The 130229-nt window shown below is 36.9% G+C and overlaps 2 protein-coding genes across 2 annotated transcripts; one reads left to right on the top strand and one right to left on the bottom strand.

Moving 5' to 3' along the window:
- Nucleotides 1-703: 703 nt before the first annotated feature.
- USP14 (ubiquitin specific peptidase 14) lies at nt 704-51187 on the top strand. The gene is made up of 16 exons (XM_058692560.1): nt 704-957; nt 6246-6391; nt 9736-9768; nt 23381-23485; nt 24200-24303; nt 32657-32715; nt 36032-36162; nt 37082-37162; nt 37538-37623; nt 39201-39315; nt 42807-42872; nt 43017-43109; nt 44714-44842; nt 48882-48942; nt 49319-49426; nt 50072-51187. Exons 1-16 carry the CDS (start codon nt 801-803, stop codon nt 50221-50223), a joined length of 1626 nt encoding a protein of 541 aa, XP_058548543.1. The 5' UTR covers nt 704-800; the 3' UTR covers nt 50224-51187.
- Nucleotides 51188-53050: 1863 nt separating this feature from the next.
- On the bottom strand, nt 53051-114224 carry THOC1 (THO complex subunit 1). Its single transcript, XM_058692559.1, has 21 exons — nt 114085-114224; nt 111606-111679; nt 111450-111510; nt 110176-110242; nt 106193-106311; nt 105043-105091; nt 104535-104630; nt 96404-96486; nt 93784-93857; nt 85126-85234; nt 82839-82970; nt 65611-65711; nt 64125-64191; nt 63876-63926; nt 63714-63784; nt 62773-62868; nt 62134-62199; nt 57860-57943; nt 55000-55147; nt 54194-54269; nt 53051-53461 (listed from the first exon to the last, which is right to left on the bottom strand). Exons 1-21 carry the CDS (start codon nt 114136-114138, stop codon nt 53166-53168), a joined length of 1974 nt encoding a protein of 657 aa, XP_058548542.1. The 5' UTR covers nt 114139-114224; the 3' UTR covers nt 53051-53165.
- Between the last annotated feature and the right edge of the window lie 16005 nt (nt 114225-130229).

Consider the following 130229-nt stretch of genomic DNA (forward strand, 5'->3'; position numbering starts at 1 on the left):
CTCAAATATAATTCGAATTTCTTTGAAATTTCTCCTTTCATTTACAGGCCTTCTTCTCAATTAGAATGCTTGAATTTCCCTCTCCCAGGATAATTTAGAGTTTGAAGAGGCCTCAGAAACCATGTATTCAAATTCTGTTTCCTGGGGGAACAGGTCCAAGACCAATAAGTGGAGGGCTACAGGTAACTCCCGACTATCTTAGGGCATTTTTTCTATCTTACTGGATCCAACCTAGGGTCTGAAACGGTTGTTAAAAACAACAGTAATACGTTACAATCAAGGCTGACCTATCTCCGCAGTATGCAAAGCTTTTTGACACGCATTTGTCACAAAATCCAGAGAGGGAGAGTTGGATATTTTTATTAATAAGCAGACAGACTCAGGTGAGGGGCGGAGCGAGGCCTCTCTCAGCTCTTCTCCCGCCTATATTAACAAGAAAAAAAAAATGCCCGTCTCAAGCCGAACCACTCTTTAAAAAAAAGGGAGAAAGACTTTTTAAAAGACAGCCGCCAGAAAACCAACTCCGCACTTCGGCGGGGACCAGGCAGGGCGAGGCCTGGCCCACTTTGAGGTGGGCGCTGGGCAGCGGCGTGCATTGCGCAGGCGTGCACCTGTACGGGTGCAGGGGCCACAGGCTCGCATTTGTCCGCCCCCGCCTCGCGCGCCCCCGCCTCTCCTGGCTTTCCATCCAGTAGGCCCCGCCTCGCCGGCTCTGCGCCGGGTCTTCTCCTGCAGTTGCCCTGTGTCTCCGTGGGCGGGTAAACTGCGTGTTGCTGCGTCATCGTCAGTGGCCGGTTTGAATGAGACTCGTCGCACCCGTGCTGCCGCCACTACCGCGCCTCCGCCTTGGCCGCCGCCACAGCTTCATCGCGTCCCTTTCCCTTCGACGCCCTTGCCAGGCCCAGCCTTCCTGCGCCGCCGCCGCCGCCCTTTGTGCCGCCATGCCGCTTTATTCAGGTGAGCTCTCTGCTCGCCCTGCGGTTCCGTTCTGTGCTAGGCCTCTGAGTAGGCCTGGCCTTCAGGCCGGGCACCCGGCTGAGCACGGGACGGGGGAGGGGATCGGGAAGGCGTGCGTCGGGGTGACTGCGGCGTGGCGATGACCCTGGCCCCTTTCTCTCTGCCCGCTATTTCTGAGCTCTGCAGCTTGAGGGACTGCTGCCCCTCCTGGCCCTGGGTGGGTGGGGGAGTGGAGATGGGGAGCGCAAGTCAGCCACTTGGAGTGGTGACTCTGCAGAATAGTTTCTGTCGCTGTCCTAGTGAACCGGGAGAGGTGAGGGTGTGTCCTGAGGCACCCGGGAGCAGGCTAGAGGTGTAGCGGGGCTTTTCTTGGGCACATTAGTGGTAGCTGTGGAAGGGAGGGGTAAGGGTGGGATGGAAGGACCGGAGATGGAAGGTTAGCTTTCATCGTGCTTGGGGTTTCTGTCAGTAGCTTCCCATAGCTTACCCTTTGCAGCCTTTGGCTCAGGCACCCTTTTTATACCAATTTCAGTTTTATCTTGAGGCATACTGCGAACTTTTTGCTTTGCTTTCATTTCATCAGACGTTACATTGGGCTTCTGTGTCTGAAGCATAGCGTTAGCATTGAGACTTAGATGAATACAGATATCCACAGGCGTAATTTCCTTTTAAATGGCGTTTGACAGTTTTTGTTTTATTTTATTTTGCTCCAAGGTATTGGCCAGGGATCACATTTTCACTTAGTTAATGGCCCTTGCTGTTTCTTAGTCTTATTCAAAATGGCACCTGAAATGTATGTAGTGGCTTCGGTTAGCTATGGATGTGTGATTCATTGGCCATTCCTGACTTTATCATGATTCCTTTATTGAAGATTCAGCATTTTCAAAGAATGGTATGAAACAAAGGAATAATGTTTAATCTCGAGGTTGATTCTTGATGTTCTAGAATCTTGAATGCTTTAATGATTGCTCTATGTCTTTCTAAAGCCATGATTAACAGCAGAATGGTACTTGAAATATTCTATTTATGCAGTGGAGAACTGAGGGGTTATCAATTAAGTAATGGCAATAAATACCAGTGTATGCTAATATGTAAACACACTACCAACATCTCTCTGTTCCCCTCAAAAATACTTAATATTTACCAAACTTTCTATCTTAAACATGAAGTTCTATCTTAAATATTTAATCATATCTTTTCCTTATTTCCAAAATGAGAGAATTGGGGTAGATTTCTAAGGTTTCTTCCTTTGACTTCTCCATTTTGAGATTCTGTATATCAGGTTCTGCAAAAACCTCTATATTAAAATGAGAACGTTTTAAGTACCATTTCATAAGTTTTAGTAAAAAATTAAATATCCAGATTGGTATATGGGTAAGGATAAGTGCCATAAAAATTAATATGTATACCTGGCACAAAGCTAGTGTTTTTATAACGTTGCTTTGTTTCAATCTTCAACATAATCCTGTGATACTGGTAGGATTCTCTTTGATGGGTGAGCAAAAAATTAAAGTAACTTGTTCATGGTGACACAGCTAAGTCAATTTCAGATGGGTTCTTCATTATTTCTTAAAAATTTTTTTTAATATTTATTTTTGAGAGAGCGAGACACACACACACACACACACACACACACACACACACACACACACACACACACACGGCATGAGCGGGGGAGGGGCAGAGAGTGAGGGAGACACAGAATCTGAAGAAGGCTGCAGGCTCTGAGCTGTCAGCACAGAGCCAGACATGGGGCTTGAGCTCACAAACCGTGAGATCATGACCTGAGCCAAGTCGCACGCTCAACCAACTGAGCCACCCAGGTGCCCCTCTTCTTCATTATTTCTAATACTGTTTTAGTTTTGTCCTGTTTTTTTCTTGTGCTATTGTTCTATGTTCCTTGCTTATTTCAAGATTACAGTTGTGCCCTCTTCAAACCCATTTCCCCACCTGCTGCTAGAGTGATAACAATGTTCAAAATACACTGAAGTGGCCTTTAAAAAAAAACCTTTCAGGAATTTTACATTTCTATAACATAAAGCCCAACGCCTGTATGTTTTAGCATGACTTATTTATCTTTCTTGACTTGATCCTTGGCCAGTTTCCAGTTCCAGCTTCTTACCCCTCTGGGAATTACTTAAATCTCAGAACACATAATGCAGTTTTATGCTTTTGATGTTTTTCTTATCTTTTCCAGGAATGCTTATATATCCAAAGTGTCTGGATAACATCTAATTTTTTCTTTGAGACTCAACTCAAAGTTGATAGCCAAAGGCACCCCTATAACTATTAGTTAAGCATCTGACTCTTGGTTTCAGCTCAGGTCATGATCTCATGGCTTATGAGATCAAGTCCCTCATTGGGCTCTGTGCAGCTGGTGTGGAGGCTGCTTGGGATTCTTGCCCTCTCTGTCTGCCCCTCCCCGGCTTGAGTGTGTGCTGTCTCTCAAAAATAAATAAATAAACATGTTAAAAAAAAAAAAAAAGTTGTGGGCACCTGGGTGGCTCAGTCGGTTGAGCATCCGACTTCAGCTCAGGTCATGATCTCGCACTCTGTGAGTTTGAGTCCCGTGTAGGGCTCTGTGCTGACAGCTCAGAGCCTGGAGCCTGCTTTGGAGTCTGTGTCTCCCTCTCTCTCTGCCCTTCCCCTGCTCATGCTCTGTCTCTCCCTGTCTCAAAAATAAACATTTAAAAAAAAAAAAAAAGGTGATAGTTGTAACTAAAAGTTATCACTTCTTCCAGGAAATTGTTCTTCACTCATGAAGCTTTCCTTTGTGATCTTGGAGCATTTATAATATTTATATGGTATTGTTAATTATTTTAACTTTTTCTCCTCCAGTCTCTTTTCTTACTAGATTCAAGGTTCATAGAGTCTCCCCAATACTTGTTACTGGGCTTATTGAATGAATGCTAAACACATTAATTGAATTGGTGAAAGAATTGGGATTTATAGTAAGGATTAGTTGTTCTTATTTTGGTCTTACAGGAAAACAGACAACTATTGTGAGATTTTCATTTGAATAGGTGTGAAGTTTTCAGTGGAAACCAACTATTACTACTTCTTATGTATTTTAATTTTTTTAATGTTTATTAATTTTTGACAGAGACAGAGCGTGAGTGGGGGAGGGGTAGAGAGAAAGAGGGAGACACAGAATCCGAAGCAGGCTTCAGGCTCTGAGCTGCCAGCACAGAGCCCGATGTGGGGCTCAAACTCTGGGACCGTGAGATCATGACCCAAGCCAAAGTCAGACGCCTAACCGACTGAGCCACCCAGGCGCCCCTCTTTTTATGTATTTTAAAAGTTAGCTCTTTTTTGAGGCAGATTGAAATTTTTTTATCATATGATAAATATATGTAACATAAAATACTATTTTAAAAAATGTTTATTAAACATTTTTTTTTTTTACCATTTTAATTTATTTTTGAGAGCTAGAGACAGAATGTGAGTGGGGTAGGGGCAGAGAGAGAGGGAGACCACAGAATCCGAAGCAGGCTCCAGGCTCTGAGCTGTGAGCACAGAGCCCGATGTGGCGCCAGAACCCACAAACCATGAGATCATGACCTGAGCTGAAGTCAGACGCCCTACTGACTGAGCCACCCAGGCACCCCTAAAAAATATTTATTTTTGGGAGAGAAGAGTGTGTGCACATGCACAACATTGCGGGGAGAGGTGGGGACAGAGGATCCAAAGCAGGCTCTGCACTGACAGTATAGAGCCTGATGCAGGGCTTGAACTCACAAACCATGCGATCTTGACCTGAGCCCAAGTCGTACACTTAAGCGACTGAGCCACCCAGGTGCCCCTATTTTAACCATTTTTAAGTGTACCTTTTTTTTTTTTTTGTCATTAAGTACATTCACATTGTTGTGTGACTATCATCACCGTCTACCTTCAGAACTTTTTCATGTTCCTAGACTGAAACTCTGTACCTTTTAAAAATAACTCTGTATTTCCCCTCACCCACAACTCCTGGCAGCCTGCATTCTACTTTCTGTCTCTATGAATTTGACTACTGTAGGTACCTTACATAAGGGAAATCATAGTATTTGTCCTTTTATATCTGGCTTATTTTGCTTAGTGTATCATCTGTGTTGTATAGCAGGTGTAAGAATTTGATTACTTTTAATTTTTTTTATCTTAGAGTACGTGCATAGACAAGGTGGGGAGAGGGGTAGAGGGACAGAGAAAAAAGAATCATAGGTAGGCTCCACGCTCAGCATGGAGTGTGATCTGGGGCTCAGTCCTATGACCCTGGGATATGACTTGAGCCTAAATCAAGGGTCACATGCTCAACTGACTGAGTCACCTAGGCACCCCTGAATTTCATTACTTTTTAAAGCTGAATACTGTCCATTGTATGTCTGTACCGTATTTTGTTCATCTGTTGATGGACACTTGGATTGCTCACATCTTTTAGGTTATTCAGAATAATGCGCTGTAAACACTGGGTGTACAAATATTCATTTGAGTCCTTGCTTCACACTTTTGGGTATATATTTAGAAATGGAATTGCTGGATCACATGGTAAGTTTAATTTTTTAAAGACCCTCCATACCTTTTCCACAGTGGCTGTACTGTATTTTATATTCCCATCAGGAATATAAAGTGTTCCAGTTTATTTACATCCTCAGCAGCCCTTGGTATTTTCTTTCTCTTCTTCTTTTTTAATAGCCATCCAAATGATTAAAGTAGGATTTTTTAATAATTGTATCTTTGGATTTTTCTTAATATTTGACCACTTCTGGCTTAGGAACCACACCTTTCAATTCTCCCATGGAGCTTTTCTTATAATCCAGAATCTGTATTCCTTGACCTGTTTTAAATATGCTTTATTTTTACAAGCATTTTTTTCTTCTTTCAAATTATCTTTCTAAACTTTATTTTTCTATTCCAGTTGTATGTACTAATTTTAATAGTTGCTTAGTTAAACATATTTTGAAGTCCTTGAACCTCATTGTGGGAAGTATTTCAGTGTGATCATATTTTGCTGAGATTATTAGGGTAGGATTCAGAAGACTTGAATATTTACTATTTTGTGATGTTAGTGAATCAGTCATGTTCAGACCCCATTTCTGTGTCAAGTGAGAAGTTGGGTTAGATTCATTTAAATTTTATTCAGGACCTACTGCATTCACATCATTCCTGATAAGGTAGGCATTGTGAGCATATTAAGAGGAATGACAGGCTAGTTCTTGAAAGCCAAACTAATAGGTTCCCTGGGGATCTTCTAAATCTAAAGTCCTGTTATTTTATAAATTAAAAAAGTAAATTATGGTTTTAATTTCCAGTTACTGTGAAATGGGGAAAGGAGAAGTTTGAAGGTGTAGAATTGAACACTGATGAACCTCCAATGGTGTTCAAGGCTCAGCTTTTTGCACTGACTGGAGTCCAGCCGGCCAGACAGAAAGTTATGGTGAAGGGAGGAACGTTGAAGGTAAAGTCCAAATTTTCATTATATGATATTATATAATGACTGGAAAGACCAGAAAATGCAGCAGTTGAGGTATTTTATTTGGTGAGAGTATATAGTCTATGAGATTAAAGTGGTTTTATTCATGTTAGTGTAGGAAAGAACATGAAAGCATCATCAAAATTTTTATTTTAAAATGCATTGTATCAGTGAATACTCCTGGGGGGTCAGAGGAGTGTGGAACTTTCCATGTATCTCTGTTTGGATTTTTTTCCTGTGAGGGTGTGTTAAAAGTATTTTGTTTAGACAAATACAAAAATCTGTGTATATATCCTTAGTAATTTTCTGTTATAGGAGTGGAGAAAATTTTATCTCTGTTAGAAATATGGAAGTTGCTTAAAAGGAAAAGACCACAGAAAGTATTTTTGTACATACATTCAAATGTTGTAAATCAAAGTATTACAACATCTTTACCAAAGCCCCAGTTCTGGAATACTGGAAAACTGTTAATTTTTTCTTTTGGCCTGTTTTGCATTCTACTCATTAAAAAGGAGCTCCTATCACTTAAGAGTAATTACTATCTAACACCTACTTGGTGACAAAAAATTTTGCTTAAAAAAGAGCAGGGAACATAATTTTCCCTTGGAATGATCACATTGACTACAATTATGAGTTTAAGCTTACTGGCATCATTGGTGATGGGCCACAAAAAGATGCAAGTATTATTGTTTGTAATACTAGGTAAGTATAGTTTTAAAAAGGTACTATCCTCAAGAGTTAGGTATGAAATACTGAAGAGCTGTAGGTAACTATAGAGATAGGGCTTGGTTGCCCCTGTAAGCTGGGCAGTAAGAGATGTTGGTGAAGAAAACATTGTTTTCCCTCCAAGTTACAGTATGAGCTTTTGGTCATTAGGGAGGTTGGTAACCTAATTTGTGATGAGCTGTATACTGGTGGTGTACTGTGGAGAATTACAGAAAAATGGTAATTAAATGAAACTGACTACTGATAGTTATCACTTACTGAATACTTATTCTGTTCCAGGCTTTTATTTTATTTAATTCTCACCTATATGTATTTTAAAAATGAGAATAAATGTGTTTTATAATTTCATAAATGAGAAAACTTAGCATCAGAGAGATTATTATTATTTTAAGTGTTTATTTTTGAGAGGGAAGGAGGAAGGAGCAGAAAGAGAGGGAGACAGAGGATCCAGAAGTGGGCTCTGCACTCATAGTAGAGAGCCTGATGCGGGCCTCGAACTCGAACTGTGAGATCATGACCTGAGCTCATGTCCATCTTTAAAATTTTTTTTTTTTAATGTTTATTTTTGAGACAGAGAGAGACAGAGCATGAATGGGGGAGGGTCAGAGAGAGGGAGACACAGAATCTGAAGCAGGCTCCAGGCTCTGAGCTGTCAGCACAGAGCCCGACACGGGGCTCGAACTCACGGACCGTGAGATCATGACCTGAGCCGAAGTCGGCCGCTCAACCGACTGAGCCACCCAGGCGCCCCTCATGTCCATCTTTAATAAGCTGAGCCTCCCAGGCACCCCAGTGTCGGAGAGATTTAAGTAATATATAGTAAGGCACCAGAAGATTTACAAGTCAGGCAGATCTGGGTTCATTTTCCAATTTTGTGTGAGCTCAGATAACTAAGTGATCTGAGGGAGCATATATAGTTACCATTCCTTATGATTTGTAGTAATAACCCTTAAACTGAGAAGGGCATTTAGGAAGTTACTGTTGGGCTTTAAAGCAGGGTGTCCAGAGAGCTAATTAGTGGCACCATCAAAGGGAAGCATATTGAGTGCCTGGCATCTTCAGTAAAAGGGAAGGAGTAACATATGTGGAGTTTAAGAAACAAAATAGATGAACATAGGTGAAGGGAAGAAAAAATAAAATAATAAAAACAGAGGGAGGCAAACCATAAGAGATTCTTCACTTTAGAGAACAAACTGAGGGTTGTAGGAGGGGAGGTTCGTGGGAGGGTTGGGCTAAATGGGTAATGGGCATTAAGGAGGTGCTTGTGGTGAGCACTGGGTGTTGTATATAAATGATGAATCACTAAATTTACTCCTGAAACCAATACTACACTTTATGTTAACTAACTTGAGTTTAAATAAGTCTTGGAAGAAAAAAAAAAAAAGGAAAAGTACTGAGGTTAGGCAAAATACCTGTGGGCCAATCATGGCATGAAAAAAAATATCTGGTTTTAATTGAATATATTGAGGTAAAAGTATTTAATTGCTTCATAGATGTGAAATTTAGGATTTGAAAAACATTTGTAGACACAGATATTATTAAGGGTTAGTTTGCCTCTGGTAATCTTGGTATAATTTTTTCTTAATGTTTATTTATTTTTGGGAGAGAGAGTGTGAGTGGGGGAGGTGCTGAGAGGGAGAGGGACAGAGGATCTGAAGTGGGCTCTGCACTGACAACAGAGAGCCTGATGTGGGGCTCAAACTCATGACTTGAGCCAAAGTTGGAAGTTAGACACTTAACCAACTGAGCTACCCAGGCACCCCCCGGTATAATTTTTAATAGCACTTTGATTCCTAAGAATCTCCTACTTTTGGTAATAAATTATATAATTGTTCTAATTATGTAGATCTTATTTTATAAATTACTCTTCATTCCTGTCCTGTAAGCTAGTTATTAGCTTTGCTAGTTGTATACATGCAACAAACATGCAAAAAAATTAGTATCTGTCATCAATTAAATGTTTTTTAGTCTTTTTGGAACTGTTAGGTTTATTGTCTTTTAGATTGTGGCTTTTGTAGTTTAAGCAATTGTTAGACTTACTGGCTTTAAGACTGTGCATGTGTGCCCTTGTGTGTGAGAGTGGAGGAGGGGCAGAGAGAGAGGGAGACTGAGAATCCCAAGCAGGCTCCCACTGTCAGTGCAGAGCCCGAAGTGGGGCCCCCATCCCAGGAACTGTGAGACCATGACTTGAACTGAAATCAAGAGTTGGGATGCTCAACCCTGCCAGCCAGGTGCCACCCCCCCCCCCCCAAGTATCTTTGATTATAGTAATTTTAAGTAAAATGTACATAAAGAAAAAACTGTTTTGGAGTAGCTTTTTTTGTTGTTTTTTAAAGTTTATTTCTTTTGAGAGAGAGCGGGGGAGGGGCAGAGAGAGAAGAGAGAGAGAATCCCAAGTAGGTTCCACACTGTCAGTGCAGAGCCCAACATGGGGCATGAATCCATCAACTGTGAGATCATGACCTGAGCTGAAGTCAAGAGTCAGACACTTAACTGACTGAGCCACCCAGGTGCCCCTGGATACCTTTAAAATTAGTTGATTATTAGAATATGTTCAATTTATACAGCCGTGGTTAAATGTTTTTTATTTGTCTTTAAAACAGGATGATGATTGGGGAAACATCAAAATAAAAAATGTAAGTATTATAACACTTATTATAATGCAATTTCTTAATTATCATACCAAAATACATTCTAAATGCCTTTTTCCATATATATGTATATATATGTTCCAGCACTATCTGTTGAAAATACTTTCCTTTTCCCGTTGACTCATCTTGGAGTCTTTCTTGAAAATCACTTGGAATTTTATTTTTGGACTCCTGTGTCATTGATACATTTGATTACAACTTAGTTACTAAAATTTGTAAGTCTTGAAATGAGATTAAGTTCTCAACCTCTGCCAGAATATTTTAGCTTCTTTGCATTTTCTTATAATTTTAGAATAAGTCTGTTAATTTTTACAAATGGACTCCTGGAATTTTGAGATTGTATTGGTTCTGTAGTTCATTTTGGGGAGAATGGGCATCTTCCTATTGAGTATTAAAATGCTTAACTATGATGTACTCTATTTAGGCCTTTATATTCTCTTAGCAGAATTGTGTAGCTTCTCTGTGTAGATAGAGATCTTCATGGTTTTTGTTAGATTCTTGGAATGTAGTGTTTCTTGGCTGTTGAAAATGATATTTAAAAAAAAATTTTGTTTTCTAGTTCATGGGTAGATCGGTTTATTTTTATCCTGACCTTACTAAATTCACTTAATACTTTGAGTAGTTACTTTCTAGATCCCCTTGGGGCTTTTTATGTACATGTGCATGTTTTCTGCAAATAGAGTTATTTTTACTTCTTCCTTTCCATTCTTTAAGATTTGTTTCTTTTTATTGCCATACTTCCCTGGGCTAGGACTTCTAACACATTGTTGAATAGAAAGTGATGAAAATGGGCATCTTTGTTTTATCCTAGCTCACTCATTTCATGAAGACCTTTTAAATTATGAATGGCTGTTGAATTTTGTTAAGTGCTTTTTGTGGTTATTAAAAAGGTCATATGATTTTCCTACTTTACTCTGATAATCTGGTTAGTCTTCTTGATTTTTAATTGTTAAACCTGGCATTCCTGGGATGTGTGGCTTTCATACTTTTTGGTGTTTATGACCCCATTTATACTCTAATATTATTTCTAAACCCCAAAGAGTTTTGTATATGTGAGTTATATCTATTGATATATTAGAAATTAAAACTGAAATTAAACTATTTAGAAATAACAACAGACGCATTACATGTTAATTTTTTTTTTTTTAAATGTTTTCCAAAAAATACATGAAATGACTGGCAGCGTTCTATGTTTTTGCAAATCTCTTTAAAAGCTAGCTTGGGGCGCCTGGGTGGCTCAGTTGGTTAAGCGGCCAACTTCGGCTCAGGTCATGATCTCACAGTCCGTGAGTTCGAGCCCCGCGTCGGGCTCTGTGCTGACAGCTCAGAGCCTGGAGCCTGCTTCCGATTCTGTGTCTCCCTCTCTTTGACCCTCCCCTGTTCATGCTCTGTCTCTCCCTGTCTCAAAAATAAATAAAATGTTAAAAAAAAAAAATTAAAAAAACTAGCTTAATTAGAAGATAATTGAACTCTCATATTTGTTTCTTCATTCAGTATGTTGTGATATGTTGTTTTGGTTGAAGTATTTATAAGAAATCTGGCCTCACATAGTCAAATAGTGGGAAAAGGGAGTGGTCTTTTAAGATAAAATCGTGAACATTCTTCTTTCCTAGTACACCAGAACTTAACATGTGATAGTTTATAATTGGTTAGTTTGTGGTAGAAACCACATCAGTGACCTTTCCAACATAAACATCTATTTGTCTGTTTTGCACTTACAGTGGATCTTAATTCTTGTGCATGATTTTGTAACATCATGTATTGGTCATTTGGAAAAGACTCGTTTCCTAAGTTTTTTAGATCTTACATATGTTAATGTATTTTAATATACAATACCAAAAAATGGCTTTCATTAATATCACCACCAACCTCAACAGTACATAGAGCTGCCAAGTACCTAGTGCCAGATGTAACATTCTAATTTTCACTCAAAAGCTCTAATTTTGTCATCAACTATAGTCAGTTTTTCCTAAGGCATCAAGCTCACTTCATTTATTTTTGAGAAAATGTTGGCTAAATAGTCAAGTATAAAAACCCATAATTTGTAGTTGTTGTAAGTAAAAATGGTATTTCATTACAAAAGCAACTACTCCAGGGGTGCCTGGGTGGCTCAGTCGGTTAACCATCCAACTTTGGCTCAGGTTATGATCTCACGGTTCATGAGTTCCAGCCCTGCATCGGGCTATGTGCTGACAGCTCAGAGTCTAGAGCCTGCTTTGGAATCTGTGTCTCCCTCCCTCTCTGCCCCTCCTTCCCTCCTCTCTGTCTCTGTCTCTGTCTCTCAAAAATAAACATTAAAAAAAATTAAAAAGAGGGGCGCCTGGGTGGCGCAGTCGGTTAAGCGTCCGACTTCAGCCAGGTCACGATCTCACGGTCCGTGAGTTCGAGCCCCGCATCAGGCTCTGGGCTGATGGCTCGGAGCCTGGAGCCTGCTTCCGATTCTGTGTCTCCCTCTCTCTCTGCCCCTCCCCCGTTCATGCTCTGTCTCTCTCTGTCCCAAAAATAAATAAAAAACGTTGAAAAAAATTTAAAAAAAAAAAAAAATAAATAAAAAAAAAATAAAAAAAAAAAATAAAAAAAATTAAAAAGAAAGCAACGAACTAGTTGCTAGAACTAGTTTGCAACTCAGACATTTATGAAAGCTTATCCTGAAGAAAATAATCATACTTTGGTATGCAGATGTGTTGTTTTCATTGATTTTTTTTTTTTTTTTTTTTTTTTTTTTTTTAAAAACAGATTTTGTTTTTTAGAACAGTTTTAGGTTCATAGCAAAAACTAAGTGGAAGATACAGAGCTTTCCCACATATCCTCCTCCCTGCACATGCAGAGCCTTCTCCATTACCAACATCCCCTACACATAATTTGGCACATTTGTTGTAATTGATCAACATGCATTGACACATCATTGGTACCCAAATCCATGGTTTACATTAGGTTTCATTCTTGGTGTTGCATATCCTGTGAGTTTGGACAAATGTATAATGACATGTATTCGCTAATATGGTATCATTACAGAATAGTTTTACTGTTTCCCACCCCCCCACCCCCCAAATTCTGTATGCTGTGCCTGATCCCTTCTTCCCTTCAACCCTCTGATAACCATTGATATTTTCATTGTCTCATGGGTTGGCCTTTTTCCAGAATGTCCCATATTGGAATCTTACAGTATGTGGACTTTTCAGATTGACTTCTTTCACTTAGTAATCTACATTTAAGTTTCCTCCATGCCTTTTCATGGCTTTGATAGTTCAGTTCTTTTTAGCGATGAATAATAGTCCATTTTCTGGATATACCACAGTTTATTCACCTACTGAAGGAGATCTTGGTTGCCAGAAGTTAAGTTTTTATTTTTATTTTTTTTTATTGGATGCTTCCCATTCCATAGCACAGAATATGAAAAAGGAATGTACTCAAAGTTGAGATTTAATAATCATTTTTACCAGTTCATTTGATGTCATTACTTTGATATGTGTTAAACTGTTAAAATTTTTTGCACTATTAGTGCAAGTGTCTGCACAATGAACAAGGGACAGTAACTTCCTTGGTATTATGAAAACAGCTTTGATTGTGTTGACTCTGTGAAAGAATTTTAGAGGGATTGACAAACACTTGGAGAACAGGACAAACCCATTAAATCATGTATTTATCTCATTTATATATTGCTGGATTTTATTTTCTCATTTTTAAATTATTACTATTTTTTTAGTGTTTATTTTTGAGAGAGAGAGAGCGCAAGTGGGAGAGGAGCGGAGAGAGAGGGAGATACAGAACCTGAAGCAGCTCCAGCTCTGAGCTGTTAGCACAAAGCCTGACTCAGGCCTCAAACTCACAGACCACGAGATCATGACCTCAGCTGATGTTGGATGCTCAACCAACAGAGCCATCCAGGCGTCCTTCATTTTTTTAAAAAGGATATTCATATATATGTTCATGAGGAATATTAGTATTTTTATTTGGGGATGTATTCCCTCCCCTTTCTTTTCTAAATGAGTTTGTGTAAGATTAGTATAATTTCTGTAAGTACTTGATTAGAATTCATGGATAAATTATATGGACCTGGATTTTCTATGTTGGAATTTGATTAATACTCAGTTTCTTTAAGAGATACAGGGTATTTAGATTTTCTCTTTTTTATGTACATTTTGGTGATTTTTCTCTTTGAGAAAATTTGTTTAAATATATGGAATTTATTGGCATAATAGTCATTGCCAGAATAATCATTAATTATTCTTTTATAATTATTAATAATTATTATATAATAATAATTAATATAATTATTCTTTTATAATTATCTTTATTTGTTGATATTCCCCCTCTTCATTCCTGATACTAATGTGTTTTTGCTTTTTTGGGGGGGAGGGTGGTTAGTGTTGCTAAGGATTTATCAGTTAATCTTTTCAATTTTTGACTCTGTTGATATATTACCTATTTTCTATTTTATTGATACCTACTTTTTAAATTATTTCCATTTTTCCTACCTTGGATTTACATTGCTTCATTTTATTGCTTTTTAAGGTGTGTGCTTAAATCATGGACTTCTTTTGGGGCACCGGGGTGGCTCAGTCAGTTAAGTGTCCGACTTCGGCTCAGGTCATGATCTCACGGTCTGTGGGTTCGAGCCCCGCATCGGGCTCTGTGCTGACAGCTCAGAGCCTGGAGCCTGTTTCAGATTCTGTGTCTCCTTCTCTCTGTGACCCTCCCCCGTTTATGCTCTGTCTCTCTCTGTCTCAAAAATAAATAAACGTTAAAAAAAAATTTTTTTTTTTAAATCATGGACTTTTTTTATATCTTCTTTGTTCATGTAGACACTTAAAATTATTTATCTTTAATTACTTGTGGTTGTATCCACAATTTTTGATATACTATGTTTTTATTATGCAGTTAAATATTTTCTTCTGTTTTTTTGACTGATAGATTGTTTAGAACTATGTTGTTTTATCTCCAGTTATTTGGGCCTTTTTCTAGTATGTTTGTGTTATTCATTTCTAATTTGATTTTGTTACAGTCCCATAACATACCAATATTATTTCGGTCCTCTGAAATTCATTGACCCTTGTTGTATGGGCTGTGTATGGCCCAGAAAGCCTACAATATTTATTGTATAGCCCTTAATAGGAAAAGTTTGCTGGCTCTTAGTATAAAGAGTCCTAAGATGATGTTTTTGAACTGCTGCTCTAGGGTTTTTATTACATATCTTTAACTTATCTGCCTTAAATAACAAATGACTTCAAGTATAATGTAAGATTTTTCTGATAGTATACTTCCATTTTTCTGGTCTTTGCTGCTATTGTCATACAATTTATTTCTACATGTTAGAAATCTTATACTTGATTCCTATTTTTGCTTTAAATAGTTATTTAAAGAGGTTAAAAATGTATAAAAGTCATATTTACCATTTTTGTCATTCTTCCCCTTGGATCCAAATATAGATTTCCAGCAGATACCATTTTCTCCTGCCTGAAGAACCTCTACATTTCTTGCAGAGCATATCTATGAATTTTTCTCATAGCTCATTTTGTTTTTCTGAAGAGCTCTTTCTTTATGTCACCTTCATTTTGAAAGACATTTTTGATAGGTATAGAATTCTAGATTAACACTTTTTCAATACATGAAGACTTTTCTGATTTGCATAGTTGCTGTCATTCTTTTGTTCCTTTGCATGTAATGGTTCTAGTTTTCCTGATGCTTTTGAGATTTTTCTCATTGTTGCTTTTCAGCAATTACGTGTTTTGGAGAGGTTTTCTTTATGTTCTGTTTGAGCTTATTGAATTTGTGGGTTTTTAGTTTTTATTACATTTGGAAAAGTTTCAGCTGTTTCTTTATGTTTTCTGTGTGCCCTTCCTTCACTCTTTTTTTTTTTTTTTTTTTTAATGTTTATTTATTTTGAGAGAGAGAGTGAGAGAGACAGAATCTCAAGCAGGTTTCCCACTGTCACCGTGGAGGAGCCCCATGTAGGGCTCGAACCCACAAACTGAGATCATGACCCCAGCTGAAATAAGAGACGCTCAACCAACTGAGCCACCCAGGTGCCCGTCTCCTTTTTTGAGACTACAGTTAAACATATATTGGGTAGCTTTGCCCATTATACAGTTTTGGTTCCTTGAATTTGTGTGTGTGTGTGTGTGTGTGTGTGTGTGTGTGTGTGTGTATCCATCTTTCTTTTTTTTAAATGTTCATTTATTTTTTTTTTTATTTTTTATTTTTTTTAACATTTATTTATTTTTGAGACAGAGAGAGACAGACCATGAACAGGGGATGAGCAGAGAGAGAGGGAGACACAGAATCTGAAACAGGCTCCAGGCTCTGAGCTGTCAGCACAGAGCCCGACGCGGGGCTCAAACTGACGGACCGTGAGATCATGACCTGAGCTGAAGCCGGACGCTTAACCGACCAAGCCACCCAGGCGCCCCTAAATGTTCATTTATTTTGAGAGAGAGAGAGGGTGCATGTGTATGAGGGAGGGCAGAGAGGGAGAGAGAGGATCCCAGGCAGGTTCCACACTCAGCACAGAGCCTAATGCGGGGCTCTATCTCAGGAACTGTGAGATCATGACTTGAGCTGAAACCAAGAGTTGGACCCCTAACCGACACAGCCACCCAGGTGCCCTGTATCTTTTCCTCTCTTGATGGATATTTGTGTTTATACTTTTTGACTATTATGAACAAAACTGCAGTGAACCTTCATTTTCCTTGAGTAAATACCTACGAGTGATGCATATTTTCATTTTCCTTGAGTAAATACCTAAGAGTGAAATTGCTGGATCATGTGGTTAAGCTATATATTTAACTTTGTAAGAAACTGCCAAATACTTTCCATAGTGGTGGTTGTACCATCGTACATTCCTGTGAACAATGTATGATGGATCCAGTTGTTCTGCATCATCACAGCATTTGATTGTTGTCAGTCATTTTTCTTTTCACCTTTGTGGTGGGTGTATAGTGATGCTTTCTTGTGGTTTTAGTTTACATTTATGTGATGACTAATGATATTGAACAGATTTCATGAGCTTATGGGCAACTTGTTTATCTTCTGTTTGTGAAACATCTGTTCAAATCTTGACCTATTTTTAATTGGATTATTTTCTTAATTGCATTTTGTATATTCTTTAAAAAATTTTTTTTAATGTTTATTCATTTTTGAGAGACAGTGACAGAGCTTGAGTGGGTGAGCTGCAGAGAGAGAGGGAGACACAGAATCTGAAGCAGGCTTCAGGCTCTGAGCTGTCAGCACAGAGCCTGATGGGAGGCTTGAACTCATGATGTGGGATCATGACCTGAGCCAAAGTCAGACGTCCAACCGACTGAGCCACTCAGGCGCCCCCCCCCCTTTTTTAAATCTCTTTGCATTTTGTATATTCTTGATGTATATTGGAATCAAGTCTTTTGTGAGATACATGTGCTGTGATATTTTCTCCTAGTTTGTGTTTTTTAGTCTTTTATCTTAATGTGTTTTGTTGAGTAGTTTTAAATTTTGTTGAAGTATAATTTATCAGTTTCTTTTATGGTTTTGACTATTCGTGTCCCATCTAAGAAGTCTTTGCATGTGTCAAGGTCACAAGAGACTTCTGTTTTCTAAAACTTTTACAAGTTTTAGCTTTTATATTTAGGTATATCGTCTGTTTTGAGCAGACTCTTGTGTTTGTTGTTAACTAATGGTTGGCAGTTTAGTTTTTTTTTCCCATATGAGTGTTCACTGGTGAGAGCACATGTAAGTCTGTTTCTGGATTCTATTCTGTTGGTGTGTGTATATGTACTTTTATACCAATATTCACTTCCCACAGTCTTGATTATTCAAGACGTGATATCCAGTAATATTGTTCTTCTTTTTCAAAACTATTGGCTATTCTAAGATCTTTGCATGTCCTTTGCACTTTTTAGATTCAGCTTATTTTCTAAGAGTCTGCTGGGAGTTTGATTGGAATTACATTGATACTACATATCAAATTGGGACTTTTTTTTTTTTTAAGCTTATTATTTTGAGAGAGAGAGTGGGGAGGGGTGAGAGAGAGGGTGAGAGAGAATTCCCATTAACCGTGGGACCATGACCTGAGCCAAAATCAAGAGTCAGATGCTTCACTGACTGAGCTACCCAGGCACCCCTCAAATTGGGACATCTTAATAATATTGAGTCTTCTAGTTTACAAGCAAGGTATATACCTCTTCATTATTTAGATCTTAAAATTTCTCAAAACAGTGTTTTATATTTTCAATATAGGGTTTTATACATGTTTTGTTAAATGTCAGTAAGTATTTCATGGTTTGATGCTATCATAAAGGTGTTTTTCAAATGTCATCTTTCGGCTTATTGCTAATATATAGAGGTAGAATTAATTATTGTATATGGATCTTGTGTCCTGTGATTTTGCTGATTTTTACATAATGGGGTTTAGGATAATGTAGGTTGGTATACAGTCATGTTGCAAATAAGAATGGTTTTATTTTTTCCTTTTCAATTTCCCCTTTTCTCTTTTTTTCTTTGCTTTATTTCACTGGTTAGGATTTTCAGCACTGTTGAGTAGAAGTGGTTGATAGTAGACATCATTGCTTTTTCCCTGAATCTTAGGAGAAAAATCTCCTCCAGTCTTGGCTGGAGTTGTTATACAGATGTTCACCATTAGTTTGAAGAAGTTCTTTTCTGAAAGATTTTTTACACATGTTTCATAGAATTCTCCAGTGAAGCTTGGAGCTTTCTTTGTGGGAAGACTTTTAGTTAAGATTTAGTGTATTTAATAAATATGGGACTATTCAGATGTTAAATTTTCTTTTACATGAGTTTTGGCAATTAGTATCTTTTAATTGGTCCATTTAATTTACAGTTTAAATTGTTGACTTGATTGGCATAATATACTCTTAATATCCTTTAATTCTAGGGTTTGTAGTGCTATTTTCTCTCTCTCTCTCTTTTTTCTCTTGTATTGGCAAATTGTGGTTTCTCTCACTTTTTTCATTATCTACCCAGAGGTTTGTGTCAATTTCATTGATACCCCTGCCCCCACAGAAGAATCAACTTTGCTTGTTCACTTATTTTAATGTTTTCACTTCTTTGCTTCATTTCCTTCTTTTACTTTTTTTAAAATTTGTTTTGAGAAAGAGACAGCATGCGCAGGGGAGGGATAGAGGGAGGGAGGGAAAGAGAGAGAGAGAGAAAGAGAGAGAGAGAGAAAACCCCAAGTTGACTCCGCGCTGTCAGCACAGAGCCCAAAGTAGGGCTCCGTCTCACAAACTGTGAGATCATGATCTGAGACAAAATCAAGAGTTAGACACTTAACTGACTGAACCACCCAGGGGCCCCTACTTTGGTTTTAATGTATGCTTTTTCTAGCTTAATTTATTATTAATTTATTTTAACCCTTTTGCTTGTTTAACACTTATCTCTTTTGCCCAATTTTTTATTGTGTGTTTGCCTTACTGATTTTTTTTCTTTAGGTGCTTTTACATAGTGTAATTTTTTTTTTCTAGTTTTTCCTTTTAAATTTTGACTGGTAATTTAAACTTGGAAGTTTTCAAGATTTTTGCAGTCAGTGACATTAGTTCTTTCATCTTTTATGTCAATTTTAGAAAATCTTCCAGGAAAGCAAGATATATTTTGGATTCACTTACATGTTTGTGTAATTATTTCAATTTTTACATCTTTAATTTGTAATTCATTTCGGGTATGGCATACCATGAGGTGAGAACTGATTATTTTTTTTCTAAATTATTGTTTAGTTTTCCTCAACCTTCTTCATTGCATAATCTATTTTCTTTAGTCTTTATTCTTTAGAAATTTCTTAGCTATTATTATGTGTATAAACTTGCTACATGAATGCTTTTGTAAAGTTTCAGAAAGAAATAATTTGGAATCACATCTTTACAGTAATGTTTCCAGTTTAGAAATTGGATACTGCTGTGAAAATGTTGGGGTTCAGGAGTGATAGGTCATGAATGAATTCTTTACATGTCTTTGATACAGAAGGGGTGGTTTTATTAAAGCCACAGGGCAGGATCTGTGGGCAGAGAGAGCTGCACTGAGATGGTGAGGAGTGACAGATATATACTTTGAAGTTGCGAGGGGTTTAGGGATAGTATAAGTCTCTAAGGAATTTGGAAGCAAGGTTTCTAGGACCTTAAGGGGCTGTTAGGATAAGGTTTTTCACTACTGTCTAGTAAAACTTGGTCATGAGACTCTTTAGATGTATATCAGTGGGCTACATGCTTGGAAGATGATTGCTAACATATAGCTTGGGAGGGGGGGTAGAGAGAAAGGAAGATTCCAAAGGAATTTTTTTTTTAAATTTTTTTTCAACGTTTTTTATTTATTTTTGGGACAGAGAGAGACAGAGCATGAACGGGGGAGGGGCAGAGAGAGAGGGAGACACCGAATCGGAAACAGGCTCCAGGCTCCGAGCCATCAGCCCAGAGCCTGACGTGGGGCTCGAACTCACGGACCGCGAGATCGTGACCTGGCTGAAGTCGGACGCTTAACCGACTGCGCCACCCAGGCGCCCCTCCAAAGGAATTTTTTTATAGGATCCTGGAGGTCAGGCTAATGTCAAGCTAAGGTTGCCTTTTGCCTATAGCAATGTATAAACACTGAGGCAGCTAATAAGCTCCTTGAGGAAGGTTCCTCTGACTGTCTCGGGTACTTGTCAGTGGGCTATAAATTGTAAGGAATTTTCATTTTTTTCTATATTTCTTTTTAACTTTGTTCTCTACATCAATCATTACCTTCAGTTTATTATTTAGGTATTGTTTTTGTTTTTGTTTTTTTTTTTTTTTTTGTATCTCTAAAGCTTTATAGGTTTTTTTTTAAATTAAAGTAGTACATATATCTTGTTAGGTTTACTTTTTTTAATATTTTTTTCTTTTCTATTATATTTATAAAATTATTGCAAGTATATTCTTTAAGTATTTGGTTTTCTTAGGATAGTCATCTTTGGAAAAAGATTCTTTAGTGATGGTTTAGTATTGGGTTGCCATTATCTTACAGAAAGCTTAAGTTAAAAATAGCAGGTGATGGAGTGAAGGTTATTAGAGTTTCAACATAGGTACTATGAAGACTGAATTTGTTAACTTTATTAATTTTCTTTCTTTGTATTTATTTAAGTTTATTTTTTATTTTTTTAAATTTACATCCAAATTAGTTAGCATATAGTGCAACAATGATTTCAGGAGTAGATTCCTTAGTGCCCCTTCCCCATTTAGCCCATCCCCCCTCCCAAAATCCCTCCAGTAACCCTCAGTTTGTTCTCCATATTTATGAGTCTCTTAGGTTTTGTCCCCCTCCCTGTTTTTATATTATTTTTGTTTCCCTTCTCTTATGTTCACCTCTTAAAGTCCTCATCTGAGTGAAGTCATAGGATTTTTGTCTTTCTCTGACTAATTGCACTTAGCATAATACCCTCTAGTTCCATCCACGTAGTTGCAAATGGCAAGATTTCATTCTTTCTGATTGCTGAGTAATACTCCATTTTGTGTGTGTGTGTGTGTGTGTGTGTGTGTGTGTATATATATATATATATATATATATATATATACACCACATCTTTTTTATCCATTCATCCATCGATGGACATTTGGGCTTTTTCCATACTTTGGCTATTGTTGATAGTGCTGCTATAAACATGGGGGTGCGTGTGTCCCTTTGAAACAGCACACCTGTATCCCTTGGATAAATGCCTAGTAATGCAATTGCTGGGTCATAGGGTAGTTCTATTTTTAGTTTTTTGAGGAACCTCCATACTGTTTTCCAGAGTGGCTGCACAAGCTTGCATTCCCAACTTTATTAATTTTCTTAAAGGCTTTATTTTTAACTTATACACCCAACATGGGGCTCAAACTCACAGTCCCGAGATCAAGAGTTGCATGCTCCACTGACTGAGCCAGCTAGGTTCCCCAGCCTTATTAATTTTCTAATTTTAATCCTCATGTAGAAATACTCATCTTCTTTTTTTTCTAACTTCTTCTGGCTTTTTTATTTTTTTTATTTTTTTTACATTTATTTATTTTTTGAGAGACCTAGAGAGACAGAGCACAAGTTGGGGAGGGGCAGAGAGAGAAGGAGACACAGAATCTGAAGGAGGCTCCAGACTCTGAGCTGTCAGCACAGAGCCCAACGCGGGGCTTGAACTCACAAACCGTGAGATCATGACCTGAGCTGAAGTCGGATGCCCAACCGACTGAGCCACTCAGGTGCCTTCCTTTTTTTTTTTTTTTTTTTTTTTTTTTTCTTTTCTTAAAATCTCCCTACTCTTCTTATGCACTCATGTCTTCTGTAGTAAGACATTGTTCACATTTCAGGATTACGAGATTTGAGGGGATATTGTTCTTCTATTGTATGGAATGTTACATATTATTGAATATAAATGTTCCCTTAGGCTGACAGTGTAGAATTATAAAATTGGATATTTTGAACTAACTTATGTGTTTGATGATTTTTAATAAGGGAGGGTTTGATGCTCTCAAAATAATTCTATTCAAATGTAAATAATTGTTACAGTTAGAAATCGACATTTACAGAAAGAATCTTACCTGTGCTTAGTTTGTTATGGGGAGAAATGATTCCACTAAATGAGCATTTCAAGAATTCCCTCCACTCCAGTATTGTAAACATTCTCACCTGTCTTAATGTTTATTTTTGAGAGAGAGAAAGAGAGAGAGACAGACAGAGTGTGAGCGGGGGAGGGCCAGAGAGAGAGGGAGACACAGACTCTGAAGCAGGCTCCAGGCTCTGAGCTTTCAGCACAGAGCTGAATGCAGGGTTTGAACTTAAGGACAGTGAGATCATGACCTGAGCCGAAGTTGGGCGTTTAACCAACTGAGCCACCCAGGTGCCCCCATTCTCACCTGTCTTTATGACAGTGTTTATTTTTCCCCTAGCTTCATTGAGGCATAATTGATATGGATTAAAATTCACCTGGGGGCGCCTGGGTGGCTCAGTCGGTTAAGCGGCCGACTTCGGCTCAGGTCATGATCTCACGGTCCGTGAGTTCCAGCCCCGCGTCGGGCTCTGTGCTGACAGCTCAGAGCCTGGAGCCTGTTTCAGATTCTGTGTCTCCCTCTCTCTGACCCTCCCCCGTTCATGCTTTGTCTCTCTCTGTCTCAAAAATAAATAAACGTTAAAAAAAAAAATAAAAAAAAAATTCACCTGTAAAATTTTAGTGTACAGTTTGAATTTGGTTAATTTTATAGAGCCCTGTAACCACCACCACAATTAAGATACAGATGTTCCACCATTCTGGTTTCTTCACTCCCCTTTGCAGATAAGCAGGTGACCTCTGGTCTGAAGCAGCCAGCTCAGAATTTTTTTTTTTTTAATAACTCAGTAATTTTTGGTATATTGATGAGAGTTGTATAACTTTCACTACAGTCTAATTTTAGAACATTCCATCACCCTTGGAAAAAATGGGTGTGTGTTAAAAGTCACTCCCTCTTTCTACCTTATAGCCCTAGCAACCAGTAGTCTACTTGGTGTCTCTGTAGATTTACCTTTTCTGGCAAATACAAGCATGCAGTATGTGTTTTTTTTGTTTTTTTTTTTTTTGTACCTGGTTTCTTTTATTGGATATACACATCATTTGAGCATCTTTATGAAATTAAATTTTTTGTTTTAAAAATAGGGAATGACTCTACTAATGATGGGGTCAGCAGATGCTCTTCCTGAGGAGCCCTCAGCTAAGACTGTCTTTGTAGAAGACATGACCGAAGAACAGTTAGCATCTGCGGTAAGACATACCACGTTTTATATATTTGATGGCTATAGTTACTAGGATGCCTTTCAGAAAGTAGCATCTAAATGTTTTAAAGATTTAATTGTGAATATTAAGATGTATGTTTTTAGTAGTAAAAGGTTTTATTTTTGAAACTGGCTTGAGGAGTCCTTGTATAATTGGATAATTCAATGCAAAGTCAATTAGTATCTTTAATAAGTGTTATGCTAACTGCTATTATTTTATGGGAAAACAGGCTTAAAGATGATAGGTAGTTTAAATGCTGGATTGTTTAAATTCTTAAAATTTTCCTTGTTGAAAATACATACAATGTATCCTAAATTGCAATATTGTTTTAAAAAAACTGGTTAACACAAACTTGTCAAATGTTATTTTTTTATCATTGAGCATTTTTATAGTGTTATTTTTTTCTTTTTTTGAAGTGTTTCTATGTATACTTTGTTACCCCATTCTAATGATAAGCCTGCAAAGGTGGGCAAGACTGATAGGATTGTTCTCTTACTATTTTCAAGAAGGGAATTAAAAACACAATATTAGCATGTTGCAAGTACACATTTCTATTGTGGGATATAAGACATTGTTACTTCTGGGTGAAGGTGGAATATAAATTGGTATGAGTTGGTAAATTGTACTTCAAAGTGTAAATTTTAGGGATTTTATACATGCTATGTCATTTTATAAAAATGAGTTAATCCTTTTCTTTATCAGATGGAATTACCATGTGGATTGACAAACCTTGGTAACACTTGTTACATGAATGCCACAGTTCAGTGTATTCGTTCCGTTCCTGAACTCAAAGATGCCCTTAAAAGGTAAGACAGAAGAGAAATGCTGTAATCCTGTTGGTAGGTAAGGGAGGTTCACATTTGGGTGAGTAGTGTTTAGTGTATCATTGTGTGTATAGTTTTTTTAGCAGCTTTATTTGAGATGCTCATTTATTGTACAGTTCATCTGTTTAAAGTATTTGATTAAATGGTCTTTATTATATTCACGAGATTGTACAGCCATTATCACAGTCTAATTTTAGATTATTTTCTTCCTTCCTGAAAGAAACCTATTCCTGAGCAGTCACTCCTTTTACCTTTCCCACCTCCAGCTCTAGGCAACCATTTATCTACTTTCTGTATTATCCATTTGCCTATTCTGGACATTTGATATAAATGGAATCATACAGTAAGTAATTTTTTGTGACTGGTTTCTTTTACTTAGCATAATATATTTTCTGGGTTTATTCATATTGTAGTATATGTCAGTACTTAATTCCTTTTTATGGCTGACTATTCAGCTCTATGGACATACCATATTATGTTAATCTGTTCATCTGTTGATAAACATTTGATTAGTTTCCATTTTGAGGCTGTTATAATAATGTTACCTACCATGAACATTCAGGGAGAAGTTGTTGTGCAGACCAGTTTTCATTTCTTTTGATTATGAGTGGATTACTTGGTCATGTAGTAACTCTTCATTAAACAGCATTTTGAGGAACTGCCAAACTGCTTGGCACCATTTTCTCTTCTGACCAGCAATGTAAGAGAGTTCCAGTTGCTCCACCTCCATGCCAGTCTTTTTATTCAAATGTCTTTGATTATAGTCATCCTAAATGTGAAATGGTATCTCATTGTAGTTGTTGTTTGTAATTACCTAATGACTAGTGATGATCATCTTTTCATGTATTTATTGGCTTGTATATCTTCTTTGGAGAAATGTCTGTTCAAATTCTTTGCCTGTGTTTTATTTTTTTTAACTCTAATCTTTTTTTTAAATGTTTATTTTTGAGAGAGAGCGAGAGTGCATGTGTGCGTGCATACATGGGAAGGGGAGGGGCAGAGAGAGAGGGAGAAGATCTGAAGCTGGCTCTGTGCTGACAGCAGTGAGCCCCACATGAGGCTCACAAATAGCGAGATCATGACCTGAGCTGAGTTGGACACTCAACCCAGGTGCCCCCTTTGCCTGTGTTTTAAATGGTTTGTCTTTTGATTGTTCAGTTACAAGTGTGTAAGTTATATGTTCTGGATGTAAGTCCTTTTTCAGATAATTTGCAGATATTTTCTTTCATTTTGTGAGTTGTCTTCACTTTCTTGATGTTACTGTTTTGTAACACAAGAGGTTTTAATTTTGATGTAGTTTAATTTTGTGTGTGTGTGTGTGTGTTTGTGTGTATCTTACATATGAAACAGTTGCCTAATCCTAGGTCACAAATATTTAATCCTATATTTTAAGAGCTTCATAATTTTAACTCTTAAATTTAGGTCTCTAATCTATTTTTAGTTAATTTTTATGTATGGTGGGAAGTTGATATCTCATTCTTGTGCAAATGGATATCCTGTTTTTTGAGTTCCATTTGCTGAAGACTCTTTCCTTGATGAATTGCCCTAGCACCTTTATTGAAAATCAGTTGACCATGATAATATGTAATAAGATTTATTTCAGAACTCTCAGTTCTAGTCTAGAAATAAATACCTTTATTTGTATTGATTTGTCCTTATGCTGGTGAATAATTTTTATACCACTATACAAAAGAAAAAAGAGTAAACAGTTACCTGTGTTTTGACAGCCTGTGAAATAGTCTGTAAATGAAGATCCTTTCTCCTCAGTGAATATAAATGTATAACTTAAAAAATATGTCACTTAATTCTCACTAAATTTATTACAACTGTCTTGGTATATACATTGCTGCTTGTTAATGTAGGATAGAATTCTAAATTGTAATTTGAATTCTTAGCCAGCTTTATGAATGTTGATTTTTTTTTTTTCTTCTTCTTCTTCTTTTTTCCTTAGTGGCTTGTGAAATGCTTTGATAGAACTGGGCAATAGAGAGGAGAGAGGATTATACAGAAACCTGAGAGTAACAGAAGGTTTTCTAAATTTCTCTGAAGTGAATTCTTGTCAGGTATTTATGAAGTTGTCTAGCTTATAGCTGGTGTAGTTATTAGTGAACAAGACATAGTACCTATCTTCCAGGCACTTAGAGTCTTGATTGAGAAAGGCTGCCATGTTTGGTACTGTTTCAGAACTGCTTTGATGGGAAATGTTAAAGTCAGAGTGCTTTTTCCCCAGAGGTTTGTAGTTACTTTTCCACTATTTTTGTGTGCCCACAGATATGAGAGATCTAATATCAGTCTCATTTCTTATTCTTTTCTGTTAATAATTTTTAAGGTTTTCTTTTTCTTTTTGTTTTTCAGAGTTTTCTAATAGGGTAGGTGTGGGGTTTTATTTACCTTATTTAGTGCTGAGTGAGCACTTTTAGTGTAAGGACTCTTGTCCTAAACTTTGGACATTCTTGGCTGTTATTTCTTCAGATAGTTTCTCCTTTGTTTTATCTAGCTTCCCTTATATATATTCAGAATAATAGTTTCTGGATCTGTTTTTTATGTCTCTTTTTTTTTTCTGCACTTCTGATTTTTTATTTTATGTGCTGTCTTCTGGGAGAGTGCCTCAGTTCTATTTTACATTTCACTGATTTATGCATTAGCTTTGTTTCACAGTTGCTTATCACAACTTTCTTTTCTTTAATCTCATGTTCTTAATTTTGGATACGAATTCTGCTTTTCTTTCTTCGAGGCTCTGAAGTATTCTTATTTCAAGGTCTTTTTCCCCCCCTTGTTTGGACCTCTTTAATTTAAACTCTGTTCTCCTTAGATGTAAGGATTGATCTCTCGTTTGTGTCGAGATTGTGTAGTTATCTTACGCACCCATGTTCTCTTGCTTATGTTTCATTTGCAAATGAGCTGAATGAGCAGCTTATTGGGCAGCTCTCTGCCCTAAAAACTGGCTACTGGGAGCAGACTTGCCTTACTTCCAAGACTTCTTTGTATTTTGTTCATCTTGGATATCTTCCAGGCTCTATTCCAAGGAGAAGTCCTTCATGTTTTGGGGTTATTTCTCTGAGTTTTATATAAGCAGGGGAGATTTCATTCTGTTGATTTCAGTTTTCTTGACCAGATGAAATACTTTTTGAATGCTAAGTTTTTACAGGAGGTCAGAAGCCTTTGTACTTAACTAACTTACTACAAGAGGACATGGATGGGGTTGTATGTCTTTGGAAAAATGGCACTCACTGATAAAATAGGAATGAAAGAAGAGAGAGAAACTTCCATGGGAGGTGTTTTAAAACTGGCAGTCTGAAGCTCATCCTTAAATACTTAAGAATTTTTATTTGGCAGGTTCTGGGGAGTGAGAAGTATATATTGCTAAAGGGTAGAAGGGAAATAGACTGGGTTAGTTGAAGAGGCAATGAGGGCCAAGAACCAGAGCTACAGGTAGAACCTAGTTTGCTTGATGCTCCTCATTAGTGGAACCTCATGATAAGTAGGAATTCTAAATTTAGAACTTAAAGTGAAAAGTATAATATAAAAAATTACCCTTAAATTCTATGAGCTACTTACAAAAGACTGTATCACATGGCCATATTTTTATCTTACTGGAGATTGGCAAGACATGTCTTGGTAAGTACCACATAGTTTTTTTTCATTAGCAGTTACTAGGTTGATATTTTACTTACATTTTACTTACATTTTCAAAGTTGTATAGGAATGGTCTATTCTTGTTTTTAAATTTTTTAAATCTTTATTTTTGAGAAAGAGACAGAGTGTGAGCGGGGGAGGAGCAGAGAGAGAGGGAGACAGAGAATCTGAAGCAGGCTCCAGGTCCCGAGCCGTCAGCACAGAGCCCAACGTGGGGCTCGAACTTGTCAATCATGAGATCATGACCTGAGCCGAAGTCGGATGCTCAACCGACTGAGCCACCCAGGGGCCCCAGGAATGATCTATTCTTAATAGAACTTAACTATAAAATTGGCTGGACCAAACCTTTTTTTTTGGGGGGAGGGCATTTTAAATGTACATTTTCTGTGTCTTTTGAGTAAGTTTTGGTAATACATGTTTTCCTATGAATTTGTCCTTATGTCTTTAAGATATTTTAGCGTAAGAATTATCTATTTTTGGACCTGTATTTCCCCTCATTTTCATTTTTATTTGTTATGTATTTTTTCCCTTGATTATCTTGCCAGAGGTTTGTATATTTTATTTTTCAAAGAATCAGCTGTTAGATCAGTCACTTTTTTTGATTGTCTGATTCATCCTACTTTTCTTTGTATTAACTTATTTCTATTTTCCTTTGGCTTGTTTTATTTTCTGATTTCTTAAGTTGTACGCTTAGATCATTTATTCTTGTGTAGTAATGAAAGTATGGTATTTAGTTCCGAGTTTTGGTTGCTGTTCTCTATTCATTAGATGAGGCTGTTGACATGTTTTTGAAAAAAAAAAACAACTATAAAATCTTCCTTTTGACTCTGAATTCATTTATAACTATTAAATTTTAACATACAGAAAAGTATATGAATGAATTATCTCCATGAACACATCTGTGAAACCAACACAGACGAACAGAATCCCATCAGCCTCTAAATATTCCCTCGTGACTCTCCCTTCCTGATGGCTGCCTCTACTTTGTGTTCAGAATAGTTAATGATAATGTGACTTCTAACCTCATGGATTAACTTTGCCTATTTGGAACTCTTTATAAGCAGAAACATGGATTGTGTTCATTTGGGTCTGGCTTATTAGTTTTGGCTTAACCTTGTGTGTGTGGTTGTAGTTTATGATGTTCATGCTGTGTACTATGCCACTGTATGGATCTACTACACAATATCTATATTTCTGTTGATGCATGTTTGGGGTTAGCTGATGTATGATTGATTCTTGTATTTCACAGATGATAGAAAAGTCAAAACGTCCTTTTTTTTTTTTTTTGTAGGTGATAAAGTATAATAGACTGAAGCTTATTAATTACATTTAGATTTTCTATATCATGTAGTGTTTTTTTTTTTTAATTTTTTTAACATTTATTATTGAAAGACAGAGAGAGACAGAGCGTGAGCAGGGGAGGGGCAGAGAGAGAGGGAGACACAGAATCTGAAGCAGGCTTCAGGCTCTAAACTGTCAGCACAGAGCCTGAGGCAGGGCTGGAACCCACAAACTGCGAGATCATGACCTGAGCGAGGTCGGACACTTAACCGGCTGAGCCACCCAGGCACCTCTCATTTGTTGTTTTTTTTTTTTAATTTATTGACTTGGTAAAGACTTTCTTAGAAAAGTTACTCTTTTATTGTTTATCTCCTGTAAATCCTCTTAGTGTTTCTGTTACATCTCTCTGTACTCTTGGCAGTTTTTCCTTTTATTTTCTAACAGTTTTTCTTTGTAAAGTTCAACTGTTAATGTTATTTGGCTTATTGGATGGTTTTACCTTAATTAGGAATTAAACGTTTTCTTGGTAGGGGCCCCTGGGTGGCTCAGTCCATTAAGTGTCTGACTTCAGCTTAGGTCATGATCTCATGGTTCATGAGTTCTAGCCCCACATCGGGCTCTGTGCTGACAGCTCAGAGGCTGCAGCCTGCCTCAGATTTTGTGTCTCCCTCTCTGTGTCCCTCCTCTGCTCGTGCTCATGCTTTGTCTCTCTCTCAAAAATAAATAAACATCAAAAAAAAATTTTTTTTGATTTTTTTTTTTTTTTTTTTTTTTTTTTTTTTTTTTGGTATAATGAGAGGTTTGTGTGGGGAGATAGTATTAAATTATGCTTTTCCTATTCTTAGTGAGTTAAAAGATAATTCATTAGTATAACCTTTGCCATAAATGTAGGGATAGTTAGTTAGCAATGTTGTCCTGTAACTAGAAGTAAAATTCACTAACAACATGTTGTTATAAACTTCACTGATGTTTTGGGATACACTTGCTTTATTAGTACATTATTTTAACTTCAGAAGTGCCTTTTAAGAAGTTACAAACTAAGAGGGAAGCTATTATGATTTTCACTTTTTAAAATGAATATATATAATTCAGACATTGTTATGAATTGTGTACTGAAAAACTTAAAAACTTGAGTCATAGCAATTTCCAGAATATCTAAATTAACAACTTTTCAGTTGGATATGATTTGACATTTTCTGTGACCTCTTTGATTGTTTACATAAGCACAGAAATTTTTTTACTTTATTTTTTTATTTTAGAGAAAGTACACACGCGAGCATGGGAGGGGGCAGAGGGGGTGGAGATAGAGAGAGAAAGAAAGAAAGAAAGAAAGAAAGGGAAAATCTTAATCAGTCTCCATGTTCAGCATGGAGCCTGACATAGGACTCGATCCCATAACCCTGGGATCAGCCAAAATCAAGTCAGATGGGTCAACCGAATGAGAGACCCAGGCGCCCCAAAGTTTTTTTTATTTTTAAATAGAAATGTAATTTACATGGAGTAAATATCTTGTGTTTGGTGTGATCAGTTTTGATAAATGCAAATATCTGTAACCCATTTTACAAATTACAGAACATTTCCCTCATCCCAGAAAGTTTTTATATTTCTACCTTTTCCTGGTCCTCATTCCCACCCACTACCCAACTCTGCAAGCAGCTACTGATCTCATATTAGTTTTGTGCATTCAGGAACTTAAATGTACAGAATGTATTTTTGGTTTGGCTTAGTTTAGTTAGCATAGTTTTTGAAATTCATCCATGTTACTGATGGTATTGATAGTTCTTATGGCTCTACATTCTTGCCAATCTTGGTTGATATCATTCTTTTTCATTTTAGTCCCTTCAGTGGGTGTGTGGTACATGAACATAGTTTTTTAATCATAGTGAATAGGCAGTCATTCTCTTGCCCCTCGGTGTTTGATATATGAATGATCATTTCTGATTCTGTGTCATAAGATATATGAATAAATACTAGTTTATTTCCTTTGAATGGCCAGTCCTTTGTGCTGTTATAAATTAACTGAGAATTATAAATTGAAAGTGAATTTAGAAATTATTTAATAGAAACACCTCATTTTATAGGTAAGCAGACAGACTTGAAAATTAAAGGGACTTATTTATTGTTACATAGAAAGCTAATGCTGAATGTAGGTATATTGACTTTGATTTAATGTTTTTGATGTAATGCTTTTTTTTGTTATTTCTGAAATTGTGTTTTATTTTCTTTGTAATAATGGATATTATACTTGTACTTTTTTGTTTTGCAGTGTTTTCAGGAAATGTTTTTTTTTTTAAATTTTTTAAGTTTATTTATTTTGAGATAGAGGAGAGAATTCCAAGCAGGCTATGCACTGTCAACGCTGAGCTCAACGTGGGGCTCAAAACTCACAAAATGTGAGATCATGAGCTGAGCCAAAACTAAAAGTTGGTCGCTTAACGGACTGAGCCACTAGGTGCCCCAGGAAATGTTTTTTTTAAAAGTAAGTGTTGGCAGGGACGGGCGCCTGGGTGGCTCCGTTGGTTAAGCATTGGACTTCTGCTCAGTTCATGATCTCAAGGTTTGTGAGTTCAAACCCTGCATTGGGCTCTGTGCTGGCAGCTGAGAACCTGGAACCTGCTTTGGATTCTGGGTCTCCCTCTCTGTCTGCCCCTCCCCTGCTCATGCTTTGTCTCTCTCTCTCTGTCTCAGAAATAAACATTAAAATAAACAAACAAATAAATAAATAAAATGTTAAGAGAAAGAATTTAAAAGTAGTCTTCATTCATCTAATTCTTTTTTTCTTTAAAACAAACATTAAAAAATGTTTTTTTTTTTTTTTTTTTTTTTTTTTTTTGAGATAGAGATAAGAGCATGAGCTGAGGAGAGGGGCAGAGAGAGGAGACACAGAATCTGAAGCAGGCTCCAGGCTCTGAGAGGTCAGCACAGAGCCTGACGTGGGTCTTGAACCCACAAACTATGAGAGCATGACTGGAGCTGAAGTCAGATGCTTACCTCAATGAGCCACCCAGGCACCCCTTTTTTTCCCTTTTTGAAATGTTTATTTTGGGAGCAGTACATAGGGGAGGGGCAGGGAGAGGGGGAGAGAGAGAATCCCAAGCAGGCTCTATGCTGTCAGCACAGAGCCTGGTGGAGGGCTCAATATCATGAACCGTGAGATCATGACCTGAGCCAAAACCAAGAGTCAGAGGCTCAACCGACTGAGCCACCCAGGCACCCCCCTAAATTCCCTTTTTTCTTAGTGTTCCTTTTTGTACATATAATTGTTAATGTAACAAGACCAAAAGAGGAGGAAATATAAAGGTGGGAACAACTCTGATAAACTTGCAGTTGAAGGTGTCATAAGCTCTTTTAACTAGTTTCTTCTCATTTGAGTTTCAGAATGAATCGAATCCTATTTAATTCTGCCTAATGTTCCTAGGTATGCAGGTGCCTTGAGAGCTTCAGGGGAAATGGCTTCAGCACAGTACATTACTGCAGGTCGGTATCTTAAAACTCCTTTTTTGAGAGGGCAGTGTAGTATTCAATAAGTTATTTTTCACTCAGTTTGTTTAGTAGCTTTCAATTTAAAAAATTGTTTTGTAAAACCTTGTCTCATTAAAATCGGAACACTTATACTTACATTTTATTTTATTATCCAAATTATAAACCTTTGATGTCTGTCTTTTCTCACTAAGAGTCTTTCGGTTTTTTGGATTAAATTTAATTTTGGCTTTAGGTTCTATTAGTAAGATCTGTCTCTGAGGATAGCAAGAGGTAGGTTTTATTATAGTTGATGCAGTCATTACAAGAGAGTCTAGTGTTAGTGTAAGGAAGTGGTATATGAAATATGAGGAGAAACAAATTCTTAAAGCATGGGAATAACATTTCTTCATTACATGAGACCATGTATTCTGTCCCCATTCATTTTGGGACAGTTTTACAAGTGAATACTTTCTTAAGTCATTGGGTTAGATTGATAAGGTATTCTTATGGCTGTGCCTTTTTGTTTGTAACAGCTTTAACTAGATACAATTCCCATACCATACAATTTATGCACTTAAAGTGCACAATTCGTTGTCTTTTAGTATACTCAGGGTTGTGCAGCCATCACCACAGGTCCATTTTAGAACATTTCATCGCTTTGAAAAAGAAACTCTGTAACCTTTCGCAGTCACCCTGTTTTCCGCTCTCCACCCCCAGCCCTGTACAGCCACTCACCTACTGCCAGTCTCCATAAATTTGCCTATTCTGGACTTTTGACAAAAATGGAATTTACAATATGTGGTCTTTTTAGAGTGGCTTCTTTCACTATTTTCAAGGTTCATCCAGATTGTAGTATATATGAGTGCTTGATTCCTTATTGCTGAAAAAGATTCTGTTGTAGGCATATATTGTATTTCCTTTGTCCTTTTATCAATGATAGACATTTGGGTGGTTTCCACTTTTGACTATTGTAGTATTGCTATTGTAAGTATTGCTAAAAACATGTTCAAGGATTTCTGTGGACATGTTTTTATTTCTCTTGGGTATATATCTGTGAGTGGAATTGCTGGGTCGTATGGTAACTATACTTTAACCTTTTGAGGAATGCCAGACTGTTTTCCAAAGCAGCTGCATCATTTTATATTTCTCCCAGCATGAATAAGGGTTCCCATTTCTCTGTATTGTTGATAATACTTGGTATTGTCTGTTTTTGATTATAGCTAGCCTAGGGGTGTGAAGTGGTATCTCATTGTGGTCAGCTGTTAATTTGTAATACTATAAAAACAGTATGTTTTTTTGTGTCATTTGTAGTTAGAGGTTTTTCCTTCGACCATTTTTTTTCCTGAAAGATTTATTGGAAGTTTTTAATGAGAAAAATATGATCATTTATATCTAGTTTACCTGTTTGCTTTTGTATCTAAGAGTAACTTGGAATTTCAGCAACTTCTCCAGTATCCTCTAAGAGGCTTGTAGTATTGAGGAGATGAAAGATACTGTTTTTCATTTTTAAATTTTATTTTGTGCTAATTTTTTTAAATGTTTATTTTTAAAAGAGACCGAGTGTGTGCAGGGGAGGGGCAGAGAGAGAGGGAGACAAAGATTCTGAAGCAGGCTCCAGGCTATAACATGTTAGCGCAGAGCCTGACACAGGGCTCAGACTCAGAGCCACGAGATCATGACCTGAGCCAATATCAGGCGCTTAACCACCTGAGCCACCAGGTGCCCCTGTGCTAATTTTTTAAAAATGTTTATTTATTTATTTTGAGAAAGAGAGTGTGTGAATAGGGGAGGGCCAGAGAGAGAGGAGGGAGTGAGAAGCCCAAGCAGGCTCCTCACTGTCAGCACAGAGCCCGATATGGGGCTCGAACCCATGAAATGTGAGATCATGACCTGAGCTGAAACCAAGAATCAGATGCTTAACTGACTGAGCCACCCAGGCACCCCTGTTTTGTGCTAAATTTAAATTTACAGAACAGTTACAAGAATTCACCAATTATTAACTTTTTGTCCTACCTAGATACCTGGCTCATCATTCTCTGTAACCATGTTCTTTTTTTTTTGAACCTTCAAGAGTAAGGTATAGACGTTACAGTTTATTCCTGAATACTTCAGTATGTATTTCCCAAGAATAAAGACATTCATAATCACAAGACAATTACCATTTTTCAAAATCTAGGGGTTTAACATGGATGAAGTACTCTAAAATACAGATTACTTAAATTTCGGCAGTTGATCCAGTATTGCCATTATAAAGTTCTTTGCTTTGGGAGCCAGTTTGGGATCATACATTGTATTCAATTTTCATGTTTTACTAGTCTCTTTTAATGTATAGTACATTTTTGATCTTTTTCTTTCAAACTAATGAAATACTTTGAGATGCTCTGTTTATGGTATATATTAAATCTTAAACCATTGTTTATTTTGAGTACTGTGTACTTTAAAGTGTGCTATAATTTAGATTTTTTTCTTTTAAAAATCATTAGCTTGGTAGTGATGCTTAATTTTTGCTGTCTCTTGGAAAAACATTTTTAAACACCACGTTGTTTTATTCGGGAACATTTTATTGCACACTGGCTTTGTGCTTAGTATTTTCTGGGCTTCGGTTTGTATATACTAATGGTAGATAACATTTCACATGTTAGTTAACGAAACGAGTCAAGATAGGCTAGACTAGCATTTTGCTGTACATGAAGTAAGAAGGGCAAGGTATGATAGCCAGGGAGTCAGCAGAGCAGGAGTATACTGAACTCCCAGAGCAGGGCTCAGTCTGCCATGACCATGAGATTTTATGAAAGTGAAAGAGGATAGCAGAGGAAAGATTTTGAAGAAGGCAAATTAGTTTTGGTTCTTAACTATTCAGTAGAGTTAGGATGTATGTTAAACATATTTTATTTAATGTTTAGGAGTTAAGTAGTTGGGAACTAAGTACGGGCTTAAGGGGAGGTCGGTTGGGACTGGTGGCCTGACAGTGGCATAGTACCAAAACAGTAACATCAGCCTGTTTGATCCCTAGACAAAGGTTATGTGTTCTCTGTGTTGAATGAATATACCGTGCTTTGTTTTGGAAGACAAAGGCTGGCAAGGAGAGAGAGACAGAGGGGCAGGGCTCAGAAGTTGTTTATAGTTAGTGCATTATAAAGTCTTCGGGTCAATTCTTTAAGATTTAAAAACAAATCTTTTTCTTATTGGGAATCTGAAAACTACAAAAAGAGTAGATATACTTAAAAGTACTCAGCAGTTTTGTGTTTTTATTAATCTAGAATTAATTTATAGTAACATGTATTAAATGTGTCACTGTTTTACTAAAGCAGTGTTTGCTTTGCTTTTTAAGCCCTTAGAGATTTGTTTGATTCCATGGATAAAACGTCTTCTAGTATTCCACCTATTATCCTACTGCAGTTTTTACACATGGCTTTCCCACAGTTTGCAGAGAAGGGTGAACAAGGACAGTATCTTCAACAGGTAAACAGGGCAAGGTTCTGGGGTTTTCACTGTGTAAATGTAAAACTTAGGTGTTATACACTTACCATATTTATTTGCATTTCCAAATACACTCCAGTTATCAGTCCTCTCTGGTTCATACTATCATCTTTTGCCTGGAGTGGTCTGGTAATTGATCATCTCACTTCTGCTTTTGTCCGTCTTTTTGCGGGTTTCTCCACACAACCTTTTAGAGTCCTTAAACTGTTACTAAGGAATAATCCTTGGTCCCTTGTTGATTGCCTCTTAGTGATTTTCTATCCCAGTCCTGAATAATCTTATTCCTGGCTACCTCCCTGAGCTCATCATGTACCACTCTCACCCTTGCTTACTTTGGCTCTCCTGTACACTCACTGGCTTCCTTGCTATTTTTTAAACCCTCCACATACCCTCTTTCTGCAGGGTCTTTGCTCTTCTTTCTTTAGCTTACAGATAAGTGCATGGCTTGCTTCCTCATATTGTTTGGGTCTTCCGGCTCAAATGTCAAGGCGTCAGAGAAGCTTTCTTGACTATCCTATTGAAATAGCACACTTCCTTTCACCTCATCACTTTCTGCTCCCATATTTTTTTTTTCTTCATAACTTCTCTTTAGGTGAATTTATGTTATATTTTATTTATATCCCCCTTGAGAACTTCTTCTGTTTTGGTCACGGCTGTGTTTATTCTTAGTGTCTTAAACAGTGTTTAGCATAAGGAAGAGATCAGTGAACCTCTCTTGAATGAATGAATGTTCTGGAATTCTTTGCTTGGAAGATCATATAATATCTCATTTGACTTAATATTTTTAAATAAAATAGCTTTATTTCCCTTCCCTAAGGAAACAGTACTTCTTTTGGAAGACTCTTATGGGTAAAACACTGTCACAGCCAGGATTATTTAGTGTGTCATTTTTAAATTACAGGATGCTAATGAATGTTGGATACAAATGATGCGAGTATTGCAACAGAAATTGGAAGCTATAGAAGATGATTCTGTTAAAGAGGTGATTGAAATCTATTTGTGCTTATAGACTTCCATTATACCTTGATTTCCCCCTACTCACCAATCCCAAAGGCTTGAAATAAATTCATCTTAATAGATACACATGTACTTGAATACTTTAACATGCTCAGTCTGTAGTTGGAATTTGAAAGCTTGCATTTGACACTTGAATTCAGTGTATTATTTATTAAACATAGAAGATATTATTGAGCATCTGTAGTCTTTTGGTGATGTTTTTTGAATAGAAGGATTTTACAGAAGGGGCTTACGTTTTAAAAAGCTTAAATATGTATTTACTAAATTGGATTATGAGGGAAGAAATACACATTAGTATCTATATAAAGTAAATTTGGAATTTTTGTTTTAATTTTTGCAGACAGATTCTTCATCTGCATCAGCAGTGACACCTTCTAAAAAGAAAAGCTTAATTGATCAGTTCTTCGGAGTTGAGTTTGAAACTACGTATCCTTATGAGCCAAGATTTGTAGAGGCTGTACTCATAACTTACTAGAAGTAGATGGGTATCAGTAGCATTGTTGACTGATTGGAGTGGTGGATGGGGTATGAAAAATTCTTCAGAGGCTTTATGCCTGAAAAATATGGTGAAACTTAGGAATTTGGAAAAATATACCCATTAGAGTAATCCTAATGTTTAGGTAAGTATATACTTTAATAAGGATATTCATTATTTTTTCCTAAGAATATCTTTAGCGGAGTCAACCTCATTAATTCACTTCATAGGGAATTTTTTTTTTTTTTACTTCATAGGGAATTAATTTTTTAAATGTATGAAACAATGTATCAGCCAAATTGTATACATGAGATTGAGCCAATAAAACATGAATTCATGAATTTAGGGAAGGCCTATTTTCTAGGTCATGGGTAGAAGCTTAAAGATTTCTGTTTATGTACCTTAGTGTTAAAACCATTCAATACTATGAGTACCAATGTATATTTGTTGAGAGTTTATCCTTTTATACACTCACTACTCATATTGTTGGTAAGTGAATGGAGCACTTTTAAGTATGTTGAAATGAATCTACTTGGAAACCAAAATGTTTTAAATACCAGTGTATGATGCTTTTTTTTTTTAAATTCCAGTATAGTTATAACATACAATGTTATTAGTTTCAAGCGTATAATATAGTGATTCAGCAGTTCTACACATTACTCAGTGCTCATTTTCCTATTTCACCCACCTCCCCTCTAGTAACCATCAGTTTGTTCTCTATAGCTAAGAAGAGTCTGTTTCTTGGTTTGTCTCTTTGTTCATTTGATTTTATTTCTTAAATTCCACGAGTGAAATCAAACAGTATGTGTCTTTTTCTGATTAACTTATTTCACTTAACGTAATACCCTCTAGCTCCATTCATGTTGTTGCAGATTGCAAAATATCAGTCTTTTTTTTTTTTGTGGCTGAATAATATTCCATTGTGTATATATAACACATCTTTATCCATTCATCCATCAACGGACACTTGGGCTGTTTCCATAACTTGGCTGTTGTAAATAATGCAATAAACATGGGGGTGCCTATATGTCTTTTCAAATTAGCGTTTCCATATTCTGTGGATAAATACCTAGTAGTGGAATTCCTGGATCATATGGTTGTTCTGTACTGTGTTCCACAGTGGCTGCACCTGTTTGCATTTCCACCAGCAGTTCATGAGAGTTCCTTTTTCTCCACATTCTTGCCAGCACTTGTCATTTTAGCCATTCTGACAGATGTGAGGTGATATTGTGGGTTTGATTTGCATTCTCCTGATGATTAGTGATGCTGAACATCTTTTTTTGTGTTGCCTGTCTGTATATCTGCTCTGGAGAAATGTCTATGTCTTCTGCCCATTTTTAATTGAATTATTATTATTTTTTGGTGTTGTATAAGTTCTTTATATGTTTTGGATACTAACCCTTTATCGGATTTGTCATTTGCAAATAGTGATGCTATTAATTTTAATAGCATTAGGATAATTTATTATATTCAGGATTATGTAACAAAGTGAATGCCTGTTGGTATATTCCTTATCTTATTTCTCAAGCATGAAATGTACAGAATCTGAAGAAGAAGAAGTCACTAAAGGGAAGGAAAATCAGCTTCAGCTTAGCTGTTTTATCAATCAAGAAGTCAAGTATCTTTTTACAGGACTTAAATTGGTAAGTTCAATTACAGTTGATCTTAATTGTAAATGGATTCTCTATTTGCAGATACACCTACTTAACTAAAATTTATTTATACCTCTAATATCAATACTTGTGGTGCTTTCATAATCATTTGTAGACATGTTCCATAGTGGCAAAAATTTTGAGTTAATGGACACAGTCTCACCTGAGGTCCAAAAAGGTGATGCTCTGTCTTCTAGTTTCAACTCATGAAATAAGCAAGTGTCCTTTTGCAGTAATTTTAGTACCACAATTTTTTTTTTTTTTTTTTTTTTTTTTTTGCGTTTTGTGCTTTTTGTTGGTGATTTGCTGTTTAGAGTGGCCTTGAGCCAAAGTGCTGAAGTGCTGTCTAGTGTTCTGAGGCCAAGAAGACTGTGTGTGAATGTTTGTTAGATAAGCCTTAAGGAGAAAATAATGTTTGTTAGATAAGCTTTGTTCAGGGATGAATTAGAGTGTAGTTGGCTGTGAAGACGATAATGTGTCAACATATCATTTAATGGAAACACACATAACCACAAGGTTGTGTATTATGTGCGTGATAGGTTGACAAAAATGTTGTGACCAGAGGCTTGTAGGAGGCCTCTGAGGGTATTATGATGAGGGTGTATTAGTAATGATGAGTATAGTATAAACTGGGATTTTACTGTTCAAATCAGGCCATGTGGGTCCTCTGCCACTGCACCAGTATTACAGTTGAGGCCCCAGAATGTAAGTGACTTAATTGGTTTGTGGCAGAGCCGGGTCTAGAACTTGATACTGTCATTATCCAGTTAGTACTCTTTCACCGTTTCCGTATTATAGAATGTATGCTTTAATGAGAAGATTGATAAAATTTAACAGTTTTGCTTGCTAATTTAGTACTTTGATTTGGTTTGGGAAATATGTACATGTCTTGAAGATAGGCAATGAATTGAGTCAGGGATTGCATTGATAAACAAGATCATTTGTCATCAGGGAGTTCCCATCTATAGTTTGGGATAAGATTGGCTAGGGAAGGGGTTGGTAAATGTGGACATAAGAGGCAAATAGTAATATTCTCTGCTCTGTGATACTGAAGGGGAGTTGTAATGAGGCCTAATGGCTTTTAAGAGAAGTTTATTTTAAAAGCTTACAAATAATAGCTAACTCCTAAGAGTCCTATAATAAATCATGATGTGCAAGTTTCAAGGCATCAAATGAAGTATAAATGTAATTGGAGAGTGTAGAAGGGAATGGAATGTTTTGGCAGGAACTCTCCAGGACAATGTTTTCTTCATAATTTTATAAAATTCTGGAAAAGCTAAATGTGCTTGGCTCTTCTAGATGATAGTGGATTGATAATTCATATAGCTTACCTGATGAATAACATCATGCCAGATATGCTTTCTTGAAAAGCATGTATTTTTCAGATACTGTATTGTCTTGCCCATTTTTATAATAATTTCTAAAAAATGTGTATTTATTTATTGAGAGAGAGAGAGGCAGAGAGAGGGAGACAGAATTCCAAGCAGGCTTCGCACTACCAGCACAGAGCCTGACACAGGGCTCAAACCCACGAACCATGAGATCATGATCTGAGCTGAAATTGAGAGTCAGACGCTTAACCAACTGAGCCACTCAGGCGGCCCCATGTTGCCTGTTTTTTAGATGCTTTATTATCATTTGTTCTGATTATTCTAGAGTAATTTGGCTCCATATTTCTTTACCATTTTTGCTGATGAACAGACTTGATTAAGTGTTAAAAAGCTACATGGTGGGGCGCCTGGGTGGCGCAGTCGGTTAAGCGTCCGACTTCAGCCAGGTCACGATCTCGCGGTCCGTGAGTTCGAGCCCCGCGTCAGGCTCTGGGCTGATGGCTCGGAGCCTGGAGCCTGTTTCTGATTCTGTGTCTCCCTCTCTCTCTGCCCCTCCCCCGTTCATGCTCTGTCTCTCTCTGTCCCAAAAATAAATAAAAAAAACGTTGAAAAAAAAATTAAAAAAAAAAAAAAAAAAAAAAAAGCTACATGGTGATTCCTTTTGTAATATTAGTAATGTTTAAAAATTAAGAAAATTTTTATATAAGTAATTTTATAGTACACATTAACAGTAAATTGTTTTAACTTAAATGTCTTGGATATTAAATGTTCTTATGAAGCAGAGCACATTAGTGTTTTTTTTGATATGAAAAATAATAGTAGCTAATGTTTATTGAACATAGAATATATGCCAAATGGTTGTGCATGTTTTCTACACATTCTGACTCATGTAATTCTAACAGCACTATGATATATATGTGGTTGTTGTTATCATTTCCATATGATGTGCAGAGGGGTAACTGCCTTGCTGAGCATCACATAGGCTGTAAGAAATGGAAAAGCAGACATGATGGTTAAGATATGTAAAGCGGCTTTCCACATATGTTAGATTAACATATGTTAGTTTTTCTAACATATGTTAGAAAAACACAGGTTTTCTCTGTGATGACTTTTCTCATATTTAATAGTAATTGGTTCTGGAAGGTTTTTATACATAAAGCATAAAGAACAAGGATTCTCTACATTTTCTTAATTGTCCTTTAATAGTATTCTGATTGTATGTAGACAGAAGCCATAAAAGGCTTTTTTATATTATATAAAATACAGTGTAAACTCAGAATATGAGCAACATTTGGGTCACAATTTAAAAACTTCAAACGTTATTTACATTCTGAGGAGTTCACACTAGTGTAAATTATTTGATGCCTTTTCAGAACTGAACCAAATCTAAAGGCCTTCGTACATTGTCTTCATTTAGATGATTTTTCGGTGGTATAAATCCATGTTCATATGTTGTCTAACAGAATTAAAAGTAGATTCTAGGGGTGCCTGGCTGGCATGTGATTCTTTTTTTTTTTTTTTTTTTTTTTTTTTTTTTTTTAGGGGCACCTGGGTGGCTCAGTCGGTTGGGCATCCGACTTCGGCTCAGGTCATGATCTCCCACTCTGTGAGTTCTAGCCCCGCATCGGGCTCTGTCCTGACAGCTCAGAGCCTGGAGCCTGCTTTGGATTCTGTGTCTCCTTCTCTCTCTGGCCCTCTCCCGTTCATGCTCTGTCTCTCTCTGTCTCAAAAATAAAAGAAAAATAAATGTTTAAAAAAAAAATTAAAAAAAAATTTTTTTTTTTTTTTAACATTTGTTTATTATTGAGAGACAGAGTGTGAGCAGGGGAGGGGCAGAGAGGGAGACACAGAATCTAAAGCAGCCTCCAGGCCCTGAGCTATCAGCACAGAGCCCGACGTGGGGCTTGAACTCACAAACTGCGAGATCATGACCTGAGCCAAAGTCGTACGCTTAACCGACTGAACCACCCAGTCACCCCTGGCATGTGATTCTGGATCCCCAAGGTCACGAGTTCAAGCCCCACTTTGGGCATAGAACTTATTTAAAAAAAAAAAGTGTGATTCTATATTGCAGAAAAAAAATTTTAAAACTAAAAATGTTTGGTCTTCTGTTATGTTCCTTTTTTTTTTTTTTTTTTTTTTTTTTTGTAGCGACTTCAGGAAGAAATCACCAAACAGTCTCCGACATTGCAAAGAAATGCTTTATACATCAAATCTGTAAGTTGTGCATTCCTTTTGAAATTGAATCCATTTTGATGAAAGGTTTCCAGTTAATTAATGTTAGCCAGTCTTTGTACCAAACCAAGGAATTAAAAACTTGTGTGTTATTTGCATGTGATAGGATTTATTTTTTCTCCTCAGTCCAAGATCAGCCGACTACCTGCTTACTTGACTATTCAGATGGTTCGATTTTTTTATAAAGAGAAGGAATCTGTGAATGCTAAAGTTCTTAAGGTTAGTAATGAGCTTCAGTATAATAAAATATTGTAATTCTTTGATAGAAATCCCTGACTTAAAGGTTTCTTTATTCCTTTAGGGATAAACTTCAAAATACTGTAAGGGAAGTTATTAACATTAGATAAGTGGTTCTTAATTAACCAAGACTGTGTATTGGAATTATCTATTGTCCCTTTTCTTAAAAAAATTTTTTTTGTGTGTTTATTTATATTTTTGAGGGAGAGAGAGACAGAGCGTGAGTGTGGGAGGGGCAGAAAGAGAGGGAGACACAGAATTGAAGCAGGCTCCAGGCTCCGAGCTGTCAGCACAGAGCCCGACACGGGGCTTGAACCCGTGAACCTCGCTCGAGATCATGACCTGAGCCGAAGTTGGACACTCAACCGCCTGAGCCACCCAAGCGCCCCTATCCTTTTTCTTTTAAATCATTCATACACAAGCCTGATTTTTACCACCAGCACCCTCAGCATTTGATTAAGTAGGCCCTGAGGTCTTACAATTTTTTGAAAGATTCCCAGTTAATTCTGATGGTTGCCCTTCACTCTCCCAGAAACACTGCTCTAGAGCAGATCCTCAACTCCATAGATACTGACCCAGCAGTATTATAATAAACTACACTCTCTAGTGCACTAATTATAATCTCTTCAGTAAGAGCCAGCCTTAAGAACTGTTTTATGGAACTGTAGCTCTGCTACATATCCACAGTCCTTGATCCTTGGGAGACAGCTGAAATTCTTAATACAATTTTAGATATACTTAGTGTTACATGATAGGGTCAAATGTAGTTGGAAGTATTTACTAGTGTTAACTATAAATATGTATTAATATTTAGTTATTAAACTGTACCACTTATTTCTGTGTAAAGGAGTATTTCAAGTTACAAAGAGTCATTAAGTGACCCCATTTGTAAATTGATTTCCATTGTCCGTTATAAGTGTCAATTATTTTCACAGCAACTGATCTATTTTTTTTTTTTTTTTTTTAAGTTTATTTTGAGAGAGCAAGAGCACGCACAAGCAGGGGAGGGGCAGAGAGAGAGAGAGAGAGAGGGAGAAACACAATCAAAGCGGGCTCCAGGCTCTGAGCTGTCAGCGTAGAACCCGATGTAGGGCTCAAATCCACAAATCGTGAGATTATAACCTGAGCTGAAGTTGGACGCTTAACTGACTGAGCCGTCCAGGTGCTCCTGATCTAATGTTTTTGAAATGCTTCTTTTGTCATGTAAATTTTGGTAACTCCTCTGTGGTTAATGTTATGGGTTAGAATATTGGGGGGAAAAAAGTGAAAAATTTTTTTTTTACCTTAAAAAGTTAGGACCCGGGTGCCTGGCTGGCTCAGTTGGTAGAGCATGTGACTCTTGATTTTAGCATCCTGCATTCAAGCCCCAAGTTAGGCATGGAGCCTATTTAAAAAGGAAAATTAGGACCAGATTGAAAATAAGCACTGTGATGTTTTCAGCTGCATAGGTTTGCAAGTGATTTTTATAAATTTTATTTTCAACTTCTTTTGATTATGAAAGTACTACTATAAAAGTGTTATAGATATTTTTAGTAACTACCTTTATAAGTGTGTTTACACATTTTTTTTCTTGGTTTTGTATATAGGATGTTAAATTTCCTCTTATGTTGGACGTGTACGAACTGTGTACACCAGAACTTCAGGAGAAAATGGTCTCTTTTCGATCAAAATTCAAGGATCTAGAAGATAAAAAAGTGAATCAGCAGCCAAAGACAGTAGGTTCTTATTGCTGATTTTCTCATTTTAATATTTTAATCTTTAATCTGTTCAACAATTACTTTGTTATCGTTAATCTCTTAGTAGAAATGGATGAACCTCTATTTTCTCTATTCACAAAAGTTTTGGGTATATTTTAGTGTAAGAAAAAGAACTCTAGTTATGGTGTATGGGCCCTTTATAGTAGAATAAGCCCTAATATTTATTTTTTCCCTGTAATATGTAGCTTAAGCTTAAAGTTCTTTTTTTTTTTTTTTTTTTAATTTTTTTTTCCAACGTTTTTAATTTATTTTTGGGACAGAGAGAGACAGAGCATGAACGGGGGAGGGGCAGAGAGAGAGGGAGACACAGAATCCGAAACAGGCTCCAGGCTCCGAGCCATCGGCCCAGAGCCTGATGCGGGGCTCGAACTCACGGACCGCGAGATCGTGACCTGGCTGAAGTCGGATGCTTAACCGACTGCGCCACCCAGGCACCCCAAGCTTAAAGTTCTTTTATCACCTCAAAGTACTTTACATAAAATCTTGCCTAGTGTTTTTAGTGTGTTTTATTGTTTTCCTTGTAAGTCATGGAATTATCTCTATTTTAAGATGGAATTCATGTTGTAGAGTATCGGCTCATTTATGCCTACTGTGACAACTAAGTTGTATCTTTTAGGTGCTGCTGGTGTGCCTGCCTTTAACTGCTAAAATCACAATCTTAGGAGAGTTTGTATTTAATAAGTTGTATTATTTTAGGTTCAGATAAGGTACAGCTGAACTGTGTGTTGGATTCTTTTTTTTTCATTATGAAAACCATCTTTCCTGGTAACGAGATATTTCTAGTGTGATATTGTATATCAAGTTTAAAATTAAATTCTTATACAAATTACTACTGTATGTGTATTAAGTGCTTTTATTTTTAAACACGAAGCTTTATTTTGAGATAATTGTAGAATCACATGCAGTTAAAAGAAGTAATATGAAGAGATCTAAATACCTTTTACCAAGTTTCCCCTGTGGTAACATCTTTCAAAACGATAATACAGTATCATAACCTGGAAATTGACATTAATACAGTCTAGATGCAGTACATTTTCATCAACCAAAGTTTCTGCATACTTGCCCCCTTGTGGCCAAGCCCACTTTCCCTTGGCCCCTACCTCCTCAGTTCCTGGCAACTGTTGACTTTTCTCCATTCCTGTAATTTTGTCATTTCAAGATCATTATATAAATGGAATCATGTAGTATGTAACCTTTGAGATTTTCTTTTCTCAGCATAATTCTTTGGAAATTAGTCCAGGTCATTTTGTAGAGTTGCTGAAGAGTATTCCATGGTATGCGTATACCACAGTTTGTTTAACTATTGATAGCTGGGTTTATTGTGAATAAAGCTACCATAAGCATTCATGTACCAGTTTCAGTGTGAAGATAAATTTTCATTTCTCTAGGAATAATTACCCAGGAGCACAGTTGCTGGATTGCATGGTAGTTGTACATTTAGTTTTTTAAGAAACTCAAATGTTTTCCCTAGAGGCTGTACCATTTTAGATGCCTATCAATAGCATATGACTGATCCACTTTCTGCAGTCTTGCCAGAATTTGGTGGTGTCACTATTCTTTATTTTAGCCATTTGTATAGGTTTGCAGCGATACCTCATTGTGGCTTTTAATTTGCATTTTCCTGAGGGCTGAATTTATTTGCTATCTGTATTTCCTCTTTGGTGAAATGTCTTTTCATGTCTTCTCATTTTCTAATTGTGCTATTTTTCACTCTTGAATTTTGAGAGTTCTTTATGTATAGGTGTGTGGTGTGTGTGTGTGTGTGTGTGTGTGTGTGTGTGTATAAAAAAAATTTTTTTTTAACATTTATTTTTGAGAGAGGGAGAGACAGTAAGTGGGGGAGGGGCAGAGAGAGGGGGACACAAAATCCAAAGCAGGCTCCAGGCTCTGAGCTGTCAGCACAGAGCCCAACGCAGGGCTCAGAAATCACAAACTGCAAGATCATGACCTGAACTGAAGTCAGATGCTCAACTGAGCCACCCAGGTGCCCTGTATATATGGTTTTTAATGTTTACTTATTTATTTTTGAGAGAGGGAGCACAAGCAGAGGAGAGGCAGACGGAGAGAGGGGGGAGTGAGAATCCCAAGCAGGCTCTGCACTGTCAGTACAGAGCCTGATTTGGGGCTCGATCTCATGAACCATGAGATCATGACCTGAGACGAAATCAAGAGTCAGACGCTTAACTGACTGAACCACCCAGACGCTCTGGGAGTTCTTTATATTATAGATATGAATCGTTTGTCAGATACATGGCTTCCAAAATTTTCTCCCTCCCTTTAGCTATGATAAATATTCCATGGGTACTTGAAAAACAATTTGCATTCTGTTGTTGTTGAATGGAATGTGTTCTTTGGATGTTGATTAGATTCAGTTGGTTGATGGTGATATTGCATGTTCCTATAATCTTGCTGTTTTTCTATCGAGCTGTTCTGTCAGTTTTGCGAGAGGAGTGGGGGAGTTTCTATCAATTGTTGAGAGTGAGGAAGCTAAAATTGTGGTTTTATGTGTTTCTCCATTCAGTTCTGTCAGCTTTTGATGTGCAGGTTTTGTAGCTCTGTTATTTGGTGCCTGCACCTTTAGGATTGCTAAGTATTCTTGGTGGAGTGACCCCTTTATATTATGCACTGTCACTTTCTGCCCCTGGTAATTTTCTTTGCTCTGAAGTCTACTTTATCTGACAGTACTATTGCCACCGTTGCTTTGTTTTTGTTAATGTTTGCATGATATCTTTTCTTTTACTTTAAATTTGCCTGTATAGTTATATTTGAGGAGTTTCTTGTAGACACCATAGAGTTAGTTGGGTCATGTTTTTTTAAGACACTCTGTTAATCTCTTCTTATTGGTATATTTAGACTATTTACATTAAAACATTTTTTTAAAGTTTATTTTTGAGAGAGAGCACAAGCACAGGGGAGGGGCAGAGAGAGAGAGGGAGACAGAGGATCTGAGCAGGCTCTGTTGTCATGCAGAGCCTAATGCAGGACTCGAACTCACTAACTGTGAGTTCATGACCTGAGCCAAAGTCTGACGCTTAACCGACTGAGCCACCCAGCCGCCTCTAGACCATTTACATTGAATATAATTATTGATTTCTTAAATCTGTTATGTTTTGCTTTCTCTTTGTTCTGTTTTTCATTTCCCTTTATTGCCTTGTGGTTACTTGAACATATGATAGATTTCTAATTTAGCTATAACTTAAAAAATGATTTTCTTTCTATAGCTTTTCCTATAGTTACTCTCAATATTAAATTTTAATTATATTAAAAGGAATGGTTGACCTAATTGCCACTTTTTTGTTGTAGGATCCTTTGACTTCTTGTTGTTCCACCTATCTTTAAACTGCTTGCATTGTGTTCATTAGCATTACAGTTTTCAAGAAATGTGTGTCCATATGCCTAGATAAATTTAATTTTTGTATTACACACTGAAATGGGCTGAGGCAGGGAGAGTTCCCACTAGAAACCTTTGTCTAAAGTAGTAAATCCTGTGTTTCGATATTAGGTAAATATTTGCTGAATTAAAGAGCTTAGTTCATTTAAACTAAGATTCAGTTCATTTGAGCAGGTGATCATGTCTTAGTAGCTTTAATGTTGCAGCAATTTGACTTTCCTGTTTTATTGATATAACCTTTTTTTTTCTTATCCTATGTGGTTTGATAGTATTTTGATTAAAATATAGACTTGGGTTTTCCTTCTCTGTTCTAGAACAGTTTATCTGTACTGCTCTATTCACTGCTGTGCTCTAGGTTTAGTGGCTTATAGTTGGTCAGAGGGTCTGTTACTATACATACAAGATTGTATTGTTGGAGTGTAGATTCTTTGGGTTTACAGTTTTATGTTAACTATAGTTATATCGTTTTAGTAAATTGTAAGGTAGACGACATTTTGTCTTTGTTTTGTATTGTAGTCAGTAAATATTTGTGGAAATGAATACTTATTGGAGAATATAAATTTTATTTCCAATATCATGATTTAAAGTTAAATTTTTTCTCCTCAGAGTGACAAAAAGAGTAGTCCCCAGAAAGAAGTTAAATATGAACCTTTTTCTTTTGCTGATGGTAAGTGGAAAAAATAACTTCAGTTGAGTTACTGTCGTGTGTGTGTGTGTGTGTGTGTGTGTGTGTGTGTGTTGATGGTAAAATTATTGTATTGGCACTTAGGAATTTTTTCAGATAGCATGCTTTAAAAAAAGTCAGATTTCTTAAAATATGTGCCTTAAACACAGTAAAAATCAGTCTTTTGGCATTAGTTCTGTGAATACTACCATACTTCATAAAATATCTTTCATAAATCCTTAATTTTGAACAGTAGTGTCTTACTGAATTCTAATAATAGAGTAGTACTTCTCTAGCCTAACCACCAGACTTCTTGCTTGCTTACCTAGCTTGAGAAAGCACTTATTCATTGTCTAATGTTGGATTTACGTTTTTTTAGATATTGGCTCCAATAATTGTGGATACTATGATTTGCAAGCAGTGTTAACACATCAGGGAAGGTCTAGCTCTTCAGGCCATTATGTATCATGGGTAAAAAGGAAACAAGGTAAGGATTGTTGTTTTTTTTTTGTTTTCCCAGTTGTTAATTATGTTAACAGTTTATTTAGTACAAATTTTGTAACCCAGTGGTTTTTAAACTTTTTGGTTTTAGAACCCTTTTACATTCTTAATTTTTGAGGTCCACAAAGAGCTTTTGCTTTTAAGGATTCTCCTAATATTTACTGAGAAATTAATTCAGTGAAAACTGACAGTAATAAAATAAAAAAACATACCACACAACCTAAAAATAACTATTTTCCAAAACAAAAAATAGCAAGAGAAATAGTACTGATTTGATTTTGTAGGTCTGTTTTGTCTGGCTTGATAGGAGACAGCTGGATCCTCTTAACTGTTTCTGCATTTTGTCTGTTGCTTTATCACACATCTTCTGTGACTTCTGGAAAATTCCAAAGCACACTTGAGAGAATGAGGGCAAAACGGCAACTAAATGCTTTAATAGTGTTATGACAATAATTGTGACTTTTATGGTATTGCTGAAAATGAACCAGAGTAGTCCCTGGACTACACTTGGAAAACTGTTAGTATGATAGATGGAATACTACTTAGCCTAAAATTACTCAGTACTTTTTTTGAAATGAAACTGAGAAAATCCTCTAGGATATTAATTTCATTTTCTTCTCTTGTTTTTCAGATGAGTGGATTAAGTTTGATGATGATAAGGTCAGCATCGTGACACCGGAGGATATCTTGCGGCTTTCTGGTGGTGGAGACTGGCATATAGCATATGTATTACTGTATGGGCCTCGCAGAGTTGAAATAATGGAAGAGGAAAGTGAACAGTAATTTTAGCTATTTATGTTTAGGTGTGAAATAAATGTTATTTGTTGATCATTTCTATAATCCAGAGCTTTAGCAGAAGCTATTTAGGTGGTTTTATGTGTATCCCCTCGTGTGGAACAAAAGAGGGTGGAAGCAGACCACTCTGTGGATCAACCTAAAAAAAAATTACAGAATAAAGAAAATTGCCTTTGGACTGTGCTCCCCTGTATAAAGGTTGCAGGAAGATATTTTTTAAAAGCTTATTTCTTGCATTAATTTTTAAAAATTCTCATCTGAAAATGCCTTTCAACCATTACCTTCTGTGATAAATTTTTTCTCCCTTTTTCAGCCCAGGATTCAGCAATCAGATGTTTATTGCACACCTACTCTTTGTTGTTGTTCTTGCATGGTTCAAACCACCGGTGATTCATAGCTGCCCATCCTTTGCCTTATCTAACAAAAATTTTACCAGGAAGGTAGAAAGGAAGTAAGTGTTTTTCTCATTGTGTTACTCAGTGCTGCTGCCCACATCCCATGGAAACATGGGTACAATCAAGTATTTGTCCAGCCTGACTGTTGCTGGCTTTTCATGACTTTAAAATAAATTGTGATCAGTAATAGTACATTTGATTATACATTTATTACTGTGTCTCTCTGTACTATGGTTTGTATATTTAACTTTGCAATGGTTTTGTAGTCATCAACCTTTAAAAAAAAAAAAGTTGACAAGCTCTGGTTGCTTATTTTTAGAAAATGAGGATATTTAATAAAAAAAAAAAAAAAAAGGAGGGACTAACAGCTTCTGACCTCAAGTCTTTTGTCTACTGAGTGTTGGAGCTTGGGTTGAGTTTAGGTAATATGTAATACTATACAGTTTCTGCAGATGGTTAGTCTTATTCTGCTGTTAAGCATCCATTTAAAAAATGTTATCTTTTTTTTGCCTCCTCACATTATATTGTTTAAAAGAAATATAAAGTTGTAAAAGTAACGGAGTTCTTTGGATGCTGACTGCAATGACGTTTATGGCTCTTTTCCTTGGCTCAATTGTTTTTACTTTCATCTGTTCCCAAAATCTCCATGTCTATCTCAGAACTTAATAGTGACTTTTAAAGTGATGGTAAAAATACCAAGAATATGTGGTGTTTCAGTATGGTAGGTTTCTTACCTTTTAACACATTCTAATTAGTTCCTCATCTTTAAGAGCCTTGATTGATTGCTAGACAAAGACAGAAAATTAGCTAATTTGTCTCTGATTTTGAGTTAGGTACATGAAATGTCTGATCTTAGGCTGTTTTAATGCTCTGCAGAGCACAGCACCGATAACTACTAGTTTCCTAGAGAATAATGGCCATTTTCCTCTAAACTTTGAACAACATGATAAAATCAGAGACGGGATAAAATAAGCGTTTCAGGGAAACTTACTTGTAAATAGCTTCTTCAGCTAAATGGTAATTATTGGCAGTCATTATTCCCTTTGTCTTGGAAGAGGGTACAGACTAGAATGGGGAGGAGGAGACCATAGACCATAAGAATGGTAAGGATTCCTAGATATTGCCATGAGGCTTGTGACTGCAGTTTTTATTCTGTCTTGGTCTGAACAATTTTGAGGACATAAATTTAGCAATTAGAATTCACATTTCTGATTTGCAGGATGCTGTAGCTACTGGATCAGGTGAGGTAGGTTTAGAACAAAGTACGTCTTGTATGGAGTTAGAATTTTAAAATTGTAATTCCTTAATTGTTATAAAATTGATTTCATCTTACTTGATCCAAATAAGCATTATTCCAAAGATTTTTTTAAGTATAAGAAATTGGGAATTATATCAGTGTTTTAAATAAGGCTATTTTAGAGTTCAGCCTTGCATATAAGGTTTTTGAGAAGGGATAGTAGACCAGAAAATGTCTTGATTCTTGAGTGTGCCTTGTATGCTGTGCCATGAGCACTGAGGCCCTTTTGACAGTACAGCTGTGCTGTATCACTTTCGGGACTAGCTAGGGACATTAAGCCCAAGCAAGAACATTTATGGTGTAATAAGCACTTAGTAGCCTTTCAGGATTCAAAACAAATGAACAGTGATGACCTAATACTTACGTGGGAAATAGATGGTAGTAACTATCTTTCTGGTTGCTAGTAACTAATAGATAGTAGTAACTCCAGCCATTACTACATAGTGCTTTGCTGTTTATAGATTGCATTCACATAATACATCTCAAACTTCACAATAGTCCCTGAAGTATAAATCTCTATTTTAAGGACTTAAAGAGGTTAAATAATTTTTGTAAAGCTAAAAAGACTAGGTTTTAGACTTTGCCAACCTCCAACTTTAAAAGAAATAAGGTAAACATTTTCTGTAATGGGTAGGGTGGATGGTAAATTATTTTAGGTTTTGCAGGCCATAATCTTTGTTGGGGCTACTTAACTGTGTTGTAGCATGAAAGGAGCCATAGGTCATACTTAAAGGAATCGGCATCTGTGCTGATGAAATTTTACTTGTAAAAACAGGTGGAAAATGGACCATTGTTTGCTGATCCTCTGCTTTAAAGCACAAATGAATGAGAATAGAGCAGTCATATGGTTTCACAAAGTCATTCTGGGATTTTCAGAACAGCACATTAAATTTTGTAACTACTAATGGCATGCAAGAATCTAATCTGGCATAGTATTAGGAAACACCATGCTCCCTAAATATTGCTTACTGACTTCATTATAAATATTTAACAAAGATACTTGACCTTGAGGTCACTTTATTTTGGCCATTTCCCAACCTACTCCCTTCTGAAACCCTGAGGTCAGTCATCAAGAGCCAATGTGTTCTTTTGTTCTTGGAGCACCAGCCAACTGTACAGCAACTGTTATAAAAATGTTTATTGTTTACCAAAACCATTGGACCTCTTATCAAATGCTGCTTGGTAACAAAATCTTATCACAGTTTTAATAAAAAAAAAAAAAATGAAGGAAAAAGAAGCTAACTATTTGTCTCATTGTCATTAGTTAGACTTTCTGCAAGGTCACTTAATCCGGACTTGTTCAGTGCATTCATCAGATTCTCAGGCGTTGCATGTACTCCCTCTTGATCTTGCCAGGCGACTAGTAGCTGCTTAGCTCTCATCTTCATATCTTCGCTGTCACACTCAATCTGTCTAATTTCCGAGTCTTTCATTTCCAAGTAGGGAGCCAGGATCTTCCATTGTTCGCCCAGCTTGTTGGCAAATACTTCTATTTGTTCCCCTGTCACAGGTTTGTCTCGCCGGACATCAGGGCCTAGAAAACACACGAAATGTAAATTATGTACAAAGTATGAGGACATGTACAATTCAAAGTACAACAGAACTGGGAAGTTACGGGGCCACTGAAATATTAATCACCTTTCATAAGCTTTGTTTTAAAAGTAAAACAATTCCTTTCTATATTTTCTGTGGGTTGAATATTGTTCTTACAGTCATGATCACTAGGAAATCAGTATTTCTTTTATTTTAGAGAGTGAAGGACAGAAAAAGCACAAGTAGGGGAGAGGGGCAGAGAGAATCTCAAGCAGGCTCCATGCTCAACGTGGAGCCTGACACAGGGCTCGATCGCATGACCCTAGGGTCATGACCTGAGCCTAATTCAAGAGTCAGATGCTGAAGCCACTGAGCCACCCAGGCGCCCCTCAATACTTCTTTTAAAGCTAAAGCTGTTGCCTCTAGTGTAATTATGAAGGCCTCCCCTGAAACCAGGTGCTCCCTTCTAACGACCCCAATCCCTGTCAAAATTAACAAGTATGGGTCGCCTTCAAATTTAAGTACCTTCCTTCCCGTCACTTCCACATTTTTATTGCATAAAATGTAATATTTTAATTACAAGTTGTCAAACAATGTTTAAAATTCCTCACTCTAAGAAACAGCTGAGAGAGAAGTGGTAGAAGTTGAGAAGTAGATCAAATAACGTACCTCTCAACAAAGAACCCCAATCTTTTCCAATTTTGTAAAATAGCCAAGAAAATTCAATTCTTACTTTCATTTTCCTTCAGTAAAGCATCATTATCTTCCTCATCTTCATCCTCACCTGTTTTTATTTCTTCAGAAGGAGGCTAAAATGAGGAAGAAGAATGTTTCAAAGAATGCTGACTTGTAAAATACCTGGGGATACTTTCTTTCAGGTTAGACAGGAATGGTTGAGTTTCCAAATAGAGGACCCAGAACTTTATCCTTGAGCATATTAAATGGGAATGGCAGGTGAGGATCACAAATGGGATGGTGTTTACTTGGGAGTGGACAGTAAGATCTGAGAATGAGAAAGACTCCCCCTGCCCCCAACCTGGGAAGAAGGAAGCCAATAAAAAGTATAATGATTTGCAAATATTTTAGTACAGTAACAGTGGGCTGGGGAAAACCAGGGGAGCAACCATGTTCTTAAAAATTTTTGAGTTGTAATACAACGAGAAAATTGTATTAGAAAAGAGAACAGAGTAGAAAGATAGGCCAAGATGCCTACTGCTACCCTCAGATCCTGTTTGATAAAAGTGCATTGGCAAACAGGAAAAATTTCATGTCTGAGTTTACAGGTGGAATGATAGTTTAACCAAAGTATTGTGGACTTTAATAAATTTTTTATACAGCATGTAATTTAGGATACTTTATCAATTTATGTTCTTCCTATAAATATATACTCAAATTTTTCCTTATTCTAAAACATGGGGGTTTGTAGATCATTATTTTTTTCCACATAAGCTGTGTATTCAGCTTCTTTGCTCAAATCGTGATAATCATTTTAGATAACATCACCTAAAGAATATGAAAAAATTCATCTGTATTACTTACTGGTAATTCCTTTGCTAGCTTTATTACCATGTTTTCAAGATATTCTGGCAAACTTTTAAACTGCTGGTTGGTTGGCTGGAAGAAGTGAGGGCTTCTCCGTGCTAGTAGTCTCAGGGCTCTCCAACCATAATTTGAATTGTTCACAGCCCTATGAAAAGAGATGTCCATCTTATAATTTACGTTTTTTTATTTCTATATGCCTTCTAATTAATATAACTTACCATGTGAAATTCTATACTCTAAATAGCTGAAGGCACCATTCTTTTCATTTTGATCTTATTCCTAAAGACCTTCTCAGTATGCAGTTCATTTATAATACTAGAAACCAGCAGAATCCGATGAGACAGGTTCATATGCAGCAAACACATTTGAAAAGTTTATACACATTTTACTTAAGATTAAGTCAATTTGTATAGTAATAACTAGATGTTCTATGTGCCGGACCATAATCATCTACCTATTTAGGAAAAAAAATTCACAATAAGGTTTACTATGTTCAGTAAATTGATGTCCATACTGTCAATGCCACCTACAGGTGTGAATTTCAGAATATTTTATAAATTCAATGGCTGAGTTTTGACCACATAAACTTAATCCAATATGTTATTTTCCATTTATATAACATTCGAATTTTAGTTTGCTTAATACCAAACCCAGTGAAGAAAAATGGCTCCAAAACTAAAAGGGAAACCTCGAACAGCCAACACAATAAGCAATGATGCAAGAAGAGAATCCATGAACTGTTACGAAGCACAGCAGTGGGTGGTACACAGTAAGGTGAGAAATGGAAACCTCAAATTCTAAAGATAATGTTCCAGAAACAGCCAAGCTGCAGAAGAATCTAGAACACAAATGTATTCTGGTTGTGAGTTTTTGCAAGTCATTTGGCAGTTCCTCCCCAAGTTCTTAAGAGTAGCAAGCTGATTTCTTTAGTCCTCTCTTACAAATGAGCTTCTACTTTTAACATGTGCTGGTACTTGCAAAGCTACTCTGATACCATGGTCTTGCTATAAGTTAATGCCATGCTACAGGGCTCTGCCTGAACAGGGAACCAGTCTACTTCTCGGACACATTCCCATTTAAACAGTTTGAATCTTTTACACATTTTCAAAATCCTGCCAGTCATAAATACAAACTTTATTCTCCAGAAATCCATACATACCATTCAGGTTCTTAAGGTTCTTGGAGAACTATCACATTCATTCATTCAACAAGTACTTGTTGAACTCGGCACTCAGGGTCACGGAGCCCTCAAGACACTAGTGCTGCAGTTAAGGGCAGGGCCCTGAGGCCAGAGTGATTTTCCTGGCTCTGTCATTTACTAGATTAGAACTTCAATACATTATTCAATGTATTCAATACACGTTTCGCCTCACTTTCTTTAACTGTAAAACGGAGAGAAGAGCAGTTTCTACTTTAGAGGTATATATGTTAAGTGCCTAGGGAGTACCTGACACACAGTAAATGTGAATGCATCATTATTATTGATAAACACGAGGTGTAAGAATCTCAGACAGTGGTAAGGATGAGAAAACCAAGAAAAGTGAGAATTTCTGATGGGGGGGGGGGGGAGCTTCTGGGCCAGGGAAAACTGCCCTGAGGCAGTAATCTGAGAAGAGATATGAAATAAGACCACAAGCCATGGGAATACCTGGGGGAGAAGTTTCAAGCAAACATAATAGCAAGTGCAAAGGCCCTGAGATAGAAAAACCTTTGAGGTGAAGAACAGAACCCTGGTTGGTATGGTTAGAACAGAGAGAAAATGAGTGAGGAGGAGGAGGAGATGTGGTTGGAGGGGGAGGAGTCAGACTGAAGTCTTTTAGATCCAGGTAAGGAATTTGGATTCCATCCTAATTTTAATATGCAGTCATGGGAAAATTTTAAGCAGGAATTTAAAGATCACAATTCTTCTGGAGAACTGACCGGAGCATCACTAGTTAAGAGATTACAGTAACTAACTCGTTAACTAGTCATAAGGTCACGTCAGCCACAGCACTCTATTTACTGTGTGCTAAATACATGACCTGTGTGGTTCAAAGTGAACCATTTTATTTAATCGTCAGAATAACCCTGTAGAGTGGGTATTATTACTATTTAACAATGAGGACACAGGCAGAGGGGTGCTATAGTAGCTGTAGCAGCCTAGCCAGTAGGAGACACTGTCTTGGGGTTGGAACCCAGACAGTCTGACACGAGGGTCCTTGCCCTTAAATCATGACACCAAAGTGCCGATTTAAAACCACAGTGCTGTGTGGTATTGCCTAGATTTACGTGATGGAGCTGTGACAGTCCTGAAGTTACTCCAAAATTTGTGAGTTAGGTAGAGGATGGGGAGCCAGGTGAGATGCAGCGGGGCAGGAAGGAAAACAGGCAGGAGTGGAGTTTGCTGGATGTCCAGAGAAGAACACACTAGGGAGGGAGAGACCATTGGTGAATACTGCTGGGAGGTCAAAACAAGACACGGTGACCTTGATGAGTGATTTCAGTGGAGGGACAGGGAGACAGCCCAGCAGCAGTGAGCTGACAAGGGAATGGGAGGTGAGGAAATGAAGCAACGGTTATCTACGCCTCTTGGGAGACTCTGATTTGAAGGGGAACAAAGAAAAGAGGATGGTTGAAGGGAGGTGGGGGGTCCAAAGGGATTGTGCTTATTTTCTGAAACAGGTATGATTCTGTGTCTTGCTTGTTAGTGGGCATGGTCATTGAAATCCGGATGTGTGCTAATGTGAACTTGGGACGTAAACTCCCCTATGAGGAAAAGTACTGCCCTACCAGCCATCTCTCTTAATTAGTGTTCTGGTGTACATACAATTCCTAAAAAAATACCGTGGAAAGTTAGCTCATGAGGAACATTACTTACTTGTATTCATTTTCAACCATGTTTTCAGGGTCTGCCTGTTCAATGGCTTCTTCAAAGAATTCCTCCAAAGTTGGCATGTATTCCCTAGGTGTTATAAAAATACCTAGTGAGGATCATGTGTGTTCTTAATAATAAATAATCATAAAATGATGGCAATGAAAGATTCTCCTGTTACCCACACTTGTGTTAGTTATATTACTTAGGAACTCAGATTAAAAAATTTTTTTTAATATTTATTTTTGAAGGAGAGAGAGACAGAGAGTGTGAGAGAGGGAGGGGTAGGGAGAGAGGGAGACATGGAACCTGAAGCAGGCTCAGGCTCCGAGCTGTCAGCACAGAGCCCAACGCTGGGTGCAAACCCACAAACCGTGAGATCGTGACCTGAGCCGAAGTTGGACACTTAACCAAATGGGCCACATAGGCACCCCAGGAACTCATATTTTTAAGGAGGTAAAGGACTCTGGGCACCCGAGTGGCTCAGTTGTTTAAGTGTCTGCCTCTGAGGTTCAGCTCAAGTCGTGATCTCGCAGTTCATGGGAATGAGCTCTGTGAGCACAGAGCCTGCTTGCGATTCTCTCTGCTCCTCCCCTGCTCACGCACATGTGTACACTCTCAAGATAAACTTAAAAAAAAAGGTAAATGACTCAAAACTAAACTTCTCAAAGAGGATAATAAAGAGGGGCAGTGTGGTATTGCAATGTTACCATATACTGTATTCCATCTAACACAGTCACTGGACTCTACACTGTAATGTTACTGGTCACAGGGGGAGCCTGGGGTTTAATAACATTTGAATTTCCCCAGCAAGGAGGAAAATTTCACATCCAAATGTCCATATCCAAGGATGTTTTTTCCTTAAACCAGAATTAATAAAACCCACACTAATAACCATACCATACTAAAATTTGAAGAGTTTAACTTTGAGCTTATTTTAGATAGTTACCATGATAGCATGGTTGGTTTTTAATGGCATCTTTCTTGAATTTGTTTTTTTGATTTAAAAATTTTGTTCTAATGTTTATTTTTGAGAGAGAGAGAGAGAGAGAGAGAGAGAGAGAGACAGACATAGGATCTGAAGCAGGCTCCAGGCTCTGAGGTGTCAGCACAGAGCCCGATGTGGGTCTTGAACTCACAAACTTGTGAGATCATGACTTGAGCCGAAATCAGATGCTCAACTGAATGAGCCACCCAGGTGCCCCACTGAATTTGTTTTTAGAAGTAAGATTTTGATAGTCAAGCAAATAAGATTCAAGGGTCTGATAAGAACACATCTTAAAAAAAAAAATTTTTTTTTAATGTTTGTTTATTTCTGAGACAGAGACAGAGCAAACTGAAATCATGACCTGAGCCAAAGTCGGACACTTAACTGACTGAGCCACCCAGGCACCCCCATTGCTGGATTCTTAATTTTCAGTTAACTCTGAGTTAAATTTCAAATGTTTAAAAAACTATAAACATTTAAGGTCGTAAATTTCTATTTTCTATTTCTCCAAAGTTTAAATCTATAATACTTCTACCATTTAATTCTGTGTTTTCTAATTTACGTTATGATTTCTTCTTTGATTCTGGAGTTATTAAAAAGTATGTGAAAGCTTTTAAAATACATTTTGTTATTCACGTATAATTTAAATGCATCTGTGTTTTCTGTAAGACTAAGCTTGCTAACTGTCTTGTTAAATCCAAAGTTTTTCTTACCCTTCTTATTAAATACTGAAAGTATTTAGTATCAAAATTCTAGTAAAACATTTTGTAGAAGTGTCAAGATTGTGAGCTGGTTAATCCTTATTTAGACTTATTTCTTTAGAAACAAGGTTTAGAAGATCTATGTATTTCTGATGCATTTTTTACCTTTATGCAGTGATTGTCGTTATTTTTAATGCTTTCTGCCTTTAAAACTCTGATATCCATATAACTATCATTTGTCATACATCATACATATATTTTTTAGTTTCAACCCTTCCATATCCTTATGTTTAAGGTATTTCTTATAAACAACATATAGATGGACTTTTAAAATAGAATACTAACTTCTAGGGGTGCCTGGATGGCTCTTTCGGTTAAGCATCTAACTTTGGCTTAGGTCATCATCTCGCAGTTCTGGCTCCACCTGCTTGGGATTCTCTCTTTCCCTCTTTCTCTGCCCTACCAACTGCCCTCCCCCCCCCCCCCCCCCGCCAACTTGCTGTTTCTCTCTCTCAAAAAAATAAACTTAAAAAATATATACTAATATCTTTGAACTAGGAAGTCCATTTCCATTTATTGTTATATGTGAATTTCTTTTAACTGTATAATTTTATGCTTTCCGTTACTTGTTTCTTATGTGGCTTTTCCTCCTTGCCTATTTTTATTTGATTGCTTGAATCTTCTATATTTCCTTGTATCCTCAACTCATGTCAAAGTTACACATTCTATTTGTTTTACATACTTAACAAGCATGTTTTACTTGAAGTCTAGTTACTATCTCTACCTTCATCTGTAACATTCTTTAATTCTTCTGATCACTCCCTGTTACTTTTATCAAATGTTAGTTCTACCTTTTAAAATAATCCCCAAATAGTAATTACTACTGTTTTATACAGTGAATTCTTGATGAGTTTTATTCATGTTTACCAATGTCTTTGAATAGCAATCCTTCTTGTAATTTACTCAGTGTTTCTGGGTTCCATTTCCTTGACAGCTTTTTTAGTGAGGACTGTTGATAATATATTGTTTTAATCTGAAAGTAACTTTACTTCTCAGTCACTCCTTCCTGATTGATCTACTGTAACTTGTTACAGAATTCTGGGTTGACACCTTTTTTTTTTTTTTAAATTTTTTTTTTTCAACATTTTTTATTTATTTTTGGGACAGAGAGAGACAGAGCATGAACGGGGGAGGGGCAGAGAGAGAGGGAGACACAGAATCGGAAACAGGCTCCAGGCTCTGAGCTGTCAGCACAGAGCCCGACGCGGGGCTCAAACTGACGGACCGTGAGATCATGACCTGAGCTGAAGCCGGACGCTTAACCGACTGCGCCACCCAGGCGCCCCTGACACCTTCTCTTAACACTCATTCTGGTTTCTTTTGTTCTTAAAGTCAGCTGTCAGTCTAATTTTGTTTTTTTGCAGGTAGTCTGGTTTTTCTCTTGGGTGATTTTACAACAATATGTAGAAATATGGATTTATTTTGTTTATCCTACTTAAGACTTGTACTTGAATCTAAGAATTTATGCCTGTTCTCAGTTCTGAAAAATCCTCAGTCATTATCTTGATTATGGTCTTTTTCTCATTCTCTATTTCCTCATTCTGTGGTTGATTCTTACTCTTTCGTATTTTCTAACTCTTGATCCCTTTTACTGTTCTGGGTGATTTCTTAATCATTAATTCTTATTTCCACCTGAGTCTATTGCTAGATTATTTGTTTTTTCAAATTTGCTTGGTCCTTTTTCAGAGTATCATATTCCTTTTTAAAATTTTTATTTCCTTCTTTTATGTCTTTAGCTATCTTAAATATACTTATTTTAAGCTGTATTTACCTGTTGGTTTTATTACCTGAAGTGGTTGTCTGAGTTCTGTTGTTCTATCTGCTGATTCTTTCTCATGGTAGGTTGTTTTCTCGAATGTTTTAAGTGTGGATGGTTATCTTATCAGACTTTATCTGGAGGATCCTTGTATGGCTTAGGTTGAAGGTGTGACCTCCAGAAAGATTTTTATCATCAGACTGAGACATTTTAATTCACCCTTAACTTGGGGGTTCCTTTGAACTGCAGGTAGGATAAATTTAAATTGTAGGACTGCATGACAGTAGACTTGTTATAATTTCTCAGGGAGTACTTTTTCCTTTTCACCCACACCCCAGGTAGAAATGGACAAGCTGTTCCTGTGCCAGTGAGCAAATCCTTCTTCCTTAATCTGTTCTTTTACGTTCAGTGCAGTGCTTCAAAGGCCTGAAATTTATTCAAGGGAAACTCAGTTGCAAATGTGTGCAGGCCTAAGGCCTTACCTTCTGTCGTTTTGTAGCTCTTACAACCCAAGTTCCCTGGCTCCCCAAAGTGGAAATCATTTGCAAACTTCTCAGCTAGAAGCAACCATATTAGCTCATACTTCGGTTTTCAGTTCCCTCTTCTTTTATGAATTTGTATTTCCTTGTGATTTCTAAAATTATTCTGCCAGTGCTTCTAGGTGTTTCATGATGGGAAACCATACTCTGCTGTGCCAAAGTCAACACAATAAATTCATTTCATTCACTTGACATGTGACAAAAGCAATACTTCATGTGAAACATTTTAAACTTGCCTTGTCTCTGATTTGCAAGCTTCCATGTTATCAGGACAGAGATTCCAAAGCCTTGTTAACTCCTCACTACAAAACAGACAAATACATTTTTTTATGGACATCATCCTCATATGCCTTAAAATTGTAAAAATACTTAAACAGTGAATTTTTAGGTGGTGACAGAATGAGTTTTAATTTCTTCGTTAAATTTTGCAATTTAGCAAATTTTCTATATAAGCATATATTTAATGATTACAGTCGTTTGTTTTTTCTAAAAATATTCAAGTAGAGTATAAAGCAATGAATAATTAACCGGAAAGTAACAGAAACTGAAGGATCGTGGTACCTTACAGCAGCTGGAAATGAGCTGGATCATTCTAACAGCGACTGTATTGTCTACGACATGGAAAAAAAAAATGGCATAGCCTAGAGCCATGAATTTTGGGAGCAAGAAACAAAATGGAAGCTTATCTATCTGCATGAGTCCATGTAATGGGCCATCGAGATTGACAGTGTGTGGTCTGCTTTAGTCATCTATGTATGCACCAAACACAAAAAACTTGAAAAACACAAAAACTGGAGAGTGCTTACAGTAACATCTTCAAAATATAAAAAAACTAATACTATCCCACATAGGAGATGGTATTAAGGTTAACCTACTTTCCCATTAGAATCTTTTTGTTGGGTCCTTTCCCTAGGAAGTCCTCTGGTGCCGTTCTCTTGCGAGCTACTCTTGTTGGCTTGGTGTCTGATGTTCTGTGGTGAACAAAACACACTGGACTTACAAATGGATAGCACACATCAAAGTGTTTAATGTAAAAGAAAATTCAGTTCTTGTTTTCTTCCCATAAAAACATCAAAGCTTCATATTATTATAAAACAATCATTAGAAGACAAAAATCCCACACCAGGGAACAAATTGCAAGGAGTGGATACATATAGCATTTAAAAAAAAAAAATAATAATTTGTTCTGGGAACTTAATGACAAGAAATCTAAGGTGAAAAATTCAACTAGAAGTAAATCAGGGGTAACTGCAAGGCTCAGTTGGTTAAGCATCTGACTCTAGATTTCAGCTCGGGTCATGATCTCACGGTTTCTGGGTTCATGTTGAGCTCTGTGCTGACACAGCTGGGATTCTCTCTCTCCCTCCCTGCCCCTCCCCTGCCTGCTCACGCTCTCTCTCCCTCAAAATAAAAATAAATTAAAAAAAGAAATAAATCAAAATGATTATATTCTTGTTAATTCATTTATTTATTTCAATAAATATGTATTTGAGAGAGACAGAGACAGAGCATGATCAGGGGAGGGAAAGAACGAGAGGGAGACACAGAATCCAAAGCAAGCTCCAGGTTCTGAGCTGTTAGCACAGAGCCTGATGTGGGGCCCAAACTCATGAGCCGTGAGATTATGACCTGAACCAAAGTCGGACCCTGAAGTGACTGAACTACTCAGATGCCCCAAAATGGTTGTATTCTTATACAGTTCTACTTACACTTTTTAATATGCAATACACATATACATCTATCCATAATGTGAAATAATGTCAAATGATATTTTGAAATACCTTTCTCATATTGCTTGAGATGCATATATATTTACCTTTCTTTCACAAAACTTGGGCAGCCTTCATTTTTCCACGAGTTCCAGTTTTCTTCAGTGTTTAATATATGCTGGGAAAAACAAAGAAATTATATTTATATAACGAAGACCTTTGAAATTCTATTTGGTGCTATGAAGGCTATGTAAATATAAAATACATACCTCTACCATCTTTGAAAATCTTTCTCCATCGGGGGGGTTTTCAGATAGTAGCTGTGATTAGAAAGAATATACTAAGCTTTCAACAACTTTCTGCATCATAGGTGTGGTTTGTAGGCAGGGAACCAAGAAGTGTTTGTGATCTTGTACCTGAGCTTAACTTTATCCTTATTTTCCTATTTGGGGCTGAAACAAAGAAAATTCTAAATTTCCATTTTGTTCAATCATGGGTTTGTTGCATGTTGAACTTACTTGATAAACTGATTTTGTAGTATCTTCAATCCACAGTGATTGCTCATCAGTTAAAACATAGTTTGAACTAGGAAACAAAGCAATAAAAGCACACTTAAGTTACAGCAATGTGTATTCAATTTTAAGGCTTATATACTATCTTGTAAAAACCCAAGGCCTATAACAGATAAGTTAACCAGATTGTAAACAGTGTCAGAAGTTACCAAGATATGAATAGGAATATAAGAGAAAATTCTTGCACTTCACTTAAGATGATCAGAATTGAAGACATGAAGGTGTATAAAGAACACTCAATCTGATTAACTATGAACAGAGCAACGAAGGTTTCCTAAAATAAATTTAATGTGGAATGAAAACCTCTGAGACAATATTAACATATTCTTCTACATGGTGCACATCCAGATAAAGCATGCTACATTTCTTTAAAAGGCAATCAAAACACAATGAATAAAAAAAACCCCCACCCTTAGAGAAGGGTGAAGGCAGACCCAAAGTGTTAATGGTGCCGTTAATTAGGCTCTCACTATGCACTAGGTGCTTTACTGCCAGCCAGTAAATAGTGGTAAGACTACTGTGCCAGGATCTGAGCACTTTACACACATTATTCATTTAATTCTAGAATGAGGATGTGTGTGTATTCAACAGAGGCCATAAAGGCTCAGTGATTTGCCCAAGACATCAAAGCTTGAATTCAAACCTAGGTCTGGCTCCAAAGTCCTTGATCTTTCCACCAAACTATATTAAAACTCAACAATAGCAGGATAAAAAAAATAACGTTTTTGAGTACTTGCTATTTGTTATATTAAAATCAAAAGCCTGAAAGGGCTGAACTGCACATAGTGATTGATGAAAGCGGGATTCAAAGCCAGCAGGTCTTCACACAACTAATAAATACAACACTGCTTTGCAGCTTAAAAGTGCCATTGAGTAATGATGAACTCTACTTGAGTTATGGATAGGACAAGAGGAAGTGGTCTGTGCTGCAGGTGGAGGTACTCAGGAAGTAGAGGAACTGATCAGGTTTTCTGAAACTCCAAAGAAACTGGAACTCCTCTGTGCTTCAAAGATTTACTTTATTCTTTTGAGTTCTAAAGGCTTAAGACAGCTCCACATCTTGTGAGAGAAGTATTATGGATTTACTCTGCAAATCAGGCTTGGAGAAGGGTCTGAGTGAGGTGAAAGGGGAACAGTGGATGTCTGGAACAGAGAGACCTGCACCCACACAACTGGGGGACCCCTAGGAAGCCCTGGTGCTCATCAGGAGAGACTTACACTGATAGCAGATCCAGTCAATACCTTTCTCTAAAACAAATATCCTAACATCTCGTATCTCTAACAAAAGCGTCTGATTATCTAGTGTTGCCGCAAAAGGAAGGTTTCAGGGATGTGACCCTTATAAATGAGTCTGACACATGGAAAAATACATCAGTAAGTCCTCTTTTAGAAAGGACTATTTGGAAATCATTTACTACTCACATTAACTTACCTTTTGAATTTGACTTGCCCCTTGAGATACTGGAATAAAATGAGGTATTGCAACAGGATGTGTCGGCGAAAGTTACTGTCACTCAGTTGTAAATCCATCAACTAGTTGAAAAACAAAACACACAACACAAAACACATTAAATTCAAGTTTTGCCTAAAGGTACAGGTTATTCTACTACAAAAATGAAAGATTTTAATTAAAAAAATATTTACTGAGGGCTCACTGAATATGAGGCATTACTGCACAAGCCCTAGGACAGAAGAGCAAAGGCTTCAGATTTTTAAACTATTTTATGCCATGAGATATTTATTTCGGTAGATAGCACTGTTACATCTGTGGTTCTGAAGTCAAGTTATAGCAAACCAGAAATATAAAAAGGTAAAAATAAGACTACCACTTTCTCACATATAAAGAAATAATGGCTAAAGAGTGATCCATATACAGATAATAACAAGGGATGGTGCTCATTTCCGTAGCCCTACAAAATGCCTATGACAGAGCTGGTGCTCAGTAATAAACAAGGAAGAGTGAAGAATCATCTGGGAATTAAGTGGACTATTATATTTTAGAGAAAACTGTATCATACTTGAATTATCACACAATCTGCATTAGAAAGGACATGAAGGTCACTCACAAGGATGTTCTTCAACAACCCTGTCCTGAGGGTGGTCTATAAGAATGACCTCCAATGATGAAGGCAGTCATTCTGATTATGTCCCTAGAGTATTGAAGGAATGCTGAGAGCTTGTTTGGAGATTCTAGCAGAGAAGTGCAGCTACTTGTATACCCTTGACCGAAGAACGGTCCTCCTCTATTGGGTAAGGTCGTCCTCTTCGACTGAGCGCACAGCTTTGGGAGGGACACACATGGAGTGGTGAGGGAGGAAGGGGACACCCGCCCCGCCAGCTACATCAGCCGAATCAATCCTGGCGATCAATGGGGTGACATGTTGCAGCCAGATCGCCCTCGTATCCAAGGAATATGGAAACCTGTATCCACAAACTTGTGCTGCTTCAGCCTTCTAGAGCTAAAGCAACAATGGGGAGCTGCCTTATTTAATTACATTACTTAATTTATTATTTAAAAAAATTTTTAATGTTTGTTTATTTTTGAGAGAGAGACAGAACACAAGCTGGGGAGGGGCAGAGAGAGAGAGAGACACAGAATCTGAAGCAGGCTCCAGACTCCTAGCTGTCAGCCCAGAGCCTGATGCGGGGCTCAAACCCATGAACCGTGAGATCGTGACCTGAGCCGAAGTCAGACACTTGACGGACTGAGTCCCCCAGGCGCCCTGGGAGCTGCCTTATTTTAAATGGATAACCAACCAAGAAGACACCTGAAAGCCCGAGGAATGGAATCCAGTTGAAGGTCCCAGGTTCCTTTGGCTATGCTTCCATCTACCTAACATTCACTAGCCACTTCCTTCTTTCTAAACATGACTGGCCTTCCAATCCTCACCTTTAGGTATTGAACCTTTTATTCTATTATTTATCATATTAAATATCTCAACCCAAATTGAATGGCACAGTCTCTTGACTTCCTTTCCTCTCCTAGATGACCTCACCATCCCTACCCAGGCTCTCAAGTTCCTTGACCTCAGTTCCGCAGACAGGCATAGCTCTGCTGTGGCCCCACTGCTATGGACAAAAGCTGGAGCCGGTTATTACTCACAGCTACCCCAGCTCTGAAACCCTCAATTCACAGTCCTCTCACCATAGCCTCTGATTCTTCCAGTCTCTCACTCAGTTTTCCCAGGACCTGACTGAGACCTTAAGTCCTTTGAATCATCTATTTTCTGCCTGTTAGTCCCATTCTGTTTTTATAGTAATCCTATTTTGGTTAAGATAAGGGGTCAGCAAACCTTCTTTAGATGCTAAATATTTTAGGCTATGTGAGCCAAGAGGCATATTATATTATGTAGGTACTTATGTAAACATATTAAAATATAAAATAAAACAAGCAGTGGGTCAGATTTAGCCTGCGGCTATAGCTGGCTGAGTCCTGGTCCTGACTTTCTGGTTTCTCTCTTCAACCATTTTCTTGCCAACTTCCTCAACACCTTTGTGCCATACTTCTGTCACATCTACTGGGCAAAACAGCAACACCAGATCGAACCAAGTTACTCACCTTCCCTCTATCAACACGAAGGCTTCCCATGAAGGTTGCAGACGGAGCTACTTGAAAGAAAATACAAACCACATAGCTCTGCAGATGGTATCCCCCTATGCTACTGCCTCTAACTTAAAATTCTGGTCTCTAATCAGTGATCTTTCTTTATTCTCCAAGGCTGTAATTCTTTCCTCTTCTCCACAGCAATTACTGCAAACCCTTTCAACATATTACAAGCATTACTTAACTACCCTTCCACTCTCAGTACATCAACTACCTCCACCTTCAATGAAAATATTTCAATAAATTGGAAGCTTCACCCACATCCTTGTTTTCACCTTTTCTCTTCTGTCTCGACATCTCCATTGCTAAAGGTAATCCTTCCATTTGGAAGTTCCAATCTCCCTAAGTTAACTGAGTCCCATCAGTTAACCCCCCTTTCTTCAACCCTTTCTTCTTTCCAAGCTCCTTTCTATTACCATTAAGTAACTTCTCTCAAAGAGATCCTCAGCCTCCCCTCATATTCCCTAACAGCCAAACTTCTTGAAAGAACTGTTTCCAATTCACCCCTCAACCTGCACAATCTGTGGCTTTCTGTTTACCAATTTACTGTTTTTGCCAAGATCACCAATGACTTACTTTTTGTTAAATCCAATGAACTGTGTCCCCCCACCCGCCCACAATGAACATTTTTTTCAGAGTCCTCATCCTACTTGATATGCTTGGCTTCCACAAGGTCACACTTCTCTAGTTTTTCTCCAATTTCACTGGCTACTCTTCAAGCTTCTTCCTCTCTCGGACTCCCCCGCCCCTTAAATGCTGATTTTCTTCAGGATTCTGCATGATGCTGCATAATGTTTTCTTCTCTCTCCAGTCTGTATTTTCCTTTAATTACTACATACAGCTGGTAACTATACCACATACCAAATCTATACTCTCATCCTAGACCCTGTTGCTAAACTCCAAATCTGTATACTTACAAAGCTACTACATATCTACTTGAATGTTCAACTGACACTTGATCAGATTTCATGTCCAAAGTAAAACACACTTATTTTGCCCATGAAATCCGCTTTTCTCCAGTGAGAGGTTCCACGCTCCATCTATTTGCCTAAGCAACTCGAGGAAGACTGCCTGGAAAAAGCACAACTATAAACTATAGGAGCAAATCTTGAGTTGGAGAGTATGTGACAAGAAAGAAAACAGGAGGTACCAAGACTCTAAGTCCAGTAAAAGACTCATCTGTTTGAAGACCTTAAGTAGTTCAGCCAGTCGGGAATACAAACAAGCCTCCTGGCTTGGAGAGATGAACTGAAATGGCTAGTGTTGTGTACAAACTCTTCATCTATCTTGGGCTTTTGGTCTCCCACGTTTCTTTTTTAATTTTTCTTTTATTTTATTTTATCTTATTTTAATTTAGAGAGAGACAAAGACAGCGTGAGCAGGGGAGGGGCAGAGACAGAGAGGGAGACAAGGATGTGAAGCAGGCTCCAGGCTCTGAGCTGTCAGCACAGAGCCTGACACAGGGCTTGAACTCATGAAACTGTGAGGTCATGACCTGAACCGAAGTCGGACACTTAACCTACTAAGCCATCCAGGCACCCCTCCCACATTTATTTTTTATGCTAGAATATAGTTTTTGATGGAAATAGTGGACTGAAAACAGGAGTCAACAAGACATTGAATCGGAGGTGGGAAGGGACCAGTATGATCAGTCAAGCTAACTGCTTCACACTATGCTTATGGAAACTATAAGCTCTGAAAGATCACACAGCTAGTGACAGACCTAAGACTAAAACTGACACGCTCAAGTGCATTATTTCTTCCTTAATGTATATTTTCTAGTTCTACTTTTCTTTGGTTATTTAGAAAATTACACCATTTACATCACGCAATGGGTCAAATATTTGTTTTGTTTCTTGAACAAAGGGTCTTTTATCATCCTTAGCTTTACTGCACATCTCAGCTCAGGCCTTTCAGCCTTCCTGATTATTATTCTAAACCCAAAAAGGATCATGCTATTCTTATTTATCTTTATGTGCCTTTCTGTCAATAAACTGTACATGTAAATAATATTCCTGGTAAAATTAAACTGAAGTATGAAATATCCCATTTCTATCATTTATACAAAGTACTTTAAAAATCTGTGCTGGAAAAATTAAGAGCATTCTCATTAAAATCTTAATTTGTCATTAACACATTAGCTGATATCAAATTATCTAATTTTTAAATTATGAAAAATTTTAAATGTCAAAAAGGTACAGTTAAGTAATATAACATTCATGTCCCTCTATCCAGTGACATGTCAAATCCTAACATTTTTACCTGTTCCACATTTGTTAAAGAAATAGATATTATCGAAACTGTTAAGCCCTCCTCTGTAGCCTCCCTCTTCTGCTCCCCTCTCCCTTCCTCTTCTATGGTAAGCACTACCATGTATTTGGTGTTTATGATTCTAATGCAGATTTCACATTATTGCTACATAAGTAGTCATCTATAAATAACGTATTGAGGTATTTTCCATGTTTTCAAACTCTATACATATTATTCTGCAATAAACTATTTTCACACGACATTATAACTGAAATTTATACAACTTAATACATAATTCGGGGGTTGGCAAATTTCAGTTAAGGGCCAATTAGTAAATTATTTTAGGCTTTGTGGATGATACAGTCTTCATCACAACTACGACTTTCTGCTGGGGCAGTACAAAAGCAGCCATAGACAACAGGTGGATGTTATAGCATGGGTGTGAGGCAATAAAACTGATTTATAAAAACAGGTGGCAAGCTAGATTTGCCAATCTCTGCTCCAGTTAACCCACTTTCAGTGCTTTGTGGAACTCTACTGCATAAATTTACCGTAATTTACCAGCCTCCTGCTTATGAACATTTAGATTGTTTCCAAACTTCCACCTACAAACACATAATTTACAAACAATGAGTCTTCTTAATTATTTCCTTGTGCATGTGTGTGATTATCTAGGGGCCACATCTAGGAACAGAAGTTTTAATTTTGCTAGTTATAAAATTGCTCTGCAAAGTGGTTGAATCAATTTATACTTCAACCAGCGTGTATGAAAGCGTCCTTTCCCACACCTTTGCAAATACCATTTGTTGTTAGGCTTTTCTGCTTTTGTCAATTTGGTGTGAAACAACTGCCTCATCATTTTAATTCCTTTGGCTATTAGAGATGGTTAGCATCTTTTATAAGCTTATCAGTGATTTAGGTTTCTGTATCTGCAATCTACCTGCACATACCATCTTTCCAGTTTTCCACTGGCTTGTCTTTTTATTGATAGAATGTTCAAAATATTAATCTTCTTCAATTATACAGGTGATGAGTATCTTCCAGTTTGTGGCTGTTTTTTCACTTTGGTATGGTTTTTTCTATGGTATCTTTAAAAAAAAATTTTTTTTTTAATGTTTATTTATTTTTGACAGAGAGAGAGAAAGAGCATGAACAGGGGAGGGGCAGAGAGGGAGACACAGAATCCGAAGCAGGCCCCAGGCTCTGAGCCATCAGCACAGAGCCCAACGCGAGGCTCGAACTCACAGACCGCGAGATCATGAACTGAGCTGAAGTGGGACACTCAACCGACTGAGCCACCCAGGCGCCCCTCTATGGTATCTTTTACTATTCAAACTTTTATGTTTTCATATTAACTATATTGGTATTTTCCCTCATGACTGGTGCTGTAACTTGAGAAATCTTTCCCTGCTCCAAATGTACACATTTTATATATATATTTAAATGTTTCAGTTTTGCTTTTCTCATTTAGACTTAAGAATCTTTTTAATGTTTATTTTTGAGAGAGAGACAGAGAGAGGGAGGGAGGGAGGAAGAGAGAGAGGGAGGGGAGGGGTTGGGGAGTGGCAAAGAGAGGAAGACACAGAATCTGAAGCAGGCTCCGGGCTCCGAACTGTCTGACAGAGTCTGACATGGAGCCTGAACTCACGAATAGTGAGATCATGACCTGAGCCGAAGTCGGACGCTTAACTGAGTCACCCAGGTGCCCCTCTCCTTTAGACTTTTAATTAAGCTGGAATTCAGCTTTGTGCATGTAATAAGGTATGAATTGAATTGTATTTTTTTCCATATGAGTGAGCTGTCCAAGCAACATTTATTAAGAATAATCCATCTTGGGGTGCCTGGGTGGCTCAGTCGGTTAAGCATCCAATTCTTGGTTTCAGGTCAGGCCATGATCTCACAGTTTGTGAGTTCGAGCTCCACGTGGGGCTCTGTGCTAGCAGCATGGAGCCTGCTTGGGATTCTGTCTCCCTCTCTGTCCCTCCCCCCAGCCCTCTCTCTCAAAAAAAAAAAAAAAAAGAAAAAAAAATTAAAAAAAAGGAATAATCCATCTTTTCCTCACTAATCTGTAATGTAACTTTTGTATCTCAAACTTCAGTTTGTGCTTTCTATTTTTCTAGTTTTTTTTTTTCTTCTTTATACCTGTACTAATAATTGCTTTACTGTTTCAATTACTAGAGCATTACAGGTCATAATATCTGATAGGGCAATTGTTTCCAATTTCTTCCAATTTTTCTTAGTACTCTTGGCTTTTCAGAAGAACTTTATTTTTTTTATTTTTATTTAAAAAAAAAATTTTTTTTTTCCAACGTTTTTTATTTATTTTTGGGACAGAGTGAGACAGACAGAGCATGAACGGGGGAGGTGCAGAGAGAGGGAGACACAGAATCGGAAACAGGCTCCAGGCTCCGAGCCATCAGCCCAGAGCCCGACGCGGGGCTCGAACTCAGGGACTGCGAGATCGTGACCTGGCTGAAGTCGGACGCTTAACCGACTGCGCCACCCAGGCGCCCCTCAGAAGAACTTTAATATCAACTTTTCAAGTTTCCTCAAAAAACACATTTGGTTTTGATTCAAAACAAAATGCATTTATGGATACACTTGGGGGAGAAATGGCACTGGGTTTCCCTACCTATAAACATAGTTGTACCTCTCCATTTTTATAATTTTCTCCATGAAAATTTCTTCTAGGTGTTTTCATTGCTATTTTGACTAACATTTTGTAGTTATTACTTAGAGAGTAAAACACCACTGATGTGTCTCTTGTAGCCTTGCTGAAGCCTCCTTAATTCTCCTAATAGTCTGCTGGTTCTCCTGGATTTTCTCTGTAGACTATTCTACTGCCTTCAAATAGAGTCAGTTCAGTCTTTTCTCTTCAGTAATTATAACTCTTATTTCTTTTTTCTTAATGAAATGGCTAGGTCCGCCACTATTGTGTTGAACAGAAATATGGTTAGCAGACATCTGTGCCTTTTTCTTGAATTTACTGGGAATATTTTTGGAAGTTTGATTATTATGTATACTTGCCATAGGGTTTTTATTAATTCCCTCAAGTTAGGAAAATTCCCTTCTGGTTTGTTTTTGTACTGGATGTTAGATTTTACTGTAAGAATTTTCTTGGCATCTGAGATGATCATATAGTTTTAAAATATTTAAACCTTTAGGCTTAATTTGGTATTACATTAATCTTCCCGATGTTGAACCATACTTACGTTCCTAGGATAAATCCTATTAAAATTTTTTTTCTTCACCTCTACTGTATTGATATATACACTTTTTCCCCCCCCATGTTCTGTCATTATTGGGATTTTACTTAAAAGTTAAATCAATCTCATATTAAGGACCTGTTGCTTTTCTTCCTTTTATAATTTCTGAAAAATTTCATTTACAATAAGAATCATCTATTCCTTGAAGTGCTGATAATATGTGAGTAAAAAAATCTGAGCCTGATGTCATTCAAAAGGTATCATTTTGACTACTATATTTTATTTATTTAGGTTTATTCTTTCTTTGTGAATCTATGTGGTAATTAAATTTTTCTGCAGAATTATTAGATTTAAAAAGGTATTAGCAGAAATTAAAAATATATTCTCTTACATATTTTAAATATCTGTCATTTTCAATTATGCCCATTTTTATTATTTATTTTATTAAAATGGTTTACTGCTACCTTTTCACTTTTTTCCTTGGTCAGGCCTGCTCTATAAAATTTTATAAAAATTGTTCCTACAAAATTTTTGTTTTCAAAAAAACAGGTTTTGCTTTTACTGATGTGTTCTATATATTTTTTTCCACCTCAATAATTTGTGCATTATTTACTTCCACTTTGAGATTCTGTACCTAGCTTCTTGAAAGGAATTCTCAATTTCTCATTCTTAAATTTTTTATTACTGTATTTAAAGCTGTAATTTTCTCTTTACCTCTTACTTTATTTGTAACTCACACATTTGACATACAATACATTTTGCTATATAATACCTTTACAACAAATTTAGAGTTTCAATTTTGATTTCCTCTTTAACTCCTAGGGAAAGCTTTTCATGTTTCTATATATTTACCTCTTTTTAACACAAAAAAATTTTTTTAATGTTTATTTATTTTTGAGAGAGAGAGACAGACAGAGCACAAGTCAGGGAGGAGCAGAGAGAGAGAGGGAGACACAGAATCTGAAGCAGGCTCCAGGCTCTGAGCTGTCAGCACAGAGCCCGATGTGGGGCTTGAACTCACCAACAGCAAAATCATGACCTGAGCTGAAGTCGGACACTCAACCAACTGAGCCACCCAGGTACCCCATAAACCATACTTTTTATAGTTCTAATTTAATAGTACAGTGGCCAGAGAATATGCTCTGCATGATATGGAATCTTTCAAATTTGCTAAGATTTCCTTTATGACCTAGTACACAAATTTTGCAAATGTTGCATATGTATTGAAAAATAATATATTACTTCTATTTGTTGTGTACAGGTTTCCATATACACTACATGAAGCTTATTACTTTTATTGTTCAAATCTACCATATATACTTATTAATACTGGTCTGCTTGATCTAGCAGTAAATCCAATTTATTATGGATTTGCTTACTAATCTTTAGTCTGTTCAACCCATCAGGTTTTGATGAAGGCAGTTAAAAATACTCCATTATAACTGTTCATCTGCCAACTTCTCATACTTTTACAAGTTTTTTCTTAATAGATTTTGAGCACATAGGATGGCTCATTAGTGACTTTTACCCTACTTAAGCTTTGTGCCTTAAATTCTATTGTATTTGGTACTTATGTAGCTGCTTTTTGTTGTTGATATCTGCTTGGTATGTCTATTTCCATCCTAATATTTCAACTTTTTTGAATAGTTTTGTTCTAGGCATATATCCTCTGTGGATGCAAATTATAACGTTGCACATTCCATTTCTTAAATTTCTCTTGTGCTCTTTTCCAAGTTTAAGCTTCTTAGGTCTATTTTCCTTCCTTCTTAATGCAACCCACTGGAATTACAAAGCTTAGCTATGTACTGCAAGTGAACTAGGAGGGTACAATTCTAAAATGCAAAACTCTTTAAAAGGAAACTGCTGTTCCCTGGAAAACAAATTTACCAATGACAATTGGATGCACTGGAAACTGAGAGCATTTGTGTAAATATGAATCTATGGTTTACTCTTGGGCCTTTAGTGAAGCAGGCTTTATCTGAGTAATTAAAATATCTCCTTTCCTTGGAATAAAAGTGTCCTGTATAATCTCTAGTTTGCCTAATAACTTGATAAAAATAATCTATAATTTTCATTATTAATAATTGAGTAATTTCTTCTATTAACTATTAGGCTCATTTTCTTTTTTTTCTGTGAAAGCCCACTGAATTGTGGGTCAAGGAGTAGAAAATCAGGCAGCAGTCTTTCTAATGTAGGAGTTGCAGATTTCTCAAAAAAAGAAATGAGTGTATGAATATACTCTGGTCAACTGTCTGTCTTTAGGGATTTCTAGAAAAGTATAAAATTTCTCAAGTGTACTACAGTTCTTTCTTAAATTGTTTAAAAGCATCACTAAGTTCTTATATAATTCTGGGAGAGCTGTTAAAAACCCTCCTTAGACAAGAAAGAAATCAAGCCAAAACTCCACATGCTTTGAATATATTCATTTTTCTCCCCAGACTGGGAGAAAACACAGGTTCCACAGTCATTATTTTAAAAAGAATGCCATGATTTAAACTTAATTTTCACAAAATTAGATTTAAATTAGGGTTTAGCAGACTAAATTGTAATACTTTTCTACCTGGAATAGGTCCATATATTATATTCAACTGAATTATAAAACATTTGGTTTCTGAGAAGAAAAAGAACATATAAACTATTGCATAAAAACTAAATTATAAACTTAAATAGTACTTGTATTTACTAATAATTTTTTAAAAACTTTCTTTCAAAAAAAAGTTAAAAAGTGAAAAATTTCATTGTAGTTTAAGGATTTCAGTGTCCTTGCTGAGTTACAGGATAAAAAAAAGTATGTCTCCAGCAAAGCAGGAGATGTTACCTGTCAGCCCTTTTGCTTTATCGTCAACAAAGGTAACTTAAAGGTATGGTCATAAATTAAAAGATTTGAAGAAACCCTTCTGTACTAATACTTTCAAGGAGATTTAGAGGACTTAATACCCCTTGGTAAAATATGAAAACTTACATTTTGATCTCTTTTCCTTTAATATACCTAATGTAAAACACAAACTATTTATTTTATTTATTTTTAGTTTTTTTTTTAAACATTTATTTATTTTTGAGACAGAGAGAGACAGAGCATGAACCGGGGAGGGTCAGAGAGAGAGGGAGACACAGAATCCGAAACAGGCTCCAGGCTCCGAGCTGTCAGCACAGAGCCCGAGGCGGGGCTTGAACCCACGGACTGCGAGATCATGACCTGAGCCGAAGTCGGATGCTCAACCGACTGAGCCACCCAGGCGCCCCGATACAAACTATTTATTTTAGTAAATGCAAGACTTTTTTTCTGCCTCCAAAAGCCTAAATTAAATGGAACCTCCTGAACAATACAGGTTATGCTGTTACCGCTACAAAGATTTAGGATTATTTAAACAAACACTGGTGAACAATTAAATCGAGTTGTGATTAAACAGCTAGTGTTTATATACTGGTTTTCATAAACCTCAGACAATACTGCAAATTAGGTGACTTTACTGAATACTCTTAGGTTACCTGATAAAGTTTCAATAATCTGTAGTTTCCTTAAGAAACTATATATATATATAGTATATATAACTATATAACTATATATATATATATCCTTCAGAATACTCCGATTAAGATGGTGAAATCAATGTGTACTTTTTTTTTTTTAAAGAATGGGGTTTTTAAAAATGTTTATTTATTTCTTTATTTTTAATGTTTATTTATTTTTTGTAAGAGTGTGAGTAGGGGAGGGGCAGAGAGTGAGGGCAACACAGAATCTGAAGCAGGCTCCCGGCTCTAGCACACGCGGGGCTCGAACTCAGGAACCATGAGATCATAGCCTTAGCCAAAGTCAAATGCTTAACTGACTGAACCACCCAGGCGCCCCTCAATGTGTACATAAAAAAAAAAAATTTTAAGTTTATTTGAGAGACAGAGGGAGGGGAAGGAAGGGAGGGAGAGAGAGAGAGAGAGAAAACAAGTAGGGGAGGGAGGGGGGAGAGAAAGAGAGAGAGAGAGAGAGAGGGAGAGAAAGAACAAGTAGGGGAGGGGCAGAGAGAGATGGAGAGAGAGAATCCAAAGCAAGCTGCCCAACTCAGGCTCGATCTCACAAACCGTGAGATCATGACCTGAGCCGAAATCAAGAGTTGGATGCTTAACCAACTGAGCCACCCAGGCACCCCTCAATAGGGGCTTTTAAACATACTTTAAAATCAGAGTTTCAAAACTTTAATACTGTCATTAAACATACTGTTTGATATATTAAAACATACATATTAAAGTATAAAGTTTAAAAACACTTAGAGGAGGGAACCTGATTAACTCAGAGACACAAAATTAAGCCTCTGAGTATGCACTCCATTCTCAAGGGTAGTAAAATGTGCTTTGACTGCTGTATGTTCTGTCCAGGTGGTAGTAATCACTGCCCTCATTAAAGCACATTTTCTTTTCAAAGAACTGTTTACATTTATGAATATACTGACTTTATGTTTTCGTGACTATGTAGTGCCATAAAATGAGATGAGACGGTCATTTCTGGAGGAGCTAACATTCTAATGTTATTAATTATTAATAATTAATTTATTAATAATTGAAATGATTATTTCTATTACTCTGGCTAATGAAATAGCAAGGTTAGGTCATTTCTCATCCTATCTTTGCTGTTCTCTTTATCTTACCAATTAGCCAGTCTCCTCTACCAACTCTTTCAGACTTTGTCCTTCAGAATCAGGCTCCATGTCCATGGCCTACACTGGCAGGATACCTTTTGTACCCTGACTGGCTTTAGCCTTTCCTAGATGGCCACTTGGCAGCACCAAAGAATAGACCTTCTTACCTTACTTGCATAACCACAGCTTGCCTCACACACACAGGGGATTCTACAAACAATAAAAAGTAATGAGTATGCTCTAAATTTTCTAAAATGTCAGCAAAACACTTCAAACAAATTGCAAAATTTGTAAAGTCCTTAAGACTTATCAATGTCTTCACTGCCCACAGCACAGATAGGAAAATATCCAAATAATTCTGAAAAATAAAGTAACCCAAAGTAACATAATTCAACTGAAGTGCCCAGACACAATGTCTATAGCTTATACGACGGTGAGATGTGTAATTTGGTCTCTTTCTTCATGAAATATTAATGGTAGGCCAATAAAATTTCTGTAACTTCCTCACTGGCCACCTCAGGCCCAACACTGATGTGCTCGATAGCTTTGTGTTTGATTATTTCAAAGCCCAAATCAAGTCTGTCAAACCATTCTTATCACAGCTGTGTGTCTTCTCTACTAAAAAAACCAAAACAGTGGCGCCTGGGTGGCTCAATTGATCAAATGTCCAACTCTTGATTTCGGCTCAGGCCATGATCTCACACAGTTTATGAGTACAAGCCCTGCGTCGGGCTCTGTGCTGATAATACAGAGCCCGCTTGGGATTCTCTCTCTTTCCCTTTCTCTCTCAAAATAAATAAACTTAAAAAAACAAAACCAAAAAACCCAGATGTCCTCAGCACTACATTTAGTGACTATCCCTGGATTATTTTACCATGCTAACAAGGAAACTGTATTATTAGAACTTCGTGTTTACAATCATACCATAGGCAGCACAAAAAAGTGGCCTTTAAAAATTACAATGCAACTTTGTTTCTAGGGGAAATATCCCTCTTTAAGAAAGAAGGAACTTACAAAGACACCTATTTGTAGAACCTGTGCCTATCTGTGGTTACTATATGATTGGCCTGTCTGTAACTATAAAGGCTGCATCATTCTTTCTATGCACTGTATCCTAAATCTCCCTCCCTAGGGAAAAGTATGACCACATTCATGTAAACAAAACATAATGCTTCTGGGTAATAACACTCCCATCAGATGTGGGACTATATCAAATGGATTTAAAACATTGTGTAAGGTATTAGAGAGATGTGAAAGTCTTTCAGTGGAACAGTAAAGCTTATAAAATGGTGCATACTTTTGACGCTACAGGTAATGCACTACAACTATTTTCACCTGGATACTGAGTAGTAAACACTGGGTATACACCGTAAAAATATGAAGAATGTATAAGAAGGGTTGTCATATAGATCTAAATTTAGGAAAAAATTGTTGCCTAAGAGGCTGCAAAGAGAACTGAAGATAGTAAACATTACATGCTTCACATTCTCTTTGTTGCAATTCTCTGTGCGCCTTTTCTCTCTGTTCCATATCATAAAGTTTGAAGCTTCTCAAAGCTGTTTTTACCTCCCTCATGGTATTAAGTAATGGAATTCCAGAGCTTAACCCTGCAAGCTCAAGCACTTCTGACTGAAGTATATGCCTACATCAGTCATTAAACATGTTTTCCCTTCCCATATTGTCATCTAGTTTAAATTCCACATTAAAATTTTTTTAAAAACCTCTCTGACCTCAGCCTCAGTAATTTCTTACTTGACACATCTCCAAAGGCAAGGGAATTAAAAGCAAAAATGAACTATTGGCACGTCATCAAGATAAAAAGCTTCTGCACTGCAAAGGAAACAATCAACAAAACTAAAAGGCAACCGACAGAATGGGAAAAGATATTTGCAAATGACATATCGGACAAAGGGCTAGTATCCAAAATCTATAAAGAACTCACCAAACTCCACACCCGAAAAACAATCCAGTGAAGAAATGGGAAGACATGAACAGACACTTTTCTAAAGACATCCAGATGGACAACAGGCACATGAAAAGATGCTCAACGTCACTCCTCATCAGGGAAATATAAATCAAAACCACACTGAGATACCACCTCACACCAGTCAGAGTGGCTAAAATGAACAAATCAGGAGACTAATAGATGCTGGAGAGGATGTGGAGAAACGGGAACCCTCTTTTTTTTATTTTATTATTTTTTTTAATTTTTTTTTTCAACATTTTTTATTTATTTTTGGGACAGAGAGAGACAGAGCATGAACGGGGAAGGGGCAGAGAGAGAGGGAGACACAGAATCAGAAACAGGCTCCAGGCTCCGAGCCATCAGCCCAGAGCCTGACGCGGGGCTCGAACTCATGGACCGCGAGATCGTGACCTGGCTGAAGTCGGACGCTTAACCGACTGCGCCACCCAGGCGCCCCAAGAACCCTCTTGCACTGTTGGTGGGAATGCAAATTGGTGCAGCCACTCTGGAAAGCAGTGTGGAGGTTCCTCAGAAAATTAAAAATAGACCTACCCTATGACCCAGCAATAGCACTGCTAGGAATTTACCCAAAGGATACAGGAGTACTGATGTATAGGGGCACTTGTACCCCAATGTTTATAGCAGCACTTTCAACAATAGCCAAATTATGGAAAGAGCCTAAATGTCCATCAACTGATGAATGGATAAAGAAGTTCTGGTTTATATATACAATGGAATACTACTTGGCAATGAGAAAGAATGAAATATGGCCTTTAGTAGCAATGTGGATGGAACTGGAGAGTGTTATGCTAAGTGAAATAAGCCATACAGAGAAAGACAGATACCATATGTTTTCACTCTTATGTGGATCCTGAGAAACTTAACAGAAGACTATGGGGGAGGGAAGAAAAAAAAAAGTTATAAAGAGGGAAGGAGGCAAACCATAAGAGACTCTTAAAAAACTGAGAATAAACTGAGGGTTGATGGGGGGGTGGGTGGGAGGGAGGGGAAAGTGGGTGATGGGCATTGAGGAGGACACCTGTTGGGATGAGCACTGGGTGTTGTATGGAAACTAATTTGACAATAAATTTCATATTAAAAAAATTTTTTAAGCACTTTTTATGACATTTTTGTTTTTTATCAATACATTCACTGTCATGTTTTTCAATTTTTGTGGTCACCACTGCTTTCTGTATCCCACTACTTTCTTAAGGGTTCAATTTCCTTCTTCCTAGAGAATACCCTTTAGAAGTTTTTCAAAAAGAAGGTCTTAGAGAAGTAGGTTTTCCTGGTCTTTCAATGAGAATGTCTATTTTGTCCATAGTCTTGAGTGCATTTAGCTGGATATAAAATTCTAGATTGACAGGTTTTCTTCTTTAGAACTATAGCATTTCACCACTATCTTCTGGTATCTGTTAACTGTTAGAAATTGGCTAACAAACAGCTGTTCCTTTCTAGTATATTTGTCTTTTTTTTTTTCCCCCTTTAGTGGCTTTTAAGGTTGTCTCTTTTTCTCTGCAGTTATAGCATGATGTACTGAAGTATTATTTGTAGCACACATTTAATCTTCGAACTTGGTATTACCTTTAATTCTTTTCAATATACTTTTCCCTCTATTTTGTTCTTTAATAGTTGCTGAAATTTCTCAGTCAACCACACATTGCTCTCAACTGCTCTTTCACATTAACAAGCTAAAAAACCCTGTCTCTGTGTCTTCTGGGTAAACTTAACATTACCTAACATTCATTAGTTCTCTTTTCATCTATGTTCAAGCTATAGTTTAATTCTGTATGTTCTGCTTTGGTTTTGATGATCACATTTTTCATTTCTAAGTCTCTCAGTTGTCATATTGAACCATTCTGTTTCATTTCTGCCTGTTTCAGTTTCACAATTTTTTATTTAGTCTCAATGGATGCTATATAATCAATTATCTCTTTGATTATCCAAAACATGTATTTTTAAAGTCACGATCAGGCTGTGTATCTGGAATAAATACACGTGTATCCCAACAGTTGATTTGGTTGGTGGTATTTCCTAGTATTGAATTTCTTTATAAATTTTGTGAATCATATTGTAATTAAATTGTAATTTATCAGAGATTTGAGTGAGAAGCTTTTGTTTGGAATGTTTGTTTACTTTCCCTTCTTTCTCTGTACATCCTTTCTTGTCTAGGAGTTTTCCATTTGATTCCATGAGGGTCCCTGGAACCAAGTCTGGAAAAAGTCTTAAGATGAATTCTTGGAGCAACTATTTTATTAGTATATTGAAGATATCACATATTTAGTCACAAAGCTAGCAGACATAAAGCTTGACACAAATCTGTGTCTTTGTTATCCCTAGACCCAGAGTCTCCTATGAATCCACTGCCCTTGGCAGAATACTATTAATATTTTGTCTTAGCTTCTTTTTAAAAGAAGGTAAATTTCAACCTCAGTCCCTGGCTTCAAGCAGTGAATCTGGCTCTGGCCCCTGGTCCCACATGAAACATATCTGGTGTCTACTACTTGTAGCCAAACTCCTGGCTACCACTTGTAGTCAAACTCCTTGTAGCCAAACTCCTAATACAATTATCATTGCATTTGTAGTCAAATGCTCTACCCCTGAGCTATACCCCCCTTAGCATTGCATTTGAATAAAATTTACTTATTAAGCTGTACAAATAAGATTACAGAGAACGTTTAAACACCTTATTTGTACCTAAGGGACAAACTAATTACAAAATATTATCTTCAATAATGCAAATTAAATCCTAACTTGAGGTTCAAAATATATGCACTTGAAAGTAATTAAACTGCAAAATAAGCCTACAAAACAGAAAATGCAGAACTTCTTTCACTTCTGAAATCAAATTAGTCTTACTTGTGGAAGGAAGACACAAGATTCTCAAACTAATACTAACCAGCTTTAACCAAAAATAAACATTTCTATTAAACTTAAAAACAAGATCAGCTAAATAGAAAAAAAGACGAGTACTTATGCTTAGTGAAAAAGAAAAATTTGTACCTTTTCACTTGTTAAAAATTTTGCAAAATACACATGTTCTCCTCCTGCTTTTAATTCTTCCATCTTTTTCCTGGAGGCCTGAGTATCATCTAATTTATAACTCTTAAAAACAGCTAGAACTTCTTCAGAATACTGCAAAGTAAAAATACCAATTAGTTTTATTTGGCATTGTGGCCCAATAAGTTTTTAAGTGCTTTTCTATATCAAAACACCTAGAATTTACTCACAGTTAACCATGAATGCATATTGTAAAGCATATTAAACAAGAAAAACCATGACGGGAAAATGGGAGTAAAACTACTTGTTATGAGATTTCATGGTATTGTAAAAGTTGGGATAAACCCTCTACTCCTGAAGAAATATCATTTCTTATATAGTTTGTGTAAGGGGCAAATAGAGAAAGTAATGCTTTGAGATTATACAGAAATTTACCATTGAAATTAGCTGTTTAACCAGCTGTGGAAAACATTCAAGCATTTCTTGTGCTAAAATGCTGTGACCAAATAAGACAATGATGTTGAACCCTATCTAGTAACAATTCCAGATGATTTCTCACTCACCACTTAATCTGAATACACACCATGCCACTTTTAAGAGCTATGCATTCACATTGGATTTTGACTACAACTGAAAAGGACAACTGATCTTTAAGTAGCCAACAAAAAGAAATATAGAGAATTCTTTTTTTTTTTTAATTTTTTTTTTTTTAATGTTTATTTATTTTTGAGACAGAGAGAGACAGGGCATGAACAAGGGAGGGTCAGAGAGAGAGGGAGACACAGAATCCGAAGCAGGCTCCAGGCTCTGAGCTGTCAGCACAGAGCCCAATGCGGGGCTCAAACTCACGGACTGTGAGATCGTGACCTGAGCCAAAGTTGGCTGCTCAACCGACTGAGCCACCCAGGCGCCCCCAGAGAATTCTTATAAAACAAAGGCTAGCCATTTTTTTCTGATAGTTTGTAAACCTTTAAAAAATTTTTTTGTTTAAGTTTATTTTGAGAGGGAGAGAGAGAGAGAGCACCTGTGGGAGCAGGGGAGGAGCAGAGAGAGAGAGGTGGAGAGAGAATCCCAAGCAGGCTCTGTGCTGCCAGTGCAGTGACTGACACAGGGCTTTAACTTATGAACTGTGACATCATGATCTGAATCCAAATCAAGAGTCTGATGCTTAACAGAATGAGTCACCCAGGTGCTCCAACTTAAAACAAATTTTTTTTGTTAAGATTTTATTTTTAAGTAGTCTTTACACTCAAAGTGGGACTGGAACTTAAACCCATGAGGTCAAGAGTTGCATGCTCTACTCACCCCTAAGCTTGTTTACCTTAAAAATAAAACTGCCAGTTATTTTACCAGCAAAAAAAAAAAAAAAAAAAAGAAAAGAAAAAGGGTTTATTTGGGAATAGCTGAGAATTGCAATCTGGGACTAGCAAACTACCACAAAGCCAGGCACAAATTTTGGGAGAACAAAGTAGAAGAATGCTCTTTTACAGAATAAAGGAGGTGTTCTGAGGGGCTGTTATAAACTAAAAGTCCACTGGAATAAACTGGGAGTTCAAAGTATAGTGGTTTCTCATTGGCTAAACTGTCGCTATCTCTCACTGGCTGGGCTGTTGCTGGGAGAGGAAGAAATCTTCATGCTGCTGGGACAGTAAAATAGTATAGACTGAAAAGGTCTATCTCTTCCAGCTGGGTCTGAAATTAACAACTAGTGCTGAGTGTAAGAGTTCCCCCTGTTGGTTTCCTGATTCTTCCATTCTAAATGAGGTTTCTTTTTATTAATTTTCACAGGCTATGTGGCTCATGTGGTCTCAGTCACACTACTCAAGTCTGCCATTACGGCACACAAACAGCCATAAGTAATACATAAATGAATGAGTGTGGCTGTGTGCCAATATAACTACGAAAACAAAGAGAAGACTGGATCTGGCCCATGGCCATAGTTTGCAACCCTTGTTCTAAAAGGATACTTGAAATAATTTTGTGCAAAGTAAAGACAACATATTTGGCAAATATTCATCAATTTGTGTTGATAATACTATGTAAAAAAAAATCAAACCCCAAGGCTGTAATTGCTAACTTTGAAATCCCTAGCTCATTTATAAACAACTCCACAAAATTGGCGGTTTAAATACTAATTTACAATTTAGCTTCTGCATTATATTATAAAATAGGCATAAAAACCTAAGAGGTAAAATTATACAATAAAAAGTATGCTGGACAAGAGTCAAGTTTTGCCTCTGCCATAGCTGTAAAACATTGACTTTTGGGTAGTACGTAACTGGCAACTCACCTTAAGAAAAGTTTTCCATGAAATCTTCTCATAGCATTGCACAGGATTCCTGAAGTAATCTTGAAGTGACCAGAATTTTCGATACAGGTTGTAATCAATTGGGATGGAGCTAATAAAATAAATGTTATATTAAATAAATCATTTAAATTTTTTTAGAAATATCTAAGTGCTCCTAACTTTTCTTAGGTCATAAATCCCTTTAAGAAGCTGATGACAGCTAAGCCCCTTTACCCAGAAAAGTGCACGTTCATACTTAAACTTTTATAAACAATTTCAGGGGATTCATAGACTCTAACAGATCCACTTTACAGTAGCAGAATGCCTGAATTTTGGCCCAATACATGATTATTCAGAATTAAAGACTATGTTTCCTAACCTCTCTTGCAGCTATGTGTGGCCATGTGGTTAATTTCTGGCTATTTGGGAGAAGTCATATGTGCAATTTTGGGGCCATGTTTTACCATTTTCCTATTTCTCTTTCTGCTGTCCATAATGCAGATATGATGATGAGCCACATGGACTATAGGGAAAAAAAGGAAACACCAAGATATGGTGGGATAAGAAGTTAGGAAGAACATAGGTCCCTAGACAATCTTCCTGAGAAGTGATATTCTACCAGCTCTGAACTGCCTGTCTCCAGACTTTAACATAAGAAAGAAATCAACTTCCATGTTGTTTAAACTAATGTCACTTTGAACCTATGCTAAAAGACATGGCATCAGACAAGTACATATCAACTCAGTATTACAAAAGTAGGCATTTTCTTTAGTGTTTTTATTATGGCATTACTAATTCAACCTGTAATTTGTTACAAATCTGCAGTGTCAATACACATTCTATTAATTTTTAAATTTACAAAAATCATTACACTATGTTTTAATTTTAGAAGTTAAACATTTCAGGGGTGCCTGGGTAGCTCAGTCGGTTGAGTGTCCAGCTTCGGCTCAGGTCACAATCTCACGGTTTGTGAGTTCGAGCCCCGTGTCAGGCTCTGTGCTGACAGCTCAGAGTCTGGAACCTGTTTCAGATTCTGTGTCTCCCTCTCTCTCTGTTCCTCCCCTGCTGATTCTCTGTCTCTCTCTCTCAAAAATAAATAAACATTAAAAAATTGAAAAAAAAAAAAAGTTAAAAATTTCAGACTTTTTTATCTAAGAGATTTTTGTTTTAACAAAATCCTCTATATCATTCAAAATAGCCATTATATAATGTAAAAAAATGCTTGAGGTATGAACTATTTCATATCCTCAAATATCCAAATTTTCAACATCACCTCTGTAAAATTAATTTTGTGTGTACTACCTTACCCCATTCTTTCTAAATAAACCTTAATAAATTGAACCTATGGATTATAGTTAGTATTTTCTCTAAGCTTCATGGCCATACAAATATTCCAAGAAAGATTGTAATTTTACGTGCAGAACAGGAATGGGGGCTTAGTGATCCACAAAGTCTTATGATCTTAAGAGTCTTGCATTCTCTGTTCTGGGCAATAATAGAACGTTAATCTTCCACTCTTCATTTTTGACATGGATATATTAAAAATTACTTTTTTGATGACAAGGGAGTGACAGGGACAATATTATAAAGCATTTTAAAGGATTATAGTAAAATAAAATGAGTATAATTTTCATTATGTACTTTAAGAAGTTTTTTGGGAGGGATAGGGTAATATTTAAAAGACTGAAAAGTGTCTTACTTCCTTTTTATACAAGGATAGAGTAGAAAAGTAAAAAATAATTTGCTAGTGTAAAAATCAGTTTTCTACAGAAATGTCTGAAAAGGCATTAGTTTTCTAAGAATGACAAAGGGAAAAGTATTTTAGCAAAACATGTGGAAGCACACTTGATGAAGATTCTCACCATAGTACTTTAATTCATATGATTAAGATTACAAACTACAAGACAGTATCATAAAATACTTGTCTAAAGAATTTCATTAAATTTATAATCAATTAGCACATCAATTAAAACAACCACATACAGTAACAGATTACTTATCTTACAGTCACACTTCTGACAACTCTAACTGTATGGAACAAAGGTGTGAACTTGGAAATAATTGAAAAAAGTCCTTGGTCTGCAAGGAAATAGCAGTCACAAAGTGCATGAACTTCATTTTACAAAAGAGGCTGAAATTATGCTTGAATTATGCTTACCCAGATTACAACGGCTTTGAATTATGTATAAAGGTTAATAATTTAGCAAGCTAGCTAATTTTGATAAAAGAATGCTAACTTGGTAGAGCGACTACTAGTATTTGAAATATGTGGACCTTGCTTCAAATCAATAATGAAGAATACTGGCAACTTTTAATTGACCAACAGCCAGCTCCTGCCAAAAGTTTTATCAAGAACTGGCAGTGTTCAAAAGAATCTAATGGGCATGTTAACTTTTACTCTTTCTACATTCTTTCCTAGTAACTTTGAAAACAGGAAAACAATGATCTGAACACCAACTGACATCAACTGTTTTCTATAACTGAAGCAATTTCATTGATTTACAAGATTGTAAGTCTGGGTTTTCTACATATCAAGTTAAAAAAAAAAAAAAGGCCACAAAAGGAACATTTTCCAAAATGTGCAATTGGAAAAAAGAAAAGCCATGTATAAAATAAATTATTTATATTCCTCAAATAATACTATAACCAGTATTTGTGTAGTTCCATACATTTAACAAATAAGTTTTTTGAAACAAAATGGCTTTTGAAGATTTTATATAGTTTTATATATAGTTATACGCACACACACACACAATGATACTCAGTTACCACATATAAGAATGTAATAAATGCCTCTTGAAATGCAGTACAAGGAAAGTTTGCCCTTAAGAAATGGGAGACTACCAGATACACAACCTAACCTTACACCTTAAAGAGCTTGAAAAAGAAGAGCAAATAAAACCCAAAACAGCAGAAGACAGAAAATAATAAAGATTAGAGCAGAAATTAATGCTATCAAAACCAAAAAACAGTAAAACAGATCAATGAAACCAGAAGCTGGTTCTTTGAAAGAATTAACAAAATTGATAAACCACTAGCCAGTCTGATCAAAAATAAAAGGAAAGGACCCAAATAAATAAAATCAAGAATGAAAGAGGAGAGATCACAACCAACACAGCAGAAATAAAAACAATAAGAGGAATATTATGAGCAATTATACACTAATAAAATGGGTAATCTGGAAGAAATGGACAAATTCAAAAATATATCTACCAAAACTGAAACAGGAAGAAACAGAAAATTTGAACAGACCCATAACCAGTAAAGAAACCGAATTAGTAATCAAAAATCTCCCCAAAAAAACAAGAGTCCAGGGCCAGATGGCTTTCCATGAGAATTCTACCAAACATTTAAGGAAGAGTTAACACCTATTCTCTTGAAGCTGTTCCAAAAACAGAAATGGAAGGAAAAATTCCAAACTCTTTCTGTGAAGCCAGCATTGCCTTGACTCTGAAACCAGACAAAGACCCCACTAAAAAGGAGAACTATAGACCAATTTCCCTGATGAACACAGATGCAAAAATCCTCAACAAGGTATTAGCCAACTGGATCCAACAACAGTACATTAAAAAATTATTCACCACAACCACGTGGGATTTATACCTGGGATGCAGGGCTGGTTCAATATCTGCAAAACAATCAATGTGATCCATCATGTCAATAAAAGAAAGGACAAGAACCATATGATCCTCTCAACAGATGCAGAGAAAGCATTTGACAAAATGCAGTATCCTTTCTTGATAAAAAACTCTCAAGAAAGTAGGGATAGAAGGATCATACCTCAAGATCATAAAAGCCATATACGAAAGACCCAATGCTAATATCATCTTCAGTGGGGAAAAACAGAGCTTTCTCCTTAAGGTCAGGAACAAGACAGGGATGTCCACTCTCACCACTATTATTCAACATAGTATTAGGAAGTCTTAGCCTCAGCAATCAGACAAGGCAAAGAAATAAAAGACATCCAAATTGGCCAGGAGGAGGTCAAACTTACACTCTTCGCAGATGACATGATACTCTATATGGAAAACCCAAAAGATTCCACCAAAACACTGCTAGAACTGATTCATGAATTCAGCAAAGTTGCAGGATATAAAATCAATGCACAGAAATCAGTTGCATTCCTATATACCAACAATGAAGCAACAGAAAGAGAAATCAAGGAATTGATCCCACTTACAATTGCACCAAAAACCATAAAATACCTAGGAATAAATCTAGCCAAAGAGGTTAAAAATCTGTACACTGAAAACTATAGAAAGTTTATAAAAGAAACTGAAGAAGACACACACACACACACACACACACACACACACACACACACAAATGGAAAAATGTCCCATGCTCCTGGATAGGAAGAACAAATATGGTTAAAATGTCAATACTACCCAAAGCAGTCTACATATACAATGCAATCCCTATCAAAATAACACTAGCACAGAGCTAGAACAAACAATCCTAAAATTTGTATGGAACCAGAAAATACCCCAAATAGCCAAAGCAATGTTGAAAAAGGAAACCAAAGCAGGAGGCAACGCCAGACATCAAGCTGTATTACAAAGCTGTTATCATCAAGACAGTATGGTAATGGCATGAGAACAGACACTCAGATCAATGGCACGGAACAGAGAACCCAGAAATGGACCCACAAACGTATGGCTAACTAATCTTTGACAAAGCAAGAAAGAATATTCAGTGGAATACAGTGTTTTCAGCCAGTGGTGCTGGGAAAACTGGACAGCAACATGCAGAAAAATGAACCTGGACCACTTTCTTATACCATACACAAAAATAAACTCAAGATGGGCGAAAGACCTAAATGTAAGACAGGAAGCCATCAAAATCCTCGAGGAGAAAGCAGGCAAAAACCTCTCTGATCTTGGTCACAGCAACTTCTTACTCAACACGTCTCCAGAGGCGAGGGAAACAAAAGGAAAAATGAACTATTGGGACCTCATCAAAATAAAAACCTTCTGCACAGTGAAGTTAAGAATTAGCAAAACTAAAAGGCAACTGACAGGGCGGGTGGGGGGTGTGGCGCGCCTGGGTGGCTCAGTCAGTTAAGCGTCTGACATCGACTCAGGTCATCATCTCGTGGCTTGTGGGTTCGAGCCCCGTGTCAGGCTCTGTGCTGGCAGCTCAGAGCCTGGAGCCTGCTTTGGATTCTGTGTCTCCCTCTCTCTGCTTCTTTCCCAGCGCACACTCTGTCTGTCTCTCTTGAAAATAAATAAACATTAAAAAAAAATTTAAAAGGCAACTGACAGAATAGGAGAAGATATTTGCAAACAACATATCAGATAAAGGGTTAGTATCCAAAATCTATAAAGAACTTATCAAACTCAACACCCGCCTCCCTCAAAAAAAAAACAATCCAGTGAAGAAATGGGCAAAAGACGTGAATAGACACTTCTCCAAAGAAGACATCCAGATGGCCAACCGAGACATGACAAAAAGGCTCACCATCACTCATCATCAGGGAAATACAAATCAAAACCACAATGAGATACCAGAGACCTGTCAGAATGGCTAACATTAACAACTCAGGCAACAACAGATGTTGGTGAGGATGTGGAGAAAGAGGATCCCTTTTGCACTGCTGGTGGGAATGCAAACTGGTGCAGCCACTCTGGAAAACAGTATGGGGGTTCCTCAACAAATTAAAAATAGAACTACCCTAAGACCCAACAATTGCACTACTAGGTATTTATCCAAGAGATACAGGTATGCTGTTTCGAAGGGACACATGCACCCCTATGTTTATAGCAGCACTATCAATAATAGCCAAAGTATGGAAGGAGCCCAAATGTCCCTTGATGGATGAATGGATAAAGAGGTGGTGTGTGTGTGGAGTATTACCCAGCAATCAAAAAGAATGAAATCTTGCCATCTGCAACTACGTGGATGGAGCTAGAGGGTATTATGCTAAACGAAATTAGTCAGAGAAACATAAATAGCATATGATTTCACTCATATGAGGACTTTAAGACACAGAACAGATTAACACGAGGGAAGGGAAGCAAAAATAATATAAAAACAGGGAGGGGGACAAAACATAAAGGACTCTTAAATATGGAGAACAAACAGAGGGTTACTGGAGGGTTTGTGGGAGGGGGGATGGGTTAAATGGATAAGGAGCATTAAAGAATCTACTCCTGAAATCACTGTTGCACTGTAGGCTAACTAACTTGGATGTAAATTTAAAAAATTAAATTAAAAAAAAAAAATGGGAGACTACATTTAATCAGAGAATGAGAATTATGTAACCATCGTATGTTCCTTTATTGTTTCAGTTCCAGAAACCTCACCTCTTAATTAATGCTTGATAGCAACAACAATCTTATTCCAAGTTGCTAATTATAATCTCCTACCTGTAAAAGCTTCTGATCTTTTATTTTTAGTTGGCCTGGTATTTACTGAGGTGCCTCATAGAAGAAATTTTAAAGTAGTATTAATATATGACTACTAAGACATTTTTACAGTTGAGGCACTAAAAGTAAAAAAATTCCTCTCCTCTCAAAGTTCCATTCCATGCTGTCCCTCTCTTTTCCTTCAGGGTTAAACATAGAAAGAGTGGTCTACACTCAATGTCGCCATTTCCTTACCTTCCTTTCATGTTTTGACCCACTGCAATTTGCCTTCTAACTTCACCATTCCACAGATACTTTTGGATTTTATATCCAAACAAAGCAAATGTAACTACTTATTATGTATGCAAACCATAACAAATTAGAGGTGAGAGTTACTATCTAAAATAGAATGTTCTGTAACTATTTTAACCAAGATGTTCTGTAACTTGACATATTTTTTAAATGTTGAGCTGATGATTTTATAGAATGTTACACTTATATTTTTTTAATACAAAATTCTTTATTGGTGTATTTAGCCAAATGTGAAATGGACTTCATACTGTAGATATATGGGTAATGTGTTCTTTGTAAATTGCAGTGCCTAAGACAATCTGGTGATACAGTTGGTCACAAAGTAATTCCCCAAACAATCTCTTCCTCCATTCAAAAAATAGTGAAGGGGATTAAAAGGTATAAACTTGCAGTTTTAAAATAAGTAAGTCACTGGGATATAAAGTATGGCACAGGGAATACAGTCAACAATATTGTAACAACTTTGTATGGTTGACAGAGGATAGTTAGATTTATACTGGTGATCACTTCATAATGTATATAAATGTTGAATCACTATGTACCCACCTGAAACTAATGTAATAATGCATGTCAACTACATTTCAATAAAAAAGAAAAAGGGTTAGAAAAGTATGATTGTGACAGACTGAGAGGCAGCTGAGTATTGAATCCTTGTACCTGTGGCTACTTCATCAACATAACCAAAGGGGATGACTTGTCTATACAGGCTGAGTTTAACTAGACAAAACTACACTGGACAGTTTGTCTTTGGGGGCTCTTTTTACATTTCAGGCTCCTATTATGTTGGAGACTACTACCTTGGCCCTTTAAATTCGATGTTCAGGCAAGACCCCAAAAGTATACTATCCATAATGTCCACAAACAAATAGATGTCTAAAAAAACCCCCCAAAACACAACTATAGCTAATAATAACTACTGAATAAACACTGTTCTAAGTTTTCCATATATCACTATAGATAACATCAGCAAGTATGACAACAAGGATAGCCACTGTGTATCTTAATAGAACATGTCCAAGCAGCATCTTCTTTAATATTCTCAATGAGCAGGTAGGTGGCACTACTACATTTTAAAGATACTGAAACTGAGTTGCAGGGAAGTTAAGTAACTTGCTTAAGGTTATATGACTAGGATTGGAATTAAGCCTGGAGCCACACTACTTTCAATGCTTCTTTGGAGATACATGTTTGAATCTGAAATCTGGGATGCCAGGAATATGTCTCCCTGTGTGGATACTGGAAACTCTTCCTGACCTTTTGGAAATTTAATTGCAATTAATGGTATCTTTTGTCACTGCAGATACCTGGATGTGAAAGTTTTCCTTCCCACCTCCCTTTTCTCTTCTTCATTGCTTCTAACCATCATTAGGAAGAAATAATTTGGAAAGAAAGTAAAGAGTTAGCATATGAGATAAGAAACAAGAGATGGAGCAGGAAGGGGAGAAGAAGGGAAGGCTTCTTATTTCTCCTACTTCATCAAAAAGTCAGCCCATTATCCATAGGCCCTATCCACAGGTCCACAAAGTTAAATGGAAGGAAAAAGAGAGGAGTGCCTAAGTTGCCCATTGTTGGCTTTCCAAATTTTAGGCATATGCATAAAGTAGGCCATGTAAATAATGAACTGTCCACATGCAATTCAGAAACCAACTAAAAAAGCCTATTAGTGATTTAAAATTTGTAACTTTAATATACATAAAAATTACAAATAAATCTATAAGCAGGATTTCCTTCCTTGTCTACATCTTGATGGTAGCTACTGAATAAACACTGTTCTAAGCACTTTCCATATATCACTATACATAACATCAATGAGTATGGTGACAATAGGATAACTACTGTGTATCTTAATAGACCATATCCAAGTAGCATCTCCTATAATACTCTCAATGAGCAGGTAGGTGGCATTACTACATTCTAAAGACAATGTAACTTGACTTACTTAGTACATAGTCATTAAGGTGTTAGCTCTGTAGATCAAGAAACTTGAACTTCAAAAACTCACCAAGTTGTTGGAGCTTCATCATCTCCCATTTCACCTTCTTCTACATCCATTCCTTCTTCTCTATCCTCAGTATGCTAAATTTAAAAACATGCATAGCCTGTCATGAAGCAGTTGTCAGGCAGAAGGCAAATACTAGAATAACATCATTCATACACTGCTAGACAAACACTGTTAGAAGTCTAGCTGCACTTCTGCCTAGACCTACAGTTAATTTTTAAGGCAACAGGAATTCTATGTGACAGGGATCTGAGAACTCAGAAGCAGTATGACAATGATATAAGATAGCTATGAAGATACAGTAAAGTTTTAAGACAGAATTTTTCCACACATGGTTTCTAGATTCCTTTGCAAAGAAAGGGCCTATGGCTAAATACATTTTAGAAATATATACAATGAACTTTTAGAGAACTGAGAAGACCATTAGTATATTAAGGACTCTAAGAATCGTAGTAAATAACCGTGTTTTTGTCCCCAGCTTTAGTTTGACCAAAGAAATCCTCCCCCAACTGCACAGAGAACTCTTATTATTGGGGAATATTTTAGGGTATGCTGAGTGCCTAGCTCTATATTGAGAAATTCAAAATAACAAGTTTACAGAGAATAGTTCAAGAAGTACTGAAAGATATATGAAGGCGAGAGACAAGATTTTAAAAAATCTTAAGTCAACATCACTTCCAAATTGATAATAATTACATTTAACAAATTATATAAGGTAGTCTAATTTACAGTGAGATGTTAGTTATATTTAATTGATATTTTTTAAAGATTTATAACTTGTTCCTAAATTAAGAATCGGTGCTGAATGTACAGAAATTTGCCAGAAATCTGGACTATCTTCTGGATATATCATAAATAATCTTAAAAGGGGCGCATGGGTGGCTCAGTCGATTAAGCAGCTGACTCTTGGTTTCAGGTCAGGTCATGATCTCATGGTTCGTGAGCTTGAGGCCCACATTGGGCTGCATTGACAGCGTGGAGGCTGCTTGAGATTCTCTCCTTCCCCCTCTCTCTGCCCCTACTCCACTCACACTCTATCTCTCTCTCTCAAAAATAAACACTGAAGAAAAAAAAAAACCTTTAAAAATAAAGTTGATTATACCTGATGTCTTTTAAAAAATCAGTGGGCAAATGATGGATTATTTAACAAATGGTTCTAATTATACTTGGAAAAAATAAAATTATAACTCAGTTTATTCCATACTCCAACATTCATGCTGGATTAAAGATTTACAAGAAAAATTAAATCATAAAAGCATCAAAGAAAACAAAGGGACTTCTATAATCTGCAGAGTAGAAGCCTTTAGCATTGACACAAGGCCAGAAACAATAAAACAAAAAGACCAAAAACATTAATATTATATCCATATTTAAAAGTTCTACACAGGGGTGCTTGGGTGGCTCAGTCGGTTAAGCATCCGACTTCAGCTCAGGTCATGATCTTGCGGTTTGTGAGTTCAAGCCCCGCATCAGGCTCTGTGCTGACAGCTCGGAGCCTGGAGCCTGCTTTGGATTCTGTGTCTCTTTCTCTCTCTGCCCCTCCCCCACTTGTCCTCTGTCCGTCTCTATCAAAAATAAATAAAATGTAAAAAAAACCAAAAATTAAAAGTTCTACACAGCAAAGGCACCATAAGTAAAGTTATAAGAAAAACAATAAACAGGAAAAAATATCAACAAAATGATAGGCAATGAATTAGTAATATTCTGTCTGAGTAGAACTACACAGCAGTAAGAAAAAGACATTTCAACAGTAAAATGGGCAAATGGCAAGAATAGGTAATTCTCTTCCTCACTGCTTCTAATTGTCATGGAAGAAAAATAAATTCCAATAAACATACAGCAAATCCCTCAACTTCATTAATGACCAAGCAATGTAAGTTAAAACAAAGAAGATTTACTTTTTAAGTATATTATCAATTAAGCAAAGATTTTTAAAAATTGATTAATTCCCAGGGGTGGTGTGTGGCTGTGGGTACACATTCTCTATGTATCAATGGTGATAGTATAAGTTTGGGTATACCTTTCTGAGAAGTAATTGAGTGCAGCTATCAAAATGTGACATATGCATATATTCTGACACAGCAATTTCACTTATTGGAATTTATCCCTAAAGAGACACCCGGATAATTTAGCAATGATATACACAATACTATTCACTGTAATGCTGTTAACAATTATCCACCATTAGAAATTATCTAAATGCCTACTGACAGCATTATAATATATATCCACTTGAAAGACTCATCATGAACCATTAAAAAGACACAGATCCAAATGTACTGATGCAGAAATGCATCCATTTTATACTGTCCAAAGAAGAAAATGGATTGCAGAACAATATGTATTATATGATCTCATTTTTGGAATAAAACTACACACACAGTAAGTCCTGTAAAGACAGACAGAGAATGCTAAGAGTGGTTATCTTTGGGCCTTGGATTTTGGGGTAGCCATACTTTCTATTTTAAATATTTCTATCTGATTTGCATTTTTTGCATAGAACATACATTATGTCTATAAATTAGAAATAAAGGTTTTAAAATTTTTGGTGACTTAGAAGGCCCAGTCACAGGAGTTATCTTAGTAACAAACTTATGTTTGTTAAATTTTGTATCAGCCTCACCTTCTGACCCAGGGTGCTTTCCTGCTCATTGGTATTGAAAACAGTGACATTTTCCAGATTAAATTGACTCTGCAAGTTAAGACCTATTAAAAAAAAAAAAAAAAAAAAGATTTTCAAAGCAAATCCACCAAACACCTAAATGTGTTTAAGAATATAACTTTGTTGTCACATAACCAAAACAAAGAAAATGATAAATCCATAATTAAACAAAAGATCAAGTCAGACCCACACCTGGTTTTCAAATCCTTTCTAAAATTCATTTCTTTAAGGTGCCTTTAGATATCCAGAATTCTACATATATAACAAATACAGTTGTCCCTGTTATTACTGAAAAATCTAGAGCAATTTTACAGAGTGCAATATGTAGTAATTTATAGTTTTGCTAAAGCACAAATAAAAATTGTATTAAACAAAAAGTGAGCATGTATAACAACATATATAATAAATACGCTGCAGTTAATGAGTGCCAGGTTTCTCACTGTCAAAGAAAGAACTTATAAATAAGAAGGAATATTGGTACTGGATTAAACTCAGAAGTATCAGTATGATCTCATGGTTTTTGTTGTTGGTCATTTAAAAATACATACATAGACACATATTAATATAGATGTGTGTGCATATAGATCTTTCCTAGGTCTGTCCACCAAGTGAACCCAGAGCAGTGATACTCTTAGATATCTAGGGCCCAGATCTTGGCTTCTAAATACCATTCTTAAATAAAAGGAATCAGGCTCTTTGGAGAAGTGGGTGATTCTAGGGTTGGGGTAGGGAAAACACAGATGAGCTCTATTTTCTCATACCAGGAAAACATGAAAGAGCTCCCTCCAATGGGCAAAACCAGAACAATCTAAATAAGAAATTAATTACACTATGGGATTATAATCCAGACAATAAAATATCCACAAATTCACACTGAAACAGATGACTGAATTAATAAGTAAATAAGGGAGAGCAGACAACTCTTCTGCATGGAAGAATCCCAAGTAATAGATGTAGAAGGAATAAAAGAAATAGAAAACCAACAACAGGACAACCTAAAAATCATTGCTGTAGGCAAATTCACTGATGAAAACTAAAATTAGTGGGTAAAGATCTAAGGAGAAAAAGAGTATGTGCACAGCCTCAAAGTATTTCCCTTCAAATATTAACTACAAAGGCAAAGAGTGTAACTTAGCAACAAAAAAATATGATGACCATGGATACCACCACCAGTAATAGTATATATCAACATCATGTTGAAATGATGCAGTGAGAAGGCCACATCACCTCTGTGGTCTTGCCCTAAATCTGTATCCTCAATCTAATTACAAAAAAAAATCAGACAAAGTTAAATTGAAGGACATTCCGCAAAATACCTGATCAGTACTCTTCAAAAGCATCAAAGTCATGAAAAAAATAAGCAAAGAAATAAGAACTGTCACTGACTGGGGAGAGTAAAGCAACATAGCAATTAAATGGAACATGGGATGCTGGGTTGGATCCCTGGACAGAAAAAAGAAAAATAGTGATAAAATTGGTAAAATCCAAATAAAGTCTTAGCATAGTTAATAATGCTGTACCAATGTTGATTTTTTAGTTTTGGCAACTATATTGTGATCATGTAAGAGGCTAACATTAGGTGAAGGTTGTTAATTCAGGTACTCTCTATATTATCTTCCCAACTCTTCTTTAAGTCTAAAGTTATTTCAGTACAAAAGTGAAAGTGGAAAAAACTATGCTAGATCAAGTCATTAAGCTAGTGAATGAATCTGGTTGCCCATTTAGCAGTGACTACTTAAAATACATTTGTCTATTCTCTATTTATTATTCAATATAGTACATGCCATAATTCTCATTAAATCAATAATTTCAGTCAGACTTCACTACATGCTAAACTACATGTTAAACTGGCTTTCTGAAGGTCTTGGGACATACTCCAGTGAATGTCAAGCACCTACAAATGTTTAACATAGATACTATGAGAAAATATCCCCAAATGCCAAACTTCCTTATGTTAGTGGTAGGATTAATTATACACAGCTTTTTCCTTCATTTTTCAAATTTTCTGAAAAAAGTTATTTTTATAATTTAAAAATTAAATTTAAAAACATTACTTATTAAAAGATGCATAATGTTTAAAGCTATATATTAGCAATATATTATTAGTCTTTCAACCAGTCAATAAGGGAAAGAAAAGAATGGTTTTTCTATGTCTTGTTAATTTAGTAATGCTATACACTGGAAGAGAGGTCTAAAATGTTCTTTAAAATATGATGAGATCTACAAATAAAGGGGATTAAGAGTACACTTATCTTGGGGCGCCTGGGTGGCTTAGTCAGTTAAGCATCTCCTGACATTGGCACAGGTCATGATCTCACAGTTTGTGAGCCTGCTTGGGATTCTCTCTCCCTCTGTCTCTCTCTCCCACTAGCATGCCCTCTCTCTCTCACAAAACAAATAAACATTTTAAAAAATTAATACAAAAAAGCACATATGCTTATCTTGATGAGCACTGAGAAACATACAGAATCACTGAATCATTATGTTGTACACTTGAAACAAACATAACACTGTATGTTAATTTTACTCAACTATAAAAAAGAAAAAAATAGAAAAAAAGAAATGCAACAAATAGCATCCTATAAATATATCTGAAATTTTAATTATTTTTAAAATTTTATTTTAGAGAGAGAATGGGAGAGAGGGGCAGAGAAGAGTGGGTAAGAGTGGGGAAGAGTGGAGAAGAGTAGGGGAGACAGGGGGAGAAAATCTTAAGCAGGTTCCACACTGAGCACGGAACCTGATGTGGGGCTTGATCCCACAACCCTGGGATCATGACCTGAGCTGAAATCAACAGTTGGATGCTCAATCGTCTGAGTCGCCCAGGTGCTCCAATACATTTGAAATTTTAGATAATACTCACAAATTCCCAGGAAAAAGGAAGTTACCAAAACTGTCTCAAGAAAAAAATGAAAAGTCTGAATAGTCCCAAATCCATTACATAAATCCAGTTTAAAACATTCCCGCAAAATTCTATTGTTGCTAACTGCTTCCTTTGTAAAGCTTACCAAACATTCAAGAAAGAAAGAATACAAAATTACTCCAACTTTTCCCTTAAAGAAGAAAAATAGGAAAATTTACAATTCATTTTATGAATCTGGTATTAAAATCTAATATCATTATAGGGAAGGAAATTTACAGGCCACTTTCCTTCCTGAACTAAATTCACATTATCTCTAAAAAAATAACATTCAAAATCCAGCTATATTTTTTTTTTTTTTTTTTTTAAATTTTTTTTTTCAACATTTTTTATTTATTTTTGGGACAGAGAGAGACAGAGCATGAACGGGGGAGGGGCAGAGAGAGAGGGAGACACAGAATCAGAAACAGGCTCCAGGCTCCGAGCCATCAGCCCAGAGCCTGACGCGGGGCTCGAACTCACGGACCGCGAGATCGTGACCTGGCTGAAGTCGGACGCCCAACCGACTGCGCCACCCAGGCGCCCCAAAATCCAGCTATATTTTAAGAGGAGGCCCTATTACAACTAAATTTGAATTATATAATGTAAAAAAAACAGATGAGAGTGGAGGCTGGAAATAACCAAGAAGGACAAAATTATGGCTGAGAATTGAAACCTTGTTCTTATGTCTTCTATAACTTCCAGCAAAGAAACTACAAATTAGTTCTTATGAAGGGGCATACTTCATTTCACAAAGAAGATACTTCATTTATCACAGATTTAAATGGCAACTAGGTGTCTGGCACCGTTCTAGGCACAGAGAACACAGAAGTAAACAACATACACACTGAAAATGACGGATAGTGCTAAATACTAAGAAGAGGTTTGAAATTAGGTGGTGATAATGAGGGACTGTGCTGGCAGGTTTAGAATAGATGCTGAAAGAGAGGCTCCCTGAGGAAGTAAAATTGAGACTAACAGCTAAAGTCGGTAGTGTGACAATAATGAACAGGAGGGTCATAGAGGGAAGACAGTGCCAAGGCCCCAAGGTTCAACTGACCCTGGTGTTTTGAAGGCAGAAAGAAGGCAAAATGCCAATTCAATGGGCAAAGAATAGTTTTTTCAATAAATGGTGCTGGGACAACTGGTTATTAATATACACAAAAATGAAACTGAACTCCCACCTCATACAATATACAAAAACTAACTCAAAATGGACCACAGAGCTAAATCTCTTATAAGAGAACACAAGAATAAATCTTTGTAACCTGGGATTAGACAATGATTTCTTACATATGACATCAAGAGCACAAGCAACAAAGGAAAAAATTGCTATATCAAATTTCACCAAAATATAAACTTTTGTGTTATAAACAATACTATCAAGAAAGTGAAAGGAAATCTGCAGAATGGAAGAAAACATTTGCAAATTACATATCTGATAAGAGTCTAGCATATAGAATATAATGAGAACTCATATAACTACTTAATAAAAAGAAACTCAAAAATTGGGCAAATAAAATAAATAGCCATTTCTTTAAGGAAGACGTACAAATGACCAGTAAGCAAATGAAAAGATGTGCGGCGCCTGGGTGGCTCAGTCGGTTAAGCAGCCAACTTCGGCTCAGGTCATGATTTCGTGGTCCATGAGTTTGAGCCCCGCGTCGGGCTCTGTGCTGACAGCTCACAGCCTGGAGTCTGTTTCAGATTCTGTGTCTCCCTCTCTCTCACCCTCCCCCGTTCATGCTCTGTCTCTCCCTGTCTCAAAAATAAATAAACGTTAAAAAAAAAAAAAAAAAAAAAAGAAAAGATGTTTAACATATCTAGTCATTAGGAAAATACCAATCAAAACCACAATGAAATACCACTTTATACCTACTCAGGTGACTATTAAAAAAAAAGGCAGAATTAGTAAGTACTAGCCAGGATGTAGAGAAATTGGCATCCATGTGTATGGATGACAGGACTGTAAAATGGTGCAGCTTTTTCACAAAAGAGTTTGGTAGTTCAAGAATGTTTTTTTTTTTAAGCACTGATTATTTGACAGAGACAAAGAGAGTACATGAATGAGGGAGAGGGGCAGGAGGAGAGGGGGGAAGGAGGGGGGAGAGACAGGCAGACAGAGAGAATCTTAAGCCGGTTCCATGCTCAGCACGGAGCCCAATGTGGGGCTCAATCCCATGATTCTAGGATCATGACCTGAGCCGAAATCAAGGGTTGGATACTCAACCAACTGAGCCACCCAGGCACCCCTCCTCAAGAATTTAAATTTAATTACCATATGACTTAGTAATTCCATTCTAGGTATATGCCAAAGAGAAGTGAAAATATATATCCAAACAAAAACTTATAAACAAAAGTTCACAGCAGCACTGTTCATAATAAACAAAAAGCAGAAACAACCCAAATGTTCACCAACTGATGAATGGGTAAACAAAATGTGGTATATCTATACTGATAATATTATTTGGCTATAAAAAAATGAAATACTGATACATGCTATAAAATATATAAATCTTGAAAATGTTATGTAAGCTAAGTTAAAAAAAGCTCATCAATAAAAGACCACATATTTCATTATTCTATTTTTTTAATGTCCTGAATAGGAAAATGTACAGAGAACAAGGAGATTATTGGTTGTTTAGGGCTTGGAAGAGAGGGTAAGAATGATGAGTGAGGCAGGGGTGCAAGTTACTGGGTACAGGGTAGAAAAAATACTCAAAAATTAGACTGCAGTGATGGTTGCACAACCTTGTAAATATGCTAAAAAAAACCCCAGTGAATTGTATACTTTAAATGGTGAATTGTATAAGTGAATTCACATGTTGAAAGCTATTAAATAAAATAAAAAAGCTATTAAAAAAGTAATAGAAAAGGTGAGTTTCCAGTAACAGGTCAATTAATTCCATAAAAATTTACAGAGCATAAACCATGTTCACAGCAGTGTTCCAGATAATGAAGTACAAAAAATGATTCTCTTAAAACCAGTAAAGAGCTGACAAGAAAGTAAGGGATATGTGGCAAACATCCAGAAGAAAAGTAAGGTAAGCAATGCATCATCAATATTTAAAGCCACTTTTGTCTTGAGGACATTTGCCAAACAAGACAATCAGTTGTAAAATTGAGCTACTCTTTTCATAGCTTCCCAAAGCTAGAATGCTAAAAGTAAATCAGGGCCCAAAAGTGATGGGCCCACCCAACTATCTTCAAGGCTGGAAACCTGTAGCACTATAACCTCAGGTTAAAATAAACCAAACTACAGCCCAGCACCAAGTCTTCTCAATGATCTAAGGAATTATAGGCCTTAAAGCGGGCTGGATTAAGGTAACCCTGGACTGGTGATAGCTTCCTTCTAAAGGCTCCTGGCAAAAGCAATGAAAACTCTATCTGGAGAAAACTATCTATCCTAGGCCTCAAAATCCCTCAATATTTTCTCAAATATAATACCCAATACTAACCAGATACACAGATAAGAAATCCTGAGAAACAGTAGAAACAAACCCACAAAGACTTCAGATACTAGAATGATCAGACACAGACTATAAAATAGAAATACTTACCCTGGTTAAAAAACTAAAGAAAAAGTTTGAAACTATGAGCAGGGAATAAGAGACTAGAAAGTGATATAGCAGACTTAAAAAAGACCTTCAACAAATGAAAAATAAAATACAATAGAATGAAAACAATAACAAATTAAAAATTAATTTAGGAGCTGATCTTTCATAGCTGAAGAAAGAAACAGTGAACCAGAAAACCATTCTGAAGAAATTATTCAGAATGTAATACAAAAAGGCAAGTAGATAAAAATATAGAAAGAATAAGAGACAGAGGATATAGTGACAAGGTATAACAATGTTCCCTGAAGTTCAGAAAGAAAAGAAAGAGACATACACAATATTTGATGAGATAATGGCTGAAATTTTTACAAACTGGACAAAAGACATTAATCCACAGATTTAAGATTTCTACAGAATCCCAAGCATGATAAATAAAAAGAAATCCACAATAAGACACATGACAGTAAAACCGAAAAAGCCTGAAAACAAAGATAAAAAATCTTAAGAGCAAAAACAAAAACATTTAGATTATCTTCAAAGAAGTTAGACTGACATTTGTGTTGTCTAGAGAACATGGAAGATAGAAGACAAAGTAATGATTATCTCCCACAAGATAAAATCCTGTGTCTAGTGCCAACTTAGAATCTTTTATCTACTGAAATCATTCTTCAAGAATAATGATTTTCAGACAAAATACAGACCTTCACTAAAGAAAAGTTTAACAGGGAAATTTTCCACAGATAGAAGGACAGAAATACAAGCAGTAAATACAATGGTAATCTAAATTAATCTTGATCACATTAAGTAGGAAAGAAAAAAAAACACAGATCTAGCATGACAAAAAAGAAAACACACAGAAACCATTGTCAACATATACTATGGGTCTCTTTATGTGCAGGCACTGTTGTAAGTGCTTCACATATTTTAATTCATTTAATCCTCACAACAACATATGAAGTAGGTGGTATAACAGCCTGATATTAAGGAAAGGAAGACTGAGGGAAAGAGGTATTAAAATCTGGCATATTTGAACAGATTGTGAAAGGCTCTGGAGAACTGGTTATATTTCATTTCTGGATTCTGCCAGTAGTTACACAAGTAATTGATTCAGAATAATTATAGTATACATTTATTTTATGCACTTTTCTATATGAGTGCTGTATTTCACAATGAAAAAAGGTAAAAGAAATGAGAGGACATAATTGTGTCTAAACAGTAACGACTGAGGGAGAAAATGGAAGTGGAAAAATCAGCATGCATTATAAATGAAATACAGACATGGTAATTCATATCTACATACATGTGAATCAACTGCACATTTTTATGATTAATAAGCTTGGAACTTAAAAAGAATTACTGTGTAATTCTTGATCATCATAGTAATTACAAATTACCATGTTGTACATCTGAAACTAATATGATACTATGTCAACTATACAAAAAAAAAATCAGTGACTTCAAGCATTACCTATATGATGCATTAGGAACAGTATAATTACCAGTAAAAGAAAATAAAGTGACAATTTCCTATTAAACTTGTGAGAACTATTTTTCTTATTACCATCACAACAGCTTCTGAATTAAAAACTGAGAAAGATTTCCCTTCAAAACATTTATTTAATGCATAAAAGCTTACCTGATTTCTCAGATAAAGGGAAAAGCCTGGCCAAAAAGAGTTGAATTCGTCCACAGAAGACTGTATTCTGGGATTTTGATAATCTTCTTAGGAGATCTAACAATATATGGAAATGAAGGTTATAGGAGATCATTCTATGTTTATTACAACTATACCCAAATTTGTTAACCAGCCTGTCAAGAGCATTTCCCTAAAGCAATAGTTCTCAAAACTGGGGTACAAACTATTGTCATAAAATAAAGCACTAAAAAATTAGGAATGAAATGAGTTTAGCATGGACAAGATAAATTTTACTAATTTTTTTTTTTTTGGTTTAAATTAAATTAAATTAAATTAAACAAGAACAGTTTAATTTAAAGTGAATGGTCAGTTTTAACAAATCAGTCTGTTATAAAAATGATGGTACTAATCTATTTTTAAAAATTTTATCACTTGTGTTTAATTCAACCACCTGTTTCTCTAACCACATTTATGTTTTAACACGATCATTTACTAATTAATTACTTACCATTGCACATACGTAGTAGATAATTTTTCCCAGCAGAATAGAATGTATTCTGAAATTAAGACAGAAATTATTACTACTGTTCAGAAGTTGTTGCACACTCTTTGATGATAAGTTACAGGAAAGAAGGTATTAAAGAATACTAATATGGGAATGTAAGCTTGTGCAGCCACTCTGGAAAACAGTATGGAGGTTCCTCAAAAAACTAAAAATAGAACTACCCTACGACCCAGCAATTGCATTACTAGGCATTTATCCAAGGGATACAGGTGTGCTGTTTCGAAGGGACACATGCATCCCTATGTTTATAGCAGCACTGTCAACAATAGCCGAAGTATGGAAAGAGCCCAAATGTCCATCGATGGATGAATGGATAAAGAAGTGGTATACATATACAATGGAATATTACTCGGCAATCAAAAAGAATGAAATCTTGCCATTTGCAACTATGTGGATGGAACTGGAGGGTATTATGCTAAGTGAAATTAGTCAGTTAGAGAAAGACAAATATAGTATGACTTCACTCATATGAGGACTTTAAGAGACAAAACAGATGAACATAGGGAAGGGAAGCAAAAATAATATAAAGACAGGGAGGGGGACAAAACATAAGAGACTCATAAATATGGAGAACAAACAGAGGGTTACTGGAGGGGGTGTGGGAGTGGGGATGGGCTAAATGGGTAAGGAGCACTAAGGAATCTATTCCTGAAATCATTGTTGCACTATATGCTAATTCATCTGTATGTAAATTTAAAAAATAAAATTAAAAAAAAAAAAGAACACTAACATGCACTGAGTTTACAATGCCACTTTTACTTTTTCCCCCTCAAACATTTTAAGCGAAATAGATATTTTCACATATATAACAAAACATGTTACTGAGTAACTGTTTTAAATATGAAAAGTGTGCATTTTCCAGTTAATTGTTACTACTCAGTCAAATTTTGTTAAACTTTTTCTTCCCACATGACTCTTAACTTGGCTCCCCAAGTAAGACAGTGTAATTCCCTCATAAGGACAAACTTTTCAGCAGTCACCAATATTAAAAATAAGCAAAAAAAAACAAAACCCAAAAACAAAAAAAACTATCCTCTGAACTCTGAATCTGTAGAAACATAATGTAATCATAAAAAGAAACTAAGGCACTTACTGATTTCCAAGTAGCAACATTTTTTTCCACAAAAGTGAATATCGTGTCACACTGATCCAAAGGAAGACAATCCAAAACATCTCCCAATAATACAAAAGGTGTAGATGCGGTACAAATACCTTCAAGTGAAGCACAAGCCAATTTAAAAATTTAAAAAACTGTACAGTAAAATAGCCCATGCAAAATAATTCTGAAGAATATCTTAACAGTATACTCTCTCACCCCTAACAAATTTTTTAAAAGACAAGAAATGGAAGCAACCTAAAAGTCCCCAATATGGGACATACTTAAGTAATTTTTGGTATGTGCACTCAATAATGATGATGATAATAATTCTTGATAATACTTCTAGAGCATTTACTATATGTCAGGCACGCTAAGTAAATACTTTATGTATACTAACACATTTAATCCTTATAACCCTATGAGGTAGATAATATTACCTCCAGAATGGGAAAACTGAGACACAGAGAAGTTAAATAACTTGCCCAAGTCCATAGAGCCAGTAAGTGGTAGAGCTGGGATACGAACCCAGGCAGTCTGGCTCCACAGTCTGTTTTCTTCACCACTAAGCTATTCAAAAGAATATAATGCAGCCAATTAAAAACGATGGTTATGACGACTATAACTTGGAAAATGCTTATGATATAATGTTAAGTGAAAAAGGCAGGATTCAAAACTACGTATTATATGGTTACAATAATAAAAGTTTTAAAAAAGACTAGAGAAACTAAAAACATATACCAAAATGAATGGTAGTTTTTTAAAGTAGAGGAATTATGAATAGTATTTTCCCATTTCCTCATTTCCAAATGTTCCATAATGTTGTTAAATATCACTCTGACTTGAAAAGATTACCTTCAAAAAAGATAATAAAAAAGTTTGATACTGATGTCAACTATTTTTAAACATTTAAAATAAAAGCATTGTTTGAAGGGAAAAGATGGTATAGTAAAAAGCTGTTTATTTCAAAATTCAATGTTATTTAACTACAGCAATAAATTTAAAAACTTTTTAAAGAAAAGGTCACTTGGACTAGCTAAAAATACTTTAATCTTGCTGCTCATTCTTCCTTCTCTCTTAAGGAAACACTTACTAGCACTTGTTAAGTGTTTTAAAAAAGTAGCCATTTAAGCACAGTATGCAAACAAAATATCTAGGGAGCACTGTAAGCCCAAAAGGCTGCAATTGATACAGTATGTTCAATTCAAAAGAAAGTATTATTTCCAGCTCTACTCTGCACTGGTATGATGCCATCTGCAATGTGATGTGAGGCATACTGGCCAAGAACCAGGGGGTGGCATAAGGCAGCAGATTTCAACTCAATACAAGGGAAACCTGACAAAACTAAGAGAAATCAAATTAGTAAGCTCTATCAATGGGCGTATAGGCTGGATGACCACCTGCCAGGGATGTTAGCGGTGGGGGGGGGGGGGGGGGGGGAGAGGCCAGAGATGGACTAAATAACTAGAAAACTGCCACAGTGCCTTACCACTTTAGATCCTGAGAAACAATATGCTCTGTATACCCAAGAGATCTGAGAGGCATATTCCCTGCCCATAGTTGCAGTGTAGTTTGACATGAGTTAACTCACGTTTAATTACAGAACTTAAGAAAATTACCTAGATTCCACTCCTGAAGGTTCTGATTCGGTAAAACTAAGTGACGCCTTGCAATCTCATTTAAAAACAGAGATTCAGTGGTGATTCTGACGAACTGGACTATAGCATGATCCCACAGAACTTTCACAACCTGTGTCTTAGCCTTTCTACACCGCATTCTTTGCTTCACCTTAACCTTGGCCACAGATTCCCTCTTCTCAATTCCCAGACACTTTGCTATATTGATACTTCCATGGTTTTGTTTACAATGCTTTCCTCTGCCTAGTTTTCCTCCTTTCTATGTGGCAAATTCCTGCTCCATCTTTCAAAGCACATGACAAATATCCATGAACCTAAAAAGCTCCTGATACCTTTGAACAGGCCACCCCATCTATACTTCTAAAGCACAGTATAGATAAATTATAGTATTTATCATACATTATTTTTAAGTAGACTATGAGATTTTTAAGGGTAGGCATTTTTGTACGTTTTAATCAGTAAAGTGTCTGATAATAAAGAGAAGCTCAAAAAGTATCTGCTGAGTTGAATGTAACAAAACATATTTATGGACAATTTGAAAACACGCCACGTAAAGAATAATAATCTCTGTCAAGAAGGACTTTTTCCCATCCAATTAAATTAAAAAAGCATCTAAGATTTTATTTTCAGTGTAACTAAGTTCATAACTTCTTATCTTTCTCAAATAAAGTTCTAAATATAGACTTTGTATAACTTCAACTGTTAAAAATATTACTAGTCTACCAGAGTTAACACATCAAGGTAATCAATGAATTAAGGAGACACTGCTGTTTGACAGAAACTGGGGAGGGAACACTCCATTGCAGAACTCATTTAGGTACGCTGAATGAATGAATGAATGAATGAATGATTATCCTGTATAAAAGTTTAATGTGTGTCAAGGTGCCTGGGTGGCTCAGTCTGTTAAATGACCGAGTCTTAATTTCGGCTCAAGTCATGAACCCACAGTTCGTGGGATTAAGTCCTACTTTAGGCTCTGGGCTGACAGCATGGGGATTTTCTGCTTGGGATTTTCTCTCTCTCTCAAAATAATTAAAGAAATATAAATAAAAGTTTAATGTGTGAAGTCAGAATTTATGAACTATGCTTAAGTTCACAGAATACTTGCTACTGCACTAGAAGATCACTTTTACCTTGAATAGTCTAGTTTTTGTAGGAATAGGTATCAAAATAATGTGAATAATGCTTTACAGATTCAAAGGCACTTTTCACATAAATTATCTGAATTAATGAGTATTTCAATTAAATTTGTTAAAAGACTACTGATGAACTAGTTTTTCACTGCTTCTTTCTGCAAACATCTAATGAGCTCCCACTTATGTGTTAGACACTGCGTACTTCCTTTTTCTAATTTAAAAATTTTTTTAAGTTTATTCATTTTGAGAGAGACAGAGAGAGCAAGTCAGGGAGGGGCAGAGAGAGAGGGAGACAGAGAATCCCAAGTAGGCTCTGCACTGTCAGTAACCGGCCTGATGTGGGGCTTGAACTCATGATATGTGAGATCATGACCTGATCCAAAACCAAGAGGCGGATGCTTAACCGACTGAGCCACGCAGGCACCTCGACACTGTGTACTTCCTAAATGGCTTTTTTAGTCTTGAAACCATCCCCCAACATCACTGCCCCATTTTAACAGTCCCCTACTTTTCCTGCCAACAGTCTCTCCCAATCCAACTCTTCCACCATAGCTCCTTGTTAGCTTAGTATACAAAACCCTTAACAAAGAACCCTAAGCTACCTCTGCTGCTTCTTTCCTCACCATTGTCATCATCCTCTCACCCCTCTGCTCAACACAATTCTTTAGCCAGGCTGAACTTGGCCTTTACGTAGCTGTGTATTCCTTTCCCTTTCTGCCTGACAAATCCATCATCCCTCACATCCCAGCTCCTGTTATAGCTTCCCTTCTAAGACCTTCCTTATTCCTTTAGAGTTTAGAGAATCACTCCAACCACACTTCATTCCTACTTCACAGTAATTAGACCATAGTAAGAAATTTACACATTTGTTTCCTCCATTAGCCACTAGGCTCCTTATGGGCAGGGATAGGTTTTCTGTACCATTGAATCTTCTAGTCCTGGCTCAGTACCAGGCACATAGTAGATGCTCAATAAATATTTACTGAATGAACGAAACAACTGGAGAACAAAGAAAGTGCCAAAATGTGTGCTGCATACCAGAGACAAGAAGTGTGAGCTAATTTCATTGGGATAACATCTTGGCAAAGGTAGTAGGGAGAATTTGAAAAATGAACAAAATCAAATAGATGAGAGGTATGAGGAGAATAAGTTTTAAATAAAGCATGTCACGTCCATGATTACTTAAAAAAAACAAAACTGTACTTACCTTCAGTTACTCCCCCAATAGCAAGAGAAATAATAGCTAAAACGTTTTCACATGATGAGTGATTTATCTACCAACAGAGGAGAGAACAATTTAATTTAGGGGCCAGAGTCCAGGCTAGTTTGATAAGAATAAAAACATATTTTCTGACATCAAATTATCAGAAATACAAGATAAACACATTTCTTACATATAATAAAATTACTAAGATAAAAATACAAAAAATGAAAAATAGTAATAGAATCATTAATTGTCAAAGTAGATCAAGTAAATAATAATCAAGGTGATTCACTTAAAATACAATGGTCTCAGGAAAATGGTTATATTACCATGACTATGGCAACAAGCTAATCAAGTACAGAAGCAGAGGCCATAACTCAATCAATGGCACACGGCAAAGACAGGGCCAGGGTAATTAGTTGTACTGGTGTATCAATATGCCTGAGGGTTTTAATAGAAGGGAGGTAATGCTCAGGTTCAATAACATCATAGAAACTAGCATTTTTTGAGTGCTCGTTAAGTGTTTTATACAACAGCCTTGAAAGAATATTATTTCCCCTATTACAAATGAAATTGAGCCTCAGTAAAGCAAAGTAACTTGTCCAATGCCTCACAAAGCGTATGTGACTAGGTCTGAAGAAGAGAAAAAAAAAAATGAGTTTTGATATAGAATTGTTCAAAAGAAAGGGACACTGTATTATGGTCATTAGAAAAGGATCCAGATTCTTGAGACACAACCTTTACTTAACCAAGAATAAACTGCTGAAAGTTTTCCTTTCCTTTGGGTGCCCCACTAATGGTAAATAAATTCAATTTTCATGTTTAGGTTAAATTTCTCTACTGAAGTTGGATAGGCTCTAGTTATTTTTGTATGCTTACTGATGAAGTCATCATAGGAAAATGAGGTCATGGAATCCCAGTACTCATGCTGAACATCCTTGGATTAGACCTTTCATGTTACTGAAGGATGTCACTGCTTCTAGAGCAAAGCGAAAGGGCTGATCTAAAATTCTAGTTCTTGCTCAGGAACACCTCATATCAACTTTTCTTCTATTCACTTGGAGAGCTCATTTGTTAAACCAAACCCTTAAATTTCACTTGTGCTGTCAAAATCCCGAACAATTACATAATCCCTATATTGTGATCAAGTCAGCTTTCACAAAGTAGCAAGTTCACTATAGAAAAAAATCTTAAATATCTACTCTGAGATAAAAGCAATTTCAAAAACAACATTAATTTATCAGCAAAATTTTAACAATAAAGAAAAACATACTTACAATTTCTTCTTCTAGAACACCTCTGAAAGCTTGGTCAAGGGTACATTTTTTTTCATTTTCACTATTAAAAACAAAAGACACCTGAATTTTTTTAAACAGCTCAAGGTAAGTATAGCGATCTCGGCAAGTGATATTTCATGGATATCAATGCCTTACCTGCCAGGTAATTGGCTGAAGGTATTCAACAACGGCTTTATATTTTTGTTGTTCAGGGCCTCTCTAGTAGACTTCTAGAAAAGTAAAAATAGCATGTAAGTGGAAAGATTTTTGCTTATTATTTACTGAAAAACATTACTCATCAATAGTCTGTCTAGCTGGAAATGCTTATGCGTGGGAAAAATTACCTATCAGTCATTCCATCAGTAATTATTTTTTTAAGTTTATTTATTTATTTTTTTTTTGAGAGAGAGAGAGCAAGCGAGCAAGTGCGAGCCCAAGCAAAAGAGGGGCAGAGAGAGAGAGGGAGAGAGAAACTCCCAAGCAGGCTGCATGCTGTCAGTGTACATGAGATCATGATCTGAGCCGAAATCAAGAGTTGGATGCCCAAGTGCCTGAGCCACCCAGGTGGCTTAACACTGTGAACTTAACAAGAGCTTCCCAAGTAGACTTTCTCATTCTAGGTGTTCCCACCTACCATTTCTTAAAATATCACATACATGAGAGTATTCTGTTTTTTTGTTTTTTTTTAAATTTCCAAATGGCTCCTTATTTATAGGCTTTCATTTTAAAATTTCATAGCCCTCTCTCAAGTCCTTGATATTATCTCCCTCAACCTATCCAACCTTATTTCCCACTACAACTTAACATATACTCTCCACTAAGGTCTAGCCATTTTTTCATTATTTTCTGTCAAGCTCATTCTAGTGTTTTCATTTATGTTGTTCTTCCCACCAGCTCATGCAAATTCTATCCATTCTTCAAGACCCATCTCAAGTCCTACCTTCTCTAGTTTGCTCAGCACAGTCCCTGACACATAGTCAACACTGAATACCTGCTAATTGTCTTAAACTAGCCATAATTTGAAAGACAAAAAAGCAGGGGGTGGGATTTGGCTCAGTTGGTGGAGCATGCAACTCTAAGTCTCAAGTTGTAAGTTTAACCCCTGCACTGGGTGTAGAGATTACTTAAAAATAAAACTTAAAAAAACAAAAAAGAAGTATCAAAGACAAAAATACTGCAAAGTCATTCACTCTGTGAAAATCCACATACACTTGGAAAGTCATCTCTTTACCCCCAGGAGTTAGATTTACACTGGAAATGTCCATTCCTGACTCTGCCAAAAGGAGACTGTGTTATCTTGGAGATATCTCCTTGTTTTCTTTGTGCTTCAATTTCCTCACCAGTTAAATAAGGGGGTTGTTGTAGACGCGTATTACTAATAGCAGCAGAGGCACCACGTGGGAACTTGTTAGAAACGCACACTTTCAGGCTCCATTCCAGACCTACTGAACCAGTCTACATTTAACAAGATCTCCAAGTGATCCCACTGCACACTGAACCTTTAGAAGTACTGGACCAGATGATCTCCAATTAAATGGTCCCCTCTGCGACTAATACGATATTGGATATTTCTAACAGTTACTCTTAGCAGAATTTCAGAGCACCTGGGATTACAGCAAAATACACAGAAAGAAAACGATTCTGAAGACATAACTAAGATATAACCTGATTAACAAATAAACCCTCATTGTATGGAAAAAAAATAACCTGCACACAAGAAAACTGACTACAAAGAATCAATTTTCTTTCACAGAATTTTTATTCTGCCGTCACTATAACTAGGTAAGCACAGTTAAATATGTCAGTAAATTGAATCATGATTTGAAATACTGGCTCAAATCTAAAGACAAATATAGGCAAACAACTTAGGACAGGGTTCTTCATGCTGTGATGGGCAACATAAAAAGAATCCTGGGTCTGAAGTCAGAAACACCAGGGAAGTACATGACCTAACTCTGGCAGGGGGGTGGTCTCCAATCTACCAGGCTTAACAGAACTTTGCCTACTTCACAGTGCTAAGAGTTAAATAAGCTAACAAAAACGCTCTGTAAGGCGTTCCCCAAATGCTCAAAGTACTCCTCCTCATTTTGTAAGAATAAAAAGACATCTGGCAACAATTCCCAAGCTGATCTCTGTTTTCCTGCTTCGGATCTCCTCGTTAATCTCTTAGGAGAGAGATATGGTAGGTTAAAGGGTGGTAAATAAGCGGCCAGAACCACCACCACCCGCAGCTTAGGGGGCGGGGCGGGAGCCAGTTCTCTGGGCTAAAACCACTCCCGCCTTCACCCTTAAGCAATTTTGGAGACACCTGCCCAGCTAAGCGAGCACTGCACGGGAGCTCGACCGCACTGGAGGGAGTCTGCGGATAAACCCTCCACGCAGGGCACAAAGGCGTCCAGAACGCGGAGTTCAGAGACCTGCCTGCAGAAGGACGGAGGCGGACAGCTCAGGACGCACGGAAGAGGCAAGTAATGCGTCTTTCCCACCTCCCAGCCCCCGACGGGGCCGGGAGCCGACACCGCGCCTTACACACCTCCGTCCCCGCTTTACCCCAGAGCAAAATTCGAGTGTTTTCAGGAAGAGGAGGAAAAAGATAGAGCCGGGTTAGGGCCACACTCTCCCACGGTCCGCTCACCGTAAACCGCGTCCGCGCTTCGGGCAAACTGAAGAGTGGCGGCGTCGGAGACATCTTCTCGGCTGCGCGTGCCCGCCACCGCGCTGCGGCGCTCGCGGATGACGTCAAGCGGGAGTAACGAGATTGCTGCCTCCGTGTTCGGCTAGAGCGGCCTGTGAGCCTAGGGGTGGGTCGGCTGGCTGCTGGCCGCTTCCGCGGTGACTTGAATTCAGCGGGCGTTGGAAGGCTGAGTCAGCCACACCGTGTCTAGTCCGGTTTCGTAGGGAACTGTTGGGGTGACGGTATATGAGGGGCCTCGCCCTGTAAGCTCGGCGCTGCTGGTCGGGGAATAGGCCGGGACCCGCGCAATTGTGGTGGTTTTCCTGTTTTGGGGAAACCGGGTGAATGGCGGGTAGTAAGGCTCACTGGGTCGCGCGGGAAGGTAACCGCTGCCCGGGAATCCAGAGCAGGTGGGTTATCTGGGAGTGCCCCAGGCTGGGGAAGTTGTTGGCAGTGCCTGTGATCTCCGGACCGCAGTCGTACTCCGGAGGGAGTGGTCTCAGCTACGGCCTCGCTGAGTAGTTCGTGGGCCTTTATAGTTCATGGGCTCTGTAGCTTAGGAGCAGTTCCCTTTTATGTGAAATAGAAAAAAAGGTGGGGGGGAGGGTGGCGCCTGGGTGGCTCTGTCGGTTACGCGTCCGACTTCGGCTCAGGTCATGATCTCACGGTGCGTGGGTTCGAGCCCCGCGTCGGGCTCTGTGCTGACAGCTTGGAACCTGGAGCCGGCTTCGGATTCTGTGTCTCCCTCTCTCCCTACCCCTCCCCGCTCTCACTCTGTCTCTCTCAAAAATAAATAAAATGTTTAAAAAAAAAAAAAGCCTGTATCACAAGTCTGTCGAAAAGCTCAAATGAAACAAAGCAAATGTGGCTTGTAATGGGAATATGAGCATCATTATCAATATCTTGGTATCAGTTAACTTTGCTGCACATAGAGGTGTCTACTGAAATAGACCGAAGAGGAAAGCAAAACTCCAGGCTCGTTGGAAAATGGATGGCACTGCATCCAGGGTAGAGACCCCAGTTGCAAAAACCCTTAGTCCTCCGTTCCAAACGGGAGGAACTTCCCTAACGATCTTAGACCGTTCCATGTGTACCTTGTTTCCTTCTTTGGCTTCTAACAAGAATACAGGAAGCTAACCAAAGGATAACTTTGCATAATCTTGCCCCTAAGTGGGAATTGTGAACAATGGTGGCTACCTGGAGCATTGCAGTCTTTTTTAGAATCCACAGAATCCGGACGCCTGGGTGGCTCATTCGGTTAAGCGTCTGATTTCGGCCCAGGTCATGATCTCGCGGTCTCGGCATTGGGCTCTATGCTGACAGCTCAGAGCCTGGAGCCGGATTCGGATTCGGATTCTCCCCCACTCTGCCCCTCCCTCATTCATGCTCTGTCTCTGTCTCTCAGTAATAAATAGGCGTTAAAGAAAATTTAGAATCAACAGAATTACTCATGTTTGAGTGTATGACTTAAATTTACAAGTTGACTAAATAAACTGGTATTAGCTGATATAATAGGATTATTATTATATTACAGATAATTATTAACTATCTGGAGTACAGCTAAGACATGAGAGGTAAATTAAAAAAAAATTTTTTTTTTACAAGAATTCAAACATAAGAGCTAGAGTGTATTATTCACCAAAGCCCCATGACTTAGAATTCTATTTGTTTAATTGACAAACATCTGTTAGGCACTTGTATACAGTGGACAGTATTTGTTGAATAAATAATAACTATTTGAACAAATGATTGAACAAAATAGCTTAATTCTTTTTTGAGGAACTCTATTTGACATAAAGGAAAACTATACAATTTCTATCAGTAATTTAGGTAATAGTTGCTATAAGTGATCAAAAGAGAATCAATACCACATGTGGTCAAGGAACCTTCATGCATTCCTCTTCTATCTTTCTCTTTCAGTACACACTGAATAGGAGAGATCTTCCAAATAGAATGGTATGAGCAGAAGTGTGGAAGGGAGAAGGCACAGTGAAAGATAGCTGTTTATTTTTACTTTAACATTGGCTTCTGCACAGAAATAGGGCTGAAGAGTCCAGCTGGAACCAGATTGTATTGATGTTTGAGGCCAAAGAATGTTATGGTTTAAAAATGGCTTTTACAGCAGGTTATTACTGGCAGTTTATTTTGGAGTGAAGGAGAGAAATGAGCCATTTTGCTGCTAATGAGTGAGGCAACACCAGATGAAAGTGTAGGAAAAAATGTAATCAGGTGACAGAGGGGAGTTATTGTTTAATGAGTACAGATTTTAGCTTGGGAAGATGACAAATTTCTGAAATGGATAGTCGTAATGATTGTGCAATAATGTGAATGTACTTATGTCACTGAATTGTACACTTAAAATGATTAAAATACTAAGTTTTATGTATGTTTTACCACAATAAAAATTTAAAAAGAAAACCTGTTTTTAAAAAGGCAGCAATATGATGCTAGATACCTTAAAGACAAACATCAAAGACATTGGTATGATCTTGAGAACTCAAGGTAAGATTATATTCATTCAATAAGGCCAAGAAGTAGAGAATGCATTTTTAAAAGGTGTCCATCAAAAATCACTACAGTAAAATATTTAAGCATTTAAATATTTAAGCATGTTAATAAATGTTTTATAATTCTGAGTGCACTTGACATGTAGTACCTCCTTTGATCCTGTATGTGATATTTTGAGGTGGGTAATACAATTATCTTAAAATTATTTCATCCATGAGGAAGCAAACTCAAAGAAATAGGGTTCTTGATATCGGGAATCAGCAAAATAAGACAACCCAGGAGTTTTGATTCCAAAATTTGTGCTCATTACTGTCATGATAGTGTGTTATATTGTCATGGGTAATGGTCAAGTTTTAATGACCACCACCTTATGACACTTTCTTGTAGTATTTCTATACCTTACAACAACATTGTGCATAGTTCTATAACAGTGAGGAAAAGTTTCAGCTGTCCTAGCTCACATGGCTAGAGAGAGGTAGTTTGGGAATTGAGCCTACCTTTAATCCCAAAGCCTGTATTTTTCTAAAGTCTTAACTCTTGAATCATTACCAAGCCATAGGCCTAATTAATATCCCATAATTATTTCCTTACAGTTAGATATGGGTGAGGATCCCACTGTCATCAATAACATACGAATTTTCAAAAGTATGTAATAACACTCAAAGGGCAGGCATCCAATGCACATAACATCTTCACTTACAGTTACTGAGCACCTGTTTTTCCTAGCAAGGTAAGGTGGACCAGGGACTGCCTCTCTTAGGAAATACCCTCCATGGGGAATTCTAAGCTGAGTGGTTTAGATCAGTTCTAAGCATTCACATCATTATTCTTTTTCTTTGGAGTACTCTCACTTGGATTCAAGTTACCATTGGAGTAATAACAGAAAAGGACCAAGGAGGTAGCTTAGTCTGCTTTTGTTCTGGTGTTTATCCTCTGGTCCAGGCCAAAGGAAACTTTTTGTTCTGTGATCACCAGCTACGTTAGGATGTTGGATTGCAGCTTTTGCTGGTTCAGGTTCTGGGCCCTTAGCCATCTTTCCCTTTCTCTCTGTCACTTGAGTGGATTGAAATAATTATATTGATAGGGAGTTGATGTTTGAGAAGCAAAGCTGAGAAAAAAGAATGAGACTCCTACATTTGGAGAGAAGTGGAACTGCAAAGAATAAGAATGGAAGAGAGATGGCACTTTGTATATATTTTGGGAATTTTTGTGGAAAAAGAGGAATTATATGAAAACTGTGGGTACTATATTTTTTATAGGGTGGTGGCAATTTTCAAGCATTTTATATTGTTATTATTGTAATGTTCTTTCAGTACATATTTACTGAGTGCCTACTATCTACCAGGCACAAATACAATATTATTGGCTTATGTATGCAGTATTATGTTTTATTACATTTTAAGTACTGTAAATGTCATTGTCTAATGTACGTTGTAAAATCCTGTGTCATGAGCTTGGTTGAACCACACAGATTGAGTGTAATTCAAGGTGTGAATAGAAGTCACAGAAATGGATGACTTCTTGCCCTAGTAAGCCTAACTTCCCTCCAGGGTTAAGCAGAGATTTTTACCTGAAACTGTACCATTGCTTGGTTTATTCCTGTTCTCTATCCTGATTCTCTCTCTCCCTTACTGGCTTCTCCTGACAGCACCTAAATCATTTGCTCACAAATTCTCACCTCAGGGTTTGTTTCTGAAGGTTCTGATTGTGTTAGTTTGGGTCTACCAATAAGCAGACACCAACAAGAATTTGTTATGGAGGGAGCAGGAGCAGGCAGAAAGCTGATGGACCACAACACAGGACCGATACCTGTGGGAGGAGAGAAGAAAGGAAGGAGGGCTAGGTAGGAAGTTTCTGAGTGAAACACAGCTCCAGGAAAGGTATGACTCTGCCAATGAGGAGTCCTCAGGTGAAACTTCTTGTCAGAAGACTCTTGCAGTTTGCCAGAATGAGCCTGAACTAGGACCTCTGCCATGCCCAGTCATTGACTAGAAATAGCCCTCGGAAAGCCTGGCCTCCGTGCCAATGTAGTGGATCCAGAGGTTAACAGCTAGGGCTGTCAGTCATTTTTGCTCCCTACAAGCAAAAATATCTGGGTGGAGCATTTTCAGGGCTGCTACAGTATCCTAGGGTATTCATATAATAACATTTTATTCATTCACTTTTGGAAAATATTTTCATTTGTTTATTCTCAACAAATATATATGAACCTGGCACTGTGAGCAGAAGAGTTCTTGCCCTCATGGAGTTTTTATATAACAGAATTTCATTGTGTGATAAATGCTGTGCAGGAAATAATAACATCTATTGAGTGCTGTTGTGTGCTTGAATTCTAAGTGCTTTACATGTATGAGATCCTTAATCTTCCCAGCAAACTTATAAAATTGACTCTTGGGGTGCCTGGGTGGCTCAGTTGGTAAAGTATCCTACTTCGGCTCAGGTCATGATCACGCAGCTTGTGACTTTGAGCCATGTGTCAGGCTCTTTGCTGTCAGCTTGGTGACTGGAGTCTGCTTCTGATTCTGTCTCCCTATCTCTCTGCTCCTACCCTGTTCATGCTCTGTCTGTCTTTCTCTCTCAAAAATAAATAAACATTAAAAAATAAAAATAAAAAAAGTTTACTCTTTATTATTCCCAGTTTGCAGGTGTAGAACTTGAACAGTGCTGAAGTAACCTAGCCCTAAGGTCACTTGAAATCAGAGTGAGAGACTCAGGGAGACTGCTAGGGCAGTGTGTAAATAGAGTTGTCAAGGAAAGACTTCTCTGAGGGAGTGATATTTAAGCTAAAACTTACAGGATGGAAAGGGATTCGTTGTGTATTTGTGAGGGTGGGATTTGGCAGGGGAAGGCAATAAAGAACATCCCAGGTAGAAGGAATAGCATGTACAATGGCTTGTGTTAGGAAGGACATCAGCATATTTGAGAACTGAAAGAAGGCTTCATGAGCAAGATAGAAAGCAGCAGACAATGAGGTTGGACAAATGAACAGAGCCAGATTGTTCAGGACCTTGTCCTTCATTGGGGTTTCATTCTCCTCTATGGTATGCTATAGCTCTCTGGAATCTCACTGAACACACAAAAGTTTGTTTTAAACGTTCTCTATTTTTTGCATAAACTGTTTCTGAGGAGAGTCATTTGCTTTTATTGGCCACCTTGCTTCCACTCTGGAGAGCTTCTGCTCTCCATGTTACTGGAGATTTTTCATTATGTATTCATGTTTATAAATGGAGGTCAAGATTGCTCAGTCCTAAGAGCTATTGCAGGGGTTATTTAGCACATTTCCCACTCCTCACTTGGCATTCCCACCCCACTTCATCCCATTCTTGTAACAGACAAAACAGTGGTGGGCATATGACTGGGCCTAGCTATCAGTAAGTTTTTGAAATTTTTCTTCTATGTCTGGAAAATATGACTGCTATTAGAGTTCTTTTTTTATAAACAATAGAAATCTTCTCTGGTTAGTGTTTTGTAAAGCAAGCTATTTGGAGGGTATTCGGAAGCTTATACAACAAAGGCTAGAGATAAAGCTTGGGCAGGCTTCATGGGAAGCAAGACATAGCATCAGTCTTAAGATGCCCCTGATAACACCATCTCCAATGGCTTGTCTCTGCTCCTGGTTTCTGATCTCTGTGGACATTTGTCATCACATCACTGAACACTCATCACCACACCATGCTGCTGCAGCTATCCTTGCATCATCTCCAGCCCTAAAATTTTGCACCTCTTCCTCTAGGTATGAGATCATGGCTGGGAGTATCTGATTGCCTATCCTCAGGACTTGTGTTCATGCTGTAGCTTCCAGAGTACAGGAAAAGTGATAACCATCCCTTCTTGCTTTCGGCTTCTGTAATGAGCCCCATTTGGGATTTTCCTTCAGTTGGAAAGGGTCTTTGGATGCCGAGCAGTCAGTAAGAAAATATCCATCGGCCAAACTGGCTGCCCAGTACAATTCTCTGTTGTCTCAGGGGCTGTGATGAATTTTGACCTAACGTTGCCATCTTCCCTATCACTTGGATTAAGCCCATCTACAGAATGAGAAAATGAGCCCAACACACAGAAACAGTGTTGAAAGATGGGCTATAGGCAATGAAAAGAGGAGGAGAAATATATTAATTAGGTGGGGAGGAGAGATGTAGGGGGAGAGAGCAATGTGAGTGTTGGGAAGAGTTAACTGCAGAGAAGTTGGAGCACTAGGCTTTTTCATGTGAGGTGACTACTTCAGGGCATCTTCTAAAACAAACTATTCCCTTTTATAATAACTTAATGCTCGTTGGAGTTGGATTTCTGTTGTTTGGCTTCAAAGAGTCCCAATTAATTCAGGAGCTGAGGTAGGTTTAATTTCCTTTTCATTTATGAATTCCACAAAGTGGAGATGGGGCTACCCCTTTGTGATGTTCTGAATGGGGTAAATTGACTTTTAAATGATCCAGTGCACTGGAGATTATGGTCTAGCAGGTGTGTACCTGTATTACCTCCTGTGAGCCAGGTGTGAAGTCTAATTGGATTTTGCTTCTGAGCAGTGATAGATCTTTTTCTCAATGCACAGGAAAGTAGCAGGAATGCCTCCTCTTAGGTAAGGCATGACTTGAATGACAGTAGACATGAATATGAGCCTATCATTACATGACCAGTAAATGATCTGATAAATAGGATTCATTTTCTATGGTAATAGTGACATTAAGACCTCAATTTATGTCAACAAAGCTTGGGAAGTTTTGGAGCAAAATGGAAGAAGAGTGTTTTAGTTTGTATTACCACCCTCCCCCCTCCCCCCTCCCCCCCAGTAAATTAAAGACTTAATTTATTTGAAAAGTGATCCAAGGAAGCAGTGGAAGTAGGGAGAATGAAACAGAGGAGGAAAAGCCATTACAAAGGTACCTTATAGTACCGGTCACTGCTATGAGTGAATGGAGCTCAATGGCACTGGAATCTTTTGAGAAGCTGTATATAATGTGCCTCAAAAGTGCCTGCCCAAAGAAAGGGGAGGAAAGCATTTATGCATTGACTTTGAATCCCTATTCATCAAAAGCTGACTTATGGGAGATCATTGTTGTGCATGCAGGAGCACATAGAGAATTCCCACGGGATTTTGCAATAGCACAATATTAGAGAAGCCTTGGGGCAAAAAAAAAAAAAAAACAGGTGTGTGATGCAACTGAGGTGAATCTGGCTGTGTGGAGCTGGCTGTCAGCAGTGGCTAGAATAAAAAGTGGGTCCAAGGGATGTGAGGCAGGGCCAAGGGATGTCTAATATAAGGGGAGGAAATGTGCTGAATTCTTAATCATACATAAGGGGAATCAAAATAAACTCTTTAGTGGTGTCTTAGGTAAGCACAAAAAGTATAGATTAAAGCATATAGATTTTAAAAACATAAGTGATAAGCATCAATAGAATCTAAAATAATATGTATACCCCCAGGATCACTGTAGATAATAAGAAAAAAATAAGTTCATATAACAAGAGTTAGAAGACAGGAAAACTGCAAAATCTCTTCTCTCTCTCTCTCTCTCTCTCTCCCGTGTGTGTGTGTTTAGATGGAGGGAGAAAGAGGGCATATGTATAAGCATATACATATGTATATCTAGTAAATTAAAGATTATGATTGTAGAAACAAAAGCAGACACACATCAAAGGAGGGATGGATCTAGCCTGAAGTTTATACAATTTGGGAGGGGTTATCTTTAAGAAGAATAACAAAATTGTAAATACAAAATAAGATATGAAGTGAATATTTATTTGGAATGAGAAAAGAAAGGCAATCCATTACATATGTCACAAGCATTAACTCTCTGATATCCCTCCATAATGCTTTCTCCTACATGTTTGACTGCATATTCTCTGATTACCTTGTCATAATACAGTATTTATATAATATTTTTATTAAAAAGAATAGAAAGCTAATTCAGCCTTTTACTTAGCATAGTGGATATTTGTTAATATTGGTAGTTTATAGATTTTCCAGCCACACAACCCCTTATTGGGTATACCACATCTGTGATTTCCTCTGCGATTTCTTGCGCAGGTGATGTTTATTGCTCTAAGAACTTCAGTTCTTTAATTTCTCTTAGTATTAAGTCTATGTAATAGTTTATGTAAGAAAAAATAGAAAAAAAAAGTTTATGTAAGGTAGGAAAATTAGTGGAAACTTGGTGAGAGGTATTCAGGAGCTGTCTATAGTATTTTTGCAACTTTTCTATAAATCTAAAGTTATTCCAAAATAGAACTTTTATTAAAAAATGTTAATAGACTATCAAATAAAGATCATGTCATTCTGGATCAAAAAAAGCAAGACTCAACTATATGCTGATGGTAAGAATACACTTTAAAAATAAGATCAGATAGATTTAAAGTAAAAGGATGGAAAAATACTTGTACAATCACTAATGATGAAAAATATAGCCTTACTATATTAATTTTGTAAAATTGGAGAAATGAAAAAAAGTATTACTAGAAATAAAGAAGCTTCTTTCATAATTAAATTATATTTTCATTAGGAAAATAATAATCTTTTAAATTTTATTTTATTATTTTTTTTATTTTTTGAGAGACAGAAACAGAGCATGAGCAGGGGAGGAGCAGAGAGAGAGGGAAACACAGAATCTGAAGCAGGCTCTAAGCTCTGAGCTATCAGCACAGAGCACGATATGGGTCTCAAACTCACTAATGGGAGATCGTGACCTGAACCGAAGTCGGAGGCTCAACTAACTGAGCCACCCAGGCGCCCCTGGAAAATCATAATCTTTAAGGTGTGTGCATCTCAAAACAAAACCTCATAATACATGAAGCAGAAATTGGCAGAGCTAAAAGAATAAATAGAAAAATACATCATCATAGTTGGAGATCTTAATACTATCTATCTCGGTAAGCAGAAAAAAAAAGGAGTAAAGCAAAGAATATTTGAATAACACTATTTTCCAACTTGACATAATTGATAGTTGTAAAATGCTACATCCAAGAAATGCAGAATGAATTTTCTCTTCAAGTGCGCCTACCTGAGTCATTACCAAAATAGACCATATGCTTAGTCATAAAGCAAGGCCGAAAACTTTTAAAGGGTTAAAATAGAATGTGTTCTCTGACAATAATGGAATTTAAAAATCAATAACAAAAGAGTATCTAGCAAAATGACTAAATATTTGGAAATTAAGAAATAAAATTCTGAATCGTGTACCAATTATGGTATATTTTGGTATTGTGTACCAGTAATAACAAAAACACAATTTACTGATATTTATGAATATAGCTAGAGTAATACTTGGAGGAAAACCTATAGCTTGAATATGTTGTGTTATATACTTTATATAGCTTGTAATCATTAGAAAAAAGAAAGAGTTAAAAATCAATGATATAAATTTCCATCTCAAGAAGTGAGCAAAAGAAGGGCAAATTAAACCCTAAGAAAGTAGAAAAGTAAATAATGAATATAAAGGCAACAAAATAGAAAACCAACAGTAGGCAAATGAAGAAAACCAAAGTTGGTTCTATGAAGAGAGAAGTGAAATTGGTTTACCTTTAACAAGATAATCAAGAATGAGAAGAAAACTCAGATTGTCATTATGAGAAATGAAAAAGAGAACATCATTACAGATCCTACAGGCACTAAAAAGATAATAGGACAGTATTTAAAATTTTTAAGGCAATAAATCTGACAACTTAAAAAAAAATTTTTTTTAAATTTAGGAGACTTTTTGTGAAACACAATTTACCAAAACTGACAAAGAAGAAATTGGACATATGAAAAGTGCCATTTCTGTTAAAGAAATTGGATGTGTAATGAAAACCTTTCCAGAGAGCAAACTCCAAGTCTAGATAGCTCCACTGGTAAATTCTATTATAGAAGTAATAGTAATTTTACATAAGGTTTTTTTGAGAATAAGCCATGAATGGACATTTACCAACTTGTTTTAAGAGCCTCGCATAATTCTGATTTCACAATCTTAAAAGTACATTATAAGAAAATAAAATTACAGACTAATGTCCCTATGAACTTAGGTATAAAAGTACCAAAAGAAAAAACTTAGATCCAGCCATATATTAAAAGGTTAGTAGATCATGACCAAGTAAGGTTTATCTCAGGAATAGAAGTTTGGTTTAATATGTTATTCACCATGTTATCAGAATAAAGGAGAAAAATATAAATATAAGCATCTCAATGGATATAGGAAAAGTGATAAAACTCAGCACCCATTCATAATTTTTAAAAAGATCAAGAAACTAGGAATAAAAAGGACTTTTTCAATCTGGTAAAAAGTATCTTAAAAAATCTTCAGCTAACATAATAATAATAAATTTTGAAATCTTTGCCCCTAAAATCTGGAAGAAGATAAGGATATTTATATTCATCACTTAAAACAAATTTTTTTAATGTTTATTTTTGAGAGAGCGGGTGAGCTGGGGAGGGGCAGAGAGAGGGAGACACAGAATCCGAAGCAGGCTCCAGGCTCCCGGCTGTTAGCACAGAGCCTGACGCAGGGCTTGAATCCATGAACCATGAAATCATGACCTGAGCCGAAGTTGAATGTTTAACCAACTGAGCCACCCAGGCACCCCCATATTCATCACTTTTATTCAACATTATAATGACGGTCCTAGGCAATGAATTAACACAAGAAAACAAAAACAAAGAATTCAAAAGTGTCTTTATTTGCAAATGGAATGATTTTTTAATGTGGGAAATGCAAAGGTATAAAAAAAGGTATCTAAAAATGAACTATTTGTACTAATAAGTGAATTTAGCAAGATTATAGGATACAAGATCAATCAATCTATAGTTTTATTTCGTTGTGGTAATTCTAGAAATTTGGAAAATAAAGTTTAAAAAATAAATACTGTTTATAATAGCATAAACCACAACAAATACCTATGAATGATTTTTCTTAAATGTAAAAGAATTTTAAAACAACCCTGAGATAAAGATGACATGAATAAGTGGAAAGGCAAATGATGTTTATGGATTTGAAGATTCAGTATTGAAAAGGTGTAAATTTTTCCCCAATTGATCTATAGATTCAATAGAATCTTAATTTAAAAAAAACCAGCAAGGGGCGCCTGGGTGGCGCAGTCGGTTAAGCGTCCGACTTCAGCCAGGTCACGATCTCACGGTCCGTGAGTTCGAGCCCCGCGTCAGGCTCTGGGCTGATGGCTCGGAGCTTGGAGCCTGTTTCCGATTCTGTGTCTCCCTCTCTCTCTGCCCCTCCCCCGTTCATGCTCTGTCTCTCTCTGTCCCAAAAATAAATAAAAAATGTTGAAAAAATAAAAAAATAAAAAAATAAAAAAAACCAGCAAACTTTTTATAGAAATTGGCAAGCATATTTTAAAATTTACAAAGACATGCAAAGGACTTAAAATAGCTAAGATGATCTTGAAGAAGAACAAAGAGGAATTACACTACTAGATTTGGAGATTTTCTATGAAGCTATTATAATAACATCATTAAAATAATAAGGGTAAAAAAGTAGACCAAAGGAACAGAAGAGAATCTAAAAATAGACTCAGGCAATTGATCACATGGTTTTTGATAAAGGTGTAAATGAAATTCAGTATGGAAAAGGAAGATCGTTTTAATAAATAGTGCTGGAGCAATTGAATATTCACATGGGGGAAGAAAAAAACCTGACTCCTACTTTTCATCATGTACAAAAATGACTTTGAAATTGAGTGAAATAGGGGTGCCTGGGTGGCTTAGTCGGTTGAGTGTCTAACTCTTGATTTTGGCTCAGGTCATGATCTCAGGGTTGTGAGATCAAACCCTGTGTTGGGCTCCATGCTGAGTGTGGGGCATGCTTGGGATTCTCTCTCCTGTCTGCTCTTCCCTTATGTGTGCATGTGTTCTTTCTCTCTCTCTCTCTCTCTCTCTCCAAAAAAAAAAAAAAAAAAAAAAAAATAGTAGAAAAACAGTGAAACTAAGAGTTGGTTTTTAAAAAAGATAAAAATTGGCAGGCTCTTAGCTAGTCAAAAAAAAAAAAAGACAAAATCAAATTAATGAAAGAGAAGACGTTGCAATTGATGTCACAGAAATAAAAAGGATCATGAGACTTCTATGAATAATAATATACCACCAAACTTGATAACTCATAAGAAATGAGTAAATTACTAGAAACATACAACTAATCAAGAATGAATCAGGAAATAAAGACTGATTAGATCTAACTAGTGAGGAGATTAAATCAGTAATCAGAAACTTCCCAACAGACAAAAATCCCAGGACCAGATGGTTTTATTGAATTCTACCAAACATGTAAAGAATGAATGGCAAATAATTGAAGAAGAGGGAGCACTTCCAAATGAGGCCAGCATTACCTTGATATCAAAGCCAGAGGAAGACCCACAAGAAGGAAAATTACGGGCTAGTATCCTTGATGAAGATAGGTGCAAAGAATCCTCCACAAAATACTAGCAAACCAAATTCAATAGCATGTTAAAAGGATTATACATTGGGGCGCCTGACTCTTGATTTCGACTTAGGTCATGATCTCCTGGTTTGTTGGTTCGAGACTCATGTTGGGCTAATGCTTGGGATTCTCCTTCTCTCCCTAGCTCTCTGCCCCTCCCTCCTCTCTCTAAAGAAATAGATAGATAGATAGATAGATAGATAGATAGATAGATAGATAGATAAAACAAACACCACAACCAAGTGGGATTTATTCCTGGAATACAAGGATAGCTCAACATATGCAAATCAATAAATGTAATAAATTCACCATGTTAATAGAATGAAGGATAACAATCACGTAATGATTTCCATAGATGCAGAAAAAAAACATTTGACAGTCAAAAATTAAGTATACTTCATGATAAAATCTCTCAACAAATTAGGTATAGAAGGAATTTACCTCAGCATAATAAAGGTCATATATGAAAAGCCCACAGCTAATTATACTCAGTGGTGAAAAGCTGACAGCTTTTCTTCTAAGCTCAGGAACAAGACAAGGATGCCTGCTGGTTCACAAACTCCTCAGGAGCTTCCCAGTTGTAATCTGAAACTGCCTCCCTCCCCCGCCCTTGCACACCACACATAGAAGACAGGAAAAGACTGAAGAAAGAAGCAGGCCACTCCAGATCGGTGGGTAGCAGGGTTAATAAGCAAGAGAACTTACATCTGAAGCTTGTTTTGGATGGCAGCAAGAAAAGTTGATCTCTATTCCTGTCCACTGAATCTTCAAAGTTTATATAAAGGCCTTACTTAACTGGGTTCAGTCACATATACTGACCAGATAGTCTTGACTTCACATCACTATCAGGAAGCTATGTCTTTGGGACACACTCAGGGAGAAGAATCCATATTCCGTGGACAGAGCAGAGGGTGAGAAGCCTCTGATTGCCAGGTCTAGCTCATGGATCAACTGGCTGTTATGTCTTCTTGATGACCTACCCTGAAACTTCACCCCTTGTGATTGGCTTTTGCAAACCCACATGCCCTCCTTTTCTGCAGTGGGCCCTGAGAAGTTGGCAAAATGTTTCAAGACATTGGAGGTGGCTATCTGGCTGCATTAGAGACAGATGCCACAGCAACAATACAGGCACATGTAAGAGAAAATACAGAATAAGACAATAATTTTCAAAGTCAGTGACAATTTTTTTCACCAGAAACCCAGTGATCTGACCTATTTATTAAGTTCCCTAAGCTAGAGGGTCAGATCACAGAGGGCATCTATTTGTGTCCTCATGGGATTTAAATAAAGATGACACGTTAGCAGACTTATCAGGTATGAGCACACAACATTTTGTTTGGATAATGGCACACGTGCCTCTCGTGAGACAGCAATAATCTCCAAGTCTGTTTTGGAGGACAGCTTTTTTCATTAGACATTTCAGTGTTCAGTAAGGACAGGCTTTGTTGGCTGTCATCAAGGCTTGTTGGGTGAATTTAGAAAGAGCTTCTTTCTATATGTGCCATAACATCCTTCAGGTCAATGGAAGGAACAAAGATGGTGGCCAAATGATCCTAACGGTGGGAAACAAAACGTGCCTACCTGGCAGTGAGGAGAGGGAGTTTGGCGGTTTTAGGAATTGACCTAGTTGTTCATACCATACATGTTGGCTGGGGGAGATAGTACTGTCAGGTGTGAGGAGATGGACTGGGGGTGGGATATACCAGACCAGGACCCCCACCTTCTCTGCTCTTTCAATGGTGCATGTTCCATTCTAGGAGGAGTGTGTTTCAGCAGGTCCGACTTGCAACAGGACAATAAGATCCCAAGGGAGATTGAGTAATTTCTCTTTACCCAAGTGTGTGAAGTTACCTGTTCCAGTGGGACGTCCCATTGCAAATTTTAGTAGATAACGCCTTTGACAGTTGTGATGTGGCAGCATAGCATGTTGATCCATGGTGAGAGCCAGGGAAATGACTGTTTCCCATGATTTTCATGCCTTTACGATATTGGGTACATTGGCAGGAGTCCCCAGTCTAGCATATGGGATAACAGGCCCTAATGTTGATCATTCAGATGATTAAGCCTGGAACAGTACTTTAGGTCATCTGCCCAAGGTAATTACTTGTTAGTATTTAATCCACTGCTTTAATATTATATTTTTTTCTTTTTACCAACCCTATTTGTGGGCAGATGGAACTTCTATTTAATGTCATATTTTTTTGCCCAGTCTGATACTTGATGACTTTTGAAATATGACTCCTGATCACTGTCTAGTTGATGAGGGTATCCATACATGGTACTCAGCTTCTCTAAACCTCTAGTGATGGAAGCCTGGTTTTCATGGTGACTGGGAAAACCTTGGGTTAGGCCAGATGTGGTAGCCACACAAACCAAGATGTATTTAGAATCCTTACTCAGAGGGAGGGAGCCCATATAATCCATTTACCAATCCCTCACCGGCTGGTAAATCTGGTGGATGGCCCCAGAATCTTTTAGCACTTGCCTTGGGTGTTGTTTAGAACACACAGGGCATGCTGCTACCACGTTAACCAAGTCACCATACTTCAAGGGCAATTCATCATCCTTGGCAGTATGTCATTCTACCTGAGCACTGAAGTGGCCACTCTTTCTATGCATCCAATCTGCTGTAACTTCTGAAGGGTCATTTGCTAGGGCTTGTACCCGCACTAGGGCATCAGCTTCTTGATTGCCAGGTAGTGTCAGTGCCTTATGAGCTGGAACATGGAAGACAGTGAGGACCAGGCTCTTGCAGGTGGACCCAAATGCCACCCCACACAAGCTGTTGCTCTGTGGGGATATATTAGATTTCTGTTCCTTTCCAGAGCCAGGAACAGAATTCTAGGGGCACTCTGCCTTTCTTTTGTCTCTGTCACAGTGCCTGACCCATACCTCCCAGAATCACAGACACATCTAACTCTAATGGTAGCCCTGCTTGGGAGATGCCCAGGGCTTTAATTGACTATACGAGTATTTTTGTCTTCTCAAAGGTGGTTTGCTGCTCTGATCCCCACCCCCCACATGTGCTCTTTCTTTTCCAGGTAATACAAGGGACAGATACTGTGTCAGATCATGAATAAAATTCTTCCAGCCCCCAAAATCTTTACAAAAACTTACACCTTTTTCACAATTTTAGGGGTTGGATAGGCTTGCACCTTACCAATCACAGCTTCTGGGACAATCCAAATCTTTCTGAACCAAATGACT

Source organism: Neofelis nebulosa, chromosome 11, assembly GCF_028018385.1.
Source record: "Neofelis nebulosa isolate mNeoNeb1 chromosome 11, mNeoNeb1.pri, whole genome shotgun sequence".
NCBI classification, from domain to species: domain Eukaryota; kingdom Metazoa; phylum Chordata; class Mammalia; order Carnivora; family Felidae; genus Neofelis; species Neofelis nebulosa.

What these genes read in the sequence shown, in the direction of transcription:
- USP14 (XM_058692560.1), top strand. Translation starts at nt 801, where the DNA reads ATGAGACTCGTCGCACCCGTGCTGCCGCCACTACCGCGCCTCCGCCTT. An exon ending in TGAAGGGAGGAACGTTGAAG is followed by an intron (nt 6,392 to 9,735) that starts GTAAAGTCCAAA and finishes TCTTTAAAACAG; the next exon opens with GATGATGATTGGGGAAACAT. An exon ending in ATGCTTTATACATCAAATCT is followed by an intron (nt 42,873 to 43,016) that starts GTAAGTTGTGCA and finishes TTTTCTCCTCAG; the next exon opens with TCCAAGATCAGCCGACTACC.
- THOC1 (XM_058692559.1), bottom strand. Translation starts at nt 114,138, where the DNA reads ATGTCTCCGACGCCGCCACTCTTCAGTTTGCCCGAAGCGCGGACGCGG. An exon ending in AAAGCACCCTGGGTCAGAAG is followed by an intron (nt 93,858 to 96,403) that starts GTGAGGCTGATA and finishes TTTTAAATTTAG; the next exon opens with CATACTGAGGATAGAGAAGA. An exon ending in GATTTTCAAAGATGGTAGAG is followed by an intron (nt 63,785 to 63,875) that starts GTATGTATTTTA and finishes TGTTTTTCCCAG; the next exon opens with CATATATTAAACACTGAAGA.